At 39.3% G+C, this 144,179-nt stretch overlaps 4 protein-coding genes across 8 annotated transcripts; 3 read left to right on the top strand and 1 right to left on the bottom strand.

Moving 5' to 3' along the window:
• The first annotated feature begins 38,271 nt into the window (after positions 1 to 38,271).
• CCNG1 (cyclin G1) lies at positions 38,272 to 44,188 on the top strand. 2 transcript variants are annotated; one of them, XM_074839160.1, is made up of 7 exons: positions 38,272 to 38,458; positions 39,084 to 39,347; positions 40,410 to 40,663; positions 41,246 to 41,324; positions 41,408 to 41,506; positions 41,746 to 41,940; positions 42,620 to 44,188. In XM_074839160.1, the coding sequence occupies exons 2-6, from the start codon at positions 39,084 to 39,086 to the stop codon at positions 41,935 to 41,937; spliced, it is 888 nt and encodes a 295-aa protein (XP_074695261.1). In that variant the 5' UTR covers positions 38,272 to 38,458; the 3' UTR covers positions 41,938 to 41,940; positions 42,620 to 44,188. The 2 variants fall into 2 exon arrangements, with proteins under 2 accessions (XP_074695261.1, XP_074695263.1); XM_074839162.1 differs by lacking the exon at positions 42,620 to 44,188 and adding an exon at positions 42,021 to 42,556.
• Positions 44,189 to 44,470: 282 nt separating this feature from the next.
• Positions 44,471 to 50,576, bottom strand: NUDCD2 (NudC domain containing 2). The gene is made up of 4 exons (XM_074839163.1): positions 50,308 to 50,576; positions 49,354 to 49,402; positions 47,897 to 48,048; positions 44,471 to 46,957 (listed from the first exon to the last, which is right to left on the bottom strand). Exons 1-4 carry the CDS (start codon positions 50,494 to 50,496, stop codon positions 46,874 to 46,876), a joined length of 474 nt encoding a protein of 157 aa, XP_074695264.1. The 5' UTR covers positions 50,497 to 50,576; the 3' UTR covers positions 44,471 to 46,873.
• On the top strand, positions 50,577 to 71,457 carry HMMR (hyaluronan mediated motility receptor). Of its 3 annotated transcripts, none has more exons than XM_074839157.1 (18): positions 50,577 to 50,786; positions 52,245 to 52,374; positions 52,996 to 53,072; positions 58,292 to 58,372; positions 59,051 to 59,239; positions 59,552 to 59,638; positions 60,160 to 60,260; positions 61,446 to 61,520; positions 62,524 to 62,702; positions 63,506 to 63,654; positions 63,971 to 64,185; positions 64,843 to 64,959; positions 65,706 to 65,864; positions 67,563 to 67,715; positions 67,828 to 67,927; positions 68,156 to 68,332; positions 68,856 to 69,018; positions 69,791 to 71,457. In XM_074839157.1, exons 1-18 carry the CDS (start codon positions 50,703 to 50,705, stop codon positions 69,808 to 69,810), a joined length of 2,256 nt encoding a protein of 751 aa, XP_074695258.1. In that variant the 5' UTR covers positions 50,577 to 50,702; the 3' UTR covers positions 69,811 to 71,457. The 3 variants fall into 3 exon arrangements, with proteins under 3 accessions (XP_074695258.1, XP_074695259.1, XP_074695260.1); XM_074839158.1 differs by having other exon boundaries at positions 62,527 to 62,702; XM_074839159.1 differs by having other exon boundaries at positions 50,686 to 50,786; positions 52,276 to 52,374.
• A 1,496-nt stretch (positions 71,458 to 72,953) lies between these two features.
• MAT2B (methionine adenosyltransferase 2 non-catalytic beta subunit) lies at positions 72,954 to 89,580 on the top strand. Of its 2 annotated transcripts, none has more exons than XM_074838135.1 (7): positions 72,954 to 72,998; positions 78,840 to 79,034; positions 79,903 to 80,017; positions 80,317 to 80,469; positions 83,191 to 83,384; positions 84,362 to 84,475; positions 85,461 to 89,580. In XM_074838135.1, the coding sequence occupies exons 1-7, from the start codon at positions 72,969 to 72,971 to the stop codon at positions 85,629 to 85,631; spliced, it is 972 nt and encodes a 323-aa protein (XP_074694236.1). In that variant the 5' UTR covers positions 72,954 to 72,968; the 3' UTR covers positions 85,632 to 89,580. The 2 variants fall into 2 exon arrangements, with proteins under 2 accessions (XP_074694236.1, XP_074694235.1); XM_074838134.1 differs by lacking the exon at positions 72,954 to 72,998 and adding an exon at positions 74,878 to 75,010.
• The last annotated feature ends 54,599 nt before the right edge of the window (positions 89,581 to 144,179 follow it).

Raw genomic sequence — 144,179 nt, forward strand, 5'->3', positions numbered from 1 at the left:
AAACTAATCACTAGTGAGGAAATGTAAAGTCTTGGTTTAGATCACTTAAACCAGTTCACCCTAGGGTCACACATATGTCAAATCCAAGAAGAACATTTGGCAGGGAAAATGGACCTGCAACCACACAAAATTAAAATTGACTTAAACCACTGTAGGTCCATACTGTGAGACTCCCTTTACTTTGCCTAGTTCAACTAAAGATTAATGGTACAAGTGATCAGATTATTAGATGCTCATTTCATTCTAGAATTACACCCCCATTTTATCTCAAAAATTAAGTCAGGCCCATGCTTATGCCATTCGGGTTTTGAAATTCTTTAAGTGAAATACTGATACAAGAGCAGGACTGATGATATTTTACTGTATGATTTACACTGAGACAGGACTGCTTTCCTTATTTCCCTGCAGTCACCTAAACTGCATTCCCTGTACTGAACTGAGTGAAGCTACTGTGCTGCAGTTTCCAGTCATGGGTTTTCTCTCCCCACCTTCCCTGGTGTATTCAAGTGTTCTGCTGAAATATGCAGCATGAGGCAAACATGCATCTTGCAGAGCATACACTTAAAAGACAGATTTTGGGGGTCCTGATGGGTGTGTCGTCATCCCCCCCCCTTCCCCCAGAGTAATTGGGAGAGAAAAATTTTCCACAAATGCCAAGTTTTAGATTCAATGAAGTCTTAGACCCAATCATAGTTGCTAAGATTTTAATACTAGTTTAATCCCTTAATATAAAAAAAGGGAAATTACTTATCTAACTTCAGTAGTTCAGAAAAGTCAGCAAAGTCTATTTGATTAAAAAATAATATAGGCAGGAAATAACTTGTGCATACAGTGTTAAGATGTCAGCTCAGTCTGCTTCTCTTAACAACTGGTCACCAGAAGTTTTTCTTTTCTCAGTTTCGTTCAGAAAATTACCCTTTCCAAAATGTACTCCAAATTCCAGACCTTTATTATTCTAGGTCCTGCTGATAAAGCTTGGAAGATGAATAATCATAAACCCCAAGAACTGGGATGCCCCACTCCCTCCTCAACCATCCCCCTATGGATCTATTTATGTATTTGGCAGAGCTGTTAAAGGAAGTTGTTTGTATTGTGCCAAACTGTTTTCCAAACTTCTTGAACATCAGGGCCATGATCCACGATGGGAAAAAAAGTTAAGACTATAGTGATCCCACTCACGCTCTGAAAAGCTACTGGAGGGAGGGTTTGGGTGCTCAGGCAGGAACAGAGCATCCTGCTGCAGCTTTGCTTTCTTGGGCTCAGTAAGAAGTGTTGCTCTAACTGCTGCACAGCTACTGCCTCGCTTCCTCACAAGCTAATTGCTACTCTAAATCCTAGGGATTAAGAAGCTGTGAGGAAATATTGAGAGAAGCAAGTCTTAAAAACTGAAGAACCGAAGTAAAAAAAAAAAAAACCCTCGTTTCATCTGCTGCCATCCCCTGTCCCTTCCCCCTAACCCACACATTCCCACCTGTAGTTGGGAAGCGTTAGGAATTGCTTCTCCAACACAGCGCAATATTGCCACCTACGGGCCTCGGGAATCAGAACCACTCCACTCAGACAACAGCCTAAAATTCAAGAAAAACGAGCATGAAACAGGTTGTGTTTTCCATATAAGTTCAGGCCTTTTTTTATCATCTCACTACTTTGACTCAGAACGTGAATCTACAGTTCACAAGTAGAGTAAAAGCTATGGGCTCTGGCACAGAGAGATTAAGTAGACATGATAAAAATTATTACATTTTCAGTGAATTCTTCTACATATTCATGCCCCAGCTCTTATCTTCTTATAGCTCTAGGAGATTGTGATATGCTCTTGCCTTTTAATTTTTTTATAGTTTTACGTTCTCTGTTCATATTTTGGTAATAAAGCAGAAGCTAAGAACATATCCACCAGGACTCTCATACATAGCAGACAAGATTATCATAAAATTGACTGGGTCCACCCTGACTTTCAGAAGGAAAATAGTTTTTTATTACTACTGTTATCTTGGACTGACACTGAAATGATTTTTTACAAAAACTATCACCGTGCCTGCCTCTACACACAAAAACCTATATCCCAGTGCACCCACAGTGAATACCAGTTCCACATAATATTATTGAAGGAGGAAAAAGCACCAGAGATTTGCTTCATATATGCTCTGTATACTTCAAGTGGACATAGGTTTCAAAAACATCTTTTTACCATTACACTTTTCTCAGTAAAACAGTGTAGAAAAAGTTGGCGAAGAAGATGACCAGTATGCAACTTATGAAGCGGCATGTAGCAGTGGAAGTGGTCAATTCTACACGCATCATATATAAGGAACAGTTAAATGCTGAACACTTTTCTGCTTCAGGGACGAAGCAAGCTAGAGCAAAAACCCTTGACAGGGGCAATTCTAATCCTTAAAACAAAGAGCTACTTTAAGTCATGGCTAAGATCATATACTGGGGCTCAAGAAAAACAAGCATTACAGGGATACAGATATCCTCTACAAACCAAGCACCACCAAGGTCTGATTTTCAAAACTAACTACATTTACCAGGATCCAACCATTTGAAGGTAAGCAAGTACACTGGTAATGCATCAAGCAATTTCAGACTCAGTCTGAAGCGAAGCCAAACCAACAGCTGGTGTTTCTAGACTTACAACGGTACAGTGACTTACTGGAGAACTGTATTCTCTGTATTTCTCCTCTTTATGAAGAAAGATCAATCAACCCACAAAAACTTATCTACCTACCTCATTAAAAATCCAGAAGCAAATAATGAAAGCACCTTCATAAGGGACCATGCACTGTACACAGAATGTACATTGAAAGTGGAATGTCTACTTGCTATGTAAGTGCTTTCAGCAAACAGAGCTTTTTTTTTTTTTAATTTAAAGATGTGCAAATCTTACCATTCTGAAACGAATTTATAATCACTATCACATAGCAACAATTCACCAAGCACATTACACATCTTTTTCTGAAGTCAAGAAGTATGGGACAAAGTGACGTTTAACCAGATCTATTTTGTAGTTCCTTTTTTGCTCTGTTTTTTAAAATTCCAAACAACCATTAGAGATTTCAGTACCTTACCTGAAACACTGAAATCATCCTGCTGGATTTGGTCACCAGTCAATCAAGTACCACAGATCAGCGATCCAAGTGTAACATGGTCAATATGATTTTAACAAAACTGTGCCAATTCAAGTGTATTTCAGCATAATGTTTTAACCAGTTTAGATTAAGCCACTTTATGGATGGATAAAGAGCTTCAAATCTAGGTTTTGGGGACAATTAGCACTGGTTTATTTTGGTGAACTTAAACCAGTGCAATTTTTTCTGGATACACTGACCTGCCTGCTAGTAAGAAAGTGTTGGAAAGCTCAGTGAAGACTCAGTTAACCTCATCCTAGATAACATTTATTCTGATAGCTTGCTCATTTCCAAATGGAGAAGTAAACACTAACAAGAACATGAGAGACATGACTTGCTGAACACACAGAGCTTCAGCTGAAATAAATGGGGATGCTGAGCCCTTCTCAAGAGCACATCTTAAAACACATAGTTGGTCTAGATATAAATGCAGGGAAGATCTATCTTTGAAAGCAATAGGAAAAGGAGTCTTACCAGCTGAATAGCAGCTTTTCTTAAAGCTGGAAACCATGAACAGAGCAGTGACAATATCAAGAGAAATCACCAACCTGAAAGCAGGTTGCAAGAAGTTACCTTAAGTGAGCCCTGTATTATCAGCCATTGTTGTTATTTCTGGCTGAAGGAGGACTTGAACTTATTCCTTTCCTTCCCCAGCCATCATCTACAGCCCGAAGCAGAAAACATGAACACTAATCAAATACATCAAGCAGAAATAAGGTGAAAAGGGAAGCACTGAGTGATTGCTACTAGCAACTGCAAGCAGAGATCACAGAACAAATTATTAGGAGACAAGCCCGATTAGCGTTAGAGATGCACAAATAATGGAACGAAGTGGTGGTGGGCAGAAAACCCATCCCACAGGTGTAATAGCAGATGGACCAAACTAGTGACAGCACAGAACCCTGGAGAAGTCATAACACTTCTTTGTTTGACTTCTCAAAGCAGAGAAATATTACCTTTTATCTTTTTTTTTTTTTTTTTTTTTTTGAGAAGTGACATGAGCTCAGAGGGATTGAAAAAATTACAAGAAGCAAGAAACTTTTGGGGGGGTTTTTTGACTGAAAAGGAAAAATAACGAAAGATGTCTGAATTGCAATCCCTATGCCTTTAACAAGTTCATCCTTCTTCTAGCTACTAGGAGTTTTCAATGGCAATTATCTTATGAGCAGGGGGAAGCAGGCATTAGTAGTGTGTTTGCTGGTAAAGAGGGCAAAGTATGCAAGAGTTCACAAATACGTTGGATTGAAATATCTCTGCTTATGTTGAAGTATTACCTGAAGACAGGTTTTCCTCATGCTGATCATAAATACATGATTCTAAGTAAAATTGAATACATTCTCCAGATTGTTTGTGAATACCTACAGATAAGCCCAGAATTTTGTGTGTACATCAGCTGTACTCTTCCAGCACAGCCTCTAGTTAGCAGCTATCATGCACTCATGCTTCATCCTACAAACTAGAGCTAACAAGCTCTAGTCAGACATTGAAATCTGTGGTTAATGCTTAACCATTACAGCAACTATTCTTTTATTTCCTGGTGTTCGTCACAAAAAGTCACTATAAAACATCCAGGAATGGTAGAAACACAGGATGAAACACAGAATACATAATAATTAATACTTTGACAAAAACACTACCTTCAGTCAGTACTCCTTTCACACTAGGTAGTACCCAAATATTTGCTGTAAATATATTTTACACAATAATGCATAAGCAGTAAACTAACTTCTCTGCTTTTGCTAGGAAGGAAGCAGAAATCCTCCTCCTTTCCTGCACCCCCCTGCCAGCCCACCACACAGCTCGATTTCTAGTTTTCTTTTAGAATATCAGTGACCTTTGTTCTTTTCTGGAGAGCCATAGCTGGAAATAATGGCCAGGGATCAAGGGCTATAGCTGTTAGTTACAGCTGGTAAAGCATTTCCAAGAACATCAAATCTGTGAAAGGCTTGTGTTGCCTTATTCACAAAGAGTGCACGACAGATTTGTGAACTCTGCAGTCCCGAGAGATCTCACCTGCCTCTCCTTGAGAGTTGCTTTCACTTTCCCTCAGCATTAGCTTGCTTAGCCCCTCTCTCTTCCTATGACCATCTGCTCCCTATATCTCAGACTGCAGAATACAGGAAGGAAAAACACAAAAAATCAAATCACCCTTCCCTCCCAGGTAGACAAATGCCTCTTCCTCCTCACATCCAAGGCTTCTGATCACCACTGTTTTTTCTTGAAATGTATTGATCTTCCTGCTCACCTCAAGTTTCCTGAGAATAAATACTCCATAAAAGTGTTTCCAAAGATTTTCAAACCTGTCTCCTAATAAGATCCAGAAAAGAGAATGAGGAAATACTATATTCCATCAGTAAAATCATCACAAAGTGTTACTTGTATCACGTATTAGAGGTTTGAATGAAGAGTGGCCTAAGATTTGTCATACTCTAGGAGGCCAAATAATTAGTGCAAACCTTCACTGTTATTCCATGACTTAACAATACTGATGATCATGTAAAGTACCATATATTAAAACTACCTATGTACCTATCAAGGTCTTTTCAGAGGGATTTTAGTTAGACCCCTGGTATCCCACCAATCATTCAGAACTCTAGAATTGAAAATACCTAGCAAATAACTTATACTAATGTACAAAACACTCTGCCTTCAAGGCCATACTACAAGTAGTAGGGTATTTTCAGTTTTTAAGGGCAACAGAAGGGCTGAGGAGAGAAAGGAAAAACAGAACATTTAGAAATAGTGAAGCAATGCCTGGGAACCCAATGTATGTTTTATCTTAAATTCTATCTGGCAGATTTGTAATGTGGTATGCAACTGACCATCTTGATACTGAACATCAGGATCAAGATAGGAAGAAATAAGGACATATGATGGCCCTACAGTGTGGAAGTAAGGCAGGAATTTGCCCACTAGAAATTCTAAGAAATAATATTGATGGATCTCTGGTTTTCACACCCTTCACAAAAAGAATCAGAGCATGATCGGTTTGCAAAAGCAGGCTAAGCTGGCAGGGGTTTCTCCTTATTACTCAGGCACAGTGAGACTAGCTGCTGGCCCACAGGGACCGACAATCAAATCAGTACAGAAGGCATCACATAGTACCATGTGTTCCCTTCATAGCACAGTCAATTTCCAGAGTTAGCAAAAAGGATACAAGCAAGTGAGTATGCCACCCTATCCTTTTAATTGGGAAAAAGATGTGCTAGATGAGCATCATAGGTAAGCCCCAACACAAAGCCAAGGGAATGCATTAATACCAGTTGATAACAGTTACTCTATCCTTCACAGAAAAGCACGTGCATGTCTAAACAGAGAAATCTGAATTAACAGATAAAGATTTTTAAAAGATGCTTAATCTTTGAGAGACATAGGGCACTATGCATATTTTCAAAGGGTGGTTATGAAATAGCTATAAATGTCAGAGCAGAAAGAACAATAAAAAGCCTAAAATCTCCGTGGAATGACTATATCAAAAGCACGTGAATCGAGATTGGTAACCTGCAGGTGGATGAGAAGACCACTTAAAAATGTACACCCTTCAGTCATATCTTTGAGAGGCTGCTGGGAGATCCAGTCATTGCACTGCTTCTGATAACAAGCATCTTTAAAGTCATCCAGTGAAGAAAGCAGACCCCTTTGGGTAGCTTGCTTAAAAAAACAACATTGATTTCACAAGTTGTTTAAGGAAATGATGGAGAAAAGCTGTCTAAGCAGGGACAACGACCTCTTGTAAAGAAGACAGCCTGGACCACAGGACCTTGCTGAAGCTGAATATAGTAGTGGAAGGCAGTTATGGAATGAGAACATCTGTTTGTATTGGCAGTTGTATAACTTAATTGGTTTGCAGTTCATATTGGTACCACTGTTCTTTGTTATACTACTCCTTTAAGTTGCCTTTCTGTAGAACCACAGAACCTCTGAAGTTGGAAGAGACCCATAACGATCATGAAGTCCAACTCCCTGTGCCTCACAGGACTCCCTAAAACTAAACCATATGACTAAGACCATCGTCCAGACACTCCTTGAACTCTGCCAGGCTTGGTGCGTGACCACTTCCCTGGGGAGCCTGTTCCAGTGACCGACCACCCTCTCAGTGAGAAGCCTTTTCCTAATGTCCAACCTGAACGTCCCCTGACACAGCTTCATTCCATTTCCACACATCCTATCGCTGGTCACCACAGAGAACAGATCAGTACCTCCCCCTCCACTGCCCTCCTTGAGGCAGTTGTACACTGCAACGAGGGCATCCCTCAGCCTTCTCTTCTCCAAGTTGAATACATCAAGTAACCTCAGCCACTCCTTGTAAGTCTTCCCCTTGAGGCCTTTCACCTTCTCAGTGACCCTCCTCTGGGCACACTCTAATAGTCTGACATCCTTCTTATATTGAAGCACCCAAAACTGCACACAGTGGCTTGAGGTGGGGTTGCAGCAGTGCAGTGTAGAGTGGCACAATCTACACATTGAATTACTACTACATTATGTTGCAGTAATACAATGTTACTTCTGCCTTCTTACAGAAAAAGATACTGTCTTCAAGATGCATCAGCTCTCACTATATCAAAGAAGAAAATTATAAAATGTGAAATTCAGAAAAAAAGCCATGCTATTAGGACGCTTACAGCGACAACTTCTAGACAACCTGCATAATTTGTAACAAGACCCAAAAGGCACAGATGTCTTCCTAAAATTATATTCAACCAAAATTTTTGCTCATAACATCAGGTTTGATTATAATGAATGCTTTCTGGCACTGCAGACTGAGAAATCCAAATTACATTAACTAGTTCAAACTGACCTCAGCTATGTGGCTGTAACTGCAGAGTAACCCTGGCTACACATACAAACTACTCCCAAGTATCAGAGATCAAAGTCTACACGACCTTCCAAGACAGGGGAGTTGGTCAGCAGTAAGCCATTCATTCTGTGGCAGAGCAGAGGTGATAGACATCATGAGAACATTTGCTTTGCTGCAGTATATTTTCCTGCAACCATTCTATCTGTTCTTCCAGATTCTATTAATCTAAATACCATGTCAATCTTGTAGTCTTGTACTGACTAAGATCCTTCCTACCACATTAGCACTTCTATTTAATGTATTTTTTAATTCAGAGTAGAATATGAAATCATTTGGGAAAGCCATGCTTGGCTTTAATCTTTTCTGGGAATGATTTGCAACTTGGCAACAAACGACACACTCTCTTTCTGGATTGATGTGTATTCCAGTGTCAAGACATCTGCATTTTCACCAAGGGGCTTAGTAATACTCTGTTCATTGCATTTCTGGTTTTGCAAGCTAAAAAGGAAAGTGAAGTTTCAAGGAAGAATCCAGGTCCAGTTTTCTTTTAACCGTGCTTATTTACCAATGTAGTACAACAGATTTGTTTGTCTTCCTGAGAAGTAACATTCCTGTCATCCAACTACAATAACAATCTTGACACAGAGACAGAGCCAGAAACAGCTACCAGATGCCAAAGTTAAGTTTATAGAAAGCATTCAGAAAACTGCTGTTGATTTTAGGTCAGCATGCACACAACTACAGTTCTAGGAAAAGCAGCTACTCCTCTCAGACATCCCCAAGCCACAGCTTGGTACAGCTTTCAGTGCGTGCCACATACTTTTGGGATCTTTGAATGGCACCCATCCTGATTTCACTGCTGTTAAGCAGTACAGTATTTGACATCCATGAGCTCCATCACAAATATCAGAAATGGCAGCAGTTTATTGCTGGTGCACATCTGTTAGGGGATGTAACAAAGAATCACCATTTCGTACATACAGAGGAGGGAGGTGTTACCCGTGTCCTGCCTGCCTCCTCTCTGAGGAAGTTGGTCACAAGTGACCTTTGTTTGGACATAATCCAGTTGTGATGTCTCCGCCATTACACTGTGAATTTGAGATTTTGCAAAGCCTAGAATTACCACTGAAGACAAGAGAAGTGAGGTGGAGCAGAAGGAGAGAAAGGTCAAGTAAGAAACCAAAGTTAAGGAAAGCAATACAGCTGCCTGGAGTCAGTGTCAAAGCTGAAAAAGCACAAGCCTGTGGTTTTGCATTCTGTTCGCTAAGTGTCTCTATCAGTAGATCTGGCAATGGAAACAGCTGAGGTGCTCAACAGCTTTCTTTTTTACCTGATGAACAGTCCCCACATGCTGATGTCCTTTTAAATTGAGCGAAATACTTTGTATCAAAGCTACTATCTGGCAAAACTTAATCCCATATGTCCCTCCAACTCCTCTGTACACAAGATGTACCAGTACAGTCTAACAGAAACGCTATTTATGGTTTGTTCAAGGCAGTAGTTAATTCAATTAAGTTAATTGAAGGGGAGAAATCAAGGAAAAAGAGTACTCAAAAAAAGTAATTTAAACTTTTTTCAGCTCACTCACCAAGTGAGACAGAGAAGCTCTTCCACAACTAACAGTCACAGTCCAGGATATCTAGTATGAATCTGGAGAAAACAGTAACTGGCCTTGAATTACCAAAATGGTGACTATCAAGGCCGATAAAACCTTACTCTCAATTTCACAGTAAGGACAGAGGCAAACTAACTTTTCATTAGTAGATCAGGGTTGGCCTGCAGCAATCTAAATAAACCAAGAAAAGGAAATAACACCAAAAGAATGAATTTTTCCTCTGCTGGTCCTTGCAAATCAATTGGAAAGTCACTTGGATAGGCTTGTGTTTGATGGGGGGGAAGAGTGGAAAGGAAATTAGACCCTAGTAGGAAAGAATAAAGAACTCCTCTAATAAGATGTGCAATAGTAACCACAATAAAGGACCAACAAACATTTTCTCACATTTGTTTACAAAACTAAATCAGTTCAGCTAAAGCCGATCTGTAAGCTGTTCAGCTAGGAGCCCTGATCCTCACTGACTGAGAAGGTGGCCTTGCTCTCTCAGGACAACTTCCTGTCATAATGGATAATAAAGAGAGATTGAAATTTCAGAGGTCACATTCGCTGCTCCTTACACGGAGCATAGAGTTTGGATTGAAAAAGATATCTGTGACTCTTGATGTGGATCCCTTATACCCTCTTTTAAATTTTAAGTAATGAGATTTCATTTTTCTTCCTTTTCTTGCAACAGGAGTAAGCTATATTGTCTAGTTTTGTCTGAGAAAATTGCATGAACTGCAGTTACCAGATAAAACACCTATTAAACATACAAAATTCATGTGGTTAGGGCAAACAACTAACCCAAGCTTCTCCCAAGTACTTGTGGACAAAAAGGACCCATATACTTAGTCCAAGTGAAGTCTCTGCAGGCTCTCCAATCAGTTCTGAATTTAACACCTCTTGCACCTTTAATACGTTTTAGCTTAGCATTCTTGGAGAAATCCAAGATTCCTACTTTGCAGATACATCCCAACCTGGAGAAAATATCCCGGCCTGGAAAGCATCAGTTTTGTCATCAGAATGTTACAAAGGCTGAGCCTGAAAATACTCAGTTTAATATTTTCAGAATTTCCTCTCTCCTGGAGAAAAGAAATACAGGACTGGTATTGCATAGACAAAAGAGGTTATCCCTCAGTATCGATAGCATGAAGGTTCTAGTCACACAGCTATAGAAGTAAAGTAGTGAAAGCATTTGGTTGGTTGGTTTGGGTGGGGGCTTGGGGGTAGTTGTAGTTTTAGGTTTGTTTCTTTTAAACTGAGAGGCATTTTATAATTTAATAAAAACAAATTCACAGCAGTTCCTATGACAAGGCTACTGAAGATCAGGTGTAATTTAACACAGTTATCTATACAAAGAAAACAAAGAAAAAAATAATAGAATTCCTCTTCAAATGAGGCATAAAGATAGGAAAAAACATTTTACTTTTTCTTCCATACTACCATGCAGGAATACTGAAGACATAACTTCAATAATACGGGAATGTTTTGTACAATGTAAATTGGTAAGCAATTTCTACGCTTAAGATGTACCAGTTGTATGACTGAATTCCCCCCCCACCTCCTCTTTTGAAGAAGGCTAATCTTTGAATAATAATTTCTTAGGCATTTACAGAACTTTAATTCTAAAAATTCCTAAAGGTGCTTATAACCTTTCAGATTGCTGTGAGATGTGTCAGGCACACTTCATACCCCACTGAAATACATTCTTCAGCTAGAGTGGAATACAGCAACTGTTCAACAGGCAACAAGAAGAGACATGAAAAATATCAATCTAGGAAATTATATGGATACCTGAGGCAAGGAGAACAAAATTACCAGAGCTAGAATTTGATCAAGGTACAAAGATGCTACTGTTGGTAAATGGTTTGTGATTAACAATGGTCTGAGGGTCATTCTTTTCAGCGCCAGCAACTTGAAAATGCAGGGCAAGACGAGAGAAGAGAATTACAATTGCAAATGCAGTTACTTGAACAAAAATGAGAAGAGAGCGCATTGCATTGCGTTATTGTGACCATCCACATTCATTGTGTAATTCAGAAGTTCATAGATTACAGGTTATACACAGGCATCCTTTTTAGCATCTGTGTATTTTTAAATACAAACAAGCAGAATCAAACTTTCCAATCTCAAGTATCACCTTTAACCTATGCTCACGTAAATTGGTTCAAAAGTATTTAAATGAGAAAAAAACTCTTTAAATAGGAAGCACCAACATTAAATAGTTTTATACACAATGCTGCTGTTTCTGTAGATGTCTTCCACCTGACAGGAAATAACACAAAAACAATTTAAAGACAAATAATGGTACAGTGCAAACATGTATGAAAGAAAGGGGAATTAATAATCAGGTGGCTTAACTTTGTAGTCCACTTGGCCTTCTGTCAGATGTATGTGATGACACAAACTTTGTGAAGTGCTTAAACCCTTTATGTTATGCCTCCATCCTCAATTTTCTTTTCTAATGGTGCATCAATCACTATCAAACCTGTAAAAAGGCACTAGTGTTTTTCTTTTGATTGTTAAAAGAGAAGCCTATGAGAGTAAATTTGCCATGGTCTTTGTGTCCAAAACTGCACCCACCTTAATAAAACTTAGTCCAAATTTGGCCACTTTTCCTTCCACATTTCTCTAATGTTCTCTTCCTTCTTTCTCATACATTTATACTTTCAAGAAAAAAAATCTTATGTCAATCTCTACTGTCTACTCTCTATAGCCACTTCTAAGCCTTCAGTAATTCATTACTTGATAGTATTAACATAAAATAGTTAGAATTCAAGGCAAAATCATGAGAAAACTTGCATCAAAAAAAATTCACTTGAAGATTTCTCCCCTCCCTTCCACAATTTGATGTGTATGTAACACAGCTGGATTATGTTTTAAGCACACTTAAGACAAACGCTTTCTAAACATAATTAATAACTGGTTTTCAAACCTCTTTTACTGACAAGCTGAAAATTTTAACAGTACTACTTCAGTGCTCAGGAACTGCATTGCAACCTTTGCATAAAATAAGCATGCAAAATCATTCAGTGTTGCAATTTCTCTTTTGAGTGCCTGAGATTACCAGCATGCCCAGTATTCATCTCAAAGAGCTTAATTTAACATACAGTACCTCCTTTCAGAGCAATGGACTTCGCCTAAATTGTAGGTTAAAAGAATAAATCTGGACTGACAAAATCTAATTTAATTTTTAGTGCTGATTTAGTGCAGGATTAAGTTAAGCCTTCAGTGAAATTACTGCAAATTTGCACTTAAGTATCAGATGAAAATTTCATCCAATATCTTTTATTGAAGTCAAATAAAAGCTTTGGTTTCTAAAGACAAGTAATCACATTTACACTCTACAGATTAAGTCAGCACCTCTCCTACTGCTTCTGGTACTGTTTTCATACAATGATCTTCTCACTAAGTACATACATGGACATACTCCCTCAGCTATCTTCTGCATATGACAGACACAAGCCCAGAAGAAGAAGACTTTACTGATATATTGTCAGGTACTAACTTTTACAGGCAAATCAGTTTTATCTCCTACTATACTTACCAGCAAACTTTCAGTAATGTACCTTCTAACCACATTCTAATATGCAGAATCTTCTCATAGCTTCTGAGTATGCATAGGTCCCAAGAGTCATCTTATTTCCATTAATTCCTTCCCAAATCCCTTTTAATATTTTAAGTTACTTATTTCTGTAGTTATTAGGCATTGATTTGTACACTTGCCTTACCACCTAGCCTTCAGAGCCCTAGAAGGCAAATACAAAATTTTTATTGCACATCCTACTACTTTTACTGCTGAAATAATGAAACCTTATATAAGTTATTAATTTCATTGTAAAAGTTTATTACACTACATGTTCCAGAAAAGCCATTCAAAACAAAACTGTGCAGTCAATTACCCAATAGAATGAAGCATTAATGCTAATTAGCAAGTTAATGTTCAATTAGATTTAACAAAAATACTGCTGGGAACTTGAGAAGAGCCATAATACTGATGGCCCTTTATTATTAGAATGATAGCATACAACAATGCAAGTCCTGCTACCAACAAGACCTCAGACTATATAAGAGTCCCAAGAACAGATGACTTTTCCTGAGATTTGAGCTTCCTACAATCCCTACAGCTCCTTGGGGAGCCATGTCAATTATACCATCATCAATGCAAATGGCATTTTAAAGAGTCTCTGCAACAGGCAGAGAATGCTAATGCTGATCAGAGGTGCCAGTGGAAAGCACATTTCTCCCAAAAGCTCTTTAACCTGTTGTGTGTCTATTCAATTGGTTCTAATCCTATCATTTTTGTGACAGGCCACTGGTGCCCTGTCTGCCTTTGTCAGTCAAAAATCAAACATTAAAACCAATCCATTTTCCAACATCAGAGCAGTGTGGAATGCAATAGTGGTAGCAAAAAGATAAACTCCTGTATAGAGAGTGGGATAATGTGAAGTCTGCTGGCTGTCTTGCTTGATAGGTTATTCTTATTAAGATAAAATGTTTTTTCAAAAAATACTCTAAATAGAAAGTTAATAAAAAAAAGGAGTGATGGAGCATGAAACCACTTAATACTGCTATGTGGCATGAGCAGTAAGTGAAACTTTTCCCAAAATTTAATTATCACTATTCTCCAAAAAAAAGAAAAATCCCACAAGCTGATTTTCCAATGTCATTTAATCTCTATACTCCTGATGCTCCACTCATCATATAATAGGGCTCTTTTGGGAATAGATGCAACAAGTATAAATGAAGTAGCCATACAAATCAAAAGGAAAACACAGTATTACAGAAACAACTGGCACATCACTTTGAAAACAAATGAGAAGCAAGTCATCCCACTGCAAAAACATTCATATATGTGATATATCCACTTGACATTTACATATCAAGGAAGGCCAAAGACATTCTAAGTTTCCTATGATTATAAGCATTGAGAAATTTTGATGTCTAGCCAAAATGTTAAAGCAATTCCTTCTGCCTTCATCAAAATTTTGTACTGGCTGGCAAACTACTACAGTTTTTGAATGATGTAGTTCAGCTAACCAGCATTAGTTTTTCTCTAAATTACTTATACATACTACTTACAGTTTCTTTTTTTTTCCTAAAGGTTGTTTCTAATACTGGTTCACAGATGGACAAAGGTGAAATAATTTCGTAAACCATACAGATATGCACAAGAGAAGCAAGAGCAAGAACAAAAATACTGAAAGAAGAAATCAAGAGCACAGGTGGAATAAGCATTTAAACCTTCAGTTTTAAGAACAGCGGAGAGCGGCTTTTGAACTGTGCAGTGTTAGGAGGTGTTCAGAGAAACCAAGTACCTGATTCTAACATCAGCTTTTTAAATAGCTACTCCCTTCTGATCTGAATTTTAGCCATACTTTTGGGTATCTGTACACTGTTTAAGCTAGAAGGCAGGGGAAAGGGGAAGAGAAAAAAGATAGGAACTCAAATCCAAACATACTCATAGAACAAGTGTTACATTCAAAATGGGGTGCAAGGTCCCTGCAGTGCCTACATCAAGGGTGGGATTATCTTTCTCTTAATTGCAAAAAACATTAAGAAACAAGTTCTATTTCAAGGACTTTATGGTGACACTGAAGTTCAACAAAAATAGAAGACAGCACAGGAATGAGACCTTCAAAAGGGATATTTTACCTTCCAGAAAGTCATTCCTCTGTGCAAGTTGTTCTGAACACCTTTCCCCATGCACACTCTTTCACAGTACAAAAGGGGGTGCTAATATGCTCTTTCTCCACATAACTATAAGCATAAGTTCATGTAACTTTCTGGAAACAATTTGTAAGCTTTTTTTTTTTTTTTTTAAACTTTCTGGCAAGCAGAGCTAGACAATGAAGTAGATGACTTTTAAAATTCTCATACCTTTTAAGAACTCAATAGCTCTACATTAGTTTCATGGCCTTTAATAAGACATAGTCTCTTTCTGCAAGAAATTCTGTCCTTCTGGAAAATAACACATTTTCCTACCACGAACTGAACACCATTTTTGGCTTCAGTAAAAGCTCCTGTTTTCAACACTGAAGTCTGATAACTCCATATGTCAGTACCAGAGACTCTCCACTAATCAAGCAGCACAAGTATCAAGTGTTGTATTTCCCACACAGCAGAAGAAAACTTTCAATTAACATGAAGTTAGTATGACATTCTGACCCTGCTCCCCTGCCCCCACAAAGGTAAATTCTCCAACTCCTTTGGAACACACTTACTGCTCAACTGACCAATTTATATATCAAAATAAGACATTGGTCTCTTACGCACAGCATGACAACAACAGTTACTGCTGGTAGTGTTACATACCTTCCATTTTCACTTTGATGCTCAGCTGGAGAGATATGGTGGGGTGGCCTCAGCTGGGCCCTCCCATCCCACAGCTCCTTTCTGTGCCTGTGCAGATGGAGCCAGGAGAGCTATACAGGCACTGCACGTCAGCAGTAGTGATCCCAACTCCCATCCAAGCACAACCGCACAAAACAAAAGCTGCTCTGTCAGACATGTGGCAGCATCCGTGATTTTTCCTGGCTGAAATTTCTCACACATTCAAAAGCACTCTGGGCACATGGATCCCTTCCCTGCAATTAGGTTCACTGGTTTATAGATTTCTATACTTTAGAGAAATATTTTTCTTCCCACACAAAGGGTTTTATCAGAACATGACACCGTTCATTAAAGAATCAGTTTTATGTATATGCACCAATAGAAGATTTGATGTTACCGAATGCAAGTTAATTTGGGGAGTTTTTAGAGTATCTACACCATATTGCTAAAGGAGTTTATTCTGTTCACCTGGATTTATCTGTAAAGAAAGAAAACAGGTTGCAGTTATACTCAGCTCTCCAGTCTGTATTACTGTCTTTATAAACGTATAAGATTATTCCACAATCATACCCATTTTTCAAAAATCAAAGCACAAAAACTTCACCTGAAACCGTGTGAACTGAACTTTTCATGTCCACTATGGAAAAGGAATCCCTACTGCAGATAATTTAAATTAGCTTTTAAATGAGTGAGATAATCCCTATTTTTAATTTGATATTTCAGTAAAGGTTTTCATTGATCTCAGTTTTCCAAGTACACTTGAAAGCTAAGTAACAGCGGTAGGCTGATTTTTAATTTTGCTTTCACACCACTTGAGTGGATTCAAATTCTATGAGGCAAAATGATATTTGGCAGCAAATGACACAAGATGCCACTTGGCATCATATTCTAATTTTCAAGCAGAAGCTGTTGGAAGGCTTAAAATAATTTCTTTGTCTTACTCCACAGTATCTGAAATACAGGTCTAATTTGTTAACAACTCCAACACTAGAGAGAGGAAGCAGCACATTAAAACCTCCTTTTTCTGTAGATTAGAAGGACATTGATTACATGAATTTGGGGAAGTTCAAAATATTGCAGGGTAGTATGTCTGAACATTAAGATCTACTACATGGTCAACAAAGCTACAGACAGAGTTTCTGCAGTTCAGTGACATGATGGTCAGTTTAGTAGTTACATGCATATTTACAGTCCACTGCAAATTAAAAGCAGAATTTGATCAACCGAGGGTTATATTATGTACACCATTTAAATCAGTATATTTGACTTTGCTTTGTCTAGCTGTCACAAACTGTTCGTAAACAAGAAACTCTTCATAAAGAGGATGTCTCAAACAACTCGAGTGGGATGCCCTGTGGAGGAGAAGCAGAGCAAGCTCTGTGGAGGTGGAACGTTGGGCCATTTCTCTCCCCCTCCCTCCTGTGGTTGCCCAGAGACAGAACTTGCCTCACTGCACAAGTACAAGCCAGAGAAAATGAGAACCTTCTGGAACAATCTATTGCACATGCCTAAGAAAGACTATATAAAGGCAACACCCCATGTGTGTCTGTCGACCCACCACCTACAGACTAAACTCGCTACTCTACGACAATGCGGGATCCGAGGGCGGTGATTCCCCTTTTCCTATCCCCTCCTCCTCTCTTTGCTCTTTCCTCTTCTTGCTCTCTCTCTCTCTCCATTTCTTATATATATTCACATATATAAGTTTTGTATGAATTGTGATCAGTTCATCATTGACAGGTTATTAGGAAAGTAGTCTCATGCCAAAGTGCCTTTATTTTGTTCCCAGAGGTTTATCAGTTGATTGTTGCCACACTTGGTCATTTCTCTGTATCAGTTTCCATCCACTCACTAAAGTGGTCAGTTAATAAAGTTACTAAGTAAATTGCTCCTCTGAGTCAGAAGACCAGCTCCTCCACCAGCATGCAGGCTCTCAGGGAATTCAAAAGATTGACCCTCCTCATATCCCACCACATGGGATGAGATACTAGCCCACATAAACACTTATGCTATCTCAGTTGAGCTGCAGTACTATGAATATTATTATCATGCTTCCCTCACCCACACCCCACCTTCCACTATTCTTTGTTATCCTTGCTTTCATCTCAGTGACTCCGTCATTTGTATGCCAATTTCTTCTAACAGATTTACTCATGCTTCCAGAGTGTGCAAAATGCTGAACAAAGCAGAACAAGTAATTCAGGCACTTGGAATAGCTTTAGGAGGAGTATGCAGTCCTTTACAAGCATTAGCTAAGCTCCTGAACAAACAGTATTTATTTTGCAGATACATTATCCCTACGGTCACTGAATTCCACAAGATCCAGAAGAAAAACCAGTAATGAAGCATGAACAAGGAACACCTTTTCTGTTGGGGCATCCCTCATTTACTTGGAGAGTACACAAACAGACATAGCAAAGAGATGAATGGGATTTAATGCTTTAAAAGCAGCACTAGTTCTTACTTACATTTGCTTCTGGTAATTGAGAAACTTACTGGGACAAGAGAAGAAAAGAATAGAGCAGTGATAACATGCCTCCCAGTCTTCCTCTGGTACTCTAGGGAAGGATCCATCCTTAGCTGTTGAAGTGCCAGGAGGTCTTAAGTGCCATCTCTTGATACTCACACATAATACAGTGGTCCAGGGGTAGAGTTCTTCACATCTATACTTGGTCAACATACATTTCATATCATTAAAGTTGAGACATTTAAAAAACAGTAATGGAATTTGGCTCTGAATATCCAGAAGGACCCAGTATTAGTACATTCTTCTGGTTTATCACCAGGGATGCAGAAACCACCCATTCAAATCTCTACTTTAGGAGTGTCTAAATAGTCTAGGGTTCAACCCAAGTTCCCCATAACTCTAAGTATAGAAGTAGAGCATATGAGCTGCTGGTGGTAGGGGTCTCTCCTTTCAGTTTTGACCAGAAGCAACATCTTGACCTTTTCAAATCAAGCTTTCGTTGAAATGGGCCTATCCTAAGAAGAGTTATTTTGTCAGAAATTTCTTACCCAGCTCTCACTCAACAGTTATGCACTTAAGTTTCACAAAGGCAGATTTTACTTTTTTTGCAGTTGCTACTTCATACAGCTTCAGTAAGAATACCCCTATTTCTCTCAAGTAGCTCAAGACTCACTTATTAGCATGTCTCTGCACAACTGCCTAGTAATTCAGTACATGCATTTTCACATTAAAGAGTGAGAAATAAGCGCCTGGCAGTTGCTGTTTGTATACACAAAAAACAAGATTTATTTTTGATAGCTGACAAAAATGTAAAGCAGCATAGATTTAGAAGTTTAAACATCACTAAATAAGCAGAAGGAACCAAAACCGACAATCGGTTCAGACTGGCCAAATAGCCCTTGATTTGTAGTTCGAAGTTATGCATCTGTTAGGGTTTGGGGATCTGGAAATATCCAGATGAGATATTGCAGTAGAACACTGACTCATAAAAACAAAGCAAAAAACATAAACAAAACCAAAAAAACCCTTGTGCTTACAAGTGACTGGGGTCCCATTGCAAGTCAGCTCCCCAGGGGATGAAACAAGAGCCTTTTTCTATGTAAAAGAACCTGAAAGTTACACTGGTGTGTTTACTGCCTACATAGAAAAACCCTTGCCCTGCTGCTTTGCATTCAAAAGAGTATTCATGTACTCAAAGGTCTGTCCAAGAGTACTGAGAAGTCTCTCAGGTTCATCTCCTGTAATTACTACTTTTGAACAATAACCAGAAAGCCTGGCTCAGACACAGTGTGCTGAACAGGACATTGAAAGACAGACCTGGACTAACTGCAGAGGGGAACAAGTGCAAAACAGTCTCCATGGGATTACGTATTCACTCACTTGATAGCAAGGGCCTGTCTGCTTCTGTCCCTCCAGATAAATCCTGTGAAGACGACAGTTCTTAAACCAACAAACAGCACAGTTAAACTTTATGATTTTTCACAGAACAACATCAAAAAGACACAAACAAAACGTTGCCACACATGCACTCTACAGAGTTTGTGCCAGCCAGTGCGAGCTCTGAAATGCTACATTTGGAAGTGCTAAAACGATTGTTCAAAGAAACAAAGCAAAGCAACAGAGGAACAGGGCAGGCAGGCAAGCACAGACTACCTCTGGACAATAGCCAGCACTAGAGCTGGGCAGGAACCCAATATTTCATGATATTCCTACTCTGACTTTTGCCTCAAAAGACTTTTTGTCCTCAGTCCAGCTCCCACTGCTGCCAGCTTTTCACCGATTTCAGCAAAAGGTTGATTGGGCCTCAGGGCTTAAGTTTCAGACATGCTGGATGTGTGTTGACTTCAGCTGTCATTGTGAATGCTCAGGAATACACATCTGGAAAAGCAAGTCCTTAGCATGCAAAACAATTCTTTACTGCTCACATAATCGCCTTACAGAAGTCACAGAAGCATAAAAATATTTTAACATGGAAGACAGCCCCAGAAGCACGGTGACCGAGGAAACTGTAACAAAACACTCAAGACAACCAAGTGCAGCCTGTAGGCTTGCAGGAGGACAGCCCACATCTACTGGTTTCTATCAGAGGTTTCAAAAAATAATTACACATCCAATAAAGTTCTTCTCTATAAACTGAAGCAGATTATGAATGGGGAGATGGGAATTTCAACATACTGACCTTAAAAGTCAAAGTAGTTGTAAATAGCTTGCTGAAAAAATACTTTTCTTTTTTTCCTGGCTTATGGGTAAAGTCAGTCATGACTTATATTTTCTTCTCCATTCAAATATGACTGCCTTCTATTGAAATTCTTGTTACCATTAAAATACATAAAAGGCACTTAGGTACTTAAAAGGTAGTTCTGCAGTATTTGGTTTGCATATATCCACAATAGTGATCACTGCCATTTTTTTCCTTAAAATATTATTTTTATTACATGAGAATTTACACAAAAGCATGTAGGAGACCATCTAGAACATGGTAGGCACTGTACAAAGCTTTTTTTTAAATTTTTTTTGTTAAGGTTGAAGTATCCCAAAGCCTCAAAGCACCATTTCTGGTGGAGGAATAAGCAGGGGGTTCAGTTAACTGAACCTATTAGGAAAAATAGTTCCAATAATTACATGTTGTAAATATGTGATTTCTGTGACATGAGGAATCCAGATTTTCTCAATGTTATCAACAGTTCTCTGTTGAAAGAGTTTTATTTTAAATGAAAAAAAAAAAAAAAAAACAAAAAGGAAAAGGAAAGCCAAAACCCCATCTATATCTTCCTTTCTAAACCATTTTGTCCTGCCTGTCAAGAATAGCCTTTTTAATCACAAACTAAACACTGTGATGAGTTGTAGCGTAGAAGCTCTGGAATAGTTTATAAGATCTACTGGCTTTCAGTGCTGTCTCAGAGATGTATCAAGCAAGAGTGACTCCATTAATTATGAAAATCTGTAAACTAGGATACAGGTACAAGGATTGCTAAATAGAAGCACTGTTTTTTTTTAAAAAAAAATGCAAGGTATGTTTCTGATGAAACATACTAATGAGGATTTAAGGATTCACAAAAAAAGCTGCCATTTTACTTCACCCATAGTTAAGTCTTGACTAGTTACCAGCTATCAAAGATAGGAATTCTTGTATTATGTCTAGTCAATGCCTGGTACCATCATGACTACAGGTACTGTTAGAAGCATGAGACTGCAGACATAAGTATCATAGTTCCTGGCTAGATCCTGGGATGTTTATAACTTTCCATGCACAGAGAAGAATTGAATACAAGTGTCTGAAATAGTTTCACTTTAGTAAACTGTGTACCATCAGCACATTGACATGCTGCTGCTGCTTAGCAGACAAGCAGCAATACTGATTTTGAGTAAAACTCTGGGTGAAAGGAAATAAAAAGGCAGAGCTGAAAATCTTTGGCAAAGCAGAAATCCTTGTCACATTCCCAGCAGCAGGGTGGGCCCACACTACCATGCAAAGTAGCTCTTGTTTGAGGCATGTGGGTCCGTGCAGATTTATCAGCATAACAAACACTGGAACTCACAAGTATAGGCAAGAGGTTGAAGAGAGGTCTTGGACCAGGACAGGCAAAGGTGGCTGATAGTACACCACCTTGGCTACTTAGTCCTGCCAGAAACAGGGAAACAGACAATTCACAACATAGGACCCAAGAAATTACAGGTTGGGTTGCCTGTGGATCACATTCAGAAATAATCTAAGGGATTTTAATATCAGGCAGTTTTTCACTTTATGCCTTTCTCAGATAAATTGTCAGACATTAGTTGCCTCCAAGTTTATGGAAGTAGCTGTTGATCTTGCCTTTCTTTCTATTTTAAAGTTTTAAAATACTTCCTAAAAAATTATTTTTTTCCATATAGAATCACAGAATGGTTTGGGTTGGAAAGGACCTTAAAGATCACCTAGTTCCAACCCCCCACCAGCCCAGGTTGCTCACAGCCCCGTCCAACCTGGCCTTGAACCCTTCCAGGGAGGGAGCAGCCACAGCTTCTCTGGGCAACCTGTGCCAGTGTCTCACCACCCTCACAGGGAAGAATTTCTTCCTTCTATCTAATCTAAATCTACCCTCTTTCAGTTTAAAACTGTTACCCCTCGTCCTATCCCTACACCCCCTGATAAAGAGTCCCTCCCTGGCTTTCCTGTAGACCCTTTAAGTCCTGGAAGGCTGCTATAAGGTCTCCCCAGAGCCTTCTACAAGACAAGCTGGAAACAGATTTTATCTGTTTATCTACTGGGATAAAGAAAACAGTTATTTGTAATTCATCTCATCCTTAAATTATTTTTTTTCCTCAATAGGAATTGGGATGCTCAATAGGTAAGCATAGAAGGGAAGAAAAGCAAAAGCTCCTTCCAACATGCTGTAGGCCTTTATCTCATGGCAATGATCATGAGGACAGCCTCTACAGGTCCCCTTCTGTCAATCTGAAAAAAGTTCCATGTAACAATTAAATTAAATCAGATGCAAGAAAAGCACAGGCTAGAGATGCAGAGCTTAAAGATGCTCATTACTCTGAAAGAAAAATGAAACTGCCTACAGAATAACTGAATAAAGCATTGGTTCTCATGTCACCAGCCAATACAAGAGGCTTTATTGATATATATTTTTTAATCTGACATTAGCTTGAAATAACATTTTCAAACAATAGTTCTTTCCTATTGATTTTCTGTGCAATCCATTACAGTGAATGCTATCACCTTTGAGCCAGCTACAGGGCTTTAACCTTCCAAGATGTCTGGGAACAAAAATATGACAGTTTTCCCAAGCAGCATTGATTGCCATGTATTTTAAGTTATTCTGAATGGGAACACCAGGAAAATAGCTTCTAAATGCATAATGTATAAGCTCTTTTACAGGAAGCAAGGAACAAATTGAAAAGAGAGAAGTGACAGAAGAAACTGATAGAAGCAACAGTAATTTTGTCAAGATAGATAACATCATGGAAATTTAACCTTATGGAAAACTCTATTTAGAGCAGGTACTTGATAAACAGCTTTTTAATTTGCAAACCGTGCTTCCCAGAGATAATGAAGAACAACCAAAATTACAAGAAAGGGTACTGCCCCATGTTTCTGAGCCCACTGCACACAGATAACCTATTAAAGCTCCAAAAGGCAGGCTTCCCTCCCACAAACCCCCACCACACATGGAACACGGTACAAAGCTTACTGGCCATTAGACATATTCACAAACCTCATGATAAATGGTAAATAAAGGTTTTGCAAGCAAAACACTACCTTAATCATGGTAATACATGAGCAAGATCTAGCCAAACTTCCAGTAAACTGACCATCCACTTCTCCTCACCCCAATTCAAAGAAAAGCAACTCAAACATGCACAACAGTTTAGCTTTTCTAGCTCCCACATTTGCTGCAGTTCCTTGGACCTATATTTGTGCTAGATTCAGATCAGCTGCTAGGTGTAAACACCTACTAGAAAGGGCTTCCCAAGCAAGAGCAAGCATAAATTCTATTTCACAGTTTTAACCTGAAAACCACACTGTAACATATTACAATGTAACAGACATCCAGTCAGGAGTCCCCAGATATTTAACTTGTCAATTTAGGTTCTCTCAGCTGGCTTGACAATTTACAGCTGGTGTGCTTAATGAAGCACAGATTCTCCAGGCAGCCACAAGGCTCGGTAAAACAGGGGAGGGGTGTTTTCCCTGCCTACTTTCTAAGAAAAGATTCCCATGCTCCCATCACTGACCACTGTCCTAACCATGCACGTATACATCCACTTCAAAGGAACAAGCCAGTCCCTCTTGGCTCCAGTGCACATGTGGCAGACTGTGCCTCACACGCTACTTCAGGCACAAGCGTCTAGCAAGGATGCTGTAACCTACACATTCCTTATAAAGAGAAGGTCTACAGAGCGTCTGAAGACATGCAGGCACCAAAATGGCTGCTTCAGAACAGAAGGTGTATTTGTACTAGCAATGAATTCCCACACAAGAGTGCAAAGTTCAATTAATAAGTGCCACTTTCTCTTTTTACACTTTGTGAAGGCAGCAGCCACACATTACAGTGCAAACTGTAGCCTGCAGTTACGCCTTTGACAGCCTATTGACACCCCCCAATGCTTTCCTCATCCCATAAAAAAGTTTGCTGCCTACATATATTTGAAAACATGATGTTGTATTTGCCAGTTTGTTTTTACGCAGATTTAGTTTAGACTCCTAACTTCAAGGTCCATCCACTCCATTGCTTACTATGCATAGAAAGCAGGAAGCATTATTCTACAGTATGTTAAAACTCCACTGACATACTGGCAGATGAATCCAACAAAGGAAAATTTAGCTAGATAAACTTCTTAAATTATAATTAAAATTATGTGCAACCAAAGCTAATACACTTGTTTTTCTTTAGCCTAAAATAAAAGCTCTACCTAACAGTTCACACTTGAAACAGAACTGGGTCTGTGCTTCCCCGGCACACCAAAGCAGCAACTCCACTTTAACACTTTTCATCATCCAGGGACTAGACATACATCTTTCACATTGCTTTAGCAAAGCCTTCAGAAAACTCTCATAATCTGCACTGCTGTTAGCAGGGATGTAAATACACACACCCCACTATTGACAAGTCAGCAGCAGTTGTGCTTGCATGGAGTTACTCTTTCCACTTCATTTAATAGATCGACGGAGTCTTCTGTAGAGAGACCTCAGTTCACTGTTCTGCATGATTATTGCCTTGCAATTGCAGAGTTTCTAGATTCAGTGGAGCACAAGCACAAGCTTATGTAAAGCTGAGCAGACATGCAGAACAAACAAGAGCAGACTGCACATCATATCAGCAGTTTCTTAAAACCATAATACCCAATTACATCATTAATTCTGTTAGTGATTCCACTAGGCCAGTCCTTGTGCCACCTCAGCAAGACACTTGTCCAGTTATAAGATTATCTTCACTGCTATATTAACTGCCCCCAAAATCATGTCTCTAGTTGCCATATCAAGAAGTACTCCACTGGTAGAGAAGTCATGCTTCAGAAGATGACACTCATTAAGTGAGTGTCATCTTGACACCTACAACGACATATATTGTTCTCTCACTAATCTACTAAGCTACTCAATACTGAGAGCCAATTAAGAAAACATGACAGGTCTCATATTAAGGCAGAGGGAAGGGTAATTATTCATCTAATACTTCCATAACTGCTGTTGCAAAGCAGCCACATAAGGATGTAACAATTAGAAGTACATGATTTAAATACATGTAAATAGACTTTGTGGGTATTGAACTAAACAGTAAAATTAAACACTGTGGATGGAAAAGCATCCTTCAGTAAAAATTAAGTTTCATTCCTGTAAAACTTGACCATCTCCTGAAAACCTAGAAAACTTTGAATGCAGATTTGCCAACTCTAGTTGTCAAGTGATAGCATTTTCTTCCTTTCAGCAAGTTGTCTTGCTTTTCTTCGGAACTCAAAAATCATTCTAGTGGGAGGTTAAGTTGAAAGTCCTCTTTATAAAAATATCTCCCTTCACAGTCTTTTCTGGTATTTCTCAACTCTGAATTTATAAAAGTAATTCCACAACACATTCACTGAAACACCTAATATAAATACACCAAAGCTCACAGTCTTTAATGAGTGTTACATGAAACATGAATAAGGACTATACAAATCATGTGCCACTACTGCCCTCATTCGGGACAAGCCTGAATCTCACACTCTTCTTTCTCAAAAGACTATAGTTTTCCACACAATTATTTTTATTATGAGTTTTGAAAGTATAGATCTGAGCATATGTATTGTTGTTTACACTTTCTTTCAACTTGAAGTGTCCTCTCCTGAGGACCTGATCCCTGAGCAAGACAGGGAGAAAAACCTGCTAGTATACTAAACCAAAAACAATCCATGAAACCCATGGCATCTGCTTAGACACAAGTAATCACAAGCAAGTGATTTCAGTGCTGAATCCATCAACGTACAAATATAAGTACCAAATATACAAAAAAAATTTCAAAAACTGAAAACAACTTGGATTCAGATCACACAGAAAGAGGTATTAGAACAAAAAATAATGACAATCGAAATAGTTTAAATATGCTCCACTCTTTCTCATAAAGGCGTAATCAGTGGTGGATGGAAAACAAAGCTAAAGGGGACAGGGGGATAAAAGCTGGTATTGAAAAGACATGATTTTTTTAAAAAGTGTCAGAAAAAGCAGAAAAATGGAGGCATAAGCGACAAGAAAAATTTGGTTAACCATTATTTTAAGGAAATTGATGTGTCACAAACAATAAGGAGCCAGATCAGTTTAAAGGAGCAGAAGGAATCTAATAGCCTTGGCTCACTATGACATAGACAGTAGAATGATCAACGGAAGAAACACCAATCAAATATCCCTCTGCTCTCCTCTTTAGTAAAACACAGCCCTATCAAAGTAATTTTGCATTTTAAACAATACATTTGGGTATTAACATTTGATTTATAGAAAAACACTTGAAATGGCTCTATTCCACAAAATGTACATTCATAAAAAGCATTCTGTGCTATTATAGTTGATTTCTAAACACTTCTAAGCAAGTTGGAGCCATCATAATATTTTAAAGGAAATTAAGAGTGTTTTGTCTAAATCAGTCCCCAGTAATACCATTAAATATTTGGCATTTATTCCTTCAATGCACTACTCATTTGATCCTCTTTACCAAAAGCTGACTAAATCATCCCTTTCCAGACTGGTAGCCCAGTCTGTAAAACTGGCAGAAGATTCTATGATCCACAAGTTAAATTTTAATTGTTTACTAATCAATGCTGGTTTCTACAGAAAATACTTCTCTCGACTTTGTTTCAGAGCTTGTAAGGGGGAGAGAGATGCAAAGACAGAAGTCAGATTGCTCACACATTATATTTATTTAACCAAGGAAGAATGCTGTCTGTGTTTTCATCAAGCACAGCCAGCAGCTTTGGCCAGCTGCAAGTGACAGGGCACTTACCCCACTACATAATTACTGAGTACTTCTACAGCTATTTGAGTCTGAACAAAGTGGTATCAAAGAAACCAGTAACCAAAAAACCTTTGAACTCCAAATGCTGTCATTTAACAAAACTGTGCCAAAAATAAGTAGGGACACATGGATTGGAGGGCAAGGTAAGGGTGGCACTAAAGCAACTGCAGCAAGCTCTTTCAGGTACCAATTAATTTTCAGAGCACCTCTAAACTATTTATTAAAAAGTAAAAATAAAAAAATAGACTACCTTTGCCCTCCTCTGGAACCTGCTTTCCAAATATGCAGTACCAGACAAGCAGCAGAACAGGGCTCATATGTTTATCTCAGAGACAACACTGTCACTCCAGCTACATTTGTCTGACATTTTACATTCACACATTAGGAAACGATGACTATTTCTGGACTGCAAAATACTATCTGAAGGACAGACAGATTATATACCATGCATTCTAAAGTGGCAGGTTGCTATGGTTTCCCACTGCAAGAACAAAATTCGCTTCATTAGGTTATCTGAAGATCTCCCCTACTAAACCAAAAGGGTCCATCAGGGAAACAGACTGTCCTTTAATCAAAGCTTTGCCTTTGTGAAAACCAGTCCATTTTTCTCCTAAAACAGCTTTTGAAAAGAAGGATGTAGCTCTGCACATGAACTAAAATATCCTAATGCTTCATGTTCTGAGCTGTGCACTAACCACTGAGTTCTCACAATAGCATGGATGCTAACTGACTTTCAAGCTGCTGTACTCAAAATCTATGGTTTGGAAAAAGATATTTAATTCTTGATTGTTTAAACTACTACCTGAAATATTTAACTCATTCATTTGGTAAAGCACATTAGCAATTAAAATAAATGAATTGACTCTCTTGAAAATAAGAGGGAGATAACAGGAATTGAACTATTTCCTCTTTAAAAAAGAGATATATAACTCTTTACTGGGGCATTGGGAGAATGACTTACTCCAATCTGACATGAAGCAATCTTCTCAATACTCAAGTTATTTATGGGACTTTGCAGAGTGTGACAGAGCTCCACTTTTGAGGAAAATAGCAGCAAGATTTACTGGAGGACAGTCTACAGCAAGGTATAGGCCTGGCTCAAGAGGCTTCTTCTTTTCCATCAAGCTAAGACATTCACAGGATTCAGCCCTTAAAGATACTGTTCTACTGTCGGTTTAATACAATGATTTAGGGGGGGGAAAAAAAGTATCAACTCAATCTGCTCTCTGGTCTAACTTATGTGACAAATGCTAAAGCTGGGCCAAAAGAGGCCATTCATGTGCAACCAGAGACAATCACCAATACAACAGTGTGGAAGCACACCCTCAATCCCATCATTTTAAAGGTAATAAAAAGGAATTTGCATTACAATCATGAGACAGTTACATTTCTCAATCAAAAAGCTTAAAGTATCTTTGCTGTAGAGCTCATTTATTTGCAAATACATCTGAGTTAATAGCTCTTGATGTTGGATGGAACTAGAGTGAGAGGAAGAAGCTTAAACTGTAAATATTACTCTATGGTGAAATCAAGGCACTAATTAGTTAAAAAAAATTGGCCACAAGATCAGATCCTGGGGGTGAGGAGGAGGATCAGCTCAGAACTAAGAAGATGAGTGAATGATGGGAAACTTAACCCCACATATTTCAATGCATTCAATTCCAGTGCTTCAGAGAGCACCTAATCTTTGTGACACAAAACCAATCAATATGAATTCCCTGAACAGCGCTGCCAGGCTGTCACCTTGCTTTTGGAGGGTGTGGCAGGGAGAATGCCTTCACCCAGTTACTTTTTTTTCAACAATCTTTTCTGTGTATTTTTACTTATTTCCACATACTTCATGATCCATCAAACTAAAACAGTTGTTCAATCCATCTCTTTGGGTTCATCAGCCAAGCACTGTGCAAAAGATCCCCAGGTACTGCTTTTAGCAAACTATTTTCAAACACTTTTAAGCCCCTGAGCTCTCAATTAGTCTTTCAAATCTATTGAAAAGTAGAGTTTTTGTAAAAAGCTTCTAAATTCCATTACTTTGCTTCCTAATATTTTTTAACAAAAACGTTTTTCTATGATGAGATGAGGAGCTAGGAAATTAAAATAGGATATAGAAATTAGGCACTTAAGAAATGAATATATAACTTAGTTTAGAGATAAAGATGGAAGACTCAGAGATCAGACTAGGGGCTAGAGGCCCATTAGTTAAAAGATAACTAAGATTAAATAGGATAATAGACCATAGTTGATGGGCCAGAGAGCAGAACAATATAGAAACCTTGATTAATAGAAGCTGTGAGGGAATGCTTCCTGATGGAATAGGAAGACAGCCCTAAAAACTGGTCAAAACCAACCCTGTGGTCTGGCCTGAGTCCAGGAGGCTATAGAGACTGCGCAAGAAACGGAGGTAAAAAGTTTAACAGTGAGGAAGAGGAGCTACTTCATCTCTGCAACCCCAGCCCACGACCACCTGGACACACTGCGCAGACGCGACTAGGAGGACACCGGGGTGGAACATATGAAAATGACTTTCAGGCTCATTATAATATGAAGCAGGGATGGGTCATGCATATGTATAGCTGTGTTATGCATACGTGATGCTTTGTAGCATAAAGCCAAGACAAGGTGCCACGAGAGGTGGGCACGTTTGTGGTGGAGCGATCCCCCATGCGTCTCAGCGCTGAATAAACATACCTACTTTATAACCTTATAGGTTGTGGAGTCGTGTTTCCGCAAGTCAATGATGTCAAGATGCAAGATGTAACTAACAGGGTTCACAAATTGGTGTTCCAGAGTAGTCAGGAACAATCAGCTCATTAACAGTAAGCCTAGAGCAACTGTGCAGCACCCACACAACGTTGCAAACATTTAGTCTGCAAGCCAAAAAATACTGAAACATGGAATGTGACTTTGTATTGTCTTGTAATGACTGAACTACTTCAAACTGTTCTCTCCCAAGAAAACTGACACTGTCCCCAAACTGCTCCTCAGGGTGATTAACAAAAACACACATACCTTTGCAGGCTTATTGTTAGTAATCACAAGTCCCTGGTCTACGCTTTAGCTGTCTATTCAGGAAATTACTCTGTGTTCTGAATCCAGCTGATGCTACTCTTCCTAGAAAAGCAGTCCTGCATCTTCTCAAAGTGGGAGGACACACCTAGATGAAAATTAAGGGCAGAGAAGATGTAATTAGATGTAATTATGAAGACCTCAGGACTGCTGCTATTTTTTAAGTTTCCACCACAAGATTTAAGATTTCATACCCCATGCCCTTTCTTTCTAGGACAATTACACACTAGTACTCTCACAGAATCACAGAATCATCTAGGTTGGAAAAGACCTCGAAGATCATCCAGTCCAACCCTTAACCTAACATTGACAGTTCCCAACTACACCATATCCCTCAGCCCTATGTCCACTCTCCATGATGTTTGTTGACTGCTTTAACAAAGGCTGAGAGAAAGGGGTGTGAAACAGCAAAAGATTTTCCTGAATTACTTTCATTTTAAATACCTTCAGAGTAAAGGGGGATTATTTTTAAAATCAATGCATTACAAAAACAACTCAAAAAGATCACAGTAAACATATGCACAGATACAGATCAGATACATACAAGAGACTGAAGCATTCAGATCACATGTTATTCCAATACACTAATAAAAAAAGCTAACAGACTGCTATTATCCCTACCCAAAACAGGGGTTTGTGCATTAACATTGCAATCAAGGTGGAGAAACATGCAATAGTCTGCTTAGCTCAGCAATTTCACATAAGTTTGAAAAAGTAAATATTGTGTTATTACCTTTTAAATTTTCTTTATTAAGAAAATAAGTGGAGAAGAAAGCATGGAACGGATGTTTGACTAAAATCAGTGTAAGAACACCAAGTAAGCGTTAATTACAACTTCCAGATCCATTCCAGGCTTTAGTATTTATGGAAAGTGTTACAATCTCCATATTCAGTCTGACAAAGTGTCCTTCTCCCAGTTGATTTACAGCAAGGAAAAGCAGAGCCCACTGCCTTTCTTTTTGGCCTGTAGAGTTCTTTCTGTGTAAAAGCTGAAGAATCCAATGGAAAGCAAAAGTCACAACAAACTTTTGAAGTCATTTAATCTAAGTTTCACTCAAATCACTCAGTGTATCAGTGTCTGGGCTAAGGGATGCCCCCTCCGATTTCGATGACCTTTCTTCTCCAGTAAAGTTTAGACATCTAAATCCTTCACATTAAGGACAGTGGGAGTTAGGTGCATAAACACCTTTGAAAGCCTGGATCTCTGTGAGCTTAAATGAAGCCTTTGAAATGAGAATTCCACAGTTCTCCTGTGCCTATGCTGGACTTTAAATTACAAACAGACTTTCCCTACAGCAGGTCCAAATGGCTTAGAGACTTGTCTCCTTAGCCTCTCAGGTTGTATTCACAAGCACTTGTACTTAAATCCACCCCAGAGATCTTTACTCTCTGACATATTCGATATGACAGGCTTCAGTAAAAGAGTAACACCAGACAAAGCAAATCTCTTACGGGGCCTTGCATTTACTTGAGAAGCTTCACCTCATTGTTATTTCCCTTTCTTTCTCATATGCACTTCTTTACAATTATGTTAATGAACTAACTCAGGACAATTATTACAATTAGGGAACAAGCACAACATAACTACTGACAAATATAATCAAAACCCCCATTCTCCTTGTGTGTGTGGATCTACCTGAATTGTGTATGACATACAAGAGAAGGAGCAGGGAAAAACCCTTCTGGCTCTTACAGTAATTTATTTTTTTTTTTAACTGAAATCCCAGCAAAAATAGTTTCAAAAAAGCTTTATCTTAATTGTGATGCTATAGTCATAAAACATTATACAGTGAAGCGTGAAAAGCCAGCATTAACTTCAGTAGTTGTCTTGAGAACACAGATCTCTTTCCACAGAGAAAAAATAACAGTATTTCCCACTCCCAAGGACTCAGACTGCATACGCACATTTCTCTAACGAAGACAAACATGTTGCAGTGTTTCCTCATGCTGTTCAGGCAAGTTAGTAACTGTAACCAATCACAAAACAATCATATTTCTGCTACAACAGAAATTCCTCTAGCTGATAACAACAGGTTTTAAGTCTCTGAAGGACTTAACTATAGGACCTGTCCTCTGCCAATTAACCATAAACTCTTAATTTTGTCCACAACAGCTCACGGAAAAGGAAGCCTTATTCATTTCTGCAAGTATGCTTACAGAGGCATTTTTTAAAATCTTACATGAACATGTAATGGGAATTGTGAATGTTACTTAACATAAGTACAGTAGAAGGATAATGAGAAAACTATATACTAAAAAGTACTAAGATTTCTGCGTGAAAACCTGCTTTAGATTAAAGCACTCCTGTTTATAATGATACTATTCACAGCAAGACACATAGAGGATTTTTCCCTTTTAATACAAAGCATTTCTAGACAAAGTGAAGTGGAAAGGACACAGGATTTTCTGTAGAATCAGTCAAAAGTTTTCAGGTCTGATTCATAAAGATGAAAGAGCCAGGGAGCAGCACTGCTCCACCAGGGAAGGCTAACCAGAAGCTGAGGACAGCCCTGGCAAAGGCAGAGCAGGCCCTCAGCCATAAAGACGCCATGCCCAGCAGAGCAAGCGTCAGTCTGGTGACAGCCATGTGTTACTGATTTGTTATTAATTTGAGCTGATCTTAATGATTTTTGATGATTTGGATTTAAATAAGGAATGATTTAGAGTAACTATATAACCAGTTATGCTGCTACAAAGTTCTTTTTAAAGTCCCAGGCTGAGGCCATGTAGACTAGTGATAATCATTAGCTAGATTTCTATACAAAGAATAAGAGTCATGATGAGCTACCATTGTTAGACTGTTCGGTAAGGACGATTTATTGCCCTGTAGACCAGGTGTTCCAAAAGTTACATTGTGAAAGGGCCTCAAAGCATGTTAAAATTGCCATGTGAGCCAAAAATCCTTGAGTCAAGAGCACTGCAGAGTCTTTCTTTTAGGTCAGTAGTCCATGGTGGTCACAAAAGCAGCCCCCTGACTCATTTCAGGACTCAAGTGCACATGACCAGAAAGAGGTGGGAATAAGAAAATGAGTTATAGGAGTTAATATGTTTATGTATGAGACCTTGATTAATATGTATTACTGTGTCCTATATAATCAGCATGCTACACAAGTTAGGCATGTGTTGTTGGTGAGACAACTCCCATATACACGTGGCCATTAATAAAAGAGCATCTGCTTATCTACATCACATTGGTGTCAATCTGGTGACAGCCATGGGCTGCACTGGCACTCCTGTGATTACCAGACAAACGAGAGGTGACAAGGCAAGTCCAAGGTCAATCCAGGAAGCCCAATCAACAAGTCTAGACAAGGAAGAGAGAGGGCTGACCATAGTCCTTCCTAGACCATAGCTCTGATCTGAAGTGAGGCTCCTGGAGCCCTGGGCAGGGAGTGTGAGTGGAAGTCCCAGGTGAAGCTGGTGCAAGTAATTAAGACCTCCTGGTGCTCTCTGACTCTGGCAATAGGGATTAAACAGACTTTTACACAGATTTCTGAAAGACATACAGACACAGATTAAATAGAAAAGAGGTGAAGATGTCACTCCCACAGCTATCCGCTCTGCTCCTATGGCAGGATCAGCACCCACCCCTGCAACAGTCCCAGGACTGGCACAGCCACATACAACCGGGTCAATGTGCCTTCAGCCACCAGACTGATTCACAAGAAAATTGGATGTTCTTGCTTCAGGCATGACAACCACCAAAGAGGTAGAATAGACACGTAGCTGAGAAGCTGTAACACCTTTAGCTATCCAGCCTTAATCCTCTATCTCATACCTGCCAGAGCTACTGGGAAACATCTGCAACACATTTGAGAAGTTACTGGTGCCCTGTCTATCTTCTGCTACTCTCCTTCAGGAGCCATCTACCCCCACACAGCAGACTGCTGAGCAGATGGAGCGTGTGCAGTCGCTTCAGCCACTTCAGCACAAAGTCTGGCACCTTAGAGCCAGACACCTCACAGCTGCTGCCCAAGAGACTAACAGCAGCCTAGACTGCACCAGGGATGTTAACTACATACACTGATGAAGGTGTTTCGGGCTTCCATTTGCTAAGCATCTAAGCTCTAGGACTGTTTCTGAATCAAAACTTGTACACCACATTTAAATGACATAAATTGTTTTTTCTTAGCATTGCTTCAGTCCTGCCTCCTTACTGCAAGAACACAAAATAGGCCAGTGGCTTTGGCTGCTGTGGCTGGCTTCCAAGCAGCTCCATGGCCTACTGCTTTTTAGAGTTCTCAGTCTATTTTTAACAGCAATTTAAGAAATATAAGCTATTTAAAACAAGCAGCATAAAAAGAAGTATCATTTGCTTCACATGATTATTATGTGCATAGTAATGACAGGAAGACTACTGCAAATGTTTTCCAACTCTTAAAAAAAAAAGAAGAACGCTTCCTTTGCAATATATAATTTTGAATTTTAATTTAGATAACTCAGATTATTTACTGGCAACAAAAATATGCATATTCATGAGATCTGATTTACTATAATCTTTATTTCTGATGTTCTGCATCTGTGAACACTTGAAGTACTTGAGTCTGCATTCATGGGCAATTACACAGGAATCTCACAAAGTAGCAACAGATTGATTTATAGTTAAGCGTTTGTAGCCAATTCGTTTTCTTTCAGAAGGGCTGTGGCATGAGATTTGGGATTGATGCTTCCACCCTCATTTTTCAACAAATTACTTCTTGTCTAATAGACATACAAATCAAGGTCATTATAATGAGGGTCAAACCAGGGATTTTTAGATGCAGTCACTCTACTAACAGAAAGTTAAATAGACAGCAAGTGAAATAAAGGTTAGCTTCTATGCAAGTGAACGGTGCTTTAGAGAGGAAAACTAGACACACTATTTGGTCATTCTAACTTCACACTCAAGGGCTCCCTCAAGTTCCCTCACGCTGACTTCCACTGAGCCTTCTAAAAATCCAAACACTTCCTATGCAAAACACGTTTTTCTTAAAAACCTCTGCTTCCCTAACCATGCTTCTTTCTGGTCTTGCCTTTCTCTTCTAATAAAACAAACTTTAATTAATTTCCAAAAGTAAGTCATAGGGAGAATGAAGTAAACCCATAATAAATCAGCAGTACAATGGAAGAAAGTACGATGAACACAGCTTTTGATGCATAGCATATACCGAGTAAATAAGATGATAAAGCTCACTGATGCATTAAATAGTCGCTCTGTTTTACACTCAGACTCCTTCAAATGAAGGAACACAATGGCAGAGGCTTCCCAGGAAAGCTCACCTTCCTCTCATTGTGTAACAATAGACCAATGAATGCTGGTAATGACTGCCATTAACACCGAAAAGGGGAGGATGTGCAAAGTGTTTTAAAATCGAGTTTGGATCACTGTATTTAGAGCAACTCAGGCTAACAGTTGCTTTGGTAAATCTCACTCTTGGTGCAAACACACATAATGTCCTTGCCAGTATTTAGCCAATGTTTCTAAACAGTAGAAAGCCCACACATACAAGCAATTTCTGCTGAACAAAATTCTCTTATAATTAATCTTCATTTTCCACACAGTCTGCTTTAAGGTGAAAGTAATTCCACATCATTACCCCAAGCCATATGAAGATAATGAAAACAACTGCAGTTTCTGGTAGCCATAATGCAAAGACTTACCTCTGAGAGCAAATTACGATGCTGTTCACTGGGGGTAGAAGGGAGGAGAACTTATGCCCCACCAGATCATAGTTAATCGTTGGGCTCAACTATATTAGACATACCTCTGGCTAGCAAAAATACAGTACTGCAGTATTATCTATCACATGGCAGCAAAACCGTCTCATGTGAGTAAATGACTTATTTTTTGTTTCACAAATATTATGCTAATTTTACCCCAAACGGCTTTAAACTCACCTTGTCCTCTACTCCTGGCAGATGTGACAAGCTCTAGTGTTGTTTATAAAGAAAACACTGTGCTATAGGGGAGGGCAAAATACCGCCTGGTAAAGGTGACGGCTGTTTGCAATTTGCCACCACTTAAAGTGTAACTCATCCTCACTCCATTTTTAAACAAAGGCATAAAACACTTTAGAAATAATGCTTAGAGCAAATGCAAAACAAACATGTTCGTAAGCAGAAAACGTAGACAGAAAAACATCCTGTCTCAGGGGACAGAGCGATATAGCAGTTATAGCTATCTGCTTTTCAGGTAACAATAGGGTGAGTTTTTTGACTTGTGCTTTCAGTTGTAGATTATCAGTAGGGCTGGCAAAAGTGGTACCAGCGGTGCTGTCTAAAGGCTACATAAATCATTCAGCCTTCCTTTCAGCAAAATTTTTGAACAAAAGAGAAGCTGATAGCAGAAAAGCATTTTTCTCAGGATAGTTATCACCTAGGTTGTTCTGAACTACTGGGACTGGATTTGAACTCTTCAAGCCCTTCTGAGATTCAGAGAACTTCCTCCTATCTGCAACATGCATATATCTTCTACATCTATATATTTAATGGTAAAAAAAATATTGGAGCTGCATATCACCTCATTTATTAGTCACATATATATTTTCTCTAAGGACTCTGAAGATCAAACATAGCTAAGAGTTTTGCCTTCCTAAAAACCCTGCATTACAGAAAATGTTGTTGGTTCACTCCTTAAGAATTTAATTTTAAGCCTTTCAACCAACTCATAGTAACTATCACAACATATCTTGATAGTTTTAAGACTAAAGTAGAAATAACACCACAAGGGTTTTAGGAAAGCAAGTACTTAAGCACCTTTGACCCATTGGAAAGACATAGCATCCATTATAAGTCTGCAAAATTCCTCCATCAGCCATTTCTCAGCCTTTATAAGAGTCTGGTATTTATATTTGATAAAATAACAGATAATGGAACATTTATTAAATAAGTCAGTCAGCTGTGTGCCTCTAGCATGCTCTAAACAGAAGCTCGCTATAGTAAGCAACAGCCTTTACTTGCCTAAAGTCAGTTCAGAAGTGGAATACTTTCTGCTCAAAACAGTTTTAAACTGTTTTAAGTGTTTTCAACAATACCGTATCTTTTCCAGATCTTGTAACATAACTACTTCTCTCAAACAAAAAAATGCATGTTTATACTACACAACCTGACCTGATACCTACACAAAATAAACTTTCTCTGGCAACACATTCACCTTAACATAACCCTGAGTAACTCCTGTCAGTTTTCTGAGCAGAAAGAGTATTTATCATTTCACTTAAGCAAACCCACATGCACAAGGAAGGGGGAGGCAGGTGTATTTGTGAATGGCCACCTGAATCCCCAACACCGCTAGCCAGCTCAGGTTGTGTTAAGCAAGAGGTTGATCAGGTCTTTCAGTTAGTTGCGACCTTCAATGAATATACAAAAATATTTCTGAAGGACTGGAAGGTGTTAAAAAAATAATAAAACTAAAAATCCTTACATATTTATACCTAGATCTCAGCCGTGTAGGAGGCAGGAGCCGTCACACAGCCAACTCCCTCCAGTCCTCAGCCCGCTAGGAAAAGGGTTTCCCCTCCCCTGAGGGCAGAGCCCCGCGCGGAGCTGGGACAGGCGTTCCGAAGTCGCTAAGACGGGGGCCTGGGAGCCGGGCAACAGGCTACAGCTTGCCAACGACCGGCCGGACCGAGCCCCTCACGGCCCCGGACCTTACCGGGGCTGCTGCCACAGGGAGACGCAGGCTGCGGCCCTGGCGCTCAGGGGTGAAAGCTGTAACAGGGCGGGAGCCCTCGAGGGCCCGGGCCCAGTGCCGCGCGGGCGAGGGCCGGTTCGACGCCCGCTCAGCCGCCCGCCCCTGAACTTGAGCCAAAGCCCCACCAGAGGGCGCCCACGAGCCCGCCCTGCCTGTCTCCTAGCGACAATGCTCCGCCCCTTTCCGGCATCCGCGCCCCGTGATTGGTGTGTGTGGACGCCTATCAGCCCTCAGGCCCGCCGCCCGGGCCGGGGGCGGTGCGGGCTGAGTGCGGGGCGGCGGCTGTATGGCGTTCTGCCGGCCGGCCGTGGTGCCCGAGCAACCGGGCAGCGCTCCAGAGTGACCCTGCAGCGCTGCTGTGGCTGTCGCCGCGGCTCGCACCGGCTCCGGACCCACCCTACGAGAGAAGGGGCCGAGGCTACAAGGACAAGGTAAAGGGCGCGGTGTCGGGCCCCACCAGCGGCGGGTTTGGGCTCCTCCGCCCCGTGCCCGGCCCGGGCGCGGGGCGGGCGTTGCCCGGCCCGGCCCGGCCCGCCGCCGGCGCTGGCAGGCCGCTGGTCCGCCGGCCGAGCCCCCGAAGGGCGAGGGCAGGCCCGGGCATGTCCCGCGAGGCGGCGCGTGCGCGGTGCGCGGGCCCGGGGGGCGGCGGCGGGAGCTCGCGGCGGGACCTGCCGGAGGGCCCCGGCCGGGCGGGCCTTGGGGCTGGTGTGGTTCAGCGGGGGTGTCCCCCAGGTCGGGGGGGGGCGTGCAGCATTGAAGCGTGAGTTAAAAATTACTGTTGCGGTGAAGGGCAGGGTGCCTGCGCCCCCCGCCCCCAGCCCCACAGCCGCCCGGCCTGCGCAGGCCCAGCTCGCTGCTCCAGGGGGAGCTTCGCTGCCAGCTGCATCCCTCCCGAGGGTTCCCCGCCAACGGCAAAAGTGTTTAGACTTACAAATGAGTAGTTGTCATACCTACAGAGCAAGGAACGTTTCTCTCTGCTTTAGAGACATCTGGAACTTTGTAAGTTTTTCCCCGTTTAGCTGTTTGATACACACGTAGGTTTGTTTCTCGTTACAGATGATTGAAACGCTTGTAACTACTGAAGCTCAAGAATTGTTGTACCAGCTCACAGCCCTGTTGGAACAGGAGTTAAGATGCCAGCCAAAGGCCTCTGGCCTGAGACTAATTGAATCTGCTCATGATAATGGTCTCCGAATGACTGCAAGGCTGCGAGACTTTGAAGTGAAAGATCTCCTCAGTTTAACTCAATTCTTTGGCTTCCATACAGAGACGTTTTCGTTAGCTGTGAATTTCTTAGATAGATTCTTGTCAAAAATGAAGGTAAGGCTTTTTAAAGTACAGACTCTCAGTCACTAGCTTCTGCTGGTTGCAGCGTTGTTCTTAATGGAAGTTAGAGCATCTTGGCTTTAGATGACTAAAAGTTAAGCTCCTTGCAGATATTCCGATTGTGCAAGAGCTAAAAAACAGCTTTCCCTGTTCCGATTTTACTATTGTTGAAAAAGTTGTGTCCTCTGGGGAACAGAAGGAAGAAGGCATCAGTTTCAACTTAAGGGTACCCATAGGCTTGGAAATCCATGCCGTATTAATGAATTATGTCAAGACAAATTGTCTTGCCTGTTGCATATATATGAGAACACCTTAAATTACTTATTCATTGCGGTTTCAACTGACCCATAAACCTTGTCTGTATCAAGAAGCTTGATGCTGTTCAGCACTCAGAATCTGGTAAAACATTTAGTTAGCTCTCCATTCTACCGTGCATCTGTGGCATGCTGACCTGGGTTGTTTTTAATAGTCTAACGAGACAGGATTACCACTGTACTATTTGGTCAAGAACAAAAGCTTGTTTTCCTTCTGTGTTAAAACAGAAATGAGAAAGCTAGATGGAGTGGATAGGAAAATGATGATTTGAAAGGCTTCTGAATCCAAAATAAGCAGTAAAAGTAGGGACTGTAATGCCTATATAAGTCAGTTTATATATATATATTGGTGTATATATATATATAGAAAAGAGTTTAAAAACGCTTTTTTTATATAAGTCATTATGTACAACACTAAGTCCTAAAAGCTTCTGATTAGGCCATTATAGAACCTCATTAAGAAACCAGCTCTTCCTCAATCAAAATACATTGTTCTGCAGTCTTGCTTTTTAAACGAATGTGACAGAATTTGTACTGTTTAACAGTCCTCTTGTTTAGTTAAGTTAAAAATGTAAGTAGATAAAAAACTGATCTCGTGATCTTCAAAAAGCAGAACAACCCTCCCAGTCCCCCATAATTTTCCTGAATTACACTGGTGCCTATATAGTTTGGTACTTACATTTTGAAATGGCCAGTCAAAGGCCTTCCTCTTTGAAAGTAACAACAATTTACTTTTCTTTAGGTACAGCCTAAACACTTGGGCTGTGTTGGACTCAGTTGCTTCTACTTGGCTGTGAAGGCATCAGAAGAAGAGAGGAATGTTCCCTTAGCCACTGACTTAATTCGAATAAGCCAGTATAGGTTCACTGTTTCTGATATGATGAGAATGGAGAAAATAGTATTGGAGAAGCTGTCTTGGAAAGTCAAAGCTACAACAGCCTTCCAGTTTCTTCAACTATATCATTCACTCATTCATGAGAATTTAAGCTGTGAAAGGTAAAATATGTGATACTTATTTTGCTATGACTGCATATGATCAGGAAGTCTATGTAGAAAAAGTAAGCGGGGATATTACTTGAGTAATTGGCCTTTCTATACTTAAAAAACTCAAAAAATTTCCCCCTTATCAGTAAATATAAATGTGAATATCTGTGGTTTATTATTATTTTAATTTTAAATGTTGTTTGCCTAAATTGAAGAGTATTGCTCTCTGAGCCAAAACCCAAACTTGCTCAGTAATGATGGTATAATAAATCTCTGCTTATGCTGCAGTAAGTATTGCATGATTGGAAAGATTTCAAGATCTAGCTTAGAGATTCCTTTTGCTGGTAAGCACTGAAATTTCTTGTTGGTATGCCTATTTTGACAGTGCAACTCTCCCCAACATAACACAAGATTTATTTGTGGCATTGGGACTGCCAAAACTGAACATCAGTTTGTCTGTAGCCCCAGAACTTCTGGGAGAAATGAGGCCTTTTTTCAGATAATGAATATTCTTGCTGCTTCTGAGTTCCCAGGGTGGTGGTGCCTTGATCAAGCTTGTGTTCTTCTACAATCACTCGTCTGTTTTTATTGTAGGAGGAAATACCTTAATTTTGAGAGACTTGAGACCCAGCTGAAGGCATGTCACTGCAGAATCATGTTTTCTAAAGCGAAGGTAAATGTCTTGAAAACTCGGAAGACAATGAGACTTCTGAACCTTAACAAAGCGATGTTTAAAAACATTTTCTTTCTCTCCAGCCTTCTGTCTTGGCACTGTCTGTTATGGCACTAGAGATAGAAGAACAAAAACTACTGGAGTTGACAGAGGCATTGGAATTTCTGCAGTTGCATTCCAAGGTATGTATGGATAAAGCTGTAGGGGAGGAAGAAAGAAAAGTGCATGCAAGGGCCTACACAGTGGGGAAGGGAGAGGTCCATTGGCATACTGGTTTCTTTTGTGGCTTTGTTGGGTACTTTTTTTTTCCATTTCGCTTGGCATCTTTGGCTTCCTATCTTATGTGAAGGAGCTGAAAGTACATGTGTGAAATAAGGATTTAATGAGTCATTGACATATGAGATTCTGTCTTGCTATTTAGATAAACAACAGAGATTTGACCTTCTGGAAGGAACTGGTGTTAAAGTGCCTTACAGAATATTCATCAAGCAAGTGTTCCAAACCAAATGTCCAGAAACTAAAATGGATTGTGTCTGGACGTACAGCACGGCAGCTTAAACACAGCTACTACAGAATAACACACCTTCCTACAATTCCAGAGACCAGCTCATAATAGGTAACTCCTTGTAAAATCAGCTTCTGATACTGTAGAAGTATGTAGCTGTTAACTACCGCCAAGTTTCTTATTCCATATAGGTAACCCCTTGAAGACATGTAATATAAGCATAGTAGGCTGGTCAGAGAGGCTGGTCTATTCTCGTGTTCATGCTTGAGCTGGTGCTGTACCTAAAGAAGTGGCAACCTACTGTATGAATGCTGGAGAAAGAGCTGATTCTCTGGTGTGCTGTAGGAGCACAAATGTGTTCTACAGACATTGGGACCTCATTCCAACTAAAATGTGGAGTAAAACTGGTAAAAAGGCAGAGGAAAAACTTGGCTTGCTCCTATCCTAAAAAGAATCGGCTGAGAGGAACAGTTGCCTGTTAGAATGAGTTTCTTGTAATCATTCACTTAAACCACTTAAAAGACAGTTTTATACGGTTTTACTTGTGTAACTGTCTGTTTAGTAAAGTCTAAAAACTATAATTCTGTTATATTACTGGTTTTTTACTCTGTAGAAATTGTGAACTACTTCTTTATCTAGCCTTTAATTCCAAAGGCTACGTATAACAGCTGTCTTGCTCTTGTCTTGTTATATTAAAGTCTGATGCTTTGTTTGGCTCCTGTAGAAAGCTCTGCAATTGACTGTTTTGGTTTTACTGTGTGGGTTGTTGTTTGTTTGTTTTTTTTTATAGGAGTACAATAAAATGAGGAGAGAACCATCCTGTGACCTTGTCAACAGACACATGAATATTTGAGAAACGAAGTCTGAAACATGAAGAACTCAACTCATGGAAAGAACATGTAACATTTCAGACTGAAGATCCTTCCAGGAAGTTGTTCTTTTCATGATGATTACAACAATATTCAGTGTCAGTTTTCAGTCTTATTTGTTAGACTGTTTACTGTTCAGTGAAATACAACAATACCAATACAAGGAATTTTAACACCTGATAGTTTGTAGAGCAGCTTGTGTAGTATAACATTGGTTTACTGTAACTGCAGGTGCTGAATTATATATTTAATTTTAAAAATCTGGTTCACTTTCCAAAGATGATGTGACGCTAGGGAAACATAGTGTGCAGCAGCGCAGTGCTGCAGTGTCTCAAACTAAGGACTAATCCTGCTCAATGTTGATGACAATAGCAAATGCCTGTCAGGCCACCTGACAAGCTCTTTGGGCAGTGTCATATGTCCACACGTTCCTGCTGGGCAGGGCACGGGCCTTCTACCAGAGACACATTAAAAACTAAGCTAAGTGATACCCACTGAACATGTCAAGTAACTAGAGCAGGAACAAGGAGAAACCTTATTTCATTGCCTTATAAAAGGTAGTCACTAACACAGCATCAGTAACTTCAGTATTTTAGAAGAGGTGTAGTTTACAGAGATAATGAATTATTTCATAGAGTGTAAAAACTTCCTAATACCTAATGAAGGCTGAAGGAAAGTACAGGGTCACCTGCCCCGAGTCTGACCTGTTTTCCAAAGTTTCACTGTACAAGAGGTTACTGCTGATGCTGACCAGGTGCATTTTTACAGGCACTGTAGGAGCAGGGCTAGTGCCCCATCTGGGTGTGTCTGTAGGAGCAATCTAGTTGAGAAACACCGACGATTGCTTCAACTCTGATCTCGTGAATGGTAAGCTTCGTAAAATAGTTTTTTTCTGAAGACCAGATCAGCACTTGACGCATGTTGTGCTTCTTGTGCTAACAAGGAAGTGAGTAGTAAGAAAGTATTACCGTATGTAAGATGAATAGGGGTGTTGGGGGAATGTTGCTAATGTCCTCTTGAATTCTGCATCACGGTGCAGCAGAGGCTGTTAGCGATAGGCTGGTAATACCTGGCTGCCAGTATGAACTGACTAGGGACAAGGAGAGATCAGAATGTTCTGAATATAGTGGGGGCTTAGATATTAGCCAACCCACCCTTCCCTTTCATGGCAATAGCTGAGGGGGAAACCATTCTTTGCATATCTCAAACTGGTTAAACCTTTCACAGAAGAGTTCATACCAAAGCTCTATACTGGACAAATCAAGCCTTCTCGTGAGCTCCTGGGAGTGATTGCACCGCGTAGAGTAATTGGGGTTTGCATCTGCCAGTGCGCTCTGTGCACGGTGCAGGCCTGTGAAAAGTATACAAGTGATTTGGACAAAGGTGTGGTCAGCCTACTGGGAGAGGGAGAAGATGCAATGTGCAATTGTAACTGTTGTGTCCCACTATGAAGATATGTACCTTTCAATTAAACATTGAAATGTGCTTAACTGAGTAACTCTTTTCCTGTTTGTTATAAAACATCTTTATAGGCTTTCTATTAAGTGACTTATATCTGAATGGTACCTGGAAAACTTCCAGGCAGGAGATAAAAGATTATGGAGGTTTTCCTCAAATTTATGTTTTCTGAAGAGGTTGATGCTGTGTGGGAAAGGCTAAAGAACCAACAGGAAAAACTCAGGGTGCCTGATGGAAATTATTTCAACTTGGCCCATGATTACTCTAAATCCTCTGAAAGTGTTAAGATAGAAAAGACTGACTTAAGTAGCTCAGACTGTTCAAATTTGACTTTATTTATCTAGCTGACTTCCATTATTTATCTAATAATACATTGTACTTGTTTCTACACATGTATGATGCTTGCTGAAGAGAATCTGGCACTCATATAAGGTTTTGCACTGATGTGAGCATCCCAATTTAACTAGTTAAAGTTTAGCTATACATTTCTGTGCCTGACTCAGAGCAGCTCTGGTCCTTTTGATAGAGAGCAATGCTGGGGCATTACTCTGAGCTGATCTTGAACCAGATGTATGAAAAAATGCCAGTAGCCTGTCCTCCACTCCTTTACATAGCCAAGTAACGCTGAAACAGTGCACAGGATAGTTTCTGATAGCAGGGGTTGCTCTAGCTACTCTATCACATATCCAAATTTATGTGTCTGCCAAATACCTGTTACTGTTTGTCTAAAAAGCAAGAGATTGAATCCCAGTGACGCTGTTGTGAGATGGAAAACAAACCACTTCTTCAAGTCTAAACTGAGAACTGAGTAGATGCTAAGGAAAGGTATAGCATCAGTATCTTCTTATTTTCATCTACGTTCTTCCAGAATTGGAGGTCTGTGACTTAGGGTAGATAACAGAAGTAGCTAAGCAGGTACTTCAAACCTTTCCTCTTACAACAGTTCAGAGCTGAAATGCCTGAATTCATCCTTCACATTTGTCCTCTTTCCTTGACATCAGCCTTGGACTTAGCTGTAGGATGACTATCATGCTACTTCTTAAAACAGAAAATATGGTAATAAAGTTCAGCTTTGAAAGTGTATATAGTAAATGTAATTTCATGCACTGAAGTGTTAGATGCCATTCTAAACTTCTGCTGTAAGCAAAAAGACACACAAAACTGTCCTGTACAAAACAACTGCTGTAACAGAAACTACTATTTCCCTGGATAGCTTCATTTTGATGCAATGTTAACTGTTATCTATTTTCCTCTGTCTTCAGTTACTTTTGCAGCAGTCTTGTTCACTTCTTAACTATACCATCTACTGTAGATACCAGAATCATGGTAAAGATACAAAATTTTGTAGCCACAAATCAGCATTTGGTATCGCACAACTTTCCTTGGTTTAGTAAGGCAAGTTCTCTAAAACCCAAGCGCAGTGTATGGATTTACTTTACATTCTGTAAAGATGATATGGGTAGAAGCAGCACAACTGATTATTTCAGAAGTATTAATGCTTGCTTGCTCGCACACCAAGAAAGCAATGGATGTAATTACAATGAAAGCATTCCTCCCCAACTACTGCTTTATTTTTGCCATATGCCAACTGAAACTGATACAATTTTAGAAATAAGGCTCAGCAGTATGATGGACAACTGCTGCCAATTTATCTCCAGTGAGACTTCTGCTTAGGACTTAAGTAAAGGCAGTAGTTTCAGTGCTCAGAATACAGTAGGATTTGGCAGTCAGGTTTTCTTCCTCTGTTAGTCTGACACAGCCTTCATCCTGTGTAATACTGTGGTTAGACTGCTGCTCAGCTGCATCCTTAACGAGTAGAAAATTCCTGATACGTAATTGGCACATGCAAAGTGTTATATTGCGCAATAGCTAAATTTAAAATGCAGCTATTAAATTTAAAACTCTGCAAAATCTACAGCTTCTTACATACGATGTCAACAATTTGTGCTATATGTTGGTAATGAATAGATGCAAGATACCATTTCCGACCTAGGGACTTCCTATGCCTTTCCGAAGTCATTATATTCACTTTCAGAATCTTAGATACTTATATGGAAAGGCTATATTACATTAACACATAACATTATTTATAACCAGACTTTCACCTGACCTTTCAGTTTTGTAGGATCGCTTACCTGGTAACAATTATTAATCATTAGTGCTATACTTGACAGCACAGTGGACTGTAAACCTTATTTGAGGCAAGATGTAGTAGTTTCTTTATTTAAGTCATTTTAGAATGACATTTACGAATTCTCAGAGGGGTGCTACAGAGGGAAAGTGTAACTGTACTCATCCTAATATCCTTCCTGCTGCAAGTTAAGAGAAAATATTAAATAGCTTGCTTATAACACCTATTCTTTGCTGGTGAATAAGATATTCTTGCATAAAGACAAATTGTATATTTCTAACTGACTAGTTTACTATGATGTTTATAAAAAAACCCACCAAAACCAACATTCTGCTTAAAGATGTTACTTTTTGGTTTACACTGTTCTCTGTGATTTGCCCCGTAGTATCAGAAAGTTATTGCAGCTTATAAATCAGCTGTCAACACTTTGTCTTCATTCTACTGGAAGAGATCGTCTTTCTCTTCACTGAAGTAATTTACTTGACAACAATCCATTGAAGAGAAGACTGAAGTATTCACCAGTCACATGATTCCAGTCCTTAAGTGTAATGTGCAATTCCTCTCAAGGAACAGAGATAAGAACAGTTTACTTTTCAAGACTAGAAAAGTCTGGTCCTCCTTTGCTGTAATTTCCAGAAATTTCTGCCCCGCTGAAGTCAAATCCAGGGTTCTGATGGGGGTAAGAAAAAGGTTTAATAGATTATTTGTAATAAAAATGTTTTTTAAAAAACCCACTAACAAAAAACCAAAAAGCCCCAAACTGTTTCTGTTAATATTCTGCCACTGTAACAAGAACATGTGACTATCCATTTGTCATCCATTTGCCATGGCGCTGAAATTCTTGGAAAATGCATCAACAAATAAATATTGAATTGTCATAGTTTGATTGACTACTGCTGAAGTGACTTTGTTCACAATTTTGCAAACAGTTAGATCTCCCAGTAAAGAAATGTTAAAGAAAATTTAAGAAAAATTTCTGGCTTCTGGTGTCACTTGAAATTACTATTTGAAAATCTAAGTATCTGCCATGCTGGATAACAAGTTTCATAAGAATTATGTTCTTTGTTGCAGTATGCCGTGTGCTGATTCAGCTGTTAAGTCATAAGTTGTAATTCTACAACTTTGCAGACATACACAGGAATAATTGCATGCTAAAGGTGTCCCAAAATAATTCAAGCAATTTTGGTAAAAGGGCAAGGAAAATATTTTCCAGCTAACTATTCTACATCATTTGATGTTATAAACAAACTGAATAGAGCTTGATGTTAGAAGTTTGTTGTAAATATGGCTATATCATAATTCTGGATAAAACCAGAAATTGTGTGTAGCCTAACCTAAGAGAAAAGTTGTTAGTATTATGCCACAAACCCTAAAACAGCAATACCCTCCCAAACTCATCTTAACTTTTCACAAAACCTTCAGACAGACTACAGACAGAATAACCTCTTGAAAGTACATTGATAAAGCCTCGTGAGCATTCTATATCTATTGAACAACAGTATATGTTTCCATGGCACTGGACAGCAGAACAACTTTGCTCAGCTTTCATGGCCATAACCTCTGAGTGCAAACACAAAATATAAGGAGTAATCATGGTCCTTTAACTTGCCTCTCTTTGGAATCGCTCCAGTGTAAGTTTCCTCTGCATCTGGTCCTGTACCCAAGGATCAGCAGCATATTCATTTTCTAACAGAGACGTCCAACAATTTCCAGCATCTCGATTTGTCTTCATTAGAACAATTCGTATCAGCTTCCTGTCTTCTGTTGAAAGACAACAGACACAAAAAACAACCATTTAACTCAGTCCTACATGCTGGTCTTTTCTGTTGTTTTGGTGGATTCACCATTAACAAGCACAGGATTTTTTTTGGTGAAGTAATTTAAACTCTTAATGCCAATGCCAACAGTGTTATTGATAAATAAATAAACATTAACAAGAAACAGAAAGGCTGAAGCAAAGATAGCCTATACAGCCATCTCGCCCCTTTCTGGCCTGTAAAATGCTGAAGCTGTTTTAAGGGACTAAAACACAGAAACACAGTTCATAAGTACTTCTGTTGCAAACATAAACTAACCTTTTAGAGAGGTTCACAAGAGAGAAAAGATTTAATCTATTAATATATACAGCTCAGTTAAGGCAATAATGAAAGATTTGAGGTTAAGCTTTACAGACAATTATTACCACTAAAAGCCAGAACTAAGTTTTAGTGACACTAGAGGTATAATCAATTTACTTAAACACAGACAGCCTATAGAAAATATACTAGAAGTACATTTCAAAGTTAACATATAACTAAAGGATGTTTAGTTCTACTTAACTGAATAAATATAGAATGATAAAGTGTATTTTGAAATTATTCACATACTGGAAAAGAGTAGGCTTCACAATGTTTACACTTCTAGTTTTCATGTTTAAGTTACTAAATCATTAATCAATATTTAGAATAAAGATTGTATGGAAAACAAAATCCATCACATAAAAACACTAAGTGAGGGGCACAGTCCATAAATATGATTGTCAAACTCCAAAATATTCTGAACACTTTACAACATTTATGATGTAACAATCAGTGAAGCTTGTTTTGCTCATTATCTGTAGGTACCTTAGTGTGATTTTTTAGATTGCTTTTTGATTCTCTTGGACTCTAGGTTTTGTCACCCATCCTAAAAATATAATGCACATAATGTCACCTATCCCAAAAATATAATGCCTAAGCAGAGAAAAAACAAGAAAAGTAACAATTACAGAGAGGCACGGACCACAAAACTGGACTTTAATTATCCAGCTTTAGTGAGGGTTTGCAAGGAACTTCTCACTGTATGGGAGTGTTGGTAATCCACTGACCGCCACCTTTCAAGATACAGCATTTTTCCATTAACCTTAATCTCTAGGGGTTTTGTACTACCTTGGTTCCTTAGTCTGGCAATAATGATTGTCTTTTTTACAAAACTACGTACAGGGAAGAAAGTAATCTTTCCCATTAAAACAAGGGGGTAAACTCTTCTGCAGCATATTTTGAGAAATTCTACTATCCTCATGATGTCATTTCAGATGCAGGTTATTACCTAACGTCCATGTTCCTTCATCAGTTATTGTGGAGTCAAAAAGTTTACCCTGCAAAAGACACATACAATATTACAAAACAGCAAAACCTGTTCAGTGTTCAGTTCATATTGAATTCTGAACTATTACTGCCAACTTACCTTCTTGTTTTCTACTGAAAATGAATGGGTGACCCAGCCCTACAAATATAGACTTGCACAGAAACTATCAAAGAAGTATTTTTTGTTACACAACCCTTATTTTTTTTTATGAAGTATTTAATACAGTAAAAATATCTGTCAGTATTTCACTATCTCACTTCATTGAAAGGACTTATGTTTCTCAAGGGAATAATGACATTTTTAATAGACTTGCCATGAAAATGCCAGTATTTCTGCCAAGGGTAATGTACAGCTCTGGTGCAATGTATACACGTTACGCTACAAAAACCTGTTTGTTGCCAATGTAAAAATAAATCTGTTTTTTTGGCTTTCCGCAGCGATCAAAGCTATGTGCTAAACTCCATCCAAATCACTATAAGAACACAAACCCACGTGAATTTGTGGTCTTTATTTCCTCTACCCTCTTATAGGATCGTGCAATTCGACAGAACCGTTTCTAATGGAATGGGCTGCCCAGGGCAGTGGTGGAGTCCCCACCCCTGGAGGTGTTTAAGAGTCGGGTTGACACAGCGCTGAGGGACATGGTGTAGCTGGGAACTGTCAGTGTTAGGTTAAGGGTTGGACTGGATGATCTACAAGGTGTTTTACAACCTAGACGACTCTGTGATTCCGTAATAGATTTTAATTTATCAAAATGTAGGTATCTAAAGAAGGAAAAAAAGAGGGCGCAGCACAACAGAGAGGTATTTGGACCCCCACAGGCCGCAGCAGGGCTCCCCGGCGTCCCGAGGCCCCGCCCGCCCTCCCTCCCTCCCTCAGGCCGCGGCGCCCTCCGCTGCCCGCCGGCCCCGGTACCTGCAGCACCTCCTGGCCCCGCACGGAGAGCGCGATGTGCCGGCTCTGCAGGCCGCAGCGGACGTCCTTAGCCCGGGTGCCCGGCGGCACCTGCACCTCGATGAACACCTCCTCCAAGGTCTGATACCAACGGCCCCAGGGCGTCCCGCAGGGCACCACCCCGCTCCGCTCCTCGAAAGGAGCCGACATGGGAGACGGACGCTCCGCTGCGACCCCTCCCCAGCCGGCCGCGCGCAGCGGGCTCTGCACATGCGCATGCACTCCGCCCCCTGCACAGCGCCGCGAGCGACAGCGCGCGTGCTCCGTACCCGGAGCGCTGATTGGCTGAGCGAGCCGCCAACGGGAGCAGCCGATTGGCTGTCCGAGGCGCGCGGAGGGGCCGTTGGTGCCTTTGAATGGTGAGGGGGTGCCGCACCGCGATCCCTTCGCTGCCATGGCCTTCGCCCGCGCCCCGCTTCGGCGCTTCAACGAGAGCTCCGGTACGTGCGCAGCGGCCGTCTGGTCTCGGGTGGTGGGGCGGGGGGACGCAGTCCGAGCCCTACGTAGTGGTGCTGGGAGCCAGCAGTGTGCTCAGGTGGCCAAGAAGGCCAATGGTATCCTGGCTTGTGTCAGAAATAGCGTCGCCAGCAGGGACAGGGAAGGGATTTTACCCCTGTACTCTGCACTGGTGAGGCCGCACCTCGATTACTGTGTTCAGATTTGGGCCCCTCACTACAAAAAGGACATTGAATTACTCGATCGTGTTCAGAGAAGGGCAACGAAGCTGGTGCAGGGTCTGGAGCACAGGTCTGATGGGGAGCGGCTGAGGGAACTGGGGGTGTTTAGTCTGGAGAAGAGGAGGCTGAGGGGAGACCTCATCGCCCTCTACAGCTACCTGAAAGGAGGTTGCAGAGAGCTGGGGATGAGTCTCTTTAACCAAGTAATGAGTGATAGGACAAGAGGTAATGGCCTCAAGTTGCACCAGGGAAGGTTTAGACTGGATATTAGGAAGTATTTCTTTACAGAAGGGGTTGTTGGACGTTGGAATGGGCTGCCCAGGAAGGTGGTGGAGTCCCCATCCCTGGAGGTGTTTAAGAGTCGGGTTGACACAGCGCTGAGGGATATGGTGTAGTTGAGAATGGTCAGTGTGAGGTTAAGGGTTGGACTAGGTAATCTTCAAGGTCTTTCCCAATCTAGACAATTATGTGTTTCTGTGAGGAAGGGGTCTGGCCTGTGGTTATCTTGGCGTGTCCCAGCCCTTCTGCCCGTACTCTCCCTGTGAGAGGAAATGCCTGTAACCGTCTGTTTGGGGGACTCTTGTTTCAGCCCTTGTAGGAGCCTCCCTTTGAGGGAAAAAGATTCCAACTTCAGGTCGGATCCTGGTTGTAGGTAAACAGCTATTAAATACAGCGGTGAACGTAAATATATATGTAGTAAATAAGACAGTGGTAGGCTAGTACTTGCTAGCCCTCTGATGCTTAAAGGAAGGTTTTAATCTTTTATAAAAGCTTAAGTAACTTAGTTCTTTGGAGGGAAAAATTTGGTATTCAAAAACATCTAAGTAGTCTTTTCTAAACTGGAGGCAGATCTTTAAAAAAACACTTGAGTTTGTTTTTTATCTTTTAATAATTTAGACCAATTTTTCACAATTAGCATGAAGATCCTCTAACCGTTTGCATTGTTTTCTTTATGGAAGTTAATGCGCTGCTACTGCTAATAAGATGCCTTGCAATATGGTCTATGTAAATCATGGTTCCTAATTTTATTAGCTGTGTAATAAACCAACCCTTTCCCCTACCATGTGTGCTGTATATTTTCTTTATGTTTATGGTGAGGATGAGGAGAACTGAGACTCCTGTTGGTTGTTTGGGGTTTTTTCCTTTTTAAAGAGATTTAACTTAGATTTGTTACCAACCTCAACTCTCAGAAGTTGAAAACTCTATCATTTACCTTAATAGTTCTCTACTGTTCTGAAAATGTCATTTCTAGTGTGTACCCCATTGCGAGGATCCTTTGATGTTAAATCCTCAGACACACTGAAAAGCTCTCTATCTTCTGAAACATGTCAACGGATTAGGAAACAGAAGAGTAAGTAGTTGTAAAAGATGCACAGAGCACTATGGTATAACATCTCTGAAAGCAACAACTGTTAGTGCTTAGGTGCTGTTACTGCTTTGTTCTTGTTTGGAAATTGTTTACTGTTGCAGGGGCTCATTACCTACCTTCTGGCTCAAGGGGAGAGCAGCTGTAAAAACATGTGTAACTGAATCTTCCAAAAATAGTTTTATATGTGACTTCTGCTAATTAGGGAGACCTCTGGAGATAAAATAAATTTAACTGCTTCATTAACCTTGGTTTTAGTGGTAGATTCATGGGTTTTTCAGGTATAAAGCATCCCTTGGTTGAAAACTAACAGCATGTATCTGGATGATGGGGGGGAGCCTTGGCAGAAGCTGAATACTCAGAACTGGTGGTCATCTGGTAGTCTCTGTCTAGACTCTGTTAGTTGCCCAGATGACTACTGTTTAACTGCCTGATTGCAGTAAGAAAGCAGCTGGCATTGGGTTGTGAAGTGAATGGTCTTAATAATCAGGTGGTGTTCTGTCTTCTGTATAAAAAGTCAATTAAACCTTGTCTAGTTGGGTTAAATTTCCCTCGCTGTGTGTGTGCACACCCTCCTTCACCATTGTTTTCTGCATCCTTCTGCAGGTGAGACAAATCTGAACAGTGAGAAGAGTGCACCTACTCCTCAAACTGCGAGGAGACTCACATCTCTCGGATCAACAGTAAGACTCTTCTGTGATGTCTGTAGCACTGTTAAACTCCATCTAAGTCTCACTGTGACTGGTTAAATCATGTAGCCCCTTTATACAATTAGTGTTAATCTGAGTAAAGTATGAAACACATTATTGTGCCTGTATTCCTTAGTAGCTAAGAAGGAAAAATGAAACTGCAGCATCTTTGGGAATCGCGTGATGATTACTTGGGACTACAGAGTGGCTTGTTGTCTTTGGTGTTACAATGTTGGGGGTTTTGTCTCTTGCTTATCATGTAATTATGGTGTGGCGGCTTCTTCTTAAGATGATGTTTCTGCTGTCATATGGTGGACAGAAGAGAGTAGAAACCTAGTAGTAAAAGAAACAAAGAGGGGATGATTCTCTACGTACAGGTTCTCAGAGCAGTGTGTGAGGTAAAGGATTTGAAGATGCATAACAAGTTGAGACATTATAACCCTGATTTACTAATTTAGTTTACTAGCACTCATGATGTTCACCACCATCAGTGTTCTCTGTCCTTTTTGGCTCTCTTCAACAGCTGATGTACTTCTTTTACATCATGCTGCACAGTGATAAGAGTCTTTTGTCCTGTTTCTCATGCTTGTTGTAGAAGATTGATTAAATGAGGGTGTTGGAGGAGTTGCTTGAGTATGGTTAGGTTCATCCCCATAGGTGTAGGTTCTAGCTTGCAATATAATGTGTAATCAAAAGATAAGTCATTATAGGTAGTTATTAGCACAGAGAAATTAAGATCACAACCAATAATCACAGAAAAGTTACGCACACATAGATTGAACCGATTGGTTATGTTATAGACAAAATCATCTACTGATAAAGAATCACATAATGTTTGCATGCAAGCACATCCTTTTCCAACACCTAGCACTATGGTTTCAGGGGTTTTGTTTGAGTGGATTTCCAAGTGGCAAATAGTTTGTTCAGTGTTAAGACAAATGTCTTGAGCTTCGAGAGTACTACTTCACAATGAAGCCTTGTTGTTCTCGCACAGTACATGCATTTACATCAACTGTTTGCCAGTTTTCCTCTTCTTGGTGGGCCCACACTCTATGCTCCAAGGGATAGAGTGTGGTTCCACGGTGATTCAGTCCAAATGCAATGACTGGGTATATATTGTACACTAAAGCACTGCATAAGGTGAGGACCAAGGCAATAATCTTATTGCTTTCTGCATGGTGAATGAAGTTGTCCAGTTGCCACCGTGATTGAAATTCCCTTTCAAATTCTGAGGCCTTGTCCCTGAAAAATTTACAGATCTCAGTGGGTGGGGTTCCTCCTTCTCTTTCTCTAATAGTGGCTGCTACTATAGACTGTATCCACAATTGCACTTGGATACAACTCAAGGCAAGAGGGGTATTACCCTGGGTTGCTCCGAGAGCTTTTATAATTAATTCATGATAATTTTCTTCAATTTGTTTCCAGTGAGGTAAAATGTCTGATAGGAGCAGGAAAAATCTCCTGAACAGGAAAAGAGAGTGGGGAAGGGGCGTGTAGCCATTGTCGTTGTGGCCACTGATGTACAATGGTGAGGGAGAGAAGGAGTAGGTACAATGCTGCAAAGATGTCCACCTCAAAGATTGCAATTGTTCCCACAGTGCTACTGGTGGAATCGCTGGCTGTGCTGTTTGTTCCCACAGTGTTATTGTTGGAGTTCATTATTTCTGAAAAAGAAAGGAAGAATCAACTGTCTTGGTGGGGAAGACCAAACGGGTTATCCCCTATGATGTAGGATAAATCCATTTAGTATTTATTTAGAGTTCTATTCCATCATTGTCAATAACATCCCATGCTAGAAATCCTCGTGGTTTGGTTAGGTTACTGGAATTGTTCCTACAGATGGTATTTTTGCCATCACAGGCTGTCCCAGTTTCATCAAAGACCAGGTATGCTCATTGTTTAGGGATTTTTCTGGAGAAGGCCTTCAAAAGGCTTGAGTAATTGGACTTCCATAGGGACCATACCAATTATTTAACTGCTGTAAAGTTTTAGAAGGATGGTTGTCCCATTGTCCTTCCTGTGGTTCAGGATACTTTTTCAGTAGTTCATTGGCTCATTCAACACAACAAAACCTAGGATATTTTCATGGTGCTCTTTGATTGCAGAGTGAAAAGATGTTGTATGCTTTGTGTCAGGGAGTCATGAAGTACCTTTTGCTCTTTGGCACACAGTGCTAGTTCCCGTCATGCCAGTAATTTTAACTTTTTGCTGTCCAGGTCATATGCCTAGCTTACTGGCATCCCGTTGTGTAATTGAAATTTGTGCTCCAGTATAAACTAAAAATTGTGTTAACTGTTGTCGAGGACCAACTGGAATTAAAATGTAAGGGCTGTTCTCGTTTAACCACTGAGAAGCTTCTACTTGCCGGACTGGCAGGCCCAATTGCCATTGGGGCATAATTAGGTTTTTTTTGCTCTTGTGTTTGGTAACTGATCCTTGTGAGGGACAAAAGGGTTATTTCTCTCTCTGGGAGCTGGTGATGGAGGATTTGGAGTGTTACATTTTTGAAATGCTTGAATTAGACTCAGAATAGCACTGGTAGGTTGTCTCTGAATCACGGCTCTAGGAATTCCTAGGGCTAATGCTTGCTTCCATAGTTCATTTCTCTACTCCTGGCCCTTAAATTGTTGGTCAGAGGATTTTTGTTTGTGGGAATTGTTCTGATCTGATTGTTTAATTTGCCTAACAGTGTGACCTGTATTTTTTGTTTTACTGGGAATTTCATGCCGTCCCACTTCTCATGATTTATAGTTTCATGCATTAGCGTTGCCCAAGGGGGTGATTCTCTCTGTTCTAATTCTCCTTTCTCACCATTTCCAACAGCCTGTGTTATGTTTACCAATTCATTATAACTTAAGTCTGTCTGGATCTTACCTCATTTTGCAATGAGGAAAGGTTGGAGTGTGGCAGGGGCTGCTTTTATCAGTGGTTTAAGTATAGCAGGAGCTACAGGTGCTGCAACAGGAACATCACTAGGATCATGTTGATGCATGGCTTGAATACAGGCAGCCTTTGTAAAGCTGTGGAGAGCTCGTTTAGAGATTTGATAGGTATTAACAGAGGCTCTCCTCTCCCTAAGGTGTCGATGCCACCAGCCCAATATGCCACTCTGCTTGTTAGTGAGTGGGGGTCATTCGGGGGGGTGGGGCCAGCATTCAAAAAGACACCAGGACCCCAATCACTGTTGGCTTCATCACCATCTAGCAAAATTCTATCTCCCCCATTCAGAGATGCTCTCCAGAGGTATTCAGTTTCAGTTTCTCCAGGCTCACAGCTGTAACTGTCTTGTAAATTAGCCATCTGAATTGGATCAAACAGGGTTGTTCTGCTAAAGTGATTTCTCACACCACCCTGATGTCCTGTTGTTTCTTCTGTTTTGATAATGGGTCTGATTGCAAGTGGGGGCCGCTCAGGCAGTTGAAAAGAATTATTTTCATCTGAGCTGTTATTTGAATCACTCCAAATATTTCCATCCCAGTCTTCAGGGGAGACAATTTCCCAACTTGAACTGTATCAAGGGGTTTTGGAGACTGCATTAGCATCATTTCAATGCATTCCCCCAGTTTATCCTGTTTTGATGGTATTCCTTAACTTGTTTTTCTGCTATTTTATTTTAATTGATAACAGCAGCTTGCTGAATTTGCCCCCTGCAATCTCATCTTGTAAATTTTGTATTTTACGACTGAATTTTCCTTGTTCCTGGCAGGCAGCTTCTAGGCACACTCCCAACATTTTACAAACTATACCTTTATCTTTTCCAACTTTAGTTGTATCTCTAGGATCAGTTAACTGTTCTTCTACCTCTTCCCAGTTACAACAATTATGACAAGCCCAATACTTTAGGAAGGTGGGATTTGGTTGGATACTGTGTTTTTGTAAGTAGTTGGTGATTTTTGCTTGTCATCCTGCTGACTACACCAATTTGTTGCAGATGAAAATATTAACACAGTAATGATTTAGCAGCAAATCAAGACTTCTTAATGACTAGTAGCACTTAATCATTAACCAATTTAAGGATTTACAGAGTAATTTAGTAAAATATGTTACAATTAAAGTAGCGACTTAACTACAGATTCGATGATTACAAGATTCACACTAACTTACTATAAAGTATCCTAAATCAATATACATATGTACCTTCATAAACACAAGATGTACAGACAAAAATATTTGTATCCAGTGAAATATGTATGTACCCACACTTGTGAAAATAACTGTGTATACCCAAACACACTGGTTGGTAGAGAGGAGGGTGAAAGAGAAGCTGGCCTACAGTTAAAATTTTCCTCTTCTCAAGTTTAGAGCAAATACTCACAGTGCATCAGCGTTCCTCAGCGGGCGATAATTGAGACTCGAGCGGGTCGGCTTCGCCCTGGGCTCCCATCGGCTCTATCAGTGGACGGTCCCTTGAGGAGTTAATGCCTGAGAGGCTCCCAGCTCAGGGGAGGTGCTGGTCACCGGCCCAATGCAGCCCAGGAGAGCTCAAGGGGTCTCACTTGGGGCTGCTGTTTATAGGGTCCAAGATAATTTGCTTTCATCAGGTACTTTTCCATTCTGGCCCAACTCAAGTGATGAAATATTCTGGTGTTTTCGACCAGTTGCACAGATCGAGAACTTGATGAATGTGCAGTTCTGTTATTGTTCTCCCTCAACCATATCCCAGGTACAGGCGTACCAGACTGTCAGGCGGTGATGGACTGTTATAACTGTTCCCAAGCAGGAGCCAGGCTTGTTAAAGAGGTGCCTTAACACTCTGGTTCACTGCCATTTGCAGCCCATACCTCCCTAAGTTAGTATGTGGCCCAGGAGGGGGTTGGAATCACACCAAACACAGAGCAGCCCAGCAAGGAGGTGGGGGGAGGAATCGCACCACCACAATGTAGGATGAAATTCTGCAAACAAACTTGTGGTTAAGAGAGGAAAGTGAGGTTTTTATGGCATTGAGGGGGTGCTAATGTCTCAAACTTGCTGTCATTATGGTTATGAGCTGTCCATTCGGAGTAATGCTTATGAGCAAGTACAGAGGTAAACCCCATCCGAACCTGATGCTTGTCTGCCGTATGTGTGGTAGAGACATGTTTGCTTCTTATTTTGTGTCTGTATCTTTAATAGTATTGTCTATATGAAGATGTCCACTCTTACGTTTAACTGTGTTAAACTAATATGCAGCTAGAGATGAGTTGAAATATTTCTAATACATCTGTTTTCAAAAGCCAGCGAATCGGACTCTGAAGCCTAAAAAAGATCTTATCCTTATGAAAGAGAAAAAGAAACAGAAGATGCTGGAGAAGGAGGTATGAATACATTATGAGTGCAATCTTTTGTGTAACATAGCATGTAAGTAGTTCACAAACAGCTTCGTGCAGAGCAGAGATTATCAAATGTTATGGTACGTAGAAAGCATTGGGTTAGAATTAGATTAATTCTTACTGATTGTGAACAGCTACGCAGACAGTTTTTTGTAAAGAAAAAAAGAACCAAGTCCTAGGTTCTCCACCCCTAAAAGGTTCTGTTTAACAACTGTTTGTTGAGATTTTTGCTTAGTAATTGACCTAACTTTTAAGTTTGAGTCAGCTAGCTTTTTCTTATCAGTACACTTCTGTGTTCTAATCTATGCCTCGAGTCTCAAATGTCGCATACTGTCCTTCAATTCCACAGCCAAACCAGAGAGTTGGCTTCTGTTGCAAGTTGAAGCTAAGACTATTGTAACTTTAACATGCTGTATGGCTCAGTAGCATGAAATAAATCAGATGAAATGCTAGGACTGCAAATCTGTTGTGTGTACTAACAGAATTGCGGTGATTCTGTTATTTCCATTTCCTGTGAATGACAGAGTTGAAGATATATGTTCTGAATGAAAGTTAATACAGTGTGGATACTTAGCCTCTCCAAGAAAATCACAGGCATAAACTAATGATGTTATTGAAGAAGAGTAATAGTAGGAAATAAAGAAAATGCCTCTTTTGTTTTAGATTCGTGCATTAGTGAGAGAGCGTGGAGAGCAGGATAAAAAACTTCAGGCTCTGGATGAGGATTTTGTTAAGATTGAAGCAAAGCTGAGTGCTACAGTTCAGGAGAAAACATCTCTTCTGGCAAATGTTGCATGCCTGAAAAAACAGCTTCTGGAACTAACAAGAACCAATGAACTACTGAAGTCAAAGGTATTCAGACAAAGAAGCACATATTTGCTTTGCCTTTGCTGTTATTAAGCTCCCTGGGCAAGAGGAAGCTTCAGTTGCTGCTCAGCATCTGTTTTGATGTTCCTGGTGCCTCTTCATTGGTACAGGGCTGGAGTGTGTCTGGTTTGGGATCTTGTGCACTTCTGTCTAAAGACGCAGTGGGACTTGCTAGCATCCATCTCACAGATGGGTGGAGATCCGTGTTGTGGGTGGGAGGGAGGCACTTAAAGGATTGTGTAAGGAGTAATTCATATGAAGGAGTTATCCTTAGTTTTTAATTTCATCTCTAATAAGCTGTCTGAAGATGGCGTGCAGAAGAAAATGAGCAGCCTATGCATGGAGTTAATGAAGCTCAGAAACAAGAGGGATGCTAAGGAAAAGGTATGACTATTTGCCCTGCACGGGGTAGTAATTGTGAGCTGTTCAGGATCAGCTAATGAAGGGCTTACCACAGAACTGCAGGTCATGTGTTGTTTCTGTCCTCAACTCGGTAGTTTCCTCTATTTTCTGTAGAGTGAAAATAGAAAGATCAAACAACGAATATTCTTCATCTTGCTGTTGATATGCAGAGTAAACCTTTGTTCACGTAAGGAAGCCTAGAAATACCTCTGTTACAATATCAATCTGTTGGTCACACTATTAATTTCTTTGAAAACCAGTGGTCCTAAGTACAGTTTGGAGCTCTTATACATGTTTATGTTTTTCAGCTGGTGTTGGTGGTTGGTTTTTTAGCAAAGGGCTAGTATCTTTACAGAGGGATACTTTGAATCACATGTAACATAGTAGCAAGCACTATCACTAAACTGTAGTTATGAATCAACTTCAGTTTACCACTGTCTCTTAGCAGATGGATTTTTTTTAATAAATCTCATTTTGGTGGTGATATTTTTCTTTTTTTGTAGACTGCAGTTGCAAAGCAGGAAGACATGGAAATGAAGCTGCAGGAAGTGCAAAGGAGTCTAGAGCATTCAAAAGGAAAAGTAGCACAGTTAGAAGAAAAACTGTAAGTAGTAAGGAAGGGTATTGACTTAAATGATATTATATCATCTAGCTGTGCTTACATGCTTATACCTTATAGTAAGCATGTAGTTTAGGGAAAATACAGGCTGTCTCCCTACTGAGAAGGAACAGAAATTATTAGTATTTGTAAATGGGAAAAAATTTGATGGAATTAAATTTTAGCAACTGCTATATTCTTATAAAAAGAAGAATATTGTTTCTCTACTGTATCTAACATTTTTCCAAAAGACAAACTGTATCATCTCAACCCTTTGCCTTCCAGTGTGATATGGGTGGATTTTTCTTGGTATGGGGTGGGGAGTGAAGACATGTGTCTTGAGCAAAGAGTTGTTGTTCATCTTGGAGCAAGACATGCATGTAGATTGGGTACTTCAGTGTCTGGCCCTTTAGTCAGTTAGGAATAAGCAAGAATGGAAAGGTATTGGACCAGGAGTTGAGATCCTAATTCAGTAGCCAGGCATTTGACCCAGGTTCTGTGTTCTCCAGCTAAGTGTATTGAAGAGCAGTTGTGGTGCCTTCTAAATGGATTCATAACAGCCACATTCTCTGAAAAAAGGCAGCTACAAAGTGTCTTGGATTAAACAGCCATATGTAGGAAAAGAGAGTTGCTATTCTGCCCAAATACTGTCATTTGCCGCACAGGAGCAGTGCACTAACGTATAGGCTATTTCTGAGGATGGCAACCTAAGAAGGATGGACTTAAAAGGTATATTTTATGGCAATTTTGCGTGATTGGCACTGCAGCATCCTTCTTATGCTTTCTGCGTTTACTTAACATGCAAGTGCTCAAATATGAGAAGAATTTCTATACTTACATTAGAGCTAAAAATACACAAAGCTAATCATGCAGGTAGTGCAATGCACAAAAGGAGGAACTGGTAATTTGTCTAGCTAATGCAACTGTTCTAGCATACTTTCTTGGGGCAGCATATGGCTCAGCATCTTTACTACAAACGAGAACACCACATGGAACAAGTATCAAAAGAGGGTACAATCACCTCGTAGGGCCAATACCAGTTTCTCAGCCAAACTGAATTATGAAAAGTATGTATTGCTACTAAGTCACAATTCAATGGTTTATTTATATTTGCTTATCCATAAACAAATAGCTTACAAGTAGCTGTGAATTTGTTTAAAAACAACCATAATGGAAACTTCCTGGTTTTAGGTCTGCTACTGAGAGAGAGAAAGTTGAAGAAAAGTCTGACACTGAAAAACTCCTGGAATATATCACAGAGCTCAGGTAACAACAAATTGTTCTTGAGTTGGACTGGGTTAGTTAAAAGGCAGTGAAACTAAGCTTTCTTTATGACTGGTGAAGTAGAATCTTGGCAGCAATTCTGTCTAACACTATCAGAGGCAGAAAAGAAAGCAGGAATCTTTCCACATAATGGAAAGGAGTCATAAGGTATTACTTTAATGAAGTTTCTAAATGTCTCTGCTTTTCTGGGTTAAGCAATACTATGGAGGAGTTTCGTATCAAGGTCCTGAAATCATGTTTTTAGCCTGAGTTATTTGTACATAAATCAAGCTAAATCCTTTTCCTCTAAGGTACTGGCAGTAATGTCTTTTAGCCCTGCTTGTAAAATGATGTACAGTAATGGAAAAAAACCCTCAATTGTGGCTTATGGTGAAGTTTGCAATACTCTAATTTGCATTTGAGCTGTGTTGAATTACGTATGTATGAGCATCAGTCTGATTCTAAAGATCAATAATCCAGTGCTTTGTAACTGATTGAAATTCTAACCAGGCTTCACAGAAATGTATCCCTAGCTCAGAACTTGGTGAAAATACAAAAGTATTTAAATTTAACTAGTTCATTCTTCACCACCCACGCCACTGTCAATTTACTTATTAAGAGATACTTCATTAACTGGCCATCCTAAGATTCTGATTATTCTTGTGAAAATGGTTTTATTAATGTGTATGCTTTTCCATGAAAACTCAGCTTTGTAAAAAAACTGGATTTAGCAGTCATCTGTAAATCAATTATAGTGACTAATTCTGTTTTAATCAAACCTTTATATTTTATTTGTGTGACTGTGTAAGTTCAAAACAAAACATCAGTGTTTTAAATAATTTGGTTATAATTAACTTGCCTTAATGTGCAAAAACTTGTGTCTGGGAAGGTAGGTGAAGGCAGTTTTCCTGTTGGAAGCCAACAGTCCTAAGCATGTTTTCTTTGTGCTGAAGTTTAAGCTTACAAACAAAATTTAGTGGTAACAAATACCTGATTTCTCCTACAGTAGCATTGCAGAAACAGTTGAGAAATACAAACTGGATGTTGCCCAGATGGAGGAGATGCTGGTAAAGAAAGACCAAGATATTGAGATCCTGAGGGATACCCTCAAAACAAAAGAGGAAGAATCATTTAAACTGATAAAAGAACTTAATGAAAGGTGTCATTTGCTTCAACAAGAAAAAGGTATTTCTTAGTGCTTGTATGCTGTTCACATATGTGGGATCACTGACATGTCTGGAAGCATCTCAAATAGGTTTGTTCTAAAATGTCAATTTAGACTGTTTTTTTTCAACTTAAGTCATGTCTCTGAGCTCCAGCTGAACGCACCTAGGTATATTTCTAACAATATGGAAATTGCCTTCAACCTGACATCTGTTAAGTCTAAATTTTCATTTCCATGGAGGGTTACTAAGGTAATAATATAGAATTAAAATTGGTTACATAGTAGGAATGGCTTTAATCTGGAAGGTGAACACAGATGACTTGTTCCTTGCTCTTCATCGAGAAGCAGTATGAACTTGTCTCAATTCACTGTTAGCAGCTTGTGTGGAAGTTCATTGAGGTATTGGGAATGTGTCTGTGAATCCTTCTTCACCTCTTTCCTCCTTTCCCTCAAAACCAGCAATTCTGCAGGCTGAGACTGGGACTCAGTTCTCTGTACCAGTTGGCTTGTATGCGCTAGTATTATGCAGAAGAAGCTTTGGGGAAATCATTTAGTTGTTTTTCCCCAGCTGTACTGCTGTTCTGATGAAGGCTAATTGCTTGATCCAAAGATTCCTGCTGTTAAAATTATTTTAAGTGGTGTACTTTCAGCCAACTTTGAGGAGTTTCCAGATGGCTTAAAGATGTTTTGTTTTGTTTGGGGAATTTTTTTTCCCCTTGCCTAACTAACTTTAAAGTTAGAATGGAATTACTATGAAGGATAGATGTAGTTCTTTGAAGATACAGAAGGCAATTTGTGTTATATTGACAATTACTCTGGGCAGAGCAAGAGTTGTTGGAGACCAGAGGAAAATTCCTGAGTATGAATGCTGAAATAGAAGACCTGAAAAAAAAAATTGGCTTAGATGAGCAAGAACACAAAAAACTGCTTCAGAAACATGAGGAGATAATCTCTCAGCTGCAGCAAGAGAAGGTAAATACAGTCTACAAATTAGTGTAAAAATAGACTCTAATCCAGTTACTTGCACTGAAGGTTCTGATTTTTGGTTACACATGAGATTGCTGTATTCATTATGGTCGAATCTGGGGAATGTACAAGTGGGTGCTGGCCAGCAGAAACTGTGTGTGGTCCAATAGCTCTAAGAATCATAGCTGCTGTGGTGGGTGCTTTGGTTCTCCCTGTAGATTTGAACTTATTCTGGTGTTTTAAAGTTTGAATGCTGCAAATTAGACTTTCATATCTAGAAAAGCACTGGTAGTTTTAAAATCCATGGTATTCTGGCATGCAGGAGTCATCTGCATCAATGCACCAGAAGTTACTGGAGTTTCAAGATGAAGTAACAAGTGAGAGACATCTTCTTGAAGAAGAGCTGAATGATACAATGAATGAGCTGAATAAATTACATGCTAAGGAGAAGAAAGCGGAGAAGTTGGTGAAACGGTTGGAACAGGAAATCAAATCTCAAGCTCTTGAACTTGCACAGATGGAAGTGAAGCTGAAAGGGTTTGTGAAATAAATTTTTGATTCTAAAGCTTTGAAAGGAAAAATGTTAAATCGGACATCTAAACAAAGCTTCTGAGCCTAGATCAGGTTTTGGAGACCTGAACAGATCTAAACTTATTTCTTGCTGATTGTTGATTATTGATAGTGATTAGATTCAATCACTATCAATAATGGCTTGAATCAATTTAATGTTGTCTTAATTTAAAACTAATTAGTGTGCTGAGACTTGCTTGAAATGCCAGTGCTGTGGTAATAGGGTAATAGTAATACTATTAATTGCCTAATGGTATTTGTGCTATTAATTATTTAATAGAAATTAATAGTAGTAGGGTAAGCTAAATGCATGTTGTCTTGGATGTTTCTGCCCTGGAGAGGTCAATGACTAGGAAAGATTTTTCAGGCAAGTTGAGTCTTCCTTTCCTGTATTGAAAATTTACTATTAGGTGTTCAATATATTCTACAGTTATCTTGGAAACTAAGGGGAGGGAGAAATTCTTAGTTAAATCTGCTATGAAGGTTGGGCTTTAATTCTTGAAGTTGTGGCAGAGAAGTTACTGTTTTGTCACCATTAATTTATTGCTGCCACTGCAAGCATTCTGTAATTGATAATAGCATTTGGTAATGTGTTCAGTGTGGAATGCTGAATTTTTATTTCAGGAAGAATGCTGAGTTGGAGCAAATCAATGAAAAGCACAGCAATGCTGTTCTCCAAATCCAAGAAGAGCATAGCAATACGTTGCGTAAACTTGGAGAGACTGTTGCTGAGTTTGAAAGGTATTTAAATTTCATTAAGATCTATGATGGGGTTTGTCTCTAAGATTACAGTAAAATATGCTGTTTATTCATGTGCCTTGATGTATAACACTGTATATGAGCATTGGTACAGTGTTAGAGCAGAGGATTTGGTGACGGAGCATTCAATGGCATTGAGAAATTAATTTATTCCTTTTGAGTACTAATTAAGTGTAATGACATACTTAATATTTAGTTCAGGAAACTGGATGTTTCTTCCTCCAAAGTGTAACCAATTAGAACATTCAAGTGCTCTTGCCTCTCTGAGACCTGTAACTAGTCATGGTGTTCTCTGCACTGAATTGAGATTATTTTCCTACAGTTCTTGAAGATCTTTACTCAAAATATTCAGATTGTGGAAGTATTTAAAAGTGATACTGTTATTGCTAAGTATGCAAGGCACCCGTGACAGATCCAGTGGGATATTTGCCAATGCTATCTGTAGATAACAGGTCTTTTGGTGTTTAAAAAAAGCTTCAGATATAGTAGGTCTCTTGTGTTTTAAAATCTGTATTGCAGAATTTGTCATAGTGTTACTGCTTATGGTTTTATGGAAATGTGGGGGTTTTTTAACTTTAGATTTATTAGTGCCAGAGTAGTGTTGCATCTCCAGATTATAAAATCTCTTAGCATGAGCTTGTATTGCTCTGAATATGTGAGGCCTGAATATGTCAATTTGCATTTTGTCTAAAGTAACAAGATTTTGCTTACTTGCATTGTAATACCAGCTACAAGAAGGCAATAGCTGAAGAAATACAGAGTCTTAAACTGGAGAACACCTCTCTGCAAGAAGAAGTTGCCAACCTAAAAAAAATAGGCCAAGATAACTTACAACTGCTTCAGGAAGCAGAATACACCAAAAACAAAGCAAAAGAAGAATGTGCAAGGTACTAAACAGACTAACTTTTTTTTCTTAAGCTAAAGAATGCCCACGAAGGCTTGCCTTCTTAAGTAGAACTTAACATGGTGCTCTACCAGATAAAATCAGTATTTGGTGTAAGCTTAAGCTGCTTCCTTTTCCCAGTGCAGAGGGTTGAAAATAGACAAAATTCACAAAGTTTATATGCATTAGAAAACTGGTCTGTTCAATCAATTGCTTGGACCGTCCTTTATATGGAACATACAGGAAAAGGAAAATACTGAACTATGTTGGAATATGGTCTTTATCAGAAATAATAGTTACAGTGACTGCTCTACAGATAAGATCCACAGGGACAGACAAACAAATACTTAATGCAGAGCTCACCCTTTGCCACTTTATTCTGAATAATGTGTCACCTCAAATTCTGCTCACAAGCAGATGCCAGTCAAGCATCCATAAATACCACAGTGTGGTGAGGTAAACAAAGGTCCTCGTTCTGCCTTCTGTGGAAGCACCACAGTGCAGCTGATTAGTAACACCTGAGAAACTGTCACAGGCCACTAGCTGAGGGCATGTTTCTCTGACAGCAGCTCTAGTGATGTATGTTCTCCTTCCAGCTCACTGCACAGAGCAGGAGAAAGTCCCCTGCTGTGGGCGAGTGACTGACTATCTGAGGAAGTGGGGAAGTTTGGTCTTAAAAGGTCCTGCTGTACAGTCACCTGTATTGGGCAACTGTGGTAACTGTCTGTACGTGACCTGTGTTATAGAACATATTGTGTATATGCTGGAAGATTTCCTTCTCTGCTTCTTTTAATGTAGTTCCTAGCTACCATCTGAAGTTGAAGCTGGATGTATATCAATGACTAAGCAGTTGAAGCTGGATGTAAATCAATGACTACGCTCTAATGGTTTTATCTGTTGCATGGGGATAAAGTACTCATTCAGCTATGCTAAAATGCTGTTTTGGCCAAACTGAAGTGGGCATTTCTGATCTTCCCAACTCTATGTTGTTGCTGACTTATACAACCCTTTCCAGAGGCATTTTATGCTTCTGTTGTCTTGTTTGTCCATAACTAGTATATTAAGTCTGTCCACAGGACAATTACTGCTTACCCCAGCTTATTTCAAAATACCTGTGCTGCTTAAGACATTGCCCTTTCTTTCCTCCCCACTTCCTTAATACTGCCTCCAGTTTCCATTACTGCTGGTAAAAGAATAACAACTGAAGAGTAATTTCCTTTCTGATTTGCTGGTTGAGTGTGGCAGGGAAGGGACTCTTACTCCCCACCTAGGCAATATAACAAACAGCTGAGGCTGGAGAGGGAAGGCAATGCTTTTAGGTGTAGAGTTTTCGAATCCTTGAGTACATCCACATGGAACAGCCTTGATTAGTTTCTGCTTGAGCAAACCTTTGCATGTAGTTTTAATTACTGAAGTGTCTTTCACTAGAAGCCACTGGTGTTAAACAGCCATAAGTAAGAAACATATGATCTTTCTTGCTTCAAAAGCTTGCTTCCTCATAGGGGAAGTTAAAAATACCATACATGTTGACCTTGACTGCTTTCTATATTGTTGTTCTTCCTTGTAGCACTGTTTGTGCAAACCTTTATTTCAGTTCTTCTGCTAACAGCTTTTCAATCATGGTTACTTGTGTTTTCAGATTTAGACTAATAAAAAAAAAAAAAAATAAGGGTTCACTAAGGATGGATGGTATTTTCCTTAGGATGCTTTTAGAAGTCCAAACAAAGCTTGCACTAAAAGAAGCAGAAACAGAGAGAACAAAAGAGTCTTGTCTTGTACAAATGACTAAACTTCAAGAAAAACTGGAAGAGCAAACTGAAGATCTGAAAAGAAAACTCGAACTGGAAATATCAAGGTGACTTTTCTCAAACTAAACCTGCATATTGTAGGACATCAAAGTTTTTTAGTGTGAAGAAGTGCTGAGAGCTAACAGTGAACATAATGAAACTCAACTTCTTGCTTTTTAGGAAAACGATAAATGAAGATGTGATCTCTAACTTAAAAGAAGAGATGAAAACCTGGCGTAATCTGTACAAAGATTTACATAACAAAACCAAGCCTTTTCAGGTGTGTTATGGAGTAGGTGTTGATTACTATCTGTTAAGACCTGTGCAGTTGACTGTTTAAGTAAACATGTTATTTCCTATTCTAAGGCATTTATCCTGCAATGATTTCCTAAGTTACTATCCCTTGAGCCAGCTATTCCCCTTCCCAAACCAATTTTCTTTGTAGTTCAATTAAGTGAAAAGCTATATTTAATATAAAGATTTGTAAAAGATTCAATATGTATTTCAGCAACAACTAGATGCTTTTGAAGCAGAGAAGAATGCACTCTTAAATGAGCATGGTGCAGCCCAGGAAGAACTGAATAAACTAAGTGATGCATATGCCAAACTACTTGGCCACCAGAACCAGAAGCAAAAAATCAAGCATGTTATGAAACTGAAGGAAGACAATATGCACCTTAAGCAGGTTTGTGAAATGAGAAGTTAGAAATCTTCAAGTTATTTATTTACTTGATTACTTGGTTAGTTGCTCTAAATATTTATAGGCTAATCCTGCAAACTACTTTCTATGCTTGTTAAATTCCCTGGAAGAGCTAGATTAGAACAAACCACTGGCCTCCAGAAACACCAAGGGAATCTGTTTTAGTTTTGACGGACTGTCTGATATACAGAGGGATCACAAGTGCAAATAACTCCTGCTCCTAGCTTGGTTTTCTTAGCTCTTTCGGAGGTTCTAGACTTAGTAAACTCTCTGCTGAAAGCAGCACCTGAAAAGTTCAGGCTACCATACTGCTTTGTGGTGTTATACAGTCATTACACCATGCTGCTGGTTTCTCTACAGCTCTGATTTTGGCTTGTTTTTTAACATCACCAATAATTGTATGTGTATGTTTGTGTTTAGTGTTAGTCAAAAGGGCTACTTCAGTAAAGGATGAAGCAAGCTTTTCTCCTGTCTTTAATCTAAATTTTAAGTATTATGTTTTCTTTAGGATGTCTCAAAACTGCGTGCATTGCTAGCAAAAGAAAAGCAAACTAACAGAGATCTTCAGGAGCAAGTATATGCAAATCAGGGCATTAGGCGTTTTGATCCTTCCAAAGCTTTCCAGCATGATAGCAAGGAAAATATTCCTCCAAAAACTCCTTTTAAAGAAGGTAAGCTTAGATACTGATGTAACCGTGTCCTTGTAACACTTAAACTTAACCAAAGAAGGTATGACGGTCTTGTATAGTCCGCTGCATTTGGGGAAGGAAGGAGAATGGCACCTTGTGTGTGTCACAGCAGATGTTGGAAGGCTGCATCAATGGGGCACTTGCAGTGCTCTGTTTGCTGTTGCGCTTCCCAGCCCAGTTTCTTCCAGCCTGCGCTGAGCAGGTGGTGTGTCAGGTCAGACCATAGAAAGTGTGTTTGATGGGGGGAAGAGGAAGGAGAGGGTTACAGACTCAGCTGGTTTTGCATCATCTTGCAAGATGGGAACTTTGCTTTGCTGCTGTGTATTGTCTGCAGCTTTCCTTCCCTCCTGCAGCTTCCCCTTATAGCTGATGGGGTGATGCGGCATCTCCCGCACTGGTGGTAAGGGTACAAGTGGCTCAGCCAGAGCTCTGGGCCCCGGTTCTTTAGCTGATAGCTGGCAGGACCTTACACAGCTGTAGGCATAAAAGCAAGATGCAGAAGACCTGCAGGTGACTGGAGTGGAGGGAAAGATGGCAAGAGTGTAGGGGCACATGGAGGGAAGCAGTGTAGGAGGGAGGGTGAGGCTGTAAATCTCAACCAGACCTTCATTTCACAGTATATTCCAGGGTCTGAAATTCTGCCTTGCCTGTTACGTGGAGTGTAGTGCCTTCCTGCCCCCAGCAGACAAAGAATTATACAATGTGGTAGGAGCAATAGTAAAAACCCAAACTTAGTAATATTTTTCCATTGCAGGTAACAAAAACAAAATTTGATCTCTTTTTTGTATAAAGAAAAATATCATAAATCGCCAACAAATTCATGTGCTACAGAAGACTTCAACAGACTACTTACTCAAGATGACCTTGGATGCTGTATATAATACAAATTAGTAGGAGTACTAGAGAAATGTTCTGAAATGGTATAATATATTTCTAGAAAACCGAGGCTTGGTTATATTGTTGCTGAGAAGCCATGGGTGACTGTGTGTTCCAGACTCCTGGTAACATTGTTCTTCTCTTGAACTCCAGAAGTGTTCAGTTTCACTCCTTGGGTGTGCTGAAGCTGCTTAGTTTGGTTTTGATGGAGCAGTTTTAAGCCCGAACAGGTGAATAAGCACTGGAGAATAAGGATGGCAAAGGAACTCTGATTTCATGGAAGATGGTTTTTTGCATCTTGTGTATATACAATTCCAAGTTAAATGAATTTTGCTGTGGATGGTTTCTTCAATAGCCATGTCAGGAATGCTGCCAAGAGACCCTTTTTTCCTCTGTGGCCTCTATAATGTAGAACCAATGTAGAAAACTGGACTGTACAGTTAGTTTTGCTATTCTTAATGGGATCTATATTCAGGACATGCTAATTTAAATCCTGGGGCTAGATATTGCAGCTGCTAATCTTCAGAAGAGGATTTTCAGGTCAAACTCAAATTGACTGCATTTACCTAAATGTTTCCATGCTGTGGCCAAGATTAGTGTCTTAAGAGAAATGTCTATTTTATGAATGCTGTGCTCACTGGACTCTTCAATTGTCATAATATCTTGGTAGCCAGCTGCTGTAGTTGATCAGTGATACCTGCAGGGGAATAGCAACAGAACTTGTTTTAACTGGGTGGGAGGATACCCATTGTACAGACCTGCATTCTGGCAAGGTGTAAAGAATCTGTTTAATTGAATCTTAAATCACGAATCTTTTAGCACAATAAAAAAATCAAATTAAAGAATTTGTCTGTTTCCTTCACAGACAAGGATAAAAACCAATGTCTAATTATATAGTGTAACTGACCTAATCTTCTTTGTTCTAGTGTTAATCTTCACAACAAAGCCTAATTCCGGTCTTGCTTCAAAGACTGTGTTTTCTCTAATCTTACAGGAATTGCTTAGCTGAACTGTACAATACAGCCAACTTGCAATTCCCTTATCCTCAATTCCTATGAATTTCTTCTAATACAAAAGTAAATACTGGAACTGAAGTGAACTGTGGAACTTGGTGTTCTTGTATACTCTGCTCTCCTGCATACGGGTGCTGCAGAGAGACGGGACACAAAGTTCAGCATGTTGAATATTTTGTCACTTATACTGACATTATTAACTTAGAGAATTGATAATACCTAGGAGATGAGATACCAAAAATGTGTATTAAGTCCAAGGAAAGAAATTGCTAGGTCTTGTCTGTTAATGTGATCTTGGCATATTTGTTGGATTACTTGAACTTCTGAAGGTTGAGGATGAGGATTAACTTCAGGTGTTTGGACTGAGCAATGCTTAGTGTTCACTTCAGCAGTTTGCCTGAAGTGTTGAGAGGCCTTGTTTAAGGAAGCTGCTGAAAGAATTGAATACTGGAGTTAGCTCTCCTTGAGGAGAAAAAGAGAAAAGTTTTCTTGTCCGAAAGTTGTAAATGGGGTAAAACAAAATGAGAGGAAATGTGCATTAGTCTGACTTATTTGATGAGAACATGGTCCCACTAGAAATCCTGATGCTCCACAGCCTCTATATCGATGGGAAGTGAGGGGTTGGTTAAACCAAACCCCATCTAGTGAGCAACTGGGGAGAGGGCAATGGGGGGGTGGGGGTGGAAATCTGTAAACAACTGAAAATGGATGAAGTAACACTCTATAGCTCTTACACCAGAGTTTTTCCCCTAAGATGTCATTAATCTTTCATGCATGGTTGCTGAAAGTTGCTCACTTCCTCTGCTGTTCAACTCCTAGGGGGATCTTTAAGGCAAAATCACTTTTCATAAATCAAAATGTCAGAGTCTGTTGAAAAGCCTTCATCCCAAAAAATGAAAGACTTGTTTAATGTGTCTTTAAAAATGTAAATAAATCTTTTTTATTTCAAGAGATATTAGGGCAAGTCAATGTTAACAGAAGGTTCCACAAATCTCAAAACATGGATATGGGGACACTGAGTTAAGGTACTTATTTTAACTGAACTTCATTTTTTGGTGTTTGACATGTCCTGCATTAAGTTAGCAAGGATTTCTTACAGGGTGGAAGTGTACTAAGTGATACAAGATACTGCAGCTATCACAGGACTGTGCTTTATGATGGCTACGTACTTCCTTCATACAGTCTCTGTTCTTAAAGCTTTCTAGCTTAATGGGCAGTTTGGCCTAAGTGTTATTTTAGGCTAGCAAGAGCATGCTTATATTGACAAAAATTAGGGAAATTTTAGCAAATAATTATGCCAGCCTTAGAGCAATATCAATTTTTGGTTTAGCTTTAAAACAGGTAAATAATGTAGAGCAGACAGGGGAGAGAAGAGTGGAAGCAAAGGGGAAATCTTGAGTGCTTTGTGTCAACTTCAGTCTAAGTGGCTTTGCCAGTTTCATGTACATATGAAATACGTTCTCAAACCTGAAACCTTGATACTGGCAGCTCAACTGACTGAAGTACTGCAGGAATCAATTACTTTCATGTTGTGGAACATACCATTTTAATTGAAAGGATACATGATTTAACAATAATTTATTTCTCTGATTGTCCATTTTGCTGTGTTGTAGCAAGGTCTGGGCTGTACTTACTTTAAATGTAAAATGAAGAGCTGCTAGAACCCTCCACCTGGCTGACCTAATTAGAGCCCTCCTCCTGTTTCCTGTGAAAGGAAAACTGTGTAAGACTCAGTGCCAGCGCTCTGAATACCTTTTATGCACACAATGGCTGCACTTGCTCATGCCGGCTGTTACGAAGTAAAAATTTAAGTTCATACTGAGCTGCTTAAATGGTACCACTGGGAATAAACCAAAAGCTTAACAGGATTCAGAGCCACACGTGATACAGGGCTTGGATTAGCATTTTGGTTTCAAAGGTCAACTGAGCTATTGCTTCTTTCAGTCCATGTGCTCCCTGCAGGCAAAAGCAGACAAAGGGACAAACGCGCAGTTGAACTGCAATAATTTCCTAGGCTGGTAATTCCTTCTGTAGTTTGAGGCAATGCCTGAAATGCTGGTGGAAATGGAGCAGGTAAGGCTCTGGATACTTGCATTAACAGATTGCTGCTTTGATTACAGAATACAGGGAAAAGGAAACAGGAGGCGAGAGAGAGAGACTTAATTGCACTTTAGTCTCTGCAAATTACAATCTGACATGTTAGTTTAATGAGCAGTGCATTTAGTCACCCAGTGATACATTATGCTTAAATGACTGTTATAGGGGCTATAGTAAAATTTTTGTTTGTCTATTCCATGAAATCATAGTGTTTCACAAAGTAAATGTAATAATAATAAATTGAAATTATAAGCTAGAATGCTGCTGAATTCAGTGTAAATACGTGAGAAAAAAATATACTGTATTCTGTTACAAAGCTAACACATGTAGTTTTTGTAACTGTTATACTGGTGACAAAGTAAAGATACTTCGCAGGCCAATTTCTGGTTCTAGCTTGAGACACCAGTGCTAATGTCTTCCCTACCTTCCTCCCGGAAGGCAACACTTCTGTTTCCATGTCATTGTTTTTGCTGAGATGTACAGTGAGCTCTTGGAGTCTGTGTGGGGAGGAGGAGGTGTGTCATGAGATGTGCTTGGAGTTTTCACTTTTGTGCTGCTGAACAGTTCAGTATTTCTTTGAAGTTTTTTCTTCTGAATTTCAAGTTATGAATTACTGATGTTTTTAATAGAACTCCAAGGTTGATGCAAGGGAATTAAATGTCCATAGCTTATTACAAGGAGAAATAGGGCATCTGCATTCCAAGCAAGCAGAAGCTGCTTGAAGTGGTTTATATATATGTACTTCTTTGTCCTGTCAATGTCATTCTATTCAATTTTAGTAGATATTTCTGATTTCTCTTTAGCTGTGTTAATTCTTGTAGTATCAGCTAGTTTCTTCCCTTGACTACTAATTAAATGCTGTTTCGATCAAGTTCAAGCTGAACTAAACTTATCAGGTGAAGATTTGTGAACGTAGCTAAAATAACTGTTGGCCATTAATTCTTACACATCTACTTCTAGTCTTGTTGTTAAAAGCAATGTCTTTGCCTTTGCAGGGGGTGGAAGTATCCCAGTAAAAAGCTTTGTGTACAGAGTCATGTTCCCTTAAAATCTTGCATGTAAAAAAATGAATTTTGTCATCTTGTAAGCATAAAATTATGTATATAGGATGAGTATGGTAAGCAGTGATTACTTTCTCAAAGGCAATTCTACCAGGAACATGAAATAATTTCTATTGACAGTGACATTGTTAAAGGTGTCACTTAGCAGCCACATAACCGATTTTGGTGTAATTTTGTAAAGGGCAGGCCTGGATCATTCACTGACAGTTGAGAGTTCACTCTGTACCCATGAACCGTGCAGCCGCTGCAGCAGAGCTGGCAGTACTGTGGCTCTCCAGGGACACAGCCTGTGCTCCCTGCCGCCCTCCGCCCCACGCCGGCTGCCTTGTGCCTGCTGGGGGGCGGCGCGCCCCGTCCCCTCTGTCCGCTGAGGGAAGGGCCCCCCTGCCCCAGTGTCTCCGCACTGTATTTCCAACAGCCCGACCCGCTCGCACCCCGCTTTCAGCTCTTCCCAGCCGCGTGCTGGGCCTGTCCCTTTGTCTCTGCTGACGTACAGTCCGGCGCTCTTGTGTTTTCCTATTTCCTGCTCGAGGGTTCCTCGCAGGGCTCCGCAGGGCTGGGCCCGGCCCCAGGGAGGGACACCCCGCTCCCCCCGCTTGCGGCCTCGCCTCCTCCGCTGGCGCCGGGCGGGCCCATGCGCAGAGCCCGGCGCTTCCCCCGAGCGCCGCTGCCCCTTTAAACCCGTGCTCGGTCCCGCCCCCTGGCCGGCCTCAGCCAATGAGCGCGCGGCGGTGGGAGGTACCTGCGTCCGCTGCTGCCCAATGAGGGCGCGCCCTCCGCACGGCCGGCCCGCCCCCCCGCAGCGCCCGGCGCGCCCCGCGGGAGCAGGAGCAGGCCCCGGCCCGGGCCCCCCGCGCCGCCGCCATGGTGGGCCGGGAGAAGGAGCTCAAGATCCGCTTCGTGCCGGGGCGCTGCGAGCTGGTGGAGGTGAGCGGCGGCGCCGGGGCGCTTTTCTCCGGGTGCGCAGCGAGGGCTGGCGGGGGCTCCCGGCTCCCCGAGGCGGGCCCGGGCAGGGCCGCCCCCGCGGGTGGTGCCGCCGGGCGGGGCCCTGGGCCGAGCGCGGAGCGCCGCGTCCCCGGCGGGCCGGGCGGAGAGGGGCTAAGGCGGAGAGGGGCCGCGTCCCGCGGGGCTGGCGGTCGGGCGCGGAGGCGCAGTGCGGCGGCGGGGCCGGCGAGGCGCAGGGGGCGGCCCCGCCGCTGAGGCGGGCGCCTGGGCCCTTCATTTCCAAGTTGGTTCGGCCGCCTCCTGCCCCCCGGGGGGCTCACCCGCCGGCTCGAGGAGCGCGGGTGCTCCGGAGCGCCTCCCGTTATTCCTGCGTTAATCCCCGCGGAGATCTCCGGTCGCAGCGGGCGGTGAGGGCTGGTGAGGCCGCTGCGGTGTCAAACCGCTCCATCTTAGCGGCCCTCCCGCACAGCGGAGATCCGCTGTAACAGCAGCGCTGGGCAGGAACTCCGCCCGTCGTTACCGGTGTAGGTTTGCTATTCTCTGTTGTCACGTTTGATTGCTAATCACGTCCAACACGTGCAGCTTTTAGCCACCGCGGTAGCGAGTGAGTGTTGAAAATAGAAAATAAATACAGAACTTCTTGTCAGGGCTGGTAGGCGCTGGCTCCTCGGGCCGGGACTCCGAGGAAGCCCCGTGGTTCTCCTTTCGCTCTCTGTTGCTGCAGGTGATGTCAAAGCTGAGGGAAGAGCCCAGACTTGTCGTGACATCCCTGTAGCGACTTGTTTGTCGTCATGTTACGTTGCAGATCTGTGTTATCCCAGTAGCTTCAGGTTTTAGTGGGCGTTCCTTAAAGGTGGTATTTTTGATTTTATCAAGTTCAGTTTTTACATAAAGCTTAAAAAGTACCGTGAAATGCATCACATTTTACTATTTTTGTAAATTATACTCTTAATTTGTATTTTGGTAGTGTCCACAAAGTAGTCTTGGGTCTCATAAATTCCATTTTTTAATATTACGATGTTGTTGCTTGTATATTTTTATGTGAATGAGACTGCTGAGTACAACTTTTCTTTATTACATTGATTCTTAGTCAATATTGAACATCAGATAAAGCAAGGTGAAATCGGATGCTTTATTAAAAAGCTCAAAACTACATTTAAGTAGTAGTATTCAAAATTAGTTGCAAAGAGAACTTTTTGCACATTTGATGATTCTGAATGTTATTGCTTCTTCGTTGAGAAATACACGAGATTTTTTAGCAGATAGGCTACTCTGAATAAGAAGCTTTAAGCCTATAAAACTTGCAGGCACAAGGATAACATTTGAATTCTAGAATGTCTTTTATTCTTTACATATAGTAACTGTCTATAAAATTACTGTAAGTTCTAAGTGTACTTTCTAGCTCATTAGGATAACAGTGAAGAGCAGCCTTATCTGTTAGATCCCTTACATTATTAATACTCCAGCCATATTTAAGAAAAAAATGCAAATTAACAAAAGTCAAAAAGAAGATGCTATGCCGTATATGATTTCAGTTAAGTACTGATACCAGTAGATAGTAGTTACAGATTTTTGCCACCTTCTCTTCTAGAGCACCATGATTAATTCCTTGCAAGACAAAGCAAGTAACAGCAGTTAAATTTTTAGCTTTGCTGTTAAAGATGATTTGGTTGATACACTGAGGAGTATGGTGCTGTTAACTGCCAGTCACTTGTCTGTGCCCGGAGAGCTGTGCGGCAACAGCAGGAGCTTCTGCCAGTCCCTGAGAGCATCCGCAAACAACAGTGGCAGGAACGTCAAAGCTCTGAGGTCCCTTGGACTGGAAGTTCTGTTGTCTGTAGTTTGAGACAGAAACGCTGCTGCAGCTGCGTGACGTTCTGCGAAGGAGCAAGGCAATTTATAAGCAGGGAGTTAATCTGTGCAGGTTCTGTGTTACCAGAATGTTTAAGTTCTGGCAAGGTGAAATGTGTTTAAGTTAATAGTTGGTTTGTGTTGAATTTATGGGAAACATCTATCACTTAATCTTGGTTTCTCAGAAACGAGTGACTAAAATCAGTCTTGCAGACAACAGCAACAGGAAGCAAACTGTACTTGGTAAAAGTTGTGACTGTGTTCGGTTTAAGCTGTGCTGCTAACGTAATATCCTCTTTATGATGCATAGAATGAACTGACTTAGATGAATGATGCTTTAAAATGTCAGATTTTACAAACGATACATGTTTTTGTGTTGGTCACTTTCTATTTATTAAAAATACTCTGTGACATTTTTAGAGAACATTTCAACTCTGTTTTCTGCAACCAGTCATTGATACTTATTAGCAAGTACCATCTGGCTATAGAAGCACTGATAATCTGTCCTATGACCCTTTAGCCAGACTTTTGCGGAGGTAAAAAGTACATAATTAAAAAAACAACCAGTACTTCCGTGTTCTCACTTATGCTTTTCAGAGAAATATGCACAGTCTTAAAAAATTGTAAACAAACTTGTGTTCTGAGGTCAAATTGACTGTAAAGATAAAGGTAGATTTTTTTAAAACATCACTTGCTGTAGTCTGTCATTTTCAGGAAACTGTCCAGATATAAATTACTAATTTTCATCCAGTACTGATGGAATAAGTCACCCTTTACCTGAAAGTTTGTAGTTGAGGAAAATACTTGCAGTGAGCTGGGAACTTTAAGCAATTGTTTTGGGATAGGCTGTTTCCATAACACACCTCTGCATGTACCCTGATGGAACAAAACCTTTTTAACTTTAAGGGTGAAAGACAGTAATTTGGAAGCGATTTCTGTTGCTTCCTGTGCTGCAATTTAAAAGTAGCAGTCTGTTACGATGCTGAAAACGTAAGAATGCTCAGAAGTGACTGGGCTATTTGAATTGCATAGTAGAGAGCATTTACAAAATTATAATTAATTATCACAAATTGGTTTTGTGTATGAAGTAATCAGGAAAATCAAGATTTCTGGATTCTGCACACCTGAAGTTGTGTTCTGTACTGGCACATGGGCATATGCTTTTGATTTTTAGCAGGCTCTTGTTCATGATACGTGCAGAAGGAAAGCATGAAAGGAAATAATGATTATGTTTGCTGCCTTGAAAACTTGATGGTCTGGTGGGTGGTGGAGAGAAATGAACTTTGTGTGAACTGATGTATGCAACTGCCTTAAGTGCTGAAACGTGCAGTAGCTGGAGTAAATCTTTAGTATGTTGTATAGATTGAGAGTTTAAATTATCAAATCACTTTCAGATGCGTTTTGTAAAACTGAGAAGAGAGCTGTATCTTTGGTTTCTTTATTATTAGACTATTGTGTTGAATAACAATGAATTACTGTTCTATTTAATAACAAAAGTCAAGTCTTCAATTCTTACAGTCATTGTATTGCTGCAGCCTCTAACAGGCACAGCCTATCCAAGATTATTTGTTGCAGGATGTGGACCCGAAATATTACATATTTTGTGTCCATTTTCAAATCAATTTATTTCCCTCATTTCAAATCGCACAGTTATCAGATTTTGGATTAACTTAAAATTCTGTCTTTATTAGTGGCTTGGTGTATTTTCCCCACTCGTTGTGCAAGTAAATGAGTTTCCCATCTAAGTTTTGTTTTCATTATCCTCAAAAATACGTTTAAATACTTGACTAGGTACAGTATTGGTGTTCCCAGCCATTGTGTTCCATGAGATACTCCAAAACATTCATGTGGCAAGGAAAGTTGTTTTAGTACAGTAGCACTGACTGTAGCCCTGCATACTTTTTAAGACAAAACAGTAATAATAGTAGAAAGAAAACTTTTTGTGTTCTCATTTCCCTAGGAAGATGTTGATATTCCCAGTAGGCGAGTTTTGATTACTGGCGCTACAGGACTTCTTGGCAGAGCTGTGTTTAAAGAATTCAATGAAAATAATTGGAATGCAGTTGGCTGTGGATACAGGAGAGCTCAGCCCAGATTTGAACAGGTTAATCTTCTGGACTCTATTGCAGTTCATGACATTATCCATGAGTTTCAGGTAAGTTTCTGGAGTATGAAGTAGATGGACAGGGTAGTAATCCGTTGATAGTGCTGTTCTGGTGCTGAGTTCATGTGGCTTTAGTGGGGCTAACGCTTTGGCAGAGCTCTGAAAAATTTATGGCTGCTTTTTCTGCCACATCTGGAGTATAGATTTGCTCTGTAGATACAGAAAGTTCTGACCTTTGCCATCATCACCATAGCTAGACTGCAGGTACCAGATGTACGTGTCAGCACACCTGCACTGACAGTTGAAAGGAAAAGATGAATGTGAGTTATTGACATAGCAATATGAGGCAGTTCTTTTGAAGTTGAATGCTTGAATACAACAGCGGTAACTGTAAGTCTAGCGTGCGGTGCGGTAAGAAGTTCAGTGTTTTTCAATCTAACTTGCAAGGGGAGTATATAAAACCCATTACGCAGGGTGCCATTCTGTAAAATGGCTTTAAATATCTTGTTAATAGTCTGCATGTGTCAAATAAGTCACGTGTAAATGGCTTATCTAAAAATAGTTCAGTGAATTTTTTTGAGTATCATTTTGTGTGTGAGATATATTTTATACTATTATACAGAGTTAAAAACCCCACAAACCTACAGCTTTAATCTTGCTGTAAAATCAAAACTACTGAAGATCATAATTACAAAACTAATGATCAATTTTTTTGGTATCTTGAAGCAGCATGGTTCTACTTCATTTCCTAAGGAAAACATGTTCCTCAGAATGCCATGATTAAAAGTAGTACTACTACTTTTATTACTTCACATAACTTAATGAAATGCCTTTTTGTCTGAGGGAGTTCATTGCTAGAGTTAGGGTGCAACTGCAATCTTTTGACAACGTTTGTTTAAAATTAGTCTTTAATTTCCAGCCTCATGTTATAGTGCATTGCGCTGCTGAGAGAAGGCCAGATGTTGTAGAAAGTCAACCAGACGTTGCTTCTCAGCTCAATGTGGCTGCTTCAGGGAACTTAGCAAAAGAGGCAGGTAAGGAGACCATCTAATGGATTTGGTTTCTTGTTAAAATACTGCATTTATTTATACATGGGCATAAATATGAGTAAGTTACTCAACGTGCCGAAAGTCATTTCGGCGATTGGTGTGACGTCCATCCATTCTCTGTAAGGGTAGCAGGCATGTCTGCGTGAAGGATCAGTGAACGGACAGAGCAGTGGGAATGAATGGGGCTAGGAGATGAGGTTCTTTGCAGATTTGTTTAAAGGTTTATTGGGATTTCAAACAAGGCATGAATTAAAATAGACTATGTATACACATTTTCTTCCTAGCTGGAGTTGGAGCGTTTCTGATCTACATTAGTACAGACTATGTGTTTGATGGAACAAGCCCTCCTTATAAAGAGACTGATGTACCAAATCCCCTGAATTTATATGGTAAAACCAAACTGGAGGGTGAAAAGGCAGTTCTGGAAAATAATGAAGGTAAGAATACAGTTACACATTTTTAACGGAGTTTTTACTTAGTTGTATAATTAGCTTAATAGAGCTGTAAGTCAGTGGTAAAGTTGCAAAACCATGGAAATGAGATTTAGAAAATAAAGTGCTTAGGAGTCAGTCTCCTTCCTCATAAATGATTCCTATTGCTTATAGGTTGAAAAAAGCTTTATTTCTCACTTGTTTCGATCTTCATTTGTGTTACTAGAATCTGCTGATGGACATTCGCAAGCCTTTGTCTACTGTGAATCAACTATTCCTAAGGAAAGATAAAATACATCATCAATATGTTGGAATGATACAAGCTTTACCACGCTTAATATATAGCTGCTGTTATTTAGGGGGATGCATTGCAATTGCTCTAAATGTATGTTTACTTAAAGAGAAAAACAGACTTGTGACTCAATAATAGTGCAGATAAAATCAACATGGGCTTTTGTTGTTACTCTCGGTTTTCTTGCTGATCTCCTGTTTCGTTCTCATTACGTAAGCCATCAGGCCATCCATTTTATTTTTACCTACCTAGCTTGCCCCACACATCAGATTCCTGCCTGGAACACTTTCTATAGGGTTAGTAGCATATTTCTGGTTTTAAGCAACTAGGGGGGTTTTCCTTATTATTTACATATTTTATTAATGAAAACTTGCATTCAAAATATACAAACATAGTTTTAAAAATTCTACTTGATAAGGGAAAAAAGCTTAGGACTGAACATGTTCCCTTGAATTTAAAACTTACTTCTTGTATAAAAGAGATACTTGGTTGTTTCTAGTTAGCACGCTCTCAGTTTGCATTCACAGACTATAAGGGAAGTATCACTTCTACTTTCAAAAAGAATTTGAAGAAAATAATCTCAATGTACTTGCAGAAGAAGCTTCTGATAAGTCAGTATGATACTCATGCTGTGATTCTGTTCTGCCTAACCAGAGAATTGAACAATTGATACATTAGTGTGATGGTCTTACAATAAGTAAATATGTACTATATTTGAAAATGATAGGCCTCTAAAAAATACTTCGAAAGGAAAATTCCTATTTAAGTAAAAATTAATTTAAATAAAAAGTTATTCACTCCACCTCTTACAGAAATTCATCTCTGAATTTGACTGTGATGCAGTTTGCTCCCTCTTCTAGATTGGTATTGAAGATAAGACTGCACCAAATTCAAGTACATGGGTATCTCACTAGATCCTTCCCCCAGCTCAGCCCTTCAGTTTTGTTTCATGACCTTTCTGAGCACGATCTGTCAGGCAGTAGTGGGTTGCAGCAGTGGCATTATTAGCAGAAGGAATTTCGAGGTGGTGCTGAGTAAGATGCTTGATAATGTTAATGATATTGTTTCATACAAATAGAAATATTTTAGATGTATTAGTCTTCCAACCACTAATTTGCTAATATTGGATAGGGAGAATTCAGTCTATTCTAGTTGCATGAAGAACTTCCTTATCTATTGCTGTTGTATAATGCAAGAATCTCCGCTAATAATTTTTTTGTGTGTATTTTTTGAAAATATATTTTACTTTGGTTAGGAGGGGATACAAGTTATATTTAGTATTCATGCTTATAAAATTAAAATGTTTTGGTAATAAAATTAATGCTCTCCAAGTCTCAGCTCTCTGAGAACAAAAGGAAGGCAGTCTTTTTCTCAATGAATATTTCTAAAGATATTAAGAGAGGTATTTCAACCGGTATTTGAAGAGAGGAAGAACATATTTGCTGAGTGACCAAATAACTGTTTTTAGAGCAGCAGGAAATCAGTGTCATGTTGTTTTTTTTACTGTATTTGTTTTTCTTGTGTAAGTACTTCTTTTGGTTTACTTTTCTGTGTGAATAATTTGTTAGCTTTTTGTTTTTATAATAGCTGTTAGCGTTTTCCTACAAATCTTTAAGAATAGCAATGATTTGGTGACTTCCACTTCATTTTCAAGACTGATTTTTTTTTTTTTTTTTTTTTTTTTTTTTTTTTACTTCTTTTACCTGTATTACTTTTAATGAATTTGTCATAGCCTTCTTGGATTTCCCTTCAAAGAGGCCTTTGGAGTCGTCATGACCAAGATAGACTAGTGGGATGTATTCTACCAGAAAATGTCCTTCTCTTTGCACTTGTTTGCTGTTAGTTTAATTTCTCAAATCACTATCTTGAAACCTAATACTGTTTACTACTGTGTTCTGTGACCTTATTCCTTATTTGTGAAGCTTTTTATTCATTCCAAGGTTGATGTCTTTTTTTCTGGTAAATCTGCAGGAGGCTTCTGCATGCTGCATGAAAAATCTTTGTCTGTAATTGCGGCCTGAATATGGTGGTTTGTGGTTGGTGGGAATTTTTGTTCTTGCTCTTACCCAGGGAAGATGGGGAGTGCTGGAGTAACTGCATAGTCCAGTTGCTTTTTTTAATTTTTAAATTTTTGCTCTAACCCAAACAGGCCTTCTGTTTTCTCTTGTGGTGTTAATGAAAACTTGTTATACTTCATGGAAACCAATGGCATAAGTGAAAATATGTAAACTTAGTGTTTATAAACTGTTTTAATTGATATAAATTAAAATGATATTCTGAGGACAAACATATTAATTGCATTTTCTTTGTGTTTTGTAGATGCTTAATATCACAAACATATTTCTTAACACTTTCAAAACACTTCTCAGGTTATGCTGCTGCATTCATAGCTATCCATAACAATGTTAATACTTCTAAAATATTCTTTCTTTTAGGTGCTGCAGTACTTAGGATTCCTGTCTTGTATGGAGAGGTAGAAAGACTGGAGGAGAGTGCTGTGACTGTTATGTTTGATAAAGTGCAGTTCAGTAATAAATCTGCCAACATGGATCACTGGCAACAAAGATTTCCTACTAATGTCAAGGATGTAGCAACTGTTTGCAGACAACTAGCTGAGAAGAGAATGCTGGTAAGAATTTAAAGAAACAAGCCCCTTCAAGGTAAAAACAGTTCAAGTTCTTGGCTTTGTTTCTGAACAAATGAGAGCTGCACATAGCCTGCATTATTCTTTGCATTTCTGGAACACTGGGAGGAAGGAAAGAACTAGCTGTAATACTACAGTATCTTTACATGACAGTGTGTAGATACTCTGATATTTGAAACAAAAGTGAGTGCAATGATGGAACAGATCCTTCTGAAAATTGTCATGTGTCTTCTAGTGTACAGGAGAAAAATGCAAATACCTAACTTACTCTAATAGGCCTTTTAGAAATTGCCATTTTGGACTAAAAAAATCCTCATGGTGGTTGGATGTAAATTCTCAAAGATGCCCTTGTTTATTGTATTAAGAATGCTGAAGTGGCAAAACCAAGCCACTGGACTTAAATGCTGTAGTGTGTTTATTCACCACAGCATCTTCAGATTACCACTTTTGCAAGGTAACAAAACCAAAGAACCACTTTTATTTTTCATACATATAACCTGGAAGAAAATGGACCATGCACATATGGTGGATGTGATGAAATCAATTTGTTTGTTAGGACTTGTACATGGATTGCAGTTTAACTTTCAGAATGTGCTATGGGTGGTGCCTCTTGCATTTGTTTTTGAGTAAGTGAATAGTATAGAACAGCTGAGTTCCTCCTCCCCAGCTATTTGACCTTGGTTGGTTAGCTCACTCCTTTCCCTCCAGTTAATTCTACAGAAGAGAAGCTGTTTGTGAAAAGTCACGTCAGATATATGTAACACCAGTGTTCAGTCTCAATCCCGTGTCAGGTGTTCTCTATAAAAGTGTGAGACGTTTCTAGAACATCAGTGAGGTGCCTTTCAGGATAGGATCTTGCTGGAAGATTATTCTGCACAATTCTTAGGAATTGTGGCTGAGGAATTAGGCTGAGGGCTAGCTAGCTGCTTTTTTTTAACCTGTGTTTCCTGTTTGTTCTGTAGGACCCATCAGTAAAAGGAACATTTCACTGGTCTGGCAATGAACAGATGACTAAGTACGAAATGGCGTGTGCAATTGCAGATGCTTTCAACCTTCCCAGCAGCCACTTGAGACCAGTAAGTGATGTGTTGTTCGACCTGTAGAAGGATGCATGTGCTTTATCGTTTCAGGTAGTAGTCTCACGCTAGCTAAATAAGCTTCCTCTTCAGGATGATCTCTGTGAGTCTGTCTGGCACAGCAGATGTATTGCGGAGGGTGCTGTCTGGTGTCTTAAGTCAGGAAAACAACAGCTGCTTTGACCTGCTGAATTATGAAAACTACCCAGTCAGTCAGTAACCAGTTTCTCGGTCTGTAGCATAACAGTATTTCTGCAGAAGAGTTCTCCTTAGTCACAAGTAAATCCGTATTTTTAATTGTATTTTTGTCCTTAAAAAAGCTTACAGATTGACAGAATATTAACTTCAAATCATATTTGATTTGCTTAAAACACCTCTCCTGCAGGTTTATTGACACTTAAAAGTAAGACTACTCTTAAAGACATACTGATAATGTTATGAGAATATAACGTGTAAATAAGATTTTATTTATTTCCAAAATAAATGACAAGGATTCTGAATTAGTAAAGGATGTAATTGAAATATGGCTTGGAAGATGGAGAGAAAAAGAATGAAGAACACTAAGTTAGTCTGAATTTTTTCTGTGCAAATGTATTTCTCTTCAAGTATATTGATCAAGACATGGTTCTGTCAGCATTTTAGAGCACTTCTTACCTTGTGATTATAGTCATAGGGTGAAAGTAGGAATAAAGCATAGAAAAGCATAAATGATGAGCAGTAATTGAGTGAGAAGAATTTAACTTAAGATACTTCATGTTGCTCTGCCTGACATCTCTTACGTTGAAATGAAGCTAACAATAAAACAAGCAAACAAATAACCCCAAGCAAAAAAAACCCCCACAAAATAGTTGGAAGGGAAGAAGGAAACGTACCTATATAGAAAGCTATGAAGGAAGACTTCATGAGTGTATGTAAGAATAAATATTTTTCTGTCGTTTCTGATTATTTGTTGGTGTGTTGGGGTTTTTCTCTGTTTATTTTTTAGATCACTGATTGTCCAGTTGTGGGTGCTCTTCGTCCGAGGAACGCTCAGCTAGACTGCTCCAAGTTGGAGATGCTGGGGATAGGTCAGAGAACGCCTTTCCGAGCTGGAATCAAAGAATCACTTTGGCCTTTCCTTGTTGACAAGAGATGGAGGCAGACAGTCTTCCATTAGTTTGTAACTTTTTTAGTAAAAGTATGGTATGTGGCACTTTTTTAAAAGAAAAAAATAGTTTTGTATAAGTGTTCTTAAATTGTGACATTTATGAGTTTTCATTTAATCAGGTAAACATATGGTCTTGCACTAGTGAAATTGTTAGCCTAAAACAAGTTCAGTGACAAAAACTGAGCCTATTTGATGTCATGGATCTTTCCTTCCATTCGTACCAGTCTAACTTAATGTCTGTTCCTAGTGGATTATGGTTCTTAGTACCATTTGATGCTAAGAATGACTCAGATCACTTGTAGACTTACTTTTGGCTGAAATATGTTGTTGATGCTTAAGGTCTGTGCCATTGTTGTATATACCATTTCTCTTCATTAAAAGCCATGGTCAGATACTTTATCACCAAAAATCTGAGTTTTTTGTTTTTAACTTCTGAAGGTGGTGTTCTTACAAAGTTAAACTGAAGTAGGAATTGTTAAATGTTTGTTTTGCTTGAGCTCTGATCAAAATGTTTTTTAAAAAAGTGAAACTTTATTTTTGCAATTATCAAGTGTACTTTTTATGCTTGAAATATTTTCAGAATGTTCTGTAACTTGAATGCTTGCAGCTTCATATTTGTACAGTAAGTTGTATGCATTTGTTTTAATGGTGATATATAAAAGCTAGAAGAGGGTTGGGAGGGTGAGTAACATTGAGCTTTGACCTGGGTGTTTTTGGATGGGGGATCAGACAGAGTTGGAGGATTATTTTTTTTTTTTTTGAGTGGGGAGTTTGTTGTACAAAAGCATGAAATATCTTCATCTTTCTCTTTTTTTGGGGCAGTATTTGGGATTGGTGGAATCAGTGGGAGGAAGATGTTAGTCAATACATATGAGAGGGAGAAGAAAGCTATTTCAAGAATTTATAGCACTGTGGCTTCTTTTGCACAGACTGTCAGATCTTGCACTGATATAGCTTGTCCTGGAACAGCAAAGCATGTATGTTGAAGGTTTGCACCATAATAATGTAACCACAGTAGTCTAATATAAGCAAATCTTTAATCTGCTTAAGTCTAGTCCTTAAAGTTGGACTCAGTAGCCAGGTAAAGTGGAGGAAGAACATGGTTTGTAAAGGTTAGCTTCCTTCTGAAGTTGTAGAATCAACAATATAGATGTTCTGAGATTGCCAGCAGATTATTAGTAAAATTAGAAAAAGCTGCATTTGGATGATCATTTATTTTTGTGAGGTTAAAATGAAGGGGGAGGGGAAGATGTTCAGCTTTTAATTTAAAAAAAAAAAAGGACACACCCACCCACAAAAAAATAGAGGAACTGAAGATCTTCTAAAGGTCAGCTTTAGATTCAGTCCTTTCATTTCCAACCGGCATAATTCCAATTTATTTTTAGTCTGAAGTCCTGATATACACATGGTAACCTATCTCTAGAATGACAATAAATATATATTGCCAGCATGAGAAACAGTTGTTGATTCTTTCTTTACCGTCAGGATTTGTATATCTAAATCATAAATAGTTACAATTCTTCTGGAAATCTGTGTGCGCTTTCAGTGATTTTCTTTTTTTTTTTTTTTTTTTCCCCACCCCTGCTCCTTAATTCGGTGAACTATTTCCAGAGTTAGATTAGGCTGGATCAGTGTTTCTCTGTCAATGTGCTGCTGGCTTGGGGATGTGATAAATGTACACACAAAAAAAGGTACAGGAGGTTTTGAAAATACAAGCCTTGAAACATCCTGGGCCTCAGTGCTTGATAAGGAAGATTCTCAGTACATCCTCTACACTTGGAGGCAGCTAAATTTTTATTAAATTTGACATCATATTTTTTTAAAAATCACATTAAGTTTAAAACTGATATGAAAAATTGGAGATGGGGATAAAAGCCACAAGAAGAAAAAATTTGAAGAACACCGAGGAGGATAGTAGACTTGCTATTTCATTGTGTGGTTTGTTTTTGTCTGGTTTTTTTCCTTGGCATACATAATCAGAAGTGACAGTATTTTATTGAAATTAAGTAGCTAAATAATTCTTTAAGTGGTTCTTTCTTTATTTCCATTTTAAAAATGTGGGAAAATATATTAATATTTGGAAGGCAGTATATGTCATTCTGGATTTATTGCTGATTTTTGTTAAGCTCTTCTCAAATTGCTTATTGCTAGATCCACAAAAAAAATGTGTATGTTACAGTACTGACTAGGACAGTATCCAATTCTTTTTTTTTTCCCCCCCCTTTTTTTTTTATTTAATGAAAAGGGCGCTTTTTTTTTTTTTTTCCCAAGATGATGCAAAACTGTCTCTTCCACCTACAGGAAGTGCTCTAACTATCCATTCCCTTCAACTGGTATAAGCTAATTGGTAAATGGAGCAGTTTGACCAGGAAGGGAAAAGGATGACTTGTCTCCCAAACATAAAGCACCTAATAGGGATGAGTTGGGCATTTTACTGGGAGGAAAGATTTGCAATTTTGAATTTTTCTCACACAGAGCAAGTGAGTGAGTCCCAGTCTTAGTGCTTTAAACACTGAACTGTGAAATAAAAGTGTATTGTTTACCCCTCCACCTGCGCTGGTTTGTTCAGCAGCCAGTGGTCTGTTAAGACTGCTGCAGCTACTGCAGGTGGCGTGGGCTGACTAATACCGACTTCACTTATCTTGCAGGGCTGATGGATACTGTTGAAACTATAAACCAAATGTGCTACAGGAGCAGAATTTTGGAACTTCTATCTTGAAAATGTATTTGTAGTTTTCAAGGTAACCTAGATGGCAGTTAATCACTGATACTTTTTTTTTTTTGAGCACCGAAATATAGGAGTTAACTCTTCAAGTTTCTAAGTGGTTTCAATTCTTAAATATGGGGTGGTTCAACCTTGCCTACTCTTAAATTGGATTAATCTTTATATTTCATCCTAGGATACATGGAACTTCCCAGGTAAAAAAAAAAAAAAAAAAAATCTGTGGACTTATTTTTTCTTAAGCTCTTTTACATTTGCAGAAGCATTTTTGTGTTTACTAAAATCTACAATTGTTCAAACAGGAATGGGGGTGGTTTGGGGAACTCTTGCTTCCTAAGCACCATTTCAGACAACATTTCTATATAAGGTGTTGGCAATATGATTTGGTTTATGTATGTGTTGCACCTTGTATATGTTGTTACCCAGCCCAATACTTAATTTTTCCACAAAAGGGAGAATATATTAATTTGAAAAAGAAGGGGGAGGAGCTAGTTACAGTAAAGTGTTGCAACTCTGGAGTAAGTTTCAAAGGATGACAGTATGACTGGAAGATACAAAGATGACAAGAGATATATTGAAAAAATATGATTCTCTTAGCTGCATGCTTGAATACTTGGATGACCAGAGATACAGAAAAATCAAATGTTAAGGCAATACGAGTTTTCCCACCTACTGCACCTCTTCCACAAGAAGTTGTTTAGATATATTCAAAGGCTATGTTCAATGAAAACTACGTTCCTAGCTAGACTGCAGTCCAAGGGTCTTGTTAGTAGTGCTTTTAAAAAATGTCTTGGGTGCAGTTTTGACAATTCAAAATTTATTTTGAAGTGTAAGGAAAATCAACCTAAAAGGTTTTGAAGTAAGTCACACTGACTATAACTGGATTAAATGGGTAGCTCCTTTCATTCATTAACTTTTACAGCATGGCTCAAAAATATTACGTAGATTGAACCTTCACTATGTTAATCCTTTTAACCAGGAGTTTTGGGGTAATTCTGCCTAAATTCTTGCAAAGTGATCGTGAACATCAAGCTGTCATAATTAAATACGTGGGAAGTCCCAAGCTGAGATATTCAATCCTTTTGTATAAATGTGTATTAAGATTTGGATTCTGTTCAGATAAATATACTTTATTTCAGTATGTTAATGATAAAATTTAGCAATCTATATTTATTTAGCAATGTATTTTCCATTTTGCTCCGTATGTAGTCTATAAAAAATAAATACCAAACTCCATCCGGCTATCATTTCTTTTTTTTTTTTTTTTTTACTATTTTACAAAAGGCTGTGACAGATTACAAAGGCGAAAGGCAAGTATGTTCTTAAATGTCATGTCTGTTAGCTACATAGTTTTCCTGCCAAGAAAAAATGTTCTTAATGCTTACAAGGTGAAAATCATAGCTTTTACATATAACAGTTACAAAATCAGTAGCAGTCTGTCATCTTTGACATAAATATTTAAACGAAAATGCAGAAACAACAGTTCCTCTTACCTTTTTCATACCAAGTCAAGAATAAGGAAATCATTATTTCAGGTGTTCCAGTAGGAAATGAAGAATTAGGTAACGCTGTCCTTTCTGTGAAGAAAAGACTACTGTTCAGTTATATCTTGTCAGAGGGGATCGGCCTCTTCAGCATCCTTCCACCATAAAGCCTTGTAGAAGTTGCGCTGGAGAATGCAGTCTCCAAGACACCTTTCATGACATTACCCTCCCTTGGCTCTAGATACCTAAGAGAGCACTGTAGATACTGCAGGAGACAGTGGAACCAGCACTGTAATTTTGCAATCGCTTTTAAGCTCTGTTACTGTTGCAAGAATCCGTTGTACTCTTCCCTTCTGTGGCTTTGTGTTTCTGGCTCCACAGCTCTGTAGGTATTTGTGTTGGTTGGCAAGTGTCCAGGAATGGTTCGGGGTCAAAATCATTGGGATTGCATGAGACACGATCTCTGTGTGCAGAGGAGAGAATGGCTTCTTCTTACAGAAGCAATGCCAATTTCTGCCAGCTTAGTGATTGTGAAAGTCTGGCAATAATCAGTCCTGCTTGAATCTTCATTCTGGGTTATTTGATGTTTATATTCATTTATTCATTGCTCCCTGTCAGCCCAGGGGATAAAGAGAAGTCACTGGTTTTAAAGTCTCATTTTCTGTTTAGACTGCAAAGATGCACTTCTTACCTTCGAGGCCTTCTAAACCCAAAGGACAGATTTTTCATGAATGCAACCAAGTTTCTTATATCATCTGGTCTCTTCTGATTTATTTCTGATGATACAGATTTCTCCCTAAACTGTATCAAAGTAAAACAGAGTTGAAGTTAGCATTTTATAAATGTTTCTCTTCTTTTTTAGGTCTCCACTGTTGTTCTAGGGAAATACAATATTGAAATTTAACAAATTTAATACAACCTATTTACTCCATTTCAAGAGAAATATAACTTGCTGACTTAGTGTTGTGCCCTTTATCTTCTAAAGCTAATTTTATTAGCATGGCTTCATAGCAGTCGTATCTTTTAATATCTGTGCACAGAGAAGAGTTGCACGTTGTTCTTCAAACAGTGACAGAACTCTTTATTAAAGTACTTTCTGGTTTATTGCTGGCTGAGGCACTGCAAAAAGGTGGTCACTGTAAACCACAAAGTTCTCATTCTCTCCACTTGGCTCCATTTTGCTGTTAAAAATTTGTTGTAAGTAATTAAAGTATGGATCAGTTCCAAAAATGGTATGCTTCTCTTCTCATAACTGATAAAACTGAAAAGCCCTCAGGGAAAGGTAGAGACTTCTTACTAGACCAGTGCTCTTGCAGCCATGAAGCAATATATACTACCAATTTCCCAGAAAGTTGGGCTCCTGTGAGTTCAACAAAAACCTGACATTTTTCAGGAGTGAGTAATTTGAGGAAATTTCTTGGCTGTTTTGGGAAGCACTAAGCTATAAGAAGTCTTTCTGTCGTCCCAGTAGCAGCTCTGTAGCAGAAGTGCCACTGATGTAGTCTCCAAGGCTTTTGTGCACAGCTGAACTTCCATGCCCATCAGATTTATAAAACAGGTTGTTGTTGGTTTTTTTTTTTTTTTCAGAAAGGAAGTTTAAATTGCCTCCTTGCATTCCAAATTTCCAATTTACTAACAGACAAATTCCCAGTTTGCTAAGGATTTTGCAAATAAATAATAATAATAAAAAAGTAAATGTATGAACTGCACTTGCTGGATTGTGGAGTGCTAGATTCTCTTAAATTCCAAAATTTAATATTTTCTCCATTAAACACTGAAAGAAAAATAAAACTGATGTCATAGCTCTACATATCCCTCTGCTTTGGTACTCCAGGATTCATAATTTTTGGGGTGAAAGTGAAACAGGGAAATCAGATGATGCATGAAATCCTTTTGGTTATTGAGCCACATTTTTGCAAATGTGAAAATCTCTAGGAAAACATAACTTTGGTTCAAAATAATCTTTTAGCATCTTTCATTTCCTACTGTATGTTATATGGTAGATTTCAAATAAAGCCAGGTTGACAGAAGTTGGTGACATTTCTCATCACACAAACAGAAATGTAAGTTACAAAATGGCAGATTGGCATTTTTCCCATCTTCTGTCTGCTGTCTGGAAGAGGGTCTGGCCAAGTGATCAATGCACCTGTCACTTCAGTATTAAATTACTACAGCTGGAGGAAGAGGCAGAAGCAATTTGCACCAAATGCTGCATCCCTGAGCAAAGCAGAGACGTCATGCTGATACCCAGATCACTCTACTAGGCTTCAGTTGTTCCCCTCAAAACTAATAGACTGATTTGTCGAGCTACAAGTGGCTTAGGATGCAACTCTAGCAGTAGCTTTCCCTCCCATACCCGTTACGGGCCTGTGAGAAGATGCAGGCTGTTGTGAAACATGGGCACTATAACTGAAGTAGTGGGGTTGAGGATTTTCAAGGGTGTATTTAATGAGAAGGATACCCCTCAGAGAACATCTCAGGTTCTGTGAAATAAGGAGATAAAATCCAGTCACCTTGCTGTCCAGCTTTTCATTGCTTCAGTATTTGTGTAATGTGTTAGTTCCATTCTTAATACAGATTCACAGAAAAACTTCTTTAAAAATAATTCATATGAGTGAAGTTCTTCTGTGTGCTCAAGCTCTTAAGAAACAGCTGAAATATAATTCTCTAAGCCTTGCCTGACACCACCCATCTGTAACAACATGACACACACACAAGCATGTACCTGAACTCAATGCATTCGAGTGTTTTCTGCTACAGAGATGAATATGGGTATCTGAATTAGGACAGCTGGCTGAAACCAATTTTTTGGTGGTTAATATCTCAAGAAATAACTAAGTTTGTTAGGGAGAATTTGCCCCCCTCTCAGTACATGCTTCAGAGGGGCTGCCCATCTGCTCGGGAGGCTCAGAAAGGATGCTGCGTGTGGAGAGGATGATGGCAGCAGGCTCTCTTGCTCCAAAGCACACTAACGTGCCTTCAGGAGGTACCTGCGGGAGCTCCGTGGTGACCTGTGCCTCTGTGGCATCTGTCAGAACAGGCAAAAAGCAGGACAACCAGTCGGGGGGGGGTATGAGGGCAGAAGTGGATGCTCCTGTTGTGCATGGACTGGCTGCAGGGCTGTGAGGACTGAGGTGTTCACTCTGTGTGTTGGGGCGGGGGGCAGGAACCAAAGTTTCAAAACAGTGTTTCATTTTGCTTTAGAATTTTTTTCGCTTTGATTATTGGCTGCCAAAATGGACAATCCAAATTTAAATCTAATTTACTTCCTAAATGAAAAAACACATTAGTGAATTATGACAGACCTGTGCATACCTGTCAGTTAACTTAATTTCAAATTATATCAGTGATTTCTGACCTAATTTACATGACTTTGATTTACACTAACTCACTAATGACATAAATTACCCAAGTTTTTAACCATTCTGTTCCCACATACTCTATAATTAAAACTGGATATTCTTTTTAAGTGGCCTATCTTTACTTAAGCTGTTGGTTTAATGTGTTAACTTTACAACCACTCACATAAAAAAATGCTTGAGCATCTAGGGATTACAGTGTAACAGGAGCTTAGATGAACTGTATAATAAGATAGAAATATATAGCCTCCTGCAATATACACTGTTTTTGATGAGATTTTGGAGTTCAGAGATAAATTGAATGGTAAGCTTAGCAGTGTCTTGAGGGACCTGGAGTTGTAGCTTTGAGCTCAGGGAACTTGTGGCTTTGCAGTGTTGTTTGTTTACTTTATAACTCTTAGTTGCCTGAATTTGTATTTAATTAAAACCTTAGAGAAATGAGACTTCTGTCTGAAATGGCTTCTTTATAACCTGAGACAGGGCTCTCGAGGAGGATTGGCTGTTTTGTGACACTAGCTTCCAAAATAATGACTGCTGTGTAATGTTATAGGGCATTTGCCAGCATGAAAAATTGTCCTTAGTAGTTACAGAAAAAGTGTGTAGACAGCAGGAATTAGGAATTACATTAAGAAAACTATTACAGAAAGGATTTCTGTCTGTGCTTAATGTTCCACTGATTTCAGTAGGGTTCCTTACCATGCTTACATTTAAGCACAGGCATAAAACTTTGAAGCATCAGTGCTTGGGAGTATCTTGATGAGAGGTGAATAAGGATACAGATTGTCCCCTTACATGTATTTTTAAGTCTTGATAGTACTCTGTTGGGGTTACTGTAATTCATATCGGTATCAAAGAGTGGAACAGTTAAGTTCCAAATCTTTTTATTGCAGTCTAGGAACTGGTAGTGATGGCAGTGAGAACAACCACAGGGGGATGGACCTGATCAGGTCCCCAAAGCCACTGCGCCTACCCCAGCCCCAGTGATGATTCTGTACTAGTAAGAATATGTGCAGATAGGGCTTGCACTGCATTTTATGGGGTTGTTGTGTTGGTAAAAGGCAAAGGAAGGGCTAAACAGCTTGTAGATTTTACTTTAAAGAAATCTGGGAAAGCTATCGCTCACACAGTAGTAGTAGAGCAGAGAAATTAGAGGAACATTTCATAGGAAAAGGTCCTCTTATACCAACGCACACACTTCTACCATTTGAGCTGAGGGAACAGCTTACCTGGTAACTGGCAGTCACCGTAACAGGCTCTTAGTCCTTCAGGCTGGCCCACTGCCAGGAGACAGGAAAGACACATTTGACCCATATGAACAGGAAAAGCTTCTTTTGAACCTTCAAGGCTGATGTACATGATGTTTTCTGACCTCCTGCTATCCTCCTCCTCCCTCTACCAGCACTCAACCACACAAATCTTTTTAGTCAACAGTAGGAATTTTAATTGCTTGGACTTTCTGATCCTCATTTTTTATATATATATATATATATAAATATATATATATACACACACTTTATTTGCCTGATACATTTGATGCACAGCTTGTTGTGCTTGTTGCCACTGCCTGTGTGGAAAGTTTCCAAAACAGCCCTGTACTTTACAATTTCAAATACCAGTTTCTGTTCTTGCCTGTTGATTCAACCAGTGTATTTTTATTTTTAACTCCACAAGTGAATGGTCTAATTTTCAGAATTACTGATCATCATCTAATAGTGAGTGGCTTGCAAATTTGGAGTCATTAGCATATAGGAAGACCAGGGCAGTAGTTTTGAAAGTCCTGAATGATGAATGGGCAAAAAAGGTATGGAAAAAAGGCTTAACAGGAGTCAAGGTTAAAGAATTGATTAAAAAGAAGCTTTGGTTTGTATACCAGTCCTAGCCACTTAGTTCTGTTGACTCAAAAGATATAAACAGGTAGCACAAATATCCCATATAAGTTCAATTAGTTCAGCAACAGCCCTGAAGAACTCATCTTAGAGGCAAATGCCAGCCCTGAGACAAATACTGGAAGAACAAGGCCAACTACACCATTTCTACTGTGAAGAAAATGGTGCCCTTCTCTAACAGCTGGAAGAAATAAATGCAGTGACCTGGAGGAGGTGATGGAGTGCATGCTCAACAAGTCTGCAGATGACACCAAATTGTGAGGAGCAGTTGGTATGCTCAAGGGCAAGGCTGCCATTGAGATGGATCTAAACAGGCTGCAGGAACTGACAACTGGGACCTTATGAAATTCATCAAGGACAAACACCAAGTGCTGTAGCTGGGAAGGAAGAGCCCTTTGTAGTTGATCCAGGCTGGGGAGCAGCTCTGCAGGAAAGGTCCTGAGGTCCTGGCAGACAGGGAGCTGTTGAACAAGAGATAATGGACATAAATGGAAACATGAGTGGTTGAGAGTGGACATAAGGAAAGCCTTTCACACCATGAGGACAGTTGGACACTGGAACAAGTTGCTGAGAGAGGCTGTGCAATCTCTGCCATTGGAGATTTTCAAGACCAGATGGAATAAAGCCACCTGTCCTTACCTCAGAGCTGACCCTGCTTAGGTCAGGAGGTCAGATTAGAGACCTCCTGTCATCCCTTCTAACCTGAATTATCCTACGATCCTATGACAGAAAAAGATTAAGAGAATTAAGAAAATGTAGAAATAAGTGAAACACTATTCTATATTTATAAGCAGCAAATAGCCAGGGAGAAACCCAGTAAGAAAAGATGAAGATGAATGATGCTGGCACTGCCAGTAGTCTAAGTGAATTTATTTGGCCTGTTATTCATGAGAAGGGCTGACGAAGGTCAAATTCTGGAAACTGGACTGAGATGTTAAAAGGTTTTATGATTATGCTGGAGCAGACAGGCAATTAGAAGCATTACAAACCGACAAGGCACAAGGTCAAGATGAATTATGTATTTTAGTATTCTAGCAGGAGTGGGGAGAGAAATATTTTGAGCAGCAAATGCTTTGCAACAGTGGAGCTTCAAAAGATGGGAGTAGGGCTGAAGAACTGAAAATGAACAAACATGTCCTGGTATACAAGGGTGCTTTATTTTGTCCAAGTTCAGTTTCCAGAGGAAGACAGCAGGAAGAGTTTGTGAAAAGGAGAAGGGTCCCAATGAAAGCAAAACATGTTTCTTTTTGTCATGTTCTGTATATTTTCTCAACCTAATTAATCTAAATTGTGAATCAACAGTCTTGCAATAGTTCTACTGTTCCTTGCAAGAACAGGCAATACAGGCACACATAGCCCAGCAGGCGACAGCAGCAGGTATTTTTTATCCCCTCCAAGGTGTGTGAACATCAAAGAGGCATTATGAAGAGCTGCTTGATACACATGGGTGAAGCACTCGCTTCCGATTTTCTGCCTGAGGACCTAGAGCACCATACTGCCTGGACTGTGGGGGACTATACTTTCTCTGATCAGCTAAAGGAAAAATAAACAGGAACCAAGTCTGTGCATGACTGTTTCAAGTCTTTAGTGGATAGTTAGCTCCAATATAAATGCAACTGTGTACACTGATGACAAAGGCAACAGATAGTAAGAAGAAAAAAAGCATGAAGAGACACAGTGAAAGTACAAGATAACCAGTATCCATAAACAGAGTCCTCTATCTGAAAACAAGTTAAACACATTAGCATAAATGAAGATATACTTAATAACTAAAATATTAATGTGTAATATTCATCTTTTCATGCAAACAAGACGTAAATAACAATACTGTAAGAGCAAACCTCAGCTTTAGAGAGATATTTCAACATCCTGAGATGTAAGCAATGTTCACATTATACAGTTTTCTTCTACAAAGGCACTTCAAGGCTCTTTGGGAGCCAGGCACTAAGCGGAACATGCCAGTACCTACCACGCCCACTAAGTCTCTAACCATTCTGCAGCATGCAGTGCTTGTACCAATCTACACACAGCCTGCGTACTTCATAACAGTACTGATCATTTCAACCTGACTTCTAAAACCACAAAAGGAATATTATGTATCTAGTCAATGTGAACTGGATGCATAATACTTATCTGAACCTTTACTTGTAGTTTGACATCCCCCTTCTATGTCATCTACTCACTGCAATTAAGTGGAGAGCTTTGCACAGTGTCCTCCTCCCTCCTGCTGAGAACTGTTCTAGTCGATTCTATCAGGAGAAAAGGACAGCTTCTTCTAGAAACTTGATTCATCAAACTGTTACCACAGGGGCATTCCTGGTAAGTGCCAGCATATCCCACAGATATAGAGGTTTCACTTCTGGAGGTTAATGCTAAACTAATGCAGAGGAAGGGAAGAGAGCAAATTAGAAACAAGAAATCCAGCTGAAAGGTGGGGAACTCTGGAAACACTGGCTGTGGGCCCCTCACAGTACAGAGCTAATGACTCTTATTTCCTCCTCTCTCTGGGGCAACACATGTGTAGTTGAATGGAGGTTCAGCAAAATATTACCCTCTGTATTCAGTCTTCATTTCTATTTTAGTTTCAGATCTCAGGTTATGATTGGTCTCATATGATTTTTGAAGAGGACTTCAGTAGGGAAAGGAGAGTTTTAACACAGAAGACTAAGAGTAGGGCAGTAACTACTAGGGACAATATAGGAAACGGAAGAAATACTAAACAGATATGAAAAATGTAAGGGAATATTTAATTATGAAGTGATAAGCTTGGAGATACAGATTTAGATCATGAGGGTATACTGCTCATAGATGTCAGGGCTCTGAGGGTGCCACCAGCCCTGCAGCCCCTTTCCCTGGCCGGGCCTGGCTGCTGTGTGGGTCAGTCCTGGCTCACACCCCGCAGCTGCTCAAGGATCAGGCTGCCCGGAGCGGCTCTGTGGGGAAGAGCTGTGGGAAGCCTCCCCTGGCCCCTGCCCCGGGGCTGACTGTGGTTACCCCACCACCCACTCTCCCTGCCAGGTGCGAGGGGCTGTGGTCAGCAGACAAGGAGCTCGGCTGGCTTGCTTGCCCCGACCAGGGAAGTGTTAAGAAAGTCACTTTCAACTTGGATTTTCAAAATTGTCAGGCCTGTAAAAAAGGAAAAGCCTCTAGGCTGCGTGAGAGTAGACACACATAGCTTAGAAAGTTTTCCTTCTTAAGTCTTGGTGGTGGCCATTTTGACTATCTCTTCAAAAAGTATATATTTTACTGAAAATTAAAGGACAAAACATGACATTAGGCACCAGTGAGCATCTAATAGAAGCAGGATGACTAGAAAAAGATTGAGAACACTGCAGGCTTGTAAATCTGATCTCAGTGGCAGAAAATACATGGAGAGCAATTATGCACACAGAACATTTAGATATATGTAATTGCTTAAGGGGTAGTCAGCATGGATCCTGGAAAAGAAGATTAGGCGAGATAAATGCGCTTGGCAGCTCTGAGTAGGCAGGACAGAGTGTATATCATTTATCTGGATTATGGGGAGGGAGGGGAAAATTTCTTAATCCTACATAAACCAGAAGATGACTCATTTTCAAAGTTCATGAACATAGTTTGAGAAAAGATAGCTAGTGGACTGGATTATGGAAGGTAGAGACAACAGACATAAATATCATGTAACACTTTTATTACAAAAATTCTCCATCTGATTTTCAGAGACTGCTTAGTGAACCCCTGAGGCTCTGTGTTTCTCTCTATTGCATGTAAGTAACACCAACTGACTTTAGCCTGTCCCAATATAACCTGAGTCACTACAGCAGTTTCTATAGCAGAGGCTTGATCCTGTATTAATTTATGAATATCTGTCACAGAAGTTAGGAATAGAGAAAGGGCTCCAACCTGGCATCAAGGACCTTGGTAGTAATTAAGTCACATATTTTAAGATGTGGTAGAATGTGTTAAGACTGTTACCATAAAAGCCAGCAGAGGAACTCTCTTAGACTCGTTCTGGAGTTTTAGAAAGCAGGTATTCTTTATTGCAGCCCTTGATGCCCGGGGGATCATTCCACCTAATGTGCATACACTAAAACAAAAGTTAATCCTTTATATACCTTAAATACATGAATATTCATACATTTTCCAAGAAGTCTCCACCTTTCTGCCTATCTATCACTTTTACATAATGTTGGTGTTGCAAAACGCATGTGCGGGGGGTCTTGGGTGGTCATTGGTGGTTGTTTGGGGAGTTAGCCCCCTACTCCTTTTTGCCTTTTATGGTCACAAGTCTTTTGAGGACAATTTCTTCTCCTTGGATGTTTCCCAACTCTGTTGTCTAGCCAAGCTGTTCTTTCTTAACCACCTTGTTTGAGAATTTCTGCCAGGATGTATCTATTCTCAAGGTTAGAATATTGTCTCTGTACATTTTAATCACTCAGGCCTTGTTAAATACAAAGTTAAACATTGTTCAGTAAAAGAATTTCTTACTATTTGAAGTGTAATGGCACACTTCTCTTATCACTAATTGTTACAGGGCCTCAACTTGCAGGCACCAGCTGCTCACAGGCATCAAGACCATGTGTTGCATTAACTCAGGGATGGAAAAAACTGGAGCCACGACAACTCTCTGGGTCTCCATCTTCATCTTCATTTCCATTTCCATCTCCAGCAGCCATTCTTATGATTTTGCTTTTATGCTACATGAAAAATTTCAGAACTTGGCTCAGAGCTGAGCAGGGACATTTTCACCTTAGAGTACTTTGTCTGGGCTGGAAAACTCTCCACAGATTGGACCCCCGTGGGTTTTTCCTATCTTCAGTTGCAGTTGTAGTTGGTGTCCATCTAAGGCATGTCCTAGGCATGTCCTGCCTAAGGGCTCTCCTGTTTAAGGCCTTATTGCTGGCAGTGCCACCACTCCTAGAGCGTGGCATCCAGCACTCCTCAGGGATCTCAGAACAGCTGGAGCTTTAAAATGGAAATAACTTCAAAATCTCATTTTAATTCTGTGCTGAAGGCTTCACCCAGTTTACACAGGGAAATTATATTGGTCAGAGTAACTTTCATAAGTGACAGTCTCATTTTCTAGTTCTTGAGCACAAAGTGAACTGTTTCATGGGGGCTTCTAGTATTATGAGAACACATTTAAATAAACACACTACCTGCTTCTTGCTGGCCAGACTTTAAGGTCATAAGCACTTCTATTCAAGTTGAGCTTTACAATTATTTCCTCCACATGAAACTACTTTTTTGTACAAACCAATCCTGAAGCCTGAGGCCTAAGTCATCTTTACCCCTTAAACTGCACAGCAACAATTAGTTTAAAAAGATTAATGCAGCAAGGTTTTTTGTTATTCCATTTATCTCCTCTGAGAATGAAACCCCGTAATGTGCAGCACAGCTTGTAGCACAGCAGAAATGTGAAAGCAGAAAGTTAAAACTGAGAGGCTCACCTCACACTGGCAGGTCGCCGCTGCACGGCCCCTCCCGCGCCCCCTCCCGCCGCGGGCTGAGCGCGCGGCCAGGGGCGGGGGATGGTTCTAGAATTTAAAATGGCACCGCCCAGCTGAGGGGCGGGGAATGTTCGAAGGGTTTCGGCAGTGTGGGCTTGAGGGAGTGGCTATAGGTTTGTTTTTATTATTCTTTTGATTTCGTGCATTTGGTTTTTTTCCAGCATTTAGTTTGGAATTACTGTATTCTTGTTCTTTCCTTTGCACTGTTACCCTGACTTGAGAAAATTTCAGGAGAAATTGCTGTGCTTGTTCAGCTACTATGGGTTTAATTTTTTTTTAAAGTATAATGGTTTAAGCTGCTTACTTAAAAGGAGTCTTGAGGAATCCTTTTCCCCCGATCTTTTAATGCTTCTGACTTCTCCAAGTTGTAAAATGAGTTGGCTCTTGAGTTCTGAAGTTTTATGTTTTTGCTGCATGCTTCCTACTGTGCTGGTGTAACCTCAGCGATTGCTGAGGCTGTGAGACCTTCTGTGGAGACTTAGCTGGGCCTCTTAAGTGCTTGATGTGCTGGTTTTGCTATAAAAAGCATAGCTCTTGCAGGTATTCTAGGTAATGCACGTGCTGTTCTGTGTTGGTGTGTTTTATGACTACAAATGTTTCTTTAACATTGTGACTGTTTGGACCATCTATTTCTGTGGACTGTGGGTTACTGTAATAGTGCTCACAGATATTTTGTATTAGTGTATCATGTTTTGCTTGTTTCCTGTATTTCTCTTTATTTAGATTAGGTTAATAAAAAATAAGTGATGTTCAGGGTCATCATCATCATGGTAGTACCCAACCACAGCTTGTAACAAGTACAAAGGTACCTAGTGCTGCTGGTGACATGCATGAACACTGGATGAAGCTTCTAGGTGGTAGTTACGCTTCTTTTATAGATTAGGTCTTAAGGAAACATTTTTATTTTGGTTTTGTGCTGGGAAGAGGTTACAGAACAGAGGTTATGAACATCTCCACCTCTTCCTTCAGGTGGAGAAGAAAATCACCTCTTTTCCTTGGCCTTGTTCCCTAAGGTAAATGCAGCTAGCAATCATCTCAATGCCTATAAAAACAATAGCTGTCCTTTGAGTATGCTAGTTTTCTCTACAAAAGGAACAAGCAATACAGAAGAGATGCTAATGGCTTCTAGTAATGGATGAAGCAGTACAGCTTAACACGTGATAATGAACAGTCTGTGAACTACAGTAGGGTGGAATTTGTGTAAAGCTGGTGTTTTTCAGGACAGGTGAGCTACAGATGCTAGCTTGGGAGGAAGCCTACTCCAGTGCCTGGCCAGAGCATAAGAGCAAGCACGGCTATTCCTGGAGGAGTTCACCATGCTTGTTCTCGAGACCAGCCCATTCTGGAAAGTGTACCATCTTGTTAAATGATCTGTTCTTGTGCTTAACCATCCTGTTGTGAGAAAGATGTTTGTGTGTGTGTGCGTTGTGATGGTGGGGTTGTTGGTTTTGTTGTTTTTTAGTTTTGATTTTGCTCTTTGGGGATTTTTGGGAGATCGTCATGTTGTTTAATTTAAATCTCAGTGTGCACTGCCAAAGAGAAGTGATGTAATAGACTTAAACTGAAGCAAGGCTGCAAAGATTATTTGCAACAGCCTTCCGTCTTTGAGCTTTGCTACCTTGTTCAGTCTGTCTCTGGGAGCTGTGGCGTTCGCTTTGACTTTGAAGTGTGTGTCTGAGGCTGAGAGCCCCTGCCAGTGACTAGGGATTTCACCTGGAGCTGCAACAACATGGTAAATGATGAGGATAGTACATAGGAAAATTCCCGCGTTTTCAGAAATGAGCCATTTGGTTCTGAAGTTGTTTCTCTGCAAAGCTGCCGCAGGAGGTCAGTATTGTCCCATTTAACTGCTGCTCCGGTTTATCAGCTTTCTCAGAACAGATGGCACATTTGTTAGACTTCATTGAGTGTATTTTTTTCGTTATTGAAGCGTGAGGGAATTTCATGTTTGCAGGTAGAAGCAGATAGGTAGTTAAAAATTTATAATGTTTATTATTTTTTTTTATGTATTTATATTGATGGAAGCAGCAGAGTAGCTGATTTATCTTCATTTGTCAATTTGATGGACACATGCTAATGGTGTGAGTAGGACGTTCATTTCCTCTCTGATGTAATACTTGTAGAATAGATGATATTTAGTTGGTGGTGTGTATGCATCACTTGCTGGGTGCTACCTGCCAGGGCTGTCATTAAAATTACAGGTGTGTTTTTCTACAGGGAGGTTAGAATGGCTGAAGGTGTGTGTGGAAATGTGCAGAATAGCCGAGAAGCAATAACAGTGGCCCAAAGTCTGAAAATGTGTGTGACTTTAAGCAAGTTGTTGCATTGTAGTTTTCTCAACTGGTAAGAAAATCAGGATCACAATTGGTTTGGGAGTTTTCTTGCAAAACCTACTGAGACCTTGGGGTGGAAAACACTATGTAGAATTTAGTTTTGTTTATCTAATTAAAATATAAACAGTCTCATTTTAATAATGTGTGAAATCTCTGTTTTAAATTGAATGTTCATCTGCTTCATTTGGAAGTGTCAGTTGCTCATACGTTATGACAGAAGTGCATCAGCAAAGCAGCCAGGAACAAAATACCAGAGCCTTCTCATTCTGCCTCTTGACACCCTGGAAATCCTAGTGTTTAATTTTCGCTTACTACAGCAGATTGCATAAGCACTGAAAAGAAACGCACCTAATCCTGAAATGCACTTTTGACCCCTTGTCTTTGACCCTGACACACATGTTGGCATTGGAAATAAAATTCTGGCAGTTTTGCTTGGTTCAGTAAAAGGCAAGTTTGCAGAGATGGACAGGAAATCCATTCCTACTCTGTAGATTTATCACAAAAGTGCCTAAAGCAAACAGCAAAGTAAGTTTGCTTTACTGGAGACAAACTCACACCTTTGCTCTTTCAAAGACCCTGTTTACAAGTTAAAGCCGTGGCTCAGTCTGTCTTTCTTCTTAAACTACCAATCTATAGGTGCTGCCTGAAGGCACTTGCAAAGAAAAAAATCGGGAGATATCCTGCTGCTATCATGGTCTAACAGAAACGCTTGATGTTCTGAATATAGAATGATTGTGTTTCAGTAGTCTGAAAGCCCGGAGAGCTGAAGCTGAAATGATGGCACATGTGTGCTGTCACCAGCAAAATCTGATTGCTCTGCATAGGAGAAGTCCAATTGAAGTTATCCAGACCAATACAAATCTTTCTGGTGCAAAATGCATTCCCAATAAACCTGTTAATGGGCTATATCATAAAAAGATTTCAAAAAGGTCAGTTGAAATGACTCTTTATGTTATCTTCCTCAAAGGCTCTGCCTACGCTTGGAATAGAGTTGTGTTTGAAAATGGTGTTGAGGCACAGTTTGAGTTCAGCTCTTGCTGTTCCATTACGACAATGATTTGGCAGCCTGGCAAGAGCTTGGATAAGATGTTAGAAGCTATGTTTTCCTCTTGGAGGAGGAGGGGAAGGGTTTTACTCTTGTGGTATTTCAACAAAGTGCTGTTTGGCACAGGTACTTTGAATTAATTTTTTTTTTCCTTAATGTGGCTGGTTTTGTGCTAAACATTTTTCTGTGTTACAGGTCATGGATGACACAGAATCCATCTTGAATTGCTTTTAAGACTGTTTTTAGCATGGTTTTCCTTCTCAGACCCAATCTGTATTTGCAAGGGGCAGTTTTAAATGAAATTATTATAGATTATGAAACAGAACTAGCAATACAAGTGTGTTACAAGCACATAACAAGAAATTGCTGCTGTCACATGGTGGTTCTGAAAGTAAATGAACAGAAGAAGGTGATGGAGGAATAAAGGTGCAGATTTGTTATACTGGCTAGAAAGTGAATGCAGCAAGCTTGTAGTACAATTGGCAAGAAAGTCCAAGTATTTTGATACCTAATTCTGTGCTCTATTTGCTGGACGTGATGGATTTGTATTTAGGCACTCTAAGGAAACAGTAAGTGGTGGTTATCTGTTAGGGATGCAGTTAACAGGTCAGTTTTCCACTGGGAGCTGTTGTTGGCACAGTTTCTGTTGTGAAACTCCATTTTAAATATAGAAACAGATATATTAAAAAGAAGTAAAAATTTCTCATTTCCCTTTCTGTCTAGGAAAATGCTGTTAACGTTTTTCTCAAACTGTTCCCTCTTTCCAGAAGATGTTGTTACAGTTAATAAGGTAGGCACTATGATGTGGTGAGGACTACCAAAAAGAAGAAGAGCGCCAAAATTCTTATCCGTGGAAGCTGCCAATGGGAGCATCTTACCTCTTTATGGCTGGTTCTGCATTATCACTTGCTTGTGTCTGTGTTTATTACATTCTCAGTTATGTCATAGAATTTTTCTTTGCATTGAAAGATCACCTACAAATATAATGGAAATGAAAGAGTATTGTTGCAATGCCAGATCTAAACATTTGCTCGTGAATAGGTGCCTTCTCTTTAAGATCCTCTTGATGGCACTGGAGCCTTGAATATATATGCTCAGAAGCCCTTTCTTTCGAGTACCAAATCCTATTATCTAGGTTAGCTCATCTGTATTCAAAAGATCAATGTTGCATTATTACAAAGATCCTTTCAAGTGTAAAAAGGATGGCACTTCATTACAGAAAGTAAAAGAAACTAATCAAACTTTCTTGGTGAAATCATTGACTTTTTTAAGTAAAGGGCAAATTTAAGAATTTGAAAGTCCGAAATGTAAGAGAGTCTTACAGTTGAGGCTCTGTGCTGCTCTAACTTAAATCTCCTGTAACACAGTTCTTGGATTTTCGTATAATCTGAAGAAGAAAGTGGTGTGATGCAGCTTTCCTGATGGCTTCCGATTAAGCCAAGTTGCCGTTTGCCCTCCTGAAATCTGATGTGCTATATAGCTTTAGAGAACTGTCCAGTGTGCAGAGAGGGTCTTTGTGTGGGAGAACAGATGAGATCTTCTCTTCATTTAGGAGAGTTAGGCTGTGTCTTAGCACTGTGCAGATTTTCAGTAAACCAGTAATCATAGTGAACTTAATTGGAGTCCTTGTCTAGGTTGTCTAGGTTGTCATGCAGGGTTGTGCAAGTTGTCGTAACAAATAATCAGCTATTTTTTTATTTTTTATTTTTCTTTCATTTGTGAAAGGACAGCAAACAGTTGTACAGTTCCCATTTTTTTTTACTGAGAGCTAGTTCTACCTCATGCTTCTTTGTAGCTTTCCAAATGCTTTGTTACAGAAATAGTTATTACCACTTTACATTGCCTGCAGATGGATCCAGGGCAGAACCCAGACCACTGAACTTTCACTCCTCAATGAATTGGTACTGATTAACAGCTCATCTGTGAACACCTCACTGTGAATATTTGTAATTTGTGCTAGATTTACTTTTTTGTTTTGTTTATTTTCCTTGTCTGATTGGGTGACTTGTGTAGCTCACCAGCACTGGCAGACCTTGCCATGGAAAATGCTGCTCAGAATTCCCTTTTGGTGACTGAGTGCTCAGTTCATTTTCATGAATAAATCGCTAGCATCTGATCATCCACAGAAATGAACATAAATGGGTTATGAATGCAGCCAAATCAAAATTCAGCTTTAGTTTGCATGCATATTCATGAATGTTTCTTTCCACCAATTCCTTTCTCACAACTTTCATGAGTGTAACTGAGTTGCCAAAGTTCGGTGCAATACCAGATCTTGCAGGCACTTAGAGCAGATCAGTCTGGCCAACTTGTACCAGTTTTTACTTTGAACTTGAAGGAAGCTGGTTTGAATTCAGGATGCAACGGGGGGCTTAAGTCATTTGGGAAAGATAGAAAATATGCCTTAAAAATCTGAACCAAGAAAGCAAAATCACTGAATTGCTTCAGTGATACACTGAGAATGAAGCAGACTAGCCTTATTGGCTTCCAGCCCCCTTGTTGTGATTAATAGTTAATAGCATCACAGTACCTACCCTTTCTATACTTCAGGGATTTTTTTTCTTTTTCTTTTTCTTTTCTTTGAGTTTCAGGTTCTCTGAAATGACCTGTGATGCACATGCTAGGAGAAATCTAAAGAGAGTTGTTTTAAAATAGAAATCTTAAAAATTAATCTTATGACATATCTAGGAAGAATTTGCAGGAAGATGTGGCTGTAAGATGTAGTCTTGGCTACTGACATATGCACACTGAGCTAAAATAATTCTTCCAGTTTGTTCTTATCTGCTATTTAGTACTGAAATTAGTTTTTGTGCCTAGAAGTTGCAAGATGTGTGACTTGAAGTCTGAGCACGCGTTTCCTCAAAATACATGGCTAGAGTCCCATTCTTGACTTTGGGGACACAGGATAGCATCATGCTGTATTTAAACCTCATCTGGACTTACGCCAGAGCATTTGTCTGTTTACGAGCTATAAGTGTTGTGCTCTGCCTTCTGACATTGGAACACTGGAGTGAATTCTCTTATTTCATTATTCTGTGGATTCTTTTTTTCTTTGCTTCTAAGAAAACTCCATATACTCGTTACATGCGAAGGAAGCTGAGACTTGTTTGTATGAGGAGAGAAAAATCCTTGCTATAAAATTGGCTTCTATAACTGTGGTTAGTTCCAGTTGAATTTCTCAAAACTACCTTCTGTAAGAGAAGTAAATATTCCTTCCCACCCAATTTAGTTTACAGGTAACTATGTAAAAGGCTTTTCCAGATAATCTGATTAAGATGAAATGAAAAGTCAAGGTAGGTCATATTAAGAAAAAATATGTTTGACAACAAACTGGGATTCAGTGACTGTTAACTTTTTTTACGTACAAGGTCTATATATCACTCAAAACACTAAAATGCTGTAGACTTGGGTTAGACTTAAGCAGTCTATAGGGCTCAGATTGTTTTTCTGCACAGTGGTATACTTTGCCCTAAAAGAAGGGTAAAATTGTTCAAATTGTGCTTTTTACACTATGCTAAGTAGTTTTTAGCAGTGTGGGTATCTTAAGCTAGTACTGAATCACTTAGTTTTCAGGTTGATGTCACTGAATTCTCCAGGAGATTAAAATTTTCATGTTGTGGCCAAGGCTTTGATTATTCCGTGCTGTCCCATCAGTGTATATAGGATTTAACATGTGAAATGGAAGATCAGTTTTATATGGAGCACCACTCTATTTATTCTTCTCTCTGTATCACAGAACTTACTAATTCAAAAACCGATGATACAGTCTGATGTGTGGTAATGATATTTTTTTTTTCAGTTCTTCAGTTACGGTAAAGACACTGATAATATAAGGCACTCTAGATAGCTCTCCCTGTGGTGACTCCAACTACAGACTGTTTTTCTGGGGGTTGACATAGTCCCATAAGCACACCAGTCCAGCCCTTGTCCCTTTGCTAGTATGTTAAATAAAGTGAGCCTGGCCTGTGCTAACATCCATAGGATTATGTATTATATGTCACTTCCTAAGCTTTGCACTTGGTCAGGAGGGCCTTATGTGACACATCTTCTAGTACTAATGAACCAGAAAATACCCAAAGAACAGTGGACTCCTGTTGCTATTTAACTATCAATGACAAAGACTTTATGAACAGGTATGCTGTGATGTACTGAAGAAATAGATTTATCTCTAAGCTTGCTTGTGTGAATAAAACTGGTTCAGAGTATTACATGTGCCTTCCACCTTACCCTGTTTAAAACTGTTGTTAAGTATATGTACCAGTTTTCTAGAGCTTGAGAAGATAACACTTACTTTGTCTGGTGTCAGGCAGAGACTCCCGTGATACACTTTACTTAGTTTATGTTCATCAAGAGATTACATTTATAAAACAACCTTGGCTTTCTGGTTGTTCACTAACTATTTAAAACTGGTTAAAAGTATAGAGTATATGAGTAACGTAGGATGAGGAAATTATTCCATCAAATTATATTTATTCAGTTGGTTTCAGACCCATAAAAATGGATATTGCTTGTGGTTTCAGCCTGCAAAGTGCTATTAACATTACCTGTGAAAATCACTCTGGACTTCTCGATTTGTGGAAAGAGACCTTTTTATACGTTTGGTAATATTATTTAAGACAATCTCTTACTGAAAATGCAAAGAGGTGAGAACCTAGGTCTTGCTTCTCAAATGAGAGAAACTTTCCTTACGTGGATGGTGTCATTTATTAGAGTCATAATCTGCTCATTCAGCCATAGTACATGGTGGCACAACCAACCAGTTATGAAAGTTATTCCATTAAAATTATGTGCATCATAACCCTCACCTTGGGAGGTGTGGTATGGATTTGTTAATGTCAGGGTGTTCTCTGTTATGTATCCAATAAATTGGAGTATAAAGTGTTTTTGCTCTTCTGTTTGTTTAAAAATAATTTTTAATTGGAAGGACAAAATTAACCAAACATCTCTGTGCTAGTCTTCGTGCCCTCTGCTCCACTTATATCAGCTGGACAGTGAACTCAATATATATGGAGGCTGGCAGAAATCTACAAGTGGGGAATCCAGATAATAAACAAATAGAGGTCACAGCATGCTCTGGACCTGGGCGGGTAACATTTTACTGCCAACACCACAGTACTGTGATCATTTTTCTTTGGTAGCTCTGTAAGGTTCTTAACTTTCAGACTTTTTGTCTAGGGATCAAAAAATAGTGAAATTTCCCAAGGAATGATGCTGGATGTAAGATTTTTCTAAAGCAGAACTGGTGTTTGGCAGCGTTTGATAGCTGGTTGTTCAAACATGCTTGTAAGCATGCTGTTTATGAGCACACAACTCCTTGTCAGGTCTTTCTTGTTTAAGCTGCTGGAAAAAAAACCCAGACGTAACCTGGATGCAGCTGAGTATTTTCTTAGAATCATTATGTAACAGAAGTGGGTGTTAGACCAAGGCCATGTATCTTAAAATGTCAGTAGTTGCATCTATTATCTGGCAAGGTTGAACTGTCCTTGGCATCTGTCACTACAAAGCTCTGTCCCTCCTGTCAATTTTTTAATTCCTGTATTTTCTGTTCTTTTGTCCTTTCTTACCCAGTACAACCTGGAAGGTAAGACCAGACTCCAGCCTACCACTTTGACTAGTAAGCATCCTTTCTTCAGACCAACATATCTCTATAGGCTGCTTTTTCATGTTTCTCCGGTGTTTGTCATTACTCTCTGTAATACTCGTCAGGTGACTGAGAAACAGGACTAGCTAAAGACTTCTTTTTAAAAGCTGAAGATTTGGGCTAATATTATGGTATAATAGAAGACAAAAAAGGAAAAGGAAAGAAAAACTGCCTCAAATGTGGCTCTAATCAGATATACTGACAGAATTTACTCCCTAATTTATGATGTGTCTGTGCTCTGCTCACAGTGGCTTGAGTTGAGAGATAACATCTCCCTTTAATGCAGTAATTCTAAACAGGTCTGTGAATTTTGCTGCTACAACTTGAACAAAAAATTGGAAAAAAAGTGATTTTATTTCCTAGTTCTTACTCCTTGCACTGCCTCAAAGGCAGCTGGCTTTCAGTGTTGGTTCAGTGACTTGAGGTTTTCCACTCCTCACACCTGCTTCTCCATTACGTCTTAGATAGTCTTATATCTCCTTTGCACAGGAAATGCTAAACTGGCTGCTTTGTGCTCTAAGTGAGGCGTTAGAGACAGCAACCCTGAAATAAATTATTGCAGATATAATATTTGATAGTCCAACTACTCCATCCTCAGTTTTCCACTTCAAGCTAATAATGGTCCTTGGAGAAAACTGAGCATAAACTAGTATTAACCTTAAGGAGAGAAAGAAGCATCTTTCCTTATGTGTTATAACGGGTTCACCTTGGGGTTTCCTTGTATTTCCTGAAACATCTGGTATTGGCTGCTGACAGAGATGAGATGCTGGATTAGACAAGCATTCGACAGTTGTGGGTTTGGGTTTTTTTTTCCTTCTGGAAACATTAGCAACAAATGTACTACATAGGTTGTGCAAGTATATTAAAGAGTAGGAATGTGTCTTGGGCTGAGGTTTTGCGTTACTAACTATCCCATTAGAGAAGATTTGTAAGAACACATACAAATGTAGTTAGTAATTATTAGGTTATTGGTGGCAATAATGGAAGGACAGTAAAAACCACTTTCACTTAGCAGTAATTATATTTACAGTTTGTAACATGATTTCTAAATCATGTTAGATGTGCTTTTATTCCCTACTTTTTTTGTGGGTATTTACATTTTATCTAGTTTGCTTAGGTCATGTAACAGTTCTGTTACAACTGTCCTTGGCACTCCGGCCCTAGAACAGAATGTGCTAAAGGAAATAAATGGAAGTATCCTATTTTTTTTTCCCTTGGCTTCTATTTGCTATTTCTGTCACTTTTATATTGCAGCCTTAGAGGATGCAGGACTGAAATCCTCTGCCATTTTACTGTGACTTATGAAGGCTAAAGTAGAGTGCGCAAAGCTATCAAGCCAGATTGCAAGTTCTTTTATGGGGCTGTTTTCTTTACATTTCAACATTTTATTTGCTCACCAACTGTTTTGACTGATTCATCATCTTCAGGTGTTGATTTCAAGGGGAATGCTGTGCTTGATCTAAAGAAGGACACAAATAAGTGTGGACTGTATCCATAGCCTGATTTTTTGTTTTTGTTTTTTTGGTTTTTTTCTCAAGGTAGTCTTACTATTCTTCTACAAAAGTAGCAAAAATTGAGGGAGAAACAATTTTTTTTATAGAAAATATATGTTATTGTTATCTATCCTTTGTAGAATATGTCCCTATTTAAAGAGATGTATTAAAAGGTCAAGTCAGACATGACTGGCAAGTGGATTTATTCAATTTCATAGTAAACTATGATTTTGGTCTATTTGTATCTTAATATAAGGAAATGAATCTACTACTGAATTTTTTTACCCCTTAACCGTATTGTCCATAGCTTAAAATTTGTCCTTGAACTGTCTGACTGTTCTTCCTGTGTCTTGATTTTTCTGGTGGTGTATCCCATGTGAATTAGAGCAGCTAACTTACGCAACTGATACGTGGTCCTAGGGGGCTCTATCATCAGAGGATTTTGTTTGACAAGAGCAGGATGTTTCTGTATCTGAAAACATTAATGCCTTAATATTAGCTTTACTGTTGGGAAGCACTTTATTTCAATAAAACAGTTCAAAAGGTTCACTGCTTGGGTTCAAAAGGCAGTCCTTGGAATGTTCAGGGTATTATAAACACTCTGTGCCTGATGGGTTTTAAAAACATTAAGAGCATGAGTATAGTTCATTTATATCAGATCTTCATTTTGTTTAGCCATGCCCTTTCCTTGGTGTATTAGCCATGTGTCAGGGACCAGCTATCTTAGCATGCAAAAACAGCACAGGCCAAATCCCTAATAGCTTAATTTTCTATTTTGTATGCATTGGTGAGGGGGTTTAGAGTACAGTCCCAAAATAGCTTTGATTCCAGTAAAGAGCTGTGTCTGACTAAAGTTAATTTTCTTCTTCGTTATGATTTTGACTCATGTGGCCCTGACTATGTCTGGGTTTCCTGTTAATCCCTGCAAAAAAAAAATCACGAGATGCATTCACATATTCTATTAAGCCTGTCTTCCCATCACTTTATCTCATTAACTGCTTGATCACTGTCAAAAAAAAAAAAAATCTTCCATTAGCTCTCAACTTCAAAAGACTCAGATTTTCAGATCAAACAGTCTTCAACAACTGTTTAAAAATCTTTAAATCCAAGAGGTTAACTTCAAAGAACACCTTCTGGGTGTTCTGAACCCAGTTGACAGGTAAACAGTAATTTATGACCAAAGATATGCATTAATGAAATGCCTTTAAACCACGGGCACTCTTATTCTTTCTCTTTTGATTCTAGTGGGAGGTTCCTAGATTGACAGCAGTACAAGTGGATGGCTTAATTAGCCACGGAGCAATCAGTGATGTTCTTCTTACAAAACCATTCTACCAACATGCTTAAAATATGCTTCATTTGGAGTGGCAAGCTACTCCAAATATTAAAGGAATAGCTAGAATTTAATTTTCACTTGTTTGTAGGCCTTTTTGTTAAGGCTAGTCAAATTTAATTTTGAGGCCAGTTGGCTGATGTGTAGTGCCGCAAAGTTTATTAACAGTCAGTGTTCTAGGGCATAGTGGGAAGGAGGAGGAAAACTGGATGATTTTGTGCTCTCTCATATCCATCTTGAAGAAAAACGGTTCAGACAATTATTTATTCCATGACTCAGGAGGTCTGACTGTTCCTTGTGTTATCATGGGGAAACTCATGAAGTGATTTTAGAGACAACACACAGACGAGTGGCAGTTGGGAAGCGAATGTGGGTCTTCTGGCACAACTGCCCCACATACAAGTCCAGCCTATTTCCAGATGCTTGACTAAGAGTATCCAAGGAGAACTGAAGTGCTATGGAATGTGGTCTGATTCAATGAATTTATTCCTTTCCTCTGAGATTTGAAACTTGTCACCTGGTACAATGCTGGAAATTTTGGATGTTTTAAAGAAATGCAAAGTTAGTATTTGACAGTTGAAACTTCTTTTTTGAGAGAGAAGAGTATTAATAGCCAAGATTAAATGTGACTCTTTGCATACTGGTAAGCTACTTCAGCAGTTCCATCATCCCTGTCATCTGTGCTGTTGTGGTTTAACCAGCTCTTACGATCCCCTCCAAAACAACTTCAGTTCTGTGCTAGGCAGGACAGTCCCCTGATCTCTTCTTTATGGTCACAGAGCTATTCTGAAGCTTGTTAAACTGTTTTATAAATAGTAATTAATTAGAGACCTTAGAGATAAAGAATTCTGCATTCTTTTTAGATTATACATTACTAATTGGTATGGCTTTGTCATGGTTTAAACCTGGCCAGAAGCCAAACACCACGCAGCCGCTCAGTCATGCTCCCCCACCTGGGTGGTGGGGGTAAAGGGAGACTTGTAGGTTAAGATAAAAACAGATTAATAATTGTAATCAAATAAAACAATAACAATAATAGAAAGTACGAACAGGCAATACACAATGCAGTTGCTCACCACCCGCCAACCAATACCCAGCCTGTTCCTGGCTAGCAATTCCAGAGAAGCCAAGATCTCAAAACTGCAATCCCGGAAGTGAGAGAGAATCCCTCCCTTCCCAGCTGATCCTCCTCTGTGCACGGAGCATGACGTTACATGATATGGAATTTGACCAGTTTGGGTCTGGCACTCCGGCTGTGCCCCCTCCCAGCTTCTTGTGCACCTGGACACGGACAGGACATGGGGAGTTGGAGAGTACTTGATCTCTTAGCAACAACTGAAAGCATCAGTGTATTATCAACATTCTTCTCATACCAAATCCCATACTAAATCCAAAACACAGCACTCTTCTGGCTACTAAGAAGAAATCAACTCTACCCCAGCCAAAACCAGGACAGGGTTATAAACATTCCAAGTTTGACAATAACGAAATCTTTCTGGGGCACCTGTTCCATTGCTTTAGTCTTGAGGTTATTAATTAAAAAAAAAAAAAAAAAAACCCAAAACCAAAACAACACAAACACCTCACAGTTTTGAGCATCCTTCACATCCAAGGTTGATGGAGTATCATAAGAGAGGAGAAAACAAAAATTGTTGGGTAATAAAGAGCAGGAAAGGGTTTACTGCTTAAACTGTCTAATTAAGCATCCAGTTATTCCATACTTAGTCTTGATAGGACCTAATGTCACATTTGGTCCATTCCTTTAACTGGGATGTTTCAATTTTGAGTAAAACAGGTAGAATTTGTTAGAGAGGATGTTCCATTTACAAATACAAAAATAATCTGTGCTGTATGAGTGAATGAAGGGATATATATTTGCATAGAGTATTTCAATATCAAATTGTGATCTGAGTAGGTAGGCTCGGCAGTTTGGTGAGTTTATTACCTGCTTCTGTTGTGATTATACCAGAACTCTCAAATCAAGTATTTAGACTTTTCTTTCTAAAGCATGAATGTTTTGGAATAAGCCCAAGTGATCAGCTTTGATTCTGCTCATTCTTCACCTCCCCTAGCAGATGGCTGGGTGGCATTGGGTCTCTCATCTTGGCAGTATGGCTGCCTCTATAATTTAGCTGGTAGGGAAAAAGACAAAACAGAGCTGTATCATTAGGTTATTAATAACCTATGAAAGAAGCAAATTAGGATCACTCTCCTGTTTCAGAAGAGACTTGAGAGAGAGTTCTGCTGAGATGACTGCTTGTCAGTCTTGCCAGAGCTTGGACTGGGGCAACCTGCTCAGTGCCACCCCTACAGACACAAAAGGAAGACAGTAGGTGCGAGAGGGGCGTTTTCTAAGTGAAAAATTAGAACTGATATGAAGAAAGCAAACCTTCCTGTGTGAGGAAACACAAATCAAGCAACTTGTAAGAGACAGACTGTTCCGTGCTCAGCTGGATAGAGTTTGCATCAGGATTTAGCTTCCGTCATGCAATTATCATTATCCAGTCATTATGATAATAAAATGGGCTATCAAAATAGTACCCTGTCAGTTAGGATATTACTAGGTCGTCTCCCAAAGGAGAGGTAAAAATACCTTTATGATACCTAAATTATTCAGTAGAACATAATCCACTAGGAATCCAGGCCTAAGGAAAGGAAAATAGTAAAGGCCATAGCAGGTCATTGCTTCTGACATTTGTGACTGTATGATCCTGAATGGAAATACCTGAATTATATTCTTCTAGAAGACAGATACTAGTATGGCCCTCTATGGGGATGGGGGAAAAGAATATTGCTTTTAGTTAGCAAGAAACAGTAATACCACTGTTTTAGACTTCTTCTCTTTGAAGTTTCTACAAACATTTATTCTGTTGCATAAGTATTTTTCTCAACACATTATGGAATTTTAATTCTTTGGACTTTGATGCCTTTTATATAACAGCTCAATCTTGTAACAGTAAAGGGGGAAAAAAATTTCTTCCATGATCACTGCAAGTTCAGATGGGATTGTAAAGTGAGATACGGTCTAACATCGGCTTATCAGAACCATAATGATGGCATTGCTGGAACAGAGTGAACAGAGAAAAGATTTAATCAAAGACAGTTCTGTTCAAGAAAACCTTAAGCAATTTCACCCATAGGAATACTTTTGAGCTGAGGATCATGGGAAAAACATTTTGAAATCTTTCTTTCTTCCTTCTTAGTCTTTCAGACTTATAATATTTTAGTATCTACTAGGCTGAGCAGAAGTAACCCATTGTGCTCCTCGGTGTTGCAGTCTAAATGATTTCAAGCAGTGACAAGCCAAACATCCCAGCACGTGGAATCAGGATTTCCATGCATTAGGCTGCCTGTGCTCAGCAGGGAAGGGTGGTCTTACACAAAGATCCTGTAGCCTCAGGTCCTACACCCACAGCTGTATGCCGAAGTAGAGGCTCTTAACTGGGTTTATACCTAAATAATTAAGTAAATGGTTAAATCCATTTCTAACATAATCTGAATCCAAATGCTCTAAGCTGAACAGTACATCACAGCTTATACCTTCTTCACGTTCACCCCTATAGTTACATAGTCCAAACCATGTAGACAATAAAGCTCTTGGTGTGTGACATATGATGGTAGAACAAACATATGTTTTTATTTTCTTCATAATATTGTTTTTGCTCTGAGTTGAACTGACAGCAGGTGATTTATCAGTGAATAAATTATAATTCAACGTGAATATTTCCTGTTCTTCCAAGGGCTGGGCTCTGCCAGCTTGAAGTGTTTTCATCACTCAGGACAGTGTTTTTGTAAAAATACAGGACTGGGATTCATTTATTGATTATTTTTAGCAGTTCACATGTATGGTATAGTGTTTTTTTTCCTTTTTCTTTTTTTCTTTCTTTTTTTTCTGAATGATATTGGACCTTAAAAATTTTCATGTGAATTTCTGCCATCTGCAGAGTGACTAGTTCCCATTGCTTTCAGAGATATTTATACGTTGAGTTTCTTTTGAACTCAGTTGTTAATACTTTCAGGGAATTAAGGTTAAGATACACATGAGCCAAATAGCTGTTAAAGTCTGTTAGGAAGTAGGCTCCTGAGATGTCTTTGAAATCCAAACTTACATCTGTGGGTAAGTGACTGTCTAGTCTGCCTGACTCGGAGAGGAGTGCTGCAATCAGCGACATGGGCAGAAAGAAAGAAAACAAAGTGACAAGGAAGAATACTTTAAAATCAAGTAATGGGACAGGGATACAAACATACCACAGAATTAGTAAAATGTAGCATGATGCTGTAGAATGCAAAAGTAGTGAAATTTGTGTTATAAAGCCTTATTGATGAGTCTGGCTTCAAGCAGGAACCTCTTCTGCAGTGTAAGAAAAACTGTAGATTTTTGGGAATAGCTGAATCGGTGCACTCCCTTACAGACATTTAGGATATTTGTCAGAATGGTGTATTCATATCTGGAGAAGGCGGAGATACGGAAGTCCACCTGAGTGATAGTTTAGCTAAATTGCAGGTCACTGTCAAAACATGGAAGAGCCAACTTTTTTTTATTATTTCATCTTTTTTGTTAGAGTGTGAAAGGGGGGAGATCCAAGAGCCTGACTTCTAGCTCTAATAACAAGACTACAGGTGTCCTAGTCCGAATAGACTTTTTTTGATCTTAACATAGATCGTGGTATCTACTGAAAGAAAAATGTTACTTGTTTATCTGGGCTGTTGACTATTTGGTAGCAGGGGTTGTTTGGAGTATCGTATTAAGGTTTCTGTTGACTGTTGCCTGCAGCAGGACAGGGCCTGCAAATATTTAGCTGCTTCTGGCAGTTTTTGCCTGTGGTTGTTCATGTCTGTTTTGACAGAGTTCCAAAGTCTGTTTGCCTTTACAATGCATTTCTAACATTGTTTTGTGTTTACTCTTTAATAATTGTTTTTTCCTTTTTCTTTGAAATTGGCTTAACTTCTCCTTATCGATATGACTTTTTTCCTGTTCAGAAGTAGAACACCAGTAGCCATTATTTCTGCTGGAATATTATGAGCATGTGATCAAAATAATTGTTACAAAGCAAAGTGGGGAACACAAATTTAGCAGGTAAAACTTTCCATGTACCATTAATGAAGTTGTCCAGAGGAAGTTAGCAGAAGTCAAAAAGACATCTACAGTTGTCTTCTCTTGCTAGTGGTCCATACTTGAACTCAGACAAATGAGGCTGCAAGCAGGTGATAGCCTCGTCTCTCCTGACAGGCTCTCTCTTCAATGCTGTTGACTCACAGCTGAAAGTTTAGCAACATGGCATGCTGTCGGCCATTTGACCCCCTGAGGTTTTTCTTTTTCCCCAACTCCTTAAAGTGTATAGTAATATTCAGGCATATTTTTGTAGTTGTACAGAAACAGATTCAGTTTTTTACTATTAAATATGTTTTCCTTCACTCACTTATCAGCAAAGACGTAGAAGTGACTGGAAAGGATTGCAGTGATAGCAACAGAGTGCAGAGAATAAAGATGGCAGTTGATAAAGTGTGATAATTAAAAATGAAATTGTTCTAATTCATGTTTGGGTATTAAAATACGTGGCACCTGCACAGGTATTCAGACAGATTGAGCTAACTGAATCGGGCAAAATGGTATGAGGCATAATTAGCAACACACTACAGTCCTTTCAGCCAAGCTGCCTCTTGGAAAAGAAAGTAAACCCTTAAAACATCAACAGTGTATCATACATATTCAGTATTTCAGTTTCTGTTGTTTTTATGAAGCAGACTGGAGTGGGAAAAGTCAAAGCTAGTTCAAAAAGAGAGTTGAAATTACATTTGTGGATATAAGATGATTGCTTATACATTGTTTTTTCCTCATTCTCTAAACCTTTGTCATTCTTGGTTTGCTGATGTTAATTACACAGGTATTTCCATTCTGTCAACTTGATTGTTGCTGTCCTGCCTGTTAGTTCATTTTTTTTGTTTGTTTTTTCCTCTCTAATGCTTTTGTATCTAAAACTCATTGATCCATAGTTCTCAAGCTCTCAAGGTTCAGGCTCTAAGCTCACTGATCATTTATTACCTCAGCCTTCACTGTTGTGTTTAATCTTCTTGGATGGGCTGTGTTAACACATCTCTTGGTGTTCAGTGTCATAGCATATAGAATTTGAATGGAGGATCAGACCAATGAAGATCGAGTAGCTGTTATCTCAGACCACCAAACAAATGTAATCATAAAGGTCCTTGTGATTATTTTTTATGTTTGGTGATTCTGTGACTGACTACACGGTGTCACACTTAAAGCCATAAGCTGTTTCTTTGGGATCTTTGGGTCTGCATTACATCTGTGTGCAATATAAGTTAACATTTTCTCTGACAACTTGGATATAGTGGAATACAACTATGCTGCCATCCCAGCTATAGTGAGATAGTGGTCTGGAGGAAGCCATAAGATGGCCATTTTCTTTTTGTAAATGTCTATAAGGAACCTGCACAAAAGTTATAATGTCTGAACAAGGAGAATAAAAGTTCTCTAAGAAGGCTTTCATCTCTTCTTAGATGTTTTCCTATACCCAAGTATGAACTAGGGTGAAGCCCTGAATCTTAACAGCTGAAGTAAGATTTATGCCCACTAGCAGTGTGTTTGCAGAATGGGGCTCTAAATGTGGTTGAAATAGTTATTATTCAAGTAGTATCCCAGAAGGCCTTTTGCTGTAATTTTCAGTTGCAAATGAGTTTACTATTTTTTTTGTTTGGTTGGTTTTTACTGTCTTATTTGAGGTATGTGAAGTTATTATTCTGACTGGAAAGAGATTTTTTTTTGATCAGAACTTTGGTGATTTTTTTCAAGGAAATTACTTTAGCTTTTCAGAGCTTTAACTCTACACATTGACTTGCAATAAAATTTCTTGCTTCCAAATGTATTTATTTTCTGTCTGTGATAGATACTGTAAAGCGCACAACACCCAGTGAAAACAGCCTCCCTGATTCTATGATAACAACGAATGTAAATCACTTGATCAAAGTTGTGAGTGAACTTACTTATTCTGTCCCTTCCATTTTTAACTTCTTTCTTTTTAAGAGAGGAATATCTATTGAGAAATCTTACTAAATATCAAAACGGAACAGCAGGTTTTTTCTGAGTCCCAGAAACTGTTTTAAATATGGGGAAGTCTTCTTTGTAGCGTCACGACAGTTGTTCCAAAACCCATCTCCTTCTGTCTTCAAAGTATAATTGCTTTTCATTGGAATAATTAATTTTCTCACTGATTTTTTTTTTTTTTTTTTTTTTTCCCCTCTTCTAGATCTTGTTCTCCCGTCTTCATTTTTTCTGGACTTCTTACTAGTTTGGTTCTCAGTGACTGTTACCAACATACTACTACTGATGCTGTTTAGCTAGATGGCGTATATTTTATTTGGCCTGTGTATCTGTTGATAGAAATTAGTTTGGCAGTTAAGATTTCTAAAATACCTAGTTGTGTCAAAGAATAGCCAACCAAAAGAATGATGTTGAGAATGATGTACCAAACTTGGAGAACCTACAGTGTTTTGCTTGTCTTTGTAACTATTGTATAACTTTTGCTCATGTGATATGGAGCATACCAACTTAGACTTTAAGGCAACCTACTGATTTCAGTAGGATTTGTTTTAAAATGTATGTGTTTAGATATATGATTATACACATGAATATTTTTGTCTTGAAGTAGAGATTTTCTTTTCCTTCCTTACTTGCAATATTATATGTTTCTTTAATAAATGTTAATATGAGGAGTTAGATTTATGATAGCTCAGCAGTCCCACCTGATTTTTTCTTTACACAATTCTTCAAACTTGATACAGTGTCTACAACTTAATTAGTTAACTTTTTTGTTTTGATGTACAAAGTCTTTCCTTGCTGTCTTCTTCATTCGTATTAGCAACATCTATCCATGCAGCTAATACTCTCTGTTCATAGTGTTATGGGCCCAGACAGAATTATTTATATTAAATAGATGTTTGAAAGGATGTCAAAATACTATAGATTCCTGGTTTTAGTCCTTGAAAACATTATCTGTATGTTTATTTTTTGTCTATTAATGTAAGTCAGTTTTGTGTCCCTGTGAAGGTTTTGTTGATGTTAGAGGTAGACACCCATGGAAACTCTTCACAATACCTTTGAAATTGGTTATGTTCAGATGAGTAAACAAATCTTTGTTGATGAGCATAAAAATACAAAATTCCCATTTCCTAGCTAGAGTAGGTTGTAGAGTTTCCCCCTGAACACTGCTTCCACTGGAAGAATCCCAGTTCACTTTAAGTGAAACATTTTGAAGCAACATCTCTCTTTTGATTGAGGTTGGGTAGAATGAGGTGTGTCACATGAAAGCAGGCAAATTTCTCTACCTCCTTAATAAACTACCTTAAAAGGTAGAGTGGAACCCGAGCTTGAACAAGGCTTTTACAATTTCTAGGCTTTCCAAGTGTATGATGGCAGACTTATTTGACAACTAAGGATTTTTCAAGCCACTCTTATTTATCACAGTTTTCTTTTCCTTCCTGAACTTAGCACAGCTAACCATTCTGTTTTTTGTGAAAACACTGCAATTACTTGGAAAGGAAAAAAATTGAATGTGATTTTCAAGGTAAAAATTAAAATTGTTTTACTATTAAATCCAGAAATACTGGAAGAAGCGTTAGCCTGTTTCTACACCCTTACTTGATAGAACTACAGATGTGCTTCTTGACTACTGGACTTTGAATCATGGATGCCTTTGTGTTGTTAAAAAGTTGTCGACAGAAGTCCGTGTAAAGTCAGCTTGGCTATCTCTGTCTACCTTACTGCAGATGCTGTGAGGTGGCTGTTCTGGTGAGCCAAGAGTAGCTTGGAGTAGCTGCAGGCATCACTAACCATTTTTCTTCTGCCCCCTTTTATAACTGGCAATGTGTGTGTTTGTGTGTTTTTGAATGACAAGCCTCTGCCAAATCTATACAAAGTGTTCAATGTTTTAATAGCTTTATTTGTATGCTATGTAAAAGAGGCAGAGGGCAGGGAAACAACACTATCACCTCTTACTCTGTGGGCCATTAAACCTCTAGGTTGTTTTTAGTTAGCAACATTATACAATGTAAATGATGACACTGTTGAGGCAGGGAGGTGTGGGAGACAGATAAGGTGTCTGAATTGATTAATTAGTGCTCTAGTGACAATACTAATTGTATGTGATGTTGGACTCCTGTGCATGTTGTCTTGTCTGATGGCAACAAACACAGACATATCCTCCTCCCTCTCCCTTCCATTTAATTATGGTCCGTAACAACTAATCCCTTTCCCTAGCCTGAGAGCATCCTCCTCTCTGAAAGGTTTGTTACTCTTTCTTTCTCATGTCCTTTGTGGAACTGGATGACTCTTCAAGTTAAGGCACAAAGGCCACACACGCACAATTGCGTGTGTTCAGAAAAAGTGCAAAAGCCTTGAGGCAGGCAATTGGAAGTACTGGTCAAGTTCTTTAAAGGTGGGTGTCAGTGTTATTAAGACCAGATAAAATTGCCTGTCCTACTGCTCTTCAGCTGTACAAGAAAAGTACATTTAATTCAGACCCAACACTGGACCCATACCACTTAGTAGTGTTGTTAGCAGACTCAGCAGAGAACTCTCAAACTCTCAGATGCTTAAGTAGCCTCTGCTCTTCTGTAAGTGGCCCATCCATCTTGGCGTTCAGGCGTACTGATGGGGCAGCATTTGAAGGCTTTACACCATCCTTGCCTATGCTACATCTATCTTTTGCATTACTGGAGAACTTTTAGTTTCTCTTGCTGTCTGCTGCTTTTTTCCAACACTTAAAAATCAAAAACCTCTTAGAGTGTACTTGTATTATCTCATAGCTCACAGTGATTGATCAAATTATAGTACTGAACTGCTATTTAATGCAGATATGACAACATCGTAGGACAGTGGTGTTCAAATGAAAGACTAGATCATGTCAGTAAACATAAGGGGAACTTAGGAAAGTGTGGTACCCACCGAGCAAGAGATGAATGTTAAGGGTAAGCCTGGGCTAAGCATTGGTAGGGTAGACATTAATAACTGCAAAAGGAAGGCAGAGTGCTCAAATGCAGTTGAGAGAGCAGAATGAATCAACAGCTGGATCACTGAAAGTTATTCAGAGGTTAATTCAACAGATAGATTTGTATGGGAGCTTGTTCATATTTTCTCATTTTCATGGGGAGTTTTGCCTGAATAAGCAAGATTGATTGAGCCTACAGATGTTGCATTACTATTAAAATTGTTATTTGCATTATGTGAATTGGACATTCAGATCCCTTAGGCAGCTTGGAAAATGTCAGCCTTACCCACGTAGTAAATATGACTGATATTAATCTATCGTGGAACTTTGTTTCCCTTCTTCCTTGACTCCTGAAGTCACCATTACTGCCTTCAGGATAACTGTCCTGGTCTCTTAACTCAGTCACAGAAACCTCTGCATTTGGGTACAAAGATCAGATTCAGTATGACCACATAACCTACTTCTGGGCGTTTATACACAAAGGATAAGTCAATCAAGTTTATTAATGACCAAGCCACACAGACAGTGCCCCACTATAGGAAGGAATCTATTCCTGCAGCACCCAATTGATGATATACTTATGCTAATTTAAATGTCTTCATACTCATGCACAAGATTATCACTGAAATAAAAAAAAAAAAAAAAAAGGTAGGCAATAAATGATGAGGAAGTCTGAAAAGGTTCAGTATTTAGACTGAGCTCAGGAAAATAACCGGTCTGAAACTATCCAGAGTTTGTTCAGCATACCTGCACTTTGTGAAGCGAAAAAGCTGAGAATGTGTCCTGTTGTTGCCTAAGTTTGCTTTTCAAGAGCTGAGAACTTCACGTTTCAGGTTTTTTTGGCACTGTGTATGTGCACATCTTGTTGTGCGTCTTTTGAAAAGATGTGGACTGATTTGCATTTCTATAATAAGAAAAAGAAAAACATAGGCCACAGCTTGAGAACCACCTGTGAGTAACTTGCTCTTTTATTTTTAGCTTGTTTTGTTTTGTGATGTGTTGGCATATATTGATTACATGGGTAGATTTTTAAGATGATGAGCTACAGAGATTGAGCAGCACATGCAGTGAGAATAAAACAGTTTACCGAAGAATGCTATTTTTATCTTCAACTTGGATGCTATGTGCATTGTGCCATATTCCATCTTTACCTTTTCACTGCTTAATTGCTCTGTTGTAATCTTAAGTATAAACAAATCTGAATTTAGCATCATAAAACTACTTTTTTCTTGACTTTTTCTTTCTTTTTTTGACTTTTTACTTTCTTATTTTGGTATTTTCAATTTAAACTGACTCCTATACATCTTTCATGGTTTATAAGTGTGAAGTTTTATCTATACTAATTCCAGCTGAATGATGTGGAATGGAAGTGGTAGGATAGTCAAACCCTGTTGTTGAAGGGGGTGAAATTACAGCAATGCTTAATACTGCAGAAATTATCACTAAATGATTGATGGAAAAGTAGTTTTTCCTCACTGCACTTTCTCATCTCACAGAAAGTCTAATGGAATATGAGAATAACAGCACTAAAATATGTTAATGAGATAACTTGCAGAATATAGAACATGGCTTTTCACAGGGGTATAGTGAATTTCAGGAAAGATAGGCACCAAACTAAAGATCATTTTTACTATGTTTTAAATCTTGTCTGTCTTTTTTTTATTCTTCCCACTTAGTGATTATTTTTGGTTGTTACTGTTCCAAAATGAATTAAGTAACTAAACCAGTTCAAACTGCCATAGTATTTACAGGGAATATACTTAAACGTGAAAGGCTGTGAAGGTTGATAATATTAAATATAATAGTCTCCAATCTGATTTGGACATGTAGGCTTGCTGTTTAATTCGCTTGATGTCTGGTGCCAGGAGCCACAAATAACGAATCAGAATTTTTTTCCTCCTATCGTTTTTCTTTCTTGCAAAGTTTCACAGTTAAAGCCTGTGGCTCATGGCGTAGGGGGCTGCAATCTTTGTGGCTCCATTTGCTCTAGTGGAGATGGAATGATTTCTTGCTCATAAGGAGTTATTTGAAATAAAATGAGCAGGAGGTGGAGGAAGCCAAGGGGAAAAATACATTAAGTGCTGTGTATTACACCCTGTGTGAGAGGGGAGGGTGTTACAATAATTTCCTCTGCCATAGGAGTTTTAGAACCCATATCTGTGAGAGAATGGCCTGGGTTGACCACGTGTGTGCATTTGGGAAGGTGACTTTCAGTCCCTGCTGTTGACCCTGCTCACCTTTGCGTAAATTATTGAGCATGCTCTGGAGCCATGACTGGAGGCTGATCCTCCCAGGTACATCTTCTAGTTGTCAGGGGATAGTATTGTTTTTATGCACTCTGTTTAGTATTTTGTATACAGTGCATCACCACTTCTTGGAGTGGCTGAGAAGATGTGCCTGAAAACCCATTTGAGGATGGGGAGTGGGGAAATTCTTCAGCTCCCTTTCCTGTACTGCAGATAGAGTAGAAGTGAAATTGTCTCTCATTTCACAGATGATTTTTTTCTTTTTCCTTCCTCTAGCTTATGTGGCATTTAAGACTATATTCCTCAAATTATTTTAGTGCACTAAGCAATACACTGGATAGAGAAGTACTCTTCCACTTGGCTCTCTGTAAGATGAGGACATGTAGTTTCCATGGAACTTCTACCAGAGTGAAAGTCATTGCCTTGTGCCACTGAGATCAGAAAAGCCAACTATAACCTAATGGAACTACACTGGTAAATAGCTTTTTTTTTTTTTTTTTTTTTTTTTTTTTTGGAAGCTGTCCTGTTCTTCTTCTGTGTACTTGTACTCTGGGGGGGGGGGGGGGGGGGAAATGCAACCCACCATGTTTCATTAGCTCTTCTTTTTCTAGAGTGGAGATGCATCTAAAAACTGCAGATAGATGGAGTCAAGGCATACCATGAGAGGCATGTTCTTACAGTGCTATTTGTGCTTTCCTGGGGACCTTCAACAAAAAGGTGGGATACTGGAGTTGGTAGATTTTCTGTCTCATGCAGCATGACAATGTTGTGATTTCCACCACCACTCTCTGATGTGCCTTCCACCAACTGCTCTGTGTCTGCCATGGGCTCTCTGCCAGCCTTCTAGCCTCTAGGAAGTAGGACTGACTGGTGAAACTAAAACAGAGGCTGGGTCCATTCGGTATGGTGAGTCTGCATGTTTGAGTGGTGCTCTGAAGAAAATGTTGGTAAATCTGAAGATGAATTCTGCAAAGGGTAATTAGTACAGTATAAACTTGTTGATGGAATTAGAATTTAAAGGAGCTTGTAGGTACTGTGTGTGTAGAACCTCTGTCACCACAGGTGCTCCAGCAAAGCTCTGTGCTCTGAGTAGAGCACATGCCAGTAGAAGTCTTTTTCCCCAGGTAGCTGTACTGCATTGCAGACTACCCAGGCCAGAGGAGAGCTCTTTTCTGTCAGCTTGGTTATGTTTTCTCTGCTAGTCTTGCCACAGTGGAGATTTTAATGAGGTGATAGAAATTTTTGAGATCCTGATTTGAAATGTGAAAGGATGAACACCAAGGCTTGTTTGGCTTTAAAAGTAGCCTGAGCTGCTTTTTATGAAAATACTATTGCAGTTGAGCAGTGTAGTTCAGTGCAGTAACATAGTTCTGCTAGCCCTGCTTCAACTCTGTGCCATGAAGGCAAACCTAAAGATAATGCAGAGAATGACTGTAGGCGGAGTACTGCTTATACTGCAGTACCACCATTTAGGATTAGTTTCTGCAGCAGGAATTCTACAGCTTTTTACGCGGTTACAACTAGATGTAGACAAGACCACACTGAGTTCCCTCCCTCATCTCCTGCCTTATGATTTTTTTTTTAAACTCTTCTATACTTAAAAAACCTTAAAAATAATTAGAATACTTCTGTTTTAAAAGTCAAAACTTAAGGTTTGCATAAAGTTCGCCTCTATGGCAGCCCATGCCTCACTATGTAGTAATATAAAACGGGGAGCACGTAGGCACTTCTCCAACCGCCCCCCCCCCCTCCCCCCAATATCCCTTTCTTGCTGATTGCTTCAGCACTCTATAATCAAGTGCTCAACTATTGTGAGCATACTTCAGCTTGTTGTAATTGCCCTTTGTTTCAGTCAAGAGACTGGTAATTGCTCCTGTGGGCCATGCCTCTTGCTTTAGCAGCATTTGATTGAAACCAGTCATTTATTGTGGTAGAATGTAAGGCTTTCTGCAGTGTTTACAGATAAGCTTTCTGTGTGACAGTCATTTAGTCTACCCAACCATCCATATATTAAAGATATTGCACATTTTCCCTTTCTCTATTCAGACAAATCAACTGCTGTTTTCGGTTTGATTACATTTCAGTTCATAGAGATCATCCTATGAGTCTCCTCTCCTAGATTCTGCTTGGAACAAGACTCCCTTTTGCTGGGCCTGTGCTAGTTTTTTTGGCTGTTGGAAATTACTGATGTGAAACTCATTAATAAAATGAACTAAATACTTTTATGTATACTTTATAATTCCCTTTTCCTTACCACTGCATAAAAGAATATACCACTGGTTCATGAGGCCTTTTAAACGTTAGTGGTCTGGAATGTACTGATGCTTGCTTTATCAGTTCTTAACTAGAGTTCATTTACAGCAATATAAATCTTTCACTTATTACCAAGTTTTCTTGCTAATGAAACACATTAAGTCTGAAAGTGCTTTAGTGTTTATGAAAGAAGCCAGAAAACCTGAGAAGAAGAAAACTGGGATAGAATTCCTCTGAGCACTCTCAAATAGTGAGATGGCTGATATGTGTCAGAGGGTTAATTGAGTTGTTTCTGGGGTGGGCAATCTGGGTAATAGAGGATGTTTGGGTGATTTTATGTTCTAAGAAATTGAAATGGGCATGTTTCACATTACTCATTTAAAATTGGATTAAAGCTAACCATTGATAACCTGAATCTTGTTATAACTAGGAGTAAAAAAATGTACAAGTTGGATTCATGACCGGTGGGTCATTAGGAGTTCTTTCACTCATCTTGGTGAGCTTTGTGCAAGGCTTACCTGCTGTCACTCCCTTGGACATCTAGGATTCTGCGCCCTTCAAAAAGAGAGCGTTCAGAAACATCATATCTTTTCAAACTGTCTTCTGTAAATGAAATGGGCAATAGTTGAGATTGTGACATTTGAGAACTATACCTTTATTATGTAAACCCTTCCAAATGATTCGTAGGAATTACAGTCTCAGTCTTTGTGCCTCACTGGTAGTCAGATAATCTGTGGTCCTGAGGGTTATGAGGATGGATGTCTTGCTTGAGTGATTAAGACTTCTGCTTTTCGATCATGTGTGATAGACAGTAAACTGTTTGTTCATCAAATTCCATAGAAGATACTGGGAGCTCGTGACATGTTATTCCATAAACTATGTAGGCCTAAGCTTAATCTTAACTATTACACTGTGTAACGACTAACAGACTGTAAGTGCTTATCTAAGTTGAAATGCTGAAGCAAGGACTCCTACTAGGCAAAAGACTGAAAAGAGGGAGAAAGGGGAGAAGGACAAAGGGGAGAACAAGAGAAAAAAAAAAGAGAGGGGTAGTGCTTATATTCTATAAGATATAAACAAAAGCTTTGTGAGCCACTCTCAGGAAAGCAGGAAATACGAGGAGCTGGTGATGTGAGGAAGACCCAGATGGAACGACCCCCTAGCTGCAAAGTGCGCAGACGCAGGATACACCTCTCAGAGAGACCCGATACCGGAAGGCGGAGGATATAAAAAAGACGGACCCTCGGGGAGTGATTGCGTGCCGTTGGTGGAGCAGGGACTCCCCAGCCGCCCAGCGCTGTTTTGCTTATTGCCGCTTGCTAAATAAACAATTTAAATTTAATTAGTCCTAACTTGCATAATTTTGGCAAGATAGTCTATAACAAAATGTGTAGCCATCTTCCAGTTTTACTTGGATTAGGATCACTTAAATCTGTAATTTGAAGTCTGTAAATGGTAAATCTGTAAGGACTTTTTAAGTCTGTGTGATCTATCACACTGAGGCACTGAGGCCCACAGTGTGTTAATGGTTTATAATCAAGTTGTCTTTCCAGTTTGTTTGACCTTTGCATAGCATTTTCTTTAACAGTTTTTTTGGTAGATACCTGTAACATAGTGCTTTTGTTGGTAGGGCTGCTGTTGAAGGTCATGAGTTTGTAGAACGCTTCACAAATTAAGGAGTTATATTTGCTGATTCAAATTGGCAGCAGTTGTTTTTTGTATATCTCACCAAGACTCAAATCCTTGACTGTGTTGATAGTTCAGGACAAAGTTTTGTGCAGCCAGTGGCTGACGCTTTTTGCTTTTATTGCTGACATGCCACCAATTACATAATGCCCTTCCATGTTTTATTATTCTGCTTGATCTTTGTGGGAGTTCTTATTGCTGCAGTTATACGTCAGAAATATGGCTAGGGATACAGTTACACATGGGGAATTATTTTTGTGATCAGTTTACAGAGTTTTTAATCTGTTTTTATCATTGTCTTTGTTATAAGTAAAACCATTCTGGTGTGGTTTTTTTTTTTTTTACTACCTTGGCTGGTATAGTAAAGGTTTGGGTTAGAACAATAACTACTCTGAAAGGGATAGTTGACATTTCGTAGGCAAATTGATTACTTCTTGGATCCTAGCCTCAATGATTTGTCTTCCTTTGCTGTGCTATGGAAAGGTGAGATCTAAGAATTAGCAGATGAGTGTAATAAAATGTACAGTGGGAATTTGAACTACAGACTGTAGCTTTTTGCCATTCCTAGATGTGGGTGGTTTTGTTAGTTGGTGTGGTAGTTTTTTGGTTTTTTTCTGTGATCCTGTTTTATGGCCTGTGCTTACTGCATGTGATTGCAGGGGACTGAACTTGAAATGCAGTAGGATCTCCTTGTTCCATTTTTCTATGTGTGTGGGGTTTTTTTGTGGTTTCTTTATTGTAATACTCCTTCTGGCTTGTACCTAGCACTGTCAAATTTGCACGCTGCTGAGCCCATGGGATTTGTATTGTCATAAAGACCCAGGTGTTCTTTCCTCTCCCTTCTTATAGAGGTAGGTTTTTCTTTCAGGAATTTTGTAGCTCCAAGGTCTTAAGTCTGTAGGAGACAGCAGGAAAGGACGGGACAATATAGTTAGGGCAAATGAGAAATATAAAATGCTCACGTCTACATTGTGCCTTGCAATAGTAATGATGAAGCTGACAGAAAAAGCTGTGGCTAGGAAGATGTGCTTCCATTGAAGAAATTTTCCTGCAATGTTGTATTTTCTGCAAGTATTTCTGGTATTATTGCAATATTTGATTAGTAAAGTAGCTTTTCTTCATACATCTGAAGTGGTTGCACTGTTGTTAGTTTGTATGTATTTGCTGGTTTGAAAATATAAATGGAAAATTAATGTCAGTGTTGACTTGTTCGCCACTCTTCCTCTGGTACAAGTATGTAATGCAAAATCTCCCGGAAGATGTTTGACAGAATGGTCAGTAGAAGGTGGGGGTTAATACTGAATTTCTTTTTTTTTTTTCTTTTTTAATGTTAAGTAAACATCAGTAAGAGCCAGAGGTGAGATCAATTGCAGTGTTCCATGGATGGGTCAAGCTAGGCAAGGGGGCACGCAGTCATGGTGCCGTTGCTACTAGGTCCTGCTGTGATTTACACTAAAGTATTTAGTGTATTCCCACCTGGAACAATGATAGTATTTTCCTTTGTGGAGATCTAATTAGATGATTTTCTCCTTCAAGGCTTGCATAGCACTGACTAAGGGAATAGCGTAAAATACTTGGGCATTTGAGTCATATTACTGGTTCTAAACCAAAACTGTTGTGACAGACTATTAAATGGAAGCCTAGTTCAAACAAATCAGTCCTCCTTAGCAGAAAGACAAATCTCCAGCTATTTAATACAGAAGGAGCAAAGAGTCAGATCAGCTTATCAAAGCTGCTGTATTTTTGCATACAGCACAAATACAGGAAACAGGGTCAACTGCTCAAGTAGACACCCTTGAAAGTGCTGCCTTGAAGGCAGACAGGTCAACAATGCTGAGAAATGTGCCAGAAATACAATAACAGGCAGGTTATAGGAGCTCAGCCATCTTGCCAACAACTTATCTACTTAAATTGTTACTCTATTCTCTTCATGGATATTGTTTGGACAGTACAGTTCTTATTGTCAGTAGTAGAACACCCTTCTGGATACTGTCATGTTGCCTACCTATGTTAGGTTAACTGGTTAACTAAGACATTGTGTAAGAACCCAGCATCTGTGTTCCTGCTCCTAGGTTGTCATCATTACTAATTGGAGTTAGCAATGACATAATATTTATGTGTTTAAAAAAACCCCAAAACAAACCCTGATCCCCAAAACCCTGCAACCCAAACCACCCCTTTCCCTAGTAAGGACTTGGACTAAAACCAAAACAGCATTAAAAAAAAAAAAGAAACCCAAAACAACAAAAAAAACTCCACCACCACCTATTTAGCTTTGACTTTAGGGGTTGTCTTTGTTTAAGCTGACAGGTTTGTGTGTTCTTTTGTGTGCTGACCTTCTATGAAGTGAAATTTGGATTTAGTTGCATAATGCTGCATCAGAGACTAGGCTTGGAGCAGAACTGAGGACAAAAAGGTGTTTGGAACAGAAAATCCACTACCTTGCTACTCTAGTGTCTGCAAACACAAATGACTTGGCCAGTCATACATCAGCCTTGGCCACCATGGATTGTAATGATTTTACATGTATAATTAGCTAGTTGGGGTTTTTTTAATGATAAAATTTTATTTTACTGAAAAACTCAGTCTTGCAGTTACATGAATTTTTGAAGTGTACAGATTAAGAAGATTCTAATGGATATACTCTAAGGATCAGGGCCTGGCAGAGAATGCTTATTGTTTCTTCTAGTTCTACCTCTTAAAATGGTCATTATTGATAAAATGAGACCATAAAGTGCATGACACTCCACAAACAAAAGGCTGAACGCTCACACTCTGGCTGACATGAGTTCATACTTACACATGTATACAAGTCAGTTTACATTGACAATGTATTTCCCTACATGCTCTAGTTTAACTTCTGTAGTGACATTGCAGTTCTCTGTAGACGTGCCAACAGCCCCCTATAAACTAGCATGGCTGGTTTATGGGTTCTGAAAATCTTGCTTGGAGATCAAAAAGGGACTCTTTCCACAATTCAGATAGAGAAAGGAACCCATATCCTCCCATTCTGGAAATAATCACCCTGTTTTTTCGTGGAGGCATATGTAGTCTACATACATTTAGATGAAAAGAGCACCCCAGCTCAATATGTGGAAATTAAGGGTGTTAAAATGAGCAGCATCTGGTCTTGAGGAAAAAATAAAATAAAATTAATCAGAGACATGGTGAACCTTAAATTATTTAAGCTCCTCCAGTGGTAGTGCCCTGTAATTGCTTTCCCTTTCTGTAAATGTTTCACAGCTGTGAAGTTTCCAAGTAAAGAGCTAAAGTGCTGGCTATTGTACAAAAATTAAGGCCAATTTCTGCTTGCCTTGCTCACTTGTAAAATCTCATCAGGCCTGATTCTTCCCATCTTGTGCTCTCTGCAGTCAATTACACCTGTGCAAGGTGGTTGTAAATAGCTACTGTTTATGAGCTGATAGGAGTTTTATCTCACATTGTGCCCTGTCTACAAAACTATAAAAAGTAGCATGCAGTGCAGAATCAGGCCTTCTCTTCTTATTACCAAAGGAATTGTACTTGATACAAAGACCCATAGAAAACATGTGAAAACAGCAAGAACATTGGGCAGGTGTCTAAGAGACTCAAACCCCAGAAATGCCCGAGATAAGACATCAGCAGGTTGCTCTACTGTCAGTGGATGCTTCAGAGATACAATGTAGAGCATCTCTGTGGGTGAGCTGCTTGGGCAGTCAGGCTCTGCAAGGAGCTGAACTCCTTCAGCTACAAGACTTAACTGAGCACCCTTCATATGTCTATGGAGTGTTAAGTGCAGGAATTATTAGTTTTTGTTTTATTCTTTCTTACTGCTTGGTCTGGAGTAATGACAGCAGTAGATTCCTTCTGCACTGTTTAGAGTGCGATTTTTCTCAGGCACCTTTACTTCAGGCTAATATTACTTCTGTTGCAGTTCCTGCAAAGGATGTAGGCCAGTGCTGAGTAGTTGCCTGGGTGGGTGGGGGAAACCATAAAAACAAAACCAACAAAATAACCCCAACCAACTCAGTAAAAGTAAGGCAGGATTTCTTGATCCTTGGAATTGGCAGAGATGGAAAAGAAATAGGAATACTCATGTACTGGCCAACCAAACTCATCCTCTGCTATAAACCAAAGCTGAATGAGACACAGGAAGCTAATGACGGTCTAAGGTACATCATGTGAATAGTTTGCTTTTAAACAGATGGCCTTGAAAATGGAGTTTTCATATCTTGCAATGTTTACAAGCTTACTTTTTTCTCTTAGAATTGGCCCAGTCTGACCAGCTAGTCACTGGTTTTCTTGCAAGGGTTACGTGTATTTAGTTTTCCATATGCTTCCCCTTCACTCTTGGACGTCCCTTTCAGTGCATTTCTGTTCATGATAGTTGAGAATTCTGGTGTCAGTGTTTACTGTTAGTAGAAATTCTGTTTTACTTATATATTAGCATTTCTAAATGAATTTATTGTTCTCTGATTTTTTTTTTTTTTTAATGCCACTACAGGGAATTTAAAAAATCCCAGATAATTTATAAAGTGATTACTTCTGTTCTGATTGTGTGTGGACAGCCACTGTTTTGAGAAGTGAAAGAAAATTGAGTCCTAATAAGCTTAGGAGAAATATACCTTGTTATATGTCTGATTTGCCTTATGCCTCTCTGGGTTTTTCAGCATTGGTGTACAGTTCATCTAAGCATGGAAAATTTCCAGGCTTTCTACTTGCTCCTCTCTTGAAAAACATGCAATTTCAGGCCAACATTTTAAACTACTCATATCTTGAGCAGTGTCCAGTGTCACCTGCAGGGTGGTAGCAGCACTTCTAACATTTGCATCAGATATGATGTGGAGTTTGTCACAGATGATTCATAAGATAAAAGTTCCAAATGACGTGGGAGGAACTGAGAAGTGCATCTCTTCAAGGAAGTAAGAGGGGAGGAGGAGATTGGCTTACTTTCATATGATCCCTGGGATCAAGAACACATAACTTCGTCTGCCTTTAGAACATTGTGGTACTTGCATGAGGATTTTTGAATTTTACTCTTCCAGCTAATGTAGATTTGTGTTTTCTGGGGGGGGGGGGGGACTCTAGACGATGTGTGTTACTAGGAAGCTGGTTACACTTCAGCAGTAAGCAGCCTGGATTTTGTTGGAATGACTCAAATGTGTATGTGAATGTATGTAAAACTGTGCTGATCAAAGGCAGGACTTGCCACAAAATATAATGGCATAAAGATTACTTTGCATAACTCATCTATAACCACTGCAGAGAGAATATGGTATTTGGTTACTTGTCTCCTGTGTTCTTTCTGCTTGTTCTCAGCATTTCTTTTTTTGCAAGGTGAATGGTGGCTGTTGTGCATGATGTTTAATATCTTGGAATGTTTGGCCCTTTGTTTTTTGAAATACTGCTTTTATTTTGGTGCCAGGTTACACTGTGTAAACTGTAAAAAAATCCAAGCTAGCAACTGTACTGAGAACTTAAACTGCTACTGAATCTTTTAAGTGGTTTAAAACAGCTCTTTTTTCAAGAAGTGCAGCTCATTGATGCTACAAAGAAAATTTAATTAGCTGGCATTCATCACCCCTTCCCTATGGTAGAGTAAGCTAAAAAGCTTTATAAAATCAAATAATCTTGAATTTAACAAACTTGTTTATTTAAACAGAGTGTATTTTTTAGAGAAATCCATAGTCTACTATGTAAATTCTTTTCAGATCTTTTTATTTTTATTGATTTTGATTAGCCAACTGATTTGTACTTGATCAATAAGTGTGATTCTGATTAGCTCATTTTGAAGCCTTAGCTTAGAAGGCTGAAATAAAGAAGGGATTAGCAAAGTGTTTTGCTGACATTCCAATCTATTTTAAGTGAATGCAAGCTTTCTAATAAATATTTAATGGGTAGTTGTTTGTGGTTTAATAGAATTAGATAATTCTATTAGAATCCTGTTTGGAGATTTACATGTACCATACATCACTGCCGAGGACACGGTTAATAATTTAGGCTAAGTGACTAGTAATTAGAAACACAGCCAGATTAAGTAGGGACTTTTTTTTTAGGTCATCCAGGGATTTAAATGGGTATGCGTTTGCTGTGTAACTGCAACTCCATTCTTAGGTTCTCTCTTGCACAGAAGAACTAATTTGGTGAGTTTGGGACAAGCCTTAAATGTGATAACAAAGCATGAGGCCCCTGGGGTTTATTTAATATCTTATCCTCTGAGTTAATGAGTTGGAAAATAGTTCACTGTTTATCTACAGTAGATTGAGCAGATGTTGCCAATTCAATTTTATGGAAAGTAATCTCTGAGAGATTGTCTTCTGCCCATTACTTTTTCATGTGTTGAATCTCTGCTGTCCTCTTCTCAGCTTCAAGAGAACATTTCCAACACTGGTCATGGAATTGACAAAGGTTTGGGCAGCAGAACTTGGTAAAGCTGGTTAATGTGGGGAGGCTTTGCAAAGATTGTTTGAAAATACCCTGAATTTAGTGTTGTAAACTGATTGGCAAGGAAAATGATATGTAATTGAGAATCCTATCAGTGTAGGCAGTGCTGACAGTATTTCATGAGGCATTTGTTCTCACATACATGCATGTCTCTAAACATGTGTATTCTCCATTGGATGAGACCTCTGGCAACACCAGAGGATGATGTTTTCAAGTTGACACAGCACTTAGGTTCTGGTACTGTTTACTGTGTTCAGGGAACCTATTTAATGCTGTAATGCAGCAGGACCAGTGTTGTGCTTGTTTTGAAGAGTTTTGTCTCTAAAGCTAGGTTACTTTAAGAGTTAATTTTGTAAGCAGGAGAGTTCAAGAGGCAGTAGTACTGCAGTCTTTCTGCTGCCACTTCCCTTTTGTCCTTAGTGCTGCCTGTTCCTACCAGCTGTAAGATATAAGCATGTGTTACCTGCCTGATATATATACTTCGCAGAAATGGTCTTCAAAGAACACTCATTTTGTGAGGGTGTGTAGTTAGGATTGTAGTATGTGAGAGTTTGATAAAGGCTAGAAATTTAGTCTTTCAAAAATTCATTTTTTTTAAAATTGAAGGTAAGCTAGTTGATCAATGTGACTAAGTATGCAGATTTGGTGAGTAGCATGTCATCAGCCAGTTACACAGTAGTGACATATAATGTACAAGAGGACAGTTTCACCGGAATCTTTAATTTTGAAATGACTGGATGGTGATGTAGGAATGTGGAAATTCAAAGCAGCACTGACAGTATATATATATATATATATATATATATATATATATATATTTGTTTTGTTTTGTTTGTTTGCATTTTTACTTTGCCCCATCATTATACTTTTCGCTTCTCAAAGTTAACTGTGTTACTCCATAACTCTCTTAACGCTGTTGTGCAGTAGTACTGGCTTGAACTGGAGATGCGTGCTGCTCTGAAGACTGCCAAACTCAGAATTAGACCTCTGTGGTTTTGAAGGTGGTTTCATTTCTGGACGAGTGTGGAGTCACTTCTATAGAATTGCTATCATTCCTTGAGTTAAGTCTGCTGGAGCTGAGACCTGAATCTGGCCTTGACTTCTAGTGTATGTACATGTGCGTGCATATGTATGTGTGCACATATAAATAAATCTTCCTAAAGCGCTCTGGGCAGGTTTTGAGGCATTGCCATTAATGCTGTACTCCCTAGGTAAAGTGAGGTTAATAGGCACTGCACTGGCACAAAAGATAGGATTAAAACTGTTCTTTTGGGATGTTCTTTCTTAAGCTTCTCTTAGAATTCTTCTAGTCCTTGCATGGATAAAAGGATGGCATCAGCCTGGTTCCTGTGCTCATCTTGAGCTTGTCTGCTTTGTTCCAGTTTTATTTCTTAGGAGGTAGTGATATGTATTATGTTCTCTGGAGAACAGTTCCATTTCTGTGAGCTGTTAGTTCCACTCAATATTCACTCCTTGGAAACAATGGCTTGATGGGCTGGGACATGGATTGTTATATTAAGCAAGAAAATAACTTGAACTGCTCCTGTAATTACTTCGCATCCAGTCAGTCTCATAGAATTTCTGGCAAGCTCACCTTCATTTCTACATATATAATGTTACAGCATTTAGCATTTCTGTAACATGGCTTTACACCTTCAAATTGTTTTATAGTTATTAACTAATTAATCTCATAACACCCCTGTAAGGTATATCTGTTTGTTTCTGCTTGGGTGACTATGTGGAGGATAATACGTGGCTTGAATATTAATAAACACTAAAGTAGTATACTGCATTTGTGGTTGGTGGTTTTCTTTTTTTTTTTTTTTTTTAAAAAATCAAATTTGCTTTGTTAAACTTCATTTCTGGTTTAGTTTGAATGGTTACTGTCAAAGACAATGCCAAAATGTAGGTTCTGGAAGATATATATGGTCTAATTTTTCACATGTGCTGATGATTGTTTGCATTGTTCCACTCATAAGTCAGAAAAAATGCAAATGCTGTAATTGTGGAATCTGATCATTATTATTAATTAGGGACATACTCTTCTAGAGACTGTTGTATTTTATTTTATCCTTTTTTTTTTTTCTTCAGTATGAAGGGGAGCTTGAAAGCACTGAAGTCTCTTCTGTGAGAATTTATGAGAGATGATGATAACCTCCCTTAGCTTTGGCTCTTCACTATTTTTTCAGTTCCTAGAAAATATCAGCTTATTATGCAGACATCTTTATAACCTACATCACAATGTCTGTGAGTTGTAATAGTTGAAAGTGATGCTGTGCAAAGATTTTCATGAGAAAGATGAAATGATGGGTAGATGAACAATGAGGGTAGGGGTTTATTATGGTTTAACCCTGGCTGGCAGCTAAGCCCCACACAGCAACTCTCTCATTTTCACCCAGCAGGATGGAGGAGAAAATCAGAAGGGTAAAAGTGAGAGAACTTGTGGGTTGAGATAAATATGATTTAATAGGTAAAAGAAAGCTGCATGAACAAACCACAAACCAAAATAATTAATTCACCACTTCCCATTCGTAGGCAGATGTTCAGCCATCTCCAGGAAAGCAGGACTCCATCATGCGTAATGGCTGATTGGGAAGAAAACACCATAACTCTGAATGTCACCCCCCTTCCTCCTTCTTTCCTCCCACTTTTGTAGCTGAGCGTGATGCCATATGGTTTGGGATATCTCTTTGGTCAGTTGGGGTCAGCTGTCATGGTTGTGTCCCCTCCCAACTTCTTGTGCATACTCAGCCTGCTTGCTGGTGGGGCAGGGTGAGAGACAGAGAAGGCCTTGAGGCTGAGTGAGCACTGTTCAACAATTGCTAAAACATCCCTGTGTCAACACTGTTTTCATCCCAAATTCCAAACGCACAACCATACAGACTACTATGAAAAAATAACTATCCCAGTCAAAACCAGTACAGCCTTTAAATTCAGTTTAGTTACTGCATTATGACTCGACTCTTGAAAGTCAAATGGTCAACTCACCAGCATGAGTTAGATGTTTGCTTCCCACCAGCATCTTTGCTTCTAATATGGTATATTGACCAGTCTGTTCCTAAAGGCTGAACATAAATGTGCTTTTATGCAAGTGGGTAGTCCTGCAGAGGTCCATCTGCCACAGCTGTGCAAGAAAATATTCTTTAAGAAACCCCAACCCGCAGAAAACCTCCCTCTTCTTCAAAGGGAAAAGACCAAAACACAAACAAACAAAACACCAAAAAACCCCCACCCAAAAAAGCCAAACCAACAACCCCACCTCCCCAAAGCACAGCATATCCAGACTTCAAATGTAGAAAGCACTTTATTGTGTAGGTAAAGTGCATTTGGGTTGTTGTTATAAGCAATTAACAGAAACCAGTGGGTTTTTAATATTTTTTTTAAGAGTTTGTATGAAGTAGCACCATTTGTCTTCTTGTCATCCAAAGAAGGAAAGTTTGAGGTGCTCAGTGGTACTACAAAGAATTATGTATTAACTATGGAGGACAGACAAGGGAGAGCAAGAGGAAGTATTGGCTTTCACAAAGTGCCTTGGCAGCTGTGTTGATTATTGAAGAATATCTGTGTGGCAGATGAGTTGCATCTGGAGTTGCCAAGGAGTAGTTGAGTAGAGACAAGCATCATTAGACATTGTTCTCTCAAAGGTTTTGGCTAGGTCACTAGACTAACTGTGAATTTAGGTCAAGGACCTGAGTGGTTAAGGGTAGCCTCATTTATCATAGCCAAGGTTGAGATAATAGTCATCAGTCCATTTGATTCTAGCTGAGAAGTGAACAACTTATTTTGTTTTAGTAATAATTTAAGAGACTCATCAATAAAATCACCAATACTCTTCAGTGCAGTAATCTGTCCATGTCTCAGTGGCCAGCGTGATTTCTTGGCAGCAAAGAGAAAGGAGAGCAGAGTGGGCAAGCTGTTAGTTTCCTCTCACTTCCTCCACAGGGAGACACCTTGGAAACTCAGGACTTACTCAACAAGGTCATCTAAGACATCATTCTCTTATCCTACAAAGCAGTCCTATTTTGTTGCATTGAAATAGTTGAAACCCGTATAAGGTACGCATACTCTCTGGTTTTATGCAGAAATTGTTCCTAGACTACTGCTATTGATTCTGCTATTCCTGCTTGTTTTGTTTAATTATGAACAAAATGTCTTCCTTGGAAATATTCCCAGTTCATGTTGACGTAGGGAAGGATTTAGCTAGGCCACCTCAGCAGGACATGATGTTTTGCTAGCACAGCTGTGGAACTTCCAAACCAGGTAACTTCTGGCCAGCTTGGAGGGCAGGGAGAGCAAGTCTCCTTTTCTTTGCATGTAATTTGCCATTTTAGCCTGACTGCATCTGTGTTGATCTGTAACTGTAGTCAGAGAGACACTTGGGTTGATTTGAGCTAATTGAGTTGATCAAGTGTTGCTGATTAGTTCAATTTGCACAAGGTCCCACTTGTCTTGTCTTCACTTGGAACAACAGCAGTGCTAGCAAATGAATTGCCTGAGCTCTTGTTACATATAGACAATAAGAGGGATGCAGCCTTTCTGTACCAGGACACTGTCTGACAGACTTTTGAAAAAATTTGGTCACTTTAAAAATTTGTCTGACCCTTAAGAGGTTTTTTTATTTAGTGCAGAGAGTTTTCTTTTCTGTAGACTACTGGTGCCCCAGATGTAGAATTTAAATAGTGATGGCTGAGTAGCTATTGTACACTATATTTGTCTGTTTGGCAGGTGTTTGTATTTCAATCTGCGCTAATTTTATATTTTAATCTATGTTAATTCTACATTTATGCTTTTTTGCATTCATGGCCCTGCTTGCCACTCTTGAAAGTCATCAATAACAGTATCATCATATTTGCAGTACGATTTTTGTTCTTCTTGGCTGATACACAGTAAGGAGGTGAAAAGCTCTTCACAGATGCTAATGAGATAAGCTGTACAATGCCTCAATGCATAGAGATAGTGTACTAATATTCCTATTTTACAAATGGGGAAGCTGAGACCAAGAAGAGTTAAGTGTTTAACTTATGCTGGAAGATGAAGTTAAAGATGGGAATAGAGGGAAGCTAGATTTTACACTGAGTCTTGGGGAGATGGCCTTCAACCATTAGCTCATCATTTCCTCACTGAAGACTGCCTCGTTTCTATGTCTGTCTTAATATATTACAGAACTCTTGTACAAGATTAATATTCCTGATGTAGTTCTAGGTAACTAATAGGACAAAATATTATTTGTTTGTTTAGCACTGGAGAAAGGGAGACTAACTCTAGTAGGCCAAACCCACGAATGACTGTAAATACCAGAGAAATTTTCTTTCAGAAGACCTGCTTGTTAGCTGTGCTGCATCCATCTCAGAAGAATGGTGCAAAGGTGTTTGCCTGTCCCAAGTAAAGGGCTTTGGGCTGCCTTGGAGCAAGCAGGTGCTCACTGTATCCTCTTCTCCCTTGGCTAACTTGATATTAAAAGAGTTTGGGATGCAGCTGTGTGAGTGCAGAAACACATGCTCTCAAGTGATTTTATTTTTATCTGGGTCTTTTTCATGTGGATCATTTTGGTTGATGTCAAAACAAGCTCTACTATAATATTTGGAACTTGGGAGTTGTCTTGCAATCATAGCACTAACAGAACAAGGATTCTTCTCCTAAAGCAACTTTGAATCCCTTTCCTTAAGGATTCATAACATTTTTGCAGTGGAAGAGTTTCATGTCATCATTAAGGTGCATATACCCTAATGGTTGGTCTATATAAAAATGAAGTGCTGTTTTAGCTTATAGCAATAAATGGAACAGATATCAAAATGGTTAAAAAAAATCAGTAAAATTACTTTGTAAGTGTGTGGTAATGCACACAAGGCTACATTTTGTGATCCTTAGTCATGATGGAAAGTACTTAAATTCATTAACCTGTACTCTTCCATTTAGTGGGACTTCTGGGGGGAACAGAACTTGTACATGGGAAGCAAATGTTGCCTTCATGCAGATCAGCCTCTTTTCCTGGTACAAGGTGAAATCTTTAAGGAAGAGCTCTAAAACTCACCTTAAAATCACAGCTAAACTTTTAAATTTGGACTGGAAAAGTTGTTCTAAGTAAAAACAGTTCATTGGAAAAGCAAAAACTATTGTTAAGTGATCTGTTTCCCATATTCCTTTCTAAAAAAAAAAAAAACCCAACAAAAAAAACCCCTTCCACTCCCTTGCCTCCAAATGCTGCTACTGAAAATAGAAATATTTTGAAGTCTCATGAGAGCTGACATTTGGTTGTTTCACGTCTCCCTTCTGCTAACTGCATTTCCCATGTTGCAAAATATTTAAACACCTTGTGTGTTGTCGGAGAAATAGTCTGTATAGTTTAATTTCTGAGATAAAAATTTTGGTTCTTCTCCAGTTACCTGCCCCCGAAAAGGATGAAATTGCCCAGAATGTTATTTCTCCTTTGTTTATTGCTGCTTTTCCTCTTCTGTCTCCACCTCTGAACAGTTCTACTCCCACATTTGAGTAGTGCACTTCCTTAATCTTCTCTTCAAGTTCATTGCATCTGGAAAATATTTTTCTTCTTACTTTTTTTTGCTTTTTGTGTTTGACAGCATTCAGTGCATAGGCAGCATTACTATTTCTCCTTTATGTCATTGAGCCCTCTGTGGGTTTTTTTATGTCTCTTTCATGTGGTGGCATGGGAGACAGATATTTAGAAAAAGTAGAAAGCAGTGATTTTAAAATGAGGAACCCCTGTCAGGAAGACCCAAGGAAGAATGTAGTACATAATCTACCTCTAACTCTTCTTTAAAAAAACAAACTAATAAAGAAAAAAATGCCCAACCAACCAAACTTTGACTAAATTACAAATTGTTTCTGTCCTTTTAAAGCAAATGTAAACTCCCTCTGAAAGGAGCAGATGGCTTTGCTTTGCATGGAGATTTTTTTTTTTCTTGCTAGTATGTACAGCTGTCTATAAAAAGATGTGCTTTCTTTTAATGAAGCAGTACTTTACAGGCAGAGTGGAATGTACTGCATATGAAGATTTGGGGGGAATTATTTCTTTACAATTTATGTGGGTGGTGGGTCTTTGCATCCAGATACATTTGTACAAGAAGAGTCAACCCAGAGCTGAATCAGAGCTTATCAGTAACTCTGTTGTGCTCTTCCACATAAAGAGGAGATGGGACACAGTCATGTTTGTTTTGAGAAGATCAGGGAAGCCTAAAGGGTTGCTCTCGCCCATCTTACTGCTACAGGAGAATGGGAGGAGTGGAGGTCTCACCATGGTCCCTGCTTTGTGCTGTAACTAGGAAGTGGCTGCACTGATAAGCATTTGTCTTCTAGGGTGCTGGTTCAGGAGGCAGGAGGACTTTGGGTGTTATGTTATTTCTGATGGTCTTTTGCCCAGGGCAGCTGCTTATTTTGCCTACTTGAACAGCCAGATATTGCCCGTGTTATGTTGGAAGTGCAATACGTGTGCTGAGAAGTTGTGAAACAGCTAAGATCTGTTTAAGGAAGTTAAGAGTATGTTGTTCAGTGGACTGAGCATTGATCACAGTGCTTTGTGCCTGCAGGAGCAAGTTAGCCACACAGAGCCTCTTATGGTTGTGTGAAGTATGCATCTGCTCAGGACTAACTGAAGATGACTTTAAAAACATAGGGTGTGTGCAATGCTTTCTGCCTATGACAGTAGTGTATTTCTGGGTGCCTTTTGTGGGAAATACTGTATTGCCGCCTTGCGGTGTATACACAGCACTCCAGATTACCCCCTTCATAGAGCCATTACTGACAAAAGAAAAAAAAGTATTATTTTTGATTTATGGAATAAACACTGATTATTATGAACACTGTTTATTATGAAATAACTGCAAGATATTTCATTTAAATTTGATCTTTTTATGCCTTGGAGGTAATCTCTTTTCAAAAGTTTTTTGTTAAGGTTGAACAAATGTATTACTACAGAGGCTCTAACAGCGTGGAACTTGTCTAATCTGGTGGGAGCACTGTCTTGCATATCACTGTGCGTAGTCAATACTCTATTATTGCATGTTAAGTGGTTTGCTACCGTATCCTGTGCACAGGGTATTAGAAGGGATGTTATCTAATTTCCTAAGCAATAATGGTATAAACAGTATGCATTTTTTGTTATTAAAAAACCAAACTATTGCCTCCACTGAGTTAATGTTTCTTTTATATACAGTTAGCACCCAGGAGACTGACTCATAAATCAATGCACAACTAAATGGAAAGAGCAAAGTTTTGGAAAACTAGAATTTATTATAGACCCAGGGTCTTTGACTCTACCTGCAAACAAACTTTAACTTGCTTAATATTCATTCGACTGGTGTGTTCTTTATTGATTTTAGTCGATTAGAAAGAAGTCTAAACCAAAACCCCACCAACCTGTAACAAATAAGAACATTAAAATAGAGTGAGAGGAAAAGAAAATACATATTTTTATATTGGATGTTTTGTGCTCCTTTGAATGTTCCATCATTTTCTACTGAGATGGTCCTTATACTATAGTAGGAAGGAGGGTGTACTACTTGGAAATTTATATTTGTAAAGGTTTTTTTAACACTCCCCCACAATATAATGACATACCAATGAAACAATTTGTGTTCTTGAGTTCTGTTTTATTAATTCAGCTGAGGTATGTGGTTTGTTCTGTACAACCTGTGTTTCACATCATAGGAATCATGAGACATGAAAGTTAAAAAGTTAATATCAACACAGATGTTTTTTGGATTTGTTACTGGGGGCCCAGGAAGTCCTAATCTTCCAAACCTGAAATTTTCTAAAATCTTATTTTCTAGCTTCACTGAAGTGAAATGTTTAGGGTTTATTTTTCCTGTCCTGCCCAAGTTCATTCAATACTGCTGTTAGTAGGGAAGAGGCACTTAAAGATTTCCTCGCAATTTTCTGTTTTGTTGCGAGTTGTGGTTTAGTTTTAGGTGAATCTGAGCTACATCATGGGTTTGCAGTGAAAAATCTCACTAGTGTTAGCTATATGGAAACAGTATATGCTGGTAATTTGCAGGTAAAATAATAAGAACTGGGTTTAAAATGCACTTTTTTGAACTTAGTAATTATCATTTAGGAAATGCTCTTAGTGAGCTGGTGTAAATCACACTTTCACATTTCAGAGCAGTAATCTGACCTGAAAGGATGTGTGTGTCTGAAAGACAAATCG

This window comes from Strix aluco, chromosome 13 (assembly GCF_031877795.1).
Source record: "Strix aluco isolate bStrAlu1 chromosome 13, bStrAlu1.hap1, whole genome shotgun sequence".
Taxonomy (NCBI): Eukaryota; Metazoa; Chordata; class Aves; order Strigiformes; family Strigidae; genus Strix; species Strix aluco.

Coding starts and splice junctions, on each gene's coding strand:
- CCNG1 (XM_074839160.1), top strand. CDS start 39,084: ATGATTGAAACGCTTGTAACTACTGAAGCTCAAGAATTGTTGTACCAG. Junction 39,348..40,409: donor GATTCTTGTCAAAAATGAAG/GTAAGGCTTTTT, acceptor ACTTTTCTTTAG/GTACAGCCTAAACACTTGGG. Junction 40,664..41,245: donor GAGAATTTAAGCTGTGAAAG/GTAAAATATGTG, acceptor TTTTTATTGTAG/GAGGAAATACCTTAATTTTG.
- NUDCD2 (XM_074839163.1), bottom strand. CDS start 50,496: ATGTCGGCTCCTTTCGAGGAGCGGAGCGGGGTGGTGCCCTGCGGGACG. Junction 49,403..50,307: donor GGGGCCAGGAGGTGCTGCAG/GTACCGGGGCCG, acceptor TGTCTTTTGCAG/GGTAAACTTTTTGACTCCAC. Junction 48,049..49,353: donor TGAAGGAACATGGACGTTAG/GTAATAACCTGC, acceptor GTCTTTCAACAG/AAGACAGGAAGCTGATACGA.
- HMMR (XM_074839157.1), top strand. CDS start 50,703: ATGGTGAGGGGGTGCCGCACCGCGATCCCTTCGCTGCCATGGCCTTCG. Junction 52,375..52,995: donor ACGGATTAGGAAACAGAAGA/GTAAGTAGTTGT, acceptor ATCCTTCTGCAG/GTGAGACAAATCTGAACAGT. Junction 67,716..67,827: donor CTCGAACTGGAAATATCAAG/GTGACTTTTCTC, acceptor CTTGCTTTTTAG/GAAAACGATAAATGAAGATG.
- MAT2B (XM_074838134.1), top strand. CDS start 74,948: ATGGTGGGCCGGGAGAAGGAGCTCAAGATCCGCTTCGTGCCGGGGCGC. Junction 79,035..79,902: donor ACATTATCCATGAGTTTCAG/GTAAGTTTCTGG, acceptor TTTAATTTCCAG/CCTCATGTTATAGTGCATTG. Junction 80,470..83,190: donor AGTTCTGGAAAATAATGAAG/GTAAGAATACAG, acceptor TCTTTCTTTTAG/GTGCTGCAGTACTTAGGATT.